Source organism: Petromyzon marinus, unplaced genomic scaffold, assembly GCF_048934315.1.
Source record: "Petromyzon marinus isolate PM22_M1 ecotype Great Lakes invasive population unplaced genomic scaffold, UKy_Petmar_22M1.pri1.0 PM_G_Scaffold_47, whole genome shotgun sequence".
Lineage (NCBI taxonomy): Eukaryota > Metazoa > Chordata > Hyperoartia > Petromyzontiformes > Petromyzontidae > Petromyzon > Petromyzon marinus.
In genome coordinates, this window is record NW_027422999.1 from 1,506,756 (window position 1) to 1,650,934 (window position 144,179).

The following is a 144,179-nucleotide window of genomic DNA, read 5'->3' on the forward strand; positions in this document are numbered from 1 at the left end:
GCAGCGGCACAATAAATACGCACTACAATGACAATAGTTTAAAGCGATTTGAAGCATGTTTTATCTTTTTTTTTGGGGGGGGGTCAGACATTTGTGACAATGACGAGGGGGGGTCAAAAATCGTCCAAAATCGCGTGACGTCATTTATGGACGGCCCCAAAGCCGCTTTTGTCGCCCCAATGCTGACGTAATCCACAGCACACCAGGTACTCATTTAAGTCTGAGCCGACATAATTGAGGCCCAGGAAGTCACCGTTGTGACCACATACACACGCACGAACATTCGCCAATGCGTCATCATCGCCACTCCGATCATTTAGCGGCCGACGACAACGACGACGACGACGATGTCTGGGGCCGCTCTACCCGATGCAAGGATTCTGCCGACGGCTAAAGGCTCCTCCTCCCGTGCGCCTCTGGCGATGCCCCCCGAACAGCGCTGTGCCGAGATGGCTGCGTCAACGGCGGGCGCTGCGCGGCTCCCTGGCGTGTGCACCTGCAGGGACGGCTACTCGGGGCTTCGTTGCCACAAGCGTACGGCCACCATCTGCTGCTGCTGCTGCCGCCTCTCAAATCCCCGCCGTCAACTCTTCGTAGAGAGAGATTGGGGGGGGGGGGGGGGGTATCCGATCGGGATTTCCTTGGCATTTTTCCATCCAGTCCTCTGCATTCTCAAACTGAAGTTTGTGGGCCAGTCTTCCACGGTCCATTCGCATCTCCCATTAGTCGCCATTGAAGTGTAAATTGGACCGTATCGCTGCATTGTATTGCAGGCTGCTGATTTTGTGGGAAGTGAAAAGTGGGCCGCAGAAAGGTGTATCTACTGGCTTTACGAAACACCTGTTGTAGCCTATAGTTACCTGTGTACTAGAGGACATCGAAAGAACGGGTCAACTCCTTGGTAGGTCGGTAAGCTGTACAATGTGGTTATTTATATAAGCATCGTGTCTATCTGTTGATTTGAGAGCTGGAATCGAGACATTCTTCCATATAAGCTGGTATGCTTGATTTGTCACATCGTGTTCCCTGAGATATCACAAATAGTGGCATCAAATGACTGCATCTAACAGAGAAATCCATTTTGATTTAAAGCTTTCGTGACTGCAGTAATTCATATTCTTAGTTTTTTCGGTAAAGTCACGTTGAAGAGAAACAACAAAATAACAAAATATATATAAAACAATAAAAAATTCTCACGACGTTTCGACCATAACTCAAACGGTCATCATCAGGTGTGTCGGTTTGCATAAATTTATTTTGAAAACGGCATATTTATTTATATATATAAAAATAACGTTTGCGTCACGCGCAACGATGGCAGTTTGCCAGGACTAGTCCATCTATTTTTTTTTAAAAGAGGAGGGGGGAGACGAAATTTGTTTTTATGTATGCTGTCTGAAAGGCACTGTAAGCGTGAACAATCAATCAAGAACTGAAATGATTTATCAAATCTTTCCAATGATTGCTAAGATAGAATCCATCTTCTCGGTTGAAATTGTCTCTGTGTTTGTATATGTGGATAGCCTCATGAACGAATCTCTCATGGAAGCCAGATGGCTTACAAAGAACCTCCGTCTTGGAAAAGTCAATGGAATGTGAGCCTACTGAATTAGAACAATGATCTGCTACGGCCGAGGTGTTGGTCCTACCGTGTTTAAGGTCTGCTTTATGTTCACGAATGCGGTCCGAGATATGGCGTTTGGTTTCTCCAATGTAACTACTACCACAGAGGCAACTTAGTTTGTAGACACCAGGGTATTGTATGTCCGGAATCACATCTTTTACAGACGGAACCAGATCACGGATTTTATGTAATGTGTTGAAACGGACCTGGATCTTGTGTTTATTCAAGATTTTGGAGATCTTTTTTGTGATCCCAGCAATGTAGGGTAAAGTGATGGTTTTGAAAGGCTCCTCAAGAGGGTTCTTCTTCATGGTTTGAGTGATAGCTTTGCGGATTGTATAGTCAGAGTAACCATTAGCCCTAAGAGCTTGGTGTACGTGCTTGAGTTCACTGCTTATGTGTTCCTGGTCGGATATGCATTGGGCTCTATGATACAGAGTCTTGATGAGAGAATTCTTCTGTGATGGATGGTGGTGGGAATCCGGTTTCAGATAAGCATCCGTATGGGTAGCTTTCCTGTAGACAGAGTGGCTCATTGAACCATCAGGTCTCTTTTTAATTAGGACATCCAAAAAAGGTATCTTGCCATCTATTTCGACTTCCATGGTAAATCTGATGGCTGGGTGTATGGAATTGATGTGGTCGAAGAATTTGTCTAGAGCAGGCCGGCCATGTGGCCAGATGACAAAAGTGTCATCCACGTACCTCTTCCATAAGGTTGGGCGCAGAGTGGCAGTCTGGATGGCGTCAGTCTCAAATTTCTCCATGAAAATGTTAGCTATAACTGGAGAAAGGGGGGAGCCCATTGGGGTGCCCTCAGTTTGTTTGTAGAAAGTTCCATTCCAAGTGAAGTATGTATTGGTTAAACAGTGTCTCACCAGGGGGGGTACCTCAGTGTTTAGTCCTTGATGAACCAAGTCTTCAATGATTGCAATGGTGTCAGGTACAGGAACCTTGGTGAATAAGGAAACTACATCAAAACTGACAAGCAGGTCGTCTGGGGACAGGGAAATACCCTTGATTGTTGATACCAGGTGAGTAGAATTTTGTACCGCAGAGGTGGTCTTTCCAGTGAAAGGACGCAGGATTTCAGACAAAAAACGAGCTAGTTTGTAGGTGGGGGAGCTGATAGTAGAGACTATGGGACGAAGAGGTGTATCAACTTTATGTATTTTTGGTAAGCCGTATAATCTTGGTGGCCTGGCAGCAGAAGGTTTCAACAAAAACTGTTTAGATTGATCAATTAATGCGGTTGAATCAGAAATTATTTTGTTGGTTTGTGTGACGAGGCTGTTGGTGGGATCTCTTTTTATTTTTGCATAACTACCATCGTCGAGTAATTCTTTAATTTTGTTGTTGTATTCTATTTTATCCATGATAACAGTAGCATTGCCTTTGTCAGCTGAGAGAACTACAATATCATTCCTCTTTTTTAATTTATATAATTCAAAACGCTCATCTTTGCTGAGGTTGCTAGCTGGCATCTTAGCGTTTTTGAGGGTTGCAGCGATTTCAGATCTTGCTACGTCTGCAGCGATGTGACCCAGGCCCCTGAGAGCAACGTCTACTTGGGCAATTATATCATTAACTGGTATGTGTTTAGGTGTGACTGCAAAGTTTAGACCTTTAGCTAAAACGGATTTCAGACCATCGGAAATAGAACTGTTACTGCGATTAATTACGACTTTATTAACGTCTAACTTTTTGGTGTGTGGGTCCGGTCTTTTGTTTAAGAGGAGGTTAAATTTGGAAATCAGGTTTTCCTTACATTTGGTCGACATAGTAGCAGCTGAAGAGGCAGTCATATTGTCTACATGTTCCCAATCCGATGTGGACATTATTGCCGTCAATGATAAGTGTGATTTGTAGAGTGTCTTGTCTAACTGATCTAGTTCTGTGCGTATAAGTCTGATTTTTTCTGAGATAAGAGCTAAGCTAGTTTTGAAAAGAATTCGTTTCGCATTAGAAGAAGTTACAGTAGCAGAGGTGAGTGTAAATGCGATTGGTATTACCCCAGAGTCGCGGCATCTCTTCAGGAAGGTGAGAGACTCGATCAGCTGAGCTTTCTTATCCCGGAGTTTGTTGAAAGATCTTAAAGTTATGTGAAAACCCTCCCCGTAGAGGCGATTAAATTTTGATTTAAAGCTTTCGTGACTGCAGTAATTCATATTCTTAGTTTTTTCGGTAAAGTCACGTTGAAGAGAAACAACAAAATAACAAAATATATATAAAACAATAAAAAATTCTCACGACGTTTCGACCATAACTCAAACGGTCATCATCAGGTGTGTCGGTTTGCATAAATTTATTTTGAAAACGGCATATTTATTTATATATATAAAAATAACGTTTGCGTCACGCGCAACGATGGCAGTTTGCCAGGACTAGTCCATCTATTTTTTTTTTTTTTGAAAAGAGGAGGGGGGAGACGAAATTTGTTTTTATGTATGCTGTCTGAAAGGCACTGTAAGCGTGAACAATCAATCAAGAACTGAAATGATTTATCAAATCTTTCCAATGATTGCTAAGATAGAATCCATCTTCTCGGTTGAAATTGTCTCTGTGTTTGTATATGTGGATAGCCTCATGAACGAATCTCTCATGGAAGCCAGATGGCTTACAAAGAACCTCCGTCTTGGAAAAGTCAATGGCATGTGAGCCTACTGAATTAGAACAATGATCTGCTACGGCCGAGGTGTTGGTCCTACCGTGTTTAAGGTCTGCTTTATGTTCACGAATGCGGTCCGAGATATGGCGTTTGGTTTCTCCAATGTAACTACTACCACAGAGGCAACTTAGTTTGTAGACACCAGGGTATTGTATGTCCGGAATCACATCTTTTACAGACGGAACCAGATCACGGATTTTATGTAATGTGTTGAAACGGACCTGGATCTTGTGTTTATTCAAGATTTTGGAGATCTTTTTTGTGATCCCAGCAATGTAGGGTAAAGTGATGGTTTTGAAAGGCTCCTCAAGAGGGTTCTTCTTCATGGTTTGAGTGATAGCTTTGCGGATTGTATAGTCAGAGTAACCATTAGCCCTAAGAGCTTGGTGTACGTGCTTGAGTTCACTGCTTATGTGTTCCTGGTCGGATATGCATTGGGCTCTATGATACAGAGTCTTGATGAGAGAATTCTTCTGTGATGGATGGTGGTGGGAATCCGGTTTCAGAAAAGCATCCGTATGGGTAGCTTTCCTGTAGACAGAGTGGCTCATTGAACCATCAGGTCTCTTTTTAATTAGGACATCCAAAAAAGGTATCTTGCCATCTATTTCGACTTCCATGGTAAATCTGATGGCTGGGTGTATGGAATTGATGTGGTCGAAGAATTTGTCTAGAGCAGGCCGGCCATGTGGCCAGATGACAAAAGTGTCATCCACGTACCTCTTCCATAAGGTTGGGCGCAGAGTGGCAGTCTGGATGGCGTCAGTCTCAAATTTCTCCATGAAAATGTTAGCTATAACTGGAGAAAGGGGGGAGCCCATTGGGGTGCCCTCAGTTTGTTTGTAGAAAGTTCCATTCCAAGTGAAGTATGTATTGGTTAAACAGTGTCTCACCAGGGGGGGTACCTCAGTGTTTAGTCCTTGATGAACCAAGTCTTCAATGATTGCAATGGTGTCAGGTACAGGAACCTTGGTGAATAAGGAAACTACATCAAAACTGACAAGCAGGTCGTCTGGGGACAGGGAAATACCCTTGATTGTTGATACCAGGTGAGTAGAATTTTGTACCGCAGAGGTGGTCTTTCCAGTGAAAGGACGCAGGATTTCAGACAAAAAACGAGCTAGTTTGTAGGTGGGGGAGCTGATAGTAGAGACTATGGGACGAAGAGGTGTATCAACTTTATGTATTTTTGGTAAGCCGTATAATCTTGGTGGCCTGGCAGCAGAAGGTTTCAACAAAAACTGTTTAGATTGATCAATTAATGCGGTTGAATCAGAAATTATTTTGTTGGTTTGTGTGACGAGGCTGTTGGTGGGATCTCTTTTTATTTTTGTATAACTACCATCGTCGAGTAATTCTTTAATTTTGTTGTTGTATTCTATTTTATCCATGATAACAGTAGCATTGCCTTTGTCAGCTGAGAGAACTACAATATCATTCCTCTTTTTTAATTTATATAATTCAAAACGCTCATCTTTGCTGAGGTTGCTAGCTGGCATCTTAGCGTTTTTGAGGGTTGCAGCGATTTCAGATCTTGCTACGTCTGCAGCGATGTGACCCAGGCCCCTGAGAGCAACGTCTACTTGGGCAATTATATCATTAACTGGTATGTGTTTAGGTGTGACTGCAAAGTTTAGACCTTTAGCTAAAACGGATTTCAGACCATCGGAAATAGAACTGTTACTGCGATTAATTACGACTTTATTAACGTCTAACTTTTTGGTGTGTGGGTCCGGTCTTTTGTTTAAGAGGAGGTTAAATTTGGAAATCAGGTTTTCCTTACATGTGGTCGACATAGTAGCAGCTGAAGAGGCAGTCATATTGTCTACATGTTCCCAATCCGATGTGGACATTATTGCCGTCAATGATAAGTGTGATTTGTAGAGTGTCTTGTCTAACTGATCTAGTTCTGTGCGTATAAGTCTGATTTTTTCTGAGATAAGAGCTAAGCTAGTTTTGAAAAGAATTCGTTTCGCATTAGAAGAAGTTACAGTAGCAGAGGTGAGTGTAAATGCGATTGGTATTACCCCAGAGTCGCGGCATCTCTTCAGGAAGGTGAGAGACTCGATCAGCTGAGCTTTCTTATCCCGGAGTTTGTTGAAAGATCTTAAAGTTATGTGAAAACCCTCCCCGTAGAGGCGATTAAATTTTGATTTAAAGCTTTCGTGACTGCAGTAATTCATATTCTTAGTTTTTTCGGTAAAGTCACGTTGAAGAGAAACAACAAAATAACAAAATATATATAAAACAATAAAAAAAAAAATTCTCACGACGTTTCGACCATAACTCAAACGGTCATCATCAGGTGTGTCGGTTTGCATAAATTTATTTTGAAAACGGCATATTTATTTATATATATAAAAATAACGTTTGCGTCACGCGCAACGATGGCAGTTTGCCAGGACTAGTCCATCTATTTTTTTTTTTTTTTTTGAAAAGAGGAGGGGGGAGACGAAATTTGTTTTTATGTATGCTGTCTGAAAGGCACTGTAAGCGTGAACAATCAATCAAGAACTGAAATGATTTATCAAATCTTTCCAATGATTGCTAAGATAGAATCCATCTTCTCGGTTGAAATTGTCTCTGTGTTTGTATATGTGGATAGCCTCATGAACGAATCTCTCATGGAAGCCAGATGGCTTACAAAGAACCTCCGTCTTGGAAAAGTCAATGGCATGTGAGCCTACTGAATTAGAACAATGATCTGCTACGGCCGAGGTGTTGGTCCTACCGTGTTTAAGGTCTGCTTTATGTTCACGAATGCGGTCCGAGATATGGCGTTTGGTTTCTCCAATGTAACTACTACCACAGAGGCAACTTAGTTTGTAGACACCAGGGTATTGTATGTCCGGAATCACATCTTTTACAGACGGAACCAGATCACGGATTTTATGTAATGTGTTGAAACGGACCTGGATCTTGTGTTTATTCAAGATTTTGGAGATCTTTTTTGTGATCCCAGCAATGTAGGGTAAAGTGATGGTTTTGAAAGGCTCCTCAAGAGGGTTCTTCTTCATGGTTTGAGTGATAGCTTTGCGGATTGTATAGTCAGAGTAACCATTAGCCCTAAGAGCTTGGTGTACGTGCTTGAGTTCACTGCTTATGTGTTCCTGGTCGGATATGCATTGGGCTCTATGATACAGAGTCTTGATGAGAGAATTCTTCTGTGATGGATGGTGGTGGGAATCCGGTTTCAGATAAGCATCCGTATGGGTAGCTTTCCTGTAGACAGAGTGGCTCATTGAACCATCAGGTCTCTTTTTAATTAGGACATCCAAAAAAGGTATCTTGCCATCTATTTCGACTTCCATGGTAAATCTGATGGCTGGGTGTATGGAATTGATGTGGTCGAAGAATTTGTCTAGAGCAGGCCGGCCATGTGGCCAGATGACAAAAGTGTCATCCACGTACCTCTTCCATAAGGTTGGGCGCAGAGTGGCAGTCTGGATGGCGTCAGTCTCAAATTTCTCCATGAAAATGTTAGCTATAACTGGAGAAAGGGGGGAGCCCATTGGGGTGCCCTCAGTTTGTTTGTAGAAAGTTCCATTCCAAGTGAAGTATGTATTGGTTAAACAGTGTCTCACCAGGGGGGGTACCTCAGTGTTTAGTCCTTGATGAACCAAGTCTTCAATGATTGCAATGGTGTCAGGTACAGGAACCTTGGTGAATAAGGAAACTACATCAAAACTGACAAGCAGGTCGTCTGGGGACAGGGAAATACCCTTGATTGTTGATACCAGGTGAGTAGAATTTTGTACCGCAGAGGTGGTCTTTCCAGTGAAAGGACGCAGGATTTCAGACAAAAAACGAGCTAGTTTGTAGGTGGGGGAGCTGATAGTAGAGACTATGGGACGAAGAGGTGTATCAACTTTATGTATTTTTGGTAAGCCGTATAATCTTGGTGGCCTGGCAGCAGAAGGTTTCAACAAAAACTGTTTAGATTGATCAATTAATGCGGTTGAATCAGAAATTATTTTGTTGGTTTGTGTGACGAGGCTGTTGGTGGGATCTCTTTTTATTTTTGTATAACTACCATCGTCGAGTAATTCTTTAATTTTGTTGTTGTATTCTATTTTATCCATGATAACAGTAGCATTGCCTTTGTCAGCTGAGAGAACTACAATATCATTCCTCTTTTTTAATTTATATAATTCAAAACGCTCATCTTTGCTGAGGTTGCTAGCTGGCATCTTAGCGTTTTTGAGGGTTGCAGCGATTTCAGATCTTGCTACGTCTGCAGCGATGTGACCCAGGCCCCTGAGAGCAACGTCTACTTGGGCAATTATATCATTAACTGGTATGTGTTTAGGTGTGACTGCAAAGTTTAGACCTTTAGCTAAAACGGATTTCAGACCATCGGAAATAGAACTGTTACTGCGATTAATTACGACTTTATTAACGTCTAACTTTTTGGTGTGTGGGTCCGGTCTTTTGTTTAAGAGGAGGTTAAATTTGGAAATCAGGTTTTCCTTACATTTGGTCGACATAGTAGCAGCTGAAGAGGCAGTCATATTGTCTACATGTTCCCAATCCGATGTGGACATTATTGCCGTCAATGATAAGTGTGATTTGTAGAGTGTCTTGTCTAACTGATCTAGTTCTGTGCGTATAAGTCTGATTTTTTCTGAGATAAGAGCTAAGCTAGTTTTGAAAAGAATTCGTTTCGCATTAGAAGAAGTTACAGTAGCAGAGGTGAGTGTAAATGCGATTGGTATTACCCCAGAGTCGCGGCATCTCTTCAGGAAGGTGAGAGACTCGATCAGCTGAGCTTTCTTATCCCGGAGTTTGTTGAAAGATCTTAAAGTTATGTGAAAACCCTCCCCGTAGAGGCGATTAAATTTTGATTTAAAGCTTTCGTGACTGCAGTAATTCATATTCTTAGTTTTTTCGGTAAAGTCACGTTGAAGAGAAACAACAAAATAACAAAATATATATAAAACAAAAAAAAATTCTCACGACGTTTCGACCATAACTCAAACGGTCATCATCAGGTGTGTCGGTTTGCATAAATTTATTTTGAAAACGGCATATTTATTTATATATATAAAAATAACGTTTGCGTCACGCGCAACGATGGCAGTTTGCCAGGACTAGTCCATCTATTTTTTTTTTTTGAAAAGAGGAGGGGGGAGACGAAATTTGTTTTTATGTATGCTGTCTGAAAGGCACTGTAAGCGTGAACAATCAATCAAGAACTGAAATGATTTATCAAATCTTTCCAATGATTGCTAAGATAGAATCCATCTTCTCGGTTGAAATTGTCTCTGTGTTTGTATATGTGGATAGCCTCATGAACGAATCTCTCATGGAAGCCAGATGGCTTACAAAGAACCTCCGTCTTGGAAAAGTCAATGGCATGTGAGCCTACTGAATTAGAACAATGATCTGCTACGGCCGAGGTGTTGGTCCTACCGTGTTTAAGGTCTGCTTTATGTTCACGAATGCGGTCCGAGATATGGCGTTTGGTTTCTCCAATGTAACTACTACCACAGAGGCAACTTAGTTTGTAGACACCAGGGTATTGTATGTCCGGAATCACATCTTTTACAGACGGAACCAGATCACGGATTTTATGTAATGTGTTGAAACGGACCTGGATCTTGTGTTTATTCAAGATTTTGGAGATCTTTTTTGTGATCCCAGCAATGTAGGGTAAAGTGATGGTTTTGAAAGGCTCCTCAAGAGGGTTCTTCTTCATGGTTTGAGTGATAGCTTTGCGGATTGTATAGTCAGAGTAACCATTAGCCCTAAGAGCTTGGTGTACGTGCTTGAGTTCACTGCTTATGTGTTCCTGGTCGGATATGCATTGGGCTCTATGATACAGAGTCTTGATGAGAGAATTCTTCTGTGATGGATGGTGGTGGGAATCCGGTTTCAGATAAGCATCCGTATGGGTAGCTTTCCTGTAGACAGAGTGGCTCATTGAACCATCAGGTCTCTTTTTAATTAGGACATCCAAAAAAGGTATCTTGCCATCTATTTCGACTTCCATGGTAAATCTGATGGCTGGGTGTATGGAATTGATGTGGTCGAAGAATTTGTCTAGAGCAGGCCGGCCATGTGGCCAGATGACAAAAGTGTCATCCACGTACCTCTTCCATAAGGTTGGGCGCAGAGTGGCAGTCTGGATGGCGTCAGTCTCAAATTTCTCCATGAAAATGTTAGCTATAACTGGAGAAAGGGGGGAGCCCATTGGGGTGCCCTCAGTTTGTTTGTAGAAAGTTCCATTCCAAGTGAAGTATGTATTGGTTAAACAGTGTCTCACCAGGGGGGGTACCTCAGTGTTTAGTCCTTGATGAACCAAGTCTTCAATGATTGCAATGGTGTCAGGTACAGGAACCTTGGTGAATAAGGAAACTACATCAAAACTGACAAGCAGGTCGTCTGGGGACAGGGAAATACCCTTGATTGTTGATACCAGGTGAGTAGAATTTTGTACCGCAGAGGTGGTCTTTCCAGTGAAAGGACGCAGGATTTCAGACAAAAAACGAGCTAGTTTGTAGGTGGGGGAGCTGATAGTAGAGACTATGGGACGAAGAGGTGTATCAACTTTATGTATTTTTGGTAAGCCGTATAATCTTGGTGGCCTGGCAGCAGAAGGTTTCAACAAAAACTGTTTAGATTGATCAATTAATGCGGTTGAATCAGAAATTATTTTGTTGGTTTGTGTGACGAGGCTGTTGGTGGGATCTCTTTTTATTTTTGTATAACTACCATCGTCGAGTAATTCTTTAATTTTGTTGTTGTATTCTATTTTATCCATGATAACAGTAGCATTGCCTTTGTCAGCTGAGAGAACTACAATATCATTCCTCTTTTTTAATTTATATAATTCAAAACGCTCATCTTTGCTGAGGTTGCTAGCTGGCATCTTAGCGTTTTTGAGGGTTGCAGCGATTTCAGATCTTGCTACGTCTGCAGCGATGTGACCCAGGCCCCTGAGAGCAACGTCTACTTGGGCAATTATATCATTAACTGGTATGTGTTTAGGTGTGACTGCAAAGTTTAGACCTTTAGCTAAAACGGATTTCAGACCATCGGAAATAGAACTGTTACTGCGATTAATTACGACTTTATTAACGTCTAACTTTTTGGTGTGTGGGTCCGGTCTTTTGTTTAAGAGGAGGTTAAATTTGGAAATCAGGTTTTCCTTACATTTGGTCGACATAGTAGCAGCTGAAGAGGCAGTCATATTGTCTACATGTTCCCAATCCGATGTGGACATTATTGCCGTCAATGATAAGTGTGATTTGTAGAGTGTCTTGTCTAACTGATCTAGTTCTGTGCGTATAAGTCTGATTTTTTCTGAGATAAGAGCTAAGCTAGTTTTGAAAAGAATTCGTTTCGCATTAGAAGAAGTTACAGTAGCAGAGGTGAGTGTAAATGCGATTGGTATTACCCCAGAGTCGCGGCATCTCTTCAGGAAGGTGAGAGACTCGATCAGCTGAGCTTTCTTATCCCGGAGTTTGTTGAAAGATCTTAAAGTTATGTGAAAACCCTCCCCGTAGAGGCGATTAAATTTTGATTTAAAGCTTTCGTGACTGCAGTAATTCATATTCTTAGTTTTTTCGGTAAAGTCACGTTGAAGAGAAACAACAAAATAACAAAATATATATAAAACAATAAAAAATTCTCACGACGTTTCGACCATAACTCAAACGGTCATCATCAGGTGTGTCGGTTTGCATAAATTTATTTTGAAAACGGCATATTTATTTATATATATAAAAATAACGTTTGCGTCACGCGCAACGATGGCAGTTTGCCAGGACTAGTCCATCTATTTTTTTTTGAAAAGAGGAGGGGGGAGACGAAATTTGTTTTTATGTATGCTGTCTGAAAGGCACTGTAAGCGTGAACAATCAATCAAGAACTGAAATGATTTATCAAATCTTTCCAATGATTGCTAAGATAGAATCCATCTTCTCGGTTGAAATTGTCTCTGTGTTTGTATATGTGGATAGCCTCATGAACGAATCTCTCATGGAAGCCAGATGGCTTACAAAGAACCTCCGTCTTGGAAAAGTCAATGGCATGTGAGCCTACTGAATTAGAACAATGATCTGCTACGGCCGAGGTGTTGGTCCTACCGTGTTTAAGGTCTGCTTTATGTTCACGAATGCGGTCCGAGATATGGCGTTTGGTTTCTCCAATGTAACTACTACCACAGAGGCAACTTAGTTTGTAGACACCAGGGTATTGTATGTCCGGAATCACATCTTTTACAGACGGAACCAGATCACGGATTTTATGTAATGTGTTGAAACGGACCTGGATCTTGTGTTTATTCAAGATTTTGGAGATCTTTTTTGTGATCCCAGCAATGTAGGGTAAAGTGATGGTTTTGAAAGGCTCCTCAAGAGGGTTCTTCTTCATGGTTTGAGTGATAGCTTTGCGGATTGTATAGTCAGAGTAACCATTAGCCCTAAGAGCTTGGTGTACGTGCTTGAGTTCACTGCTTATGTGTTCCTGGTCGGATATGCATTGGGCTCTATGATACAGAGTCTTGATGAGAGAATTCTTCTGTGATGGATGGTGGTGGGAATCCGGTTTCAGATAAGCATCCGTATGGGTAGCTTTCCTGTAGACAGAGTGGCTCATTGAACCATCAGGTCTCTTTTTAATTAGGACATCCAAAAAAGGTATCTTGCCATCTATTTCGACTTCCATGGTAAATCTGATGGCTGGGTGTATGGAATTGATGTGGTCGAAGAATTTGTCTAGAGCAGGCCGGCCATGTGGCCAGATGACAAAAGTGTCATCCACGTACCTCTTCCATAAGGTTGGGCGCAGAGTGGCAGTCTGGATGGCGTCAGTCTCAAATTTCTCCATGAAAATGTTAGCTATAACTGGAGAAAGGGGGGAGCCCATTGGGGTGCCCTCAGTTTGTTTGTAGAAAGTTCCATTCCAAGTGAAGTATGTATTGGTTAAACAGTGTCTCACCAGGGGGGGTACCTCAGTGTTTAGTCCTTGATGAACCAAGTCTTCAATGATTGCAATGGTGTCAGGTACAGGAACCTTGGTGAATAAGGAAACTACATCAAAACTGACAAGCAGGTCGTCTGGGGACAGGGAAATACCCTTGATTGTTGATACCAGGTGAGTAGAATTTTGTACCGCAGAGGTGGTCTTTCCAGTGAAAGGACGCAGGATTTCAGACAAAAAACGAGCTAGTTTGTAGGTGGGGGAGCTGATAGTAGAGACTATGGGACGAAGAGGTGTATCAACTTTATGTATTTTTGGTAAGCCGTATAATCTTGGTGGCCTGGCAGCAGAAGGTTTCAACAAAAACTGTTTAGATTGATCAATTAATGCGGTTGAATCAGAAATTATTTTGTTGGTTTGTGTGACGAGGCTGTTGGTGGGATCTCTTTTTATTTTTGTATAACTACCATCGTCGAGTAATTCTTTAATTTTGTTGTTGTATTCTATTTTATCCATGATAACAGTAGCATTGCCTTTGTCAGCTGAGAGAACTACAATATCATTCCTCTTTTTTAATTTATATAATTCAAAACGCTCATCTTTGCTGAGGTTGCTAGCTGGCATCTTAGCGTTTTTGAGGGTTGCAGCGATTTCAGATCTTGCTACGTCTGCAGCGATGTGACCCAGGCCCCTGAGAGCAACGTCTACTTGGGCAATTATATCATTAACTGGTATGTGTTTAGGTGTGACTGCAAAGTTTAGACCTTTAGCTAAAACGGATTTCAGACCATCGGAAATAGAACTGTTACTGCGATTAATTACGACTTTATTAACGTCTAACTTTTTGGTGTGTGGGTCCGGTCTTTTGTTTAAGAGGAGGTTAAATTTGGAAATCAGGTTTTCCTTACATTTGGTCGACATAGTAGCAGCTGAAGAGGCAGTCATATTGTCTACATGTTCCCAATCCGATGTGGACATTATTGCCGTCAATGATAAGTGTGATTTGTAGAGTGTCTTGTCTAACTGATCTAGTTCTGTGCGTATAAGTCTGATTTTTTCTGAGATAAGAGCTAAGCTAGTTTTGAAAAGAATTCGTTTCGCATTAGAAGAAGTTACAGTAGCAGAGGTGAGTGTAAATGCGATTGGTATTACCCCAGAGTCGCGGCATCTCTTCAGGAAGGTGAGAGACTCGATCAGCTGAGCTTTCTTATCCCGGAGTTTGTTGAAAGATCTTAAAGTTATGTGAAAACCCTCCCCGTAGAGGCGATTAAATTTTGATTTAAAGCTTTCGTGACTGCAGTAATTCATATTCTTAGTTTTTTCGGTAAAGTCACGTTGAAGAGAAACAACAAAATAACAAAATATATATAAAACAAAAAAAAATTCTCACGACGTTTCGACCATAACTCAAACGGTCATCATCAGGTGTGTCGGTTTGCATAAATTTATTTTGAAAACGGCATATTTATTTATATATATAAAAATAACGTTTGCGTCACGCGCAACGATGGCAGTTTGCCAGGACTAGTCCATCTATTTTTTTTTTTTGAAAAGAGGAGGGGGGAGACGAAATTTGTTTTTATGTATGCTGTCTGAAAGGCACTGTAAGCGTGAACAATCAATCAAGAACTGAAATGATTTATCAAATCTTTCCAATGATTGCTAAGATAGAATCCATCTTCTCGGTTGAAATTGTCTCTGTGTTTGTATATGTGGATAGCCTCATGAACGAATCTCTCATGGAAGCCAGATGGCTTACAAAGAACCTCCGTCTTGGAAAAGTCAATGGCATGTGAGCCTACTGAATTAGAACAATGATCTGCTACGGCCGAGGTGTTGGTCCTACCGTGTTTAAGGTCTGCTTTATGTTCACGAATGCGGTCCGAGATATGGCGTTTGGTTTCTCCAATGTAACTACTACCACAGAGGCAACTTAGTTTGTAGACACCAGGGTATTGTATGTCCGGAATCACATCTTTTACAGACGGAACCAGATCACGGATTTTATGTAATGTGTTGAAACGGACCTGGATCTTGTGTTTATTCAAGATTTTGGAGATCTTTTTTGTGATCCCAGCAATGTAGGGTAAAGTGATGGTTTTGAAAGGCTCCTCAAGAGGGTTCTTCTTCATGGTTTGAGTGATAGCTTTGCGGATTGTATAGTCAGAGTAACCATTAGCCCTAAGAGCTTGGTGTACGTGCTTGAGTTCACTGCTTATGTGTTCCTGGTCGGATATGCATTGGGCTCTATGATACAGAGTCTTGATGAGAGAATTCTTCTGTGATGGATGGTGGTGGGAATCCGGTTTCAGATAAGCATCCGTATGGGTAGCTTTCCTGTAGACAGAGTGGCTCATTGAACCATCAGGTCTCTTTTTAATTAGGACATCCAAAAAAGGTATCTTGCCATCTATTTCGACTTCCATGGTAAATCTGATGGCTGGGTGTATGGAATTGATGTGGTCGAAGAATTTGTCTAGAGCAGGCCGGCCATGTGGCCAGATGACAAAAGTGTCATCCACGTACCTCTTCCATAAGGTTGGGCGCAGAGTGGCAGTCTGGATGGCGTCAGTCTCAAATTTCTCCATGAAAATGTTAGCTATAACTGGAGAAAGGGGGGAGCCCATTGGGGTGCCCTCAGTTTGTTTGTAGAAAGTTCCATTCCAAGTGAAGTATGTATTGGTTAAACAGTGTCTCACCAGGGGGGGTACCTCAGTGTTTAGTCCTTGATGAACCAAGTCTTCAATGATTGCAATGGTGTCAGGTACAGGAACCTTGGTGAATAAGGAAACTACATCAAAACTGACAAGCAGGTCGTCTGGGGACAGGGAAATACCCTTGATTGTTGATACCAGGTGAGTAGAATTTTGTACCGCAGAGGTGGTCTTTCCAGTGAAAGGACGCAGGATTTCAGACAAAAAACGAGCTAGTTTGTAGGTGGGGGAGCTGATAGTAGAGACTATGGGACGAAGAGGTGTATCAACTTTATGTATTTTTGGTAAGCCGTATAATCTTGGTGGCCTGGCAGCAGAAGGTTTCAACAAAAACTGTTTAGATTGATCAATTAATGCGGTTGAATCAGAAATTATTTTGTTGGTTTGTGTGACGAGGCTGTTGGTGGGATCTCTTTTTATTTTTGTATAACTACCATCGTCGAGTAATTCTTTAATTTTGTTGTTGTATTCTATTTTATCCATGATAACAGTAGCATTGCCTTTGTCAGCTGAGAGAACTACAATATCATTCCTCTTTTTTAATTTATATAATTCAAAACGCTCATCTTTGCTGAGGTTGCTAGCTGGCATCTTAGCGTTTTTGAGGGTTGCAGCGATTTCAGATCTTGCTACGTCTGCAGCGATGTGACCCAGGCCCCTGAGAGCAACGTCTACTTGGGCAATTATATCATTAACTGGTATGTGTTTAGGTGTGACTGCAAAGTTTAGACCTTTAGCTAAAACGGATTTCAGACCATCGGAAATAGAACTGTTACTGCGATTAATTACGACTTTATTAACGTCTAACTTTTTGGTGTGTGGGTCCGGTCTTTTGTTTAAGAGGAGGTTAAATTTGGAAATCAGGTTTTCCTTACATTTGGTCGACATAGTAGCAGCTGAAGAGGCAGTCATATTGTCTACATGTTCCCAATCCGATGTGGACATTATTGCCGTCAATGATAAGTGTGATTTGTAGAGTGTCTTGTCTAACTGATCTAGTTCTGTGCGTATAAGTCTGATTTTTTCTGAGATAAGAGCTAAGCTAGTTTTGAAAAGAATTCGTTTCGCATTAGAAGAAGTTACAGTAGCAGAGGTGAGTGTAAATGCGATTGGTATTACCCCAGAGTCGCGGCATCTCTTCAGGAAGGTGAGAGACTCGATCAGCTGAGCTTTCTTATCCCGGAGTTTGTTGAAAGATCTTAAAGTTATGTGAAAACCCTCCCCGTAGAGGCGATTAAATTTTGATTTAAAGCTTTCGTGACTGCAGTAATTCATATTCTTAGTTTTTTCGGTAAAGTCACGTTGAAGAGAAACAACAAAATAACAAAATATATATAAAACAATAAAAAATTCTCACGACGTTTCGACCATAACTCAAACGGTCATCATCAGGTGTGTCGGTTTGCATAAATTTATTTTGAAAACGGCATATTTATTTATATATATAAAAATAACGTTTGCGTCACGCGCAACGATGGCAGTTTGCCAGGACTAGTCCATCTATTTTTTTTTTGAAAAGAGGAGGGGGGAGACGAAATTTGTTTTTATGTATGCTGTCTGAAAGGCACTGTAAGCGTGAACAATCAATCAAGAACTGAAATGATTTATCAAATCTTTCCAATGATTGCTAAGATAGAATCCATCTTCTCGGTTGAAATTGTCTCTGTGTTTGTATATGTGGATAGCCTCATGAACGAATCTCTCATGGAAGCCAGATGGCTTACAAAGAACCTCCGTCTTGGAAAAGTCAATGGCATGTGAGCCTACTGAATTAGAACAATGATCTGCTACGGCCGAGGTGTTGGTCCTACCGTGTTTAAGGTCTGCTTTATGTTCACGAATGCGGTCCGAGATATGGCGTTTGGTTTCTCCAATGTAACTACTACCACAGAGGCAACTTAGTTTGTAGACACCAGGGTATTGTATGTCCGGAATCACATCTTTTACAGACGGAACCAGATCACGGATTTTATGTAATGTGTTGAAACGGACCTGGATCTTGTGTTTATTCAAGATTTTGGAGATCTTTTTTGTGATCCCAGCAATGTAGGGTAAAGTGATGGTTTTGAAAGGCTCCTCAAGAGGGTTCTTCTTCATGGTTTGAGTGATAGCTTTGCGGATTGTATAGTCAGAGTAACCATTAGCCCTAAGAGCTTGGTGTACGTGCTTGAGTTCACTGCTTATGTGTTCCTGGTCGGATATGCATTGGGCTCTATGATACAGAGTCTTGATGAGAGAATTCTTCTGTGATGGATGGTGGTGGGAATCCGGTTTCAGATAAGCATCCGTATGGGTAGCTTTCCTGTAGACAGAGTGGCTCATTGAACCATCAGGTCTCTTTTTAATTAGGACATCCAAAAAAGGTATCTTGCCATCTATTTCGACTTCCATGGTAAATCTGATGGCTGGGTGTATGGAATTGATGTGGTCGAAGAATTTGTCTAGAGCAGGCCGGCCATGTGGCCAGATGACAAAAGTGTCATCCACGTACCTCTTCCATAAGGTTGGGCGCAGAGTGGCAGTCTGGATGGCGTCAGTCTCAAATTTCTCCATGAAAATGTTAGCTATAACTGGAGAAAGGGGGGAGCCCATTGGGGTGCCCTCAGTTTGTTTGTAGAAAGTTCCATTCCAAGTGAAGTATGTATTGGTTAAACAGTGTCTCACCAGGGGGGGTACCTCAGTGTTTAGTCCTTGATGAACCAAGTCTTCAATGATTGCAATGGTGTCAGGTACAGGAACCTTGGTGAATAAGGAAACTACATCAAAACTGACAAGCAGGTCGTCTGGGGACAGGGAAATACCCTTGATTGTTGATACCAGGTGAGTAGAATTTTGTACCGCAGAGGTGGTCTTTCCAGTGAAAGGACGCAGGATTTCAGACAAAAAACGAGCTAGTTTGTAGGTGGGGGAGCTGATAGTAGAGACTATGGGACGAAGAGGTGTATCAACTTTATGTATTTTTGGTAAGCCGTATAATCTTGGTGGCCTGGCAGCAGAAGGTTTCAACAAAAACTGTTTAGATTGATCAATTAATGCGGTTGAATCAGAAATTATTTTGTTGGTTTGTGTGACGAGGCTGTTGGTGGGATCTCTTTTTATTTTTGTATAACTACCATCGTCGAGTAATTCTTTAATTTTGTTGTTGTATTCTATTTTATCCATGATAACAGTAGCATTGCCTTTGTCAGCTGAGAGAACTACAATATCATTCCTCTTTTTTAATTTATATAATTCAAAACGCTCATCTTTGCTGAGGTTGCTAGCTGGCATCTTAGCGTTTTTGAGGGTTGCAGCGATTTCAGATCTTGCTACGTCTGCAGCGATGTGACCCAGGCCCCTGAGAGCAACGTCTACTTGGGCAATTATATCATTAACTGGTATGTGTTTAGGTGTGACTGCAAAGTTTAGACCTTTAGCTAAAACGGATTTCAGACCATCGGAAATAGAACTGTTACTGCGATTAATTACGACTTTATTAACGTCTAACTTTTTGGTGTGTGGGTCCGGTCTTTTGTTTAAGAGGAGGTTAAATTTGGAAATCAGGTTTTCCTTACATTTGGTCGACATAGTAGCAGCTGAAGAGGCAGTCATATTGTCTACATGTTCCCAATCCGATGTGGACATTATTGCCGTCAATGATAAGTGTGATTTGTAGAGTGTCTTGTCTAACTGATCTAGTTCTGTGCGTATAAGTCTGATTTTTTCTGAGATAAGAGCTAAGCTAGTTTTGAAAAGAATTCGTTTCGCATTAGAAGAAGTTACAGTAGCAGAGGTGAGTGTAAATGCGATTGGTATTACCCCAGAGTCGCGGCATCTCTTCAGGAAGGTGAGAGACTCGATCAGCTGAGCTTTCTTATCCCGGAGTTTGTTGAAAGATCTTAAAGTTATGTGAAAACCCTCCCCGTAGAGGCGATTAAATTTTGATTTAAAGCTTTCGTGACTGCAGTAATTCATATTCTTAGTTTTTTCGGTAAAGTCACGTTGAAGAGAAACAACAAAATAACAAAATATATATAAAAAAATAAAAAATTCTCACGACGTTTCGACCATAACTCAAACGGTCATCATCAGGTGTGTCGGTTTGCATAAATTTATTTTGAAAACGGCATATTTATTTATATATATAAAAATAACGTTTGCGTCACGCGCAACGATGGCAGTTTGCCAGGACTAGTCCATCTATTTTTTTTTTGAAAAGAGGAGGGGGGAGACGAAATTTGTTTTTATGTATGCTGTCTGAAAGGCACTGTAAGCGTGAACAATCAATCAAGAACTGAAATGATTTATCAAATCTTTCCAATGATTGCTAAGATAGAATCCATCTTCTCGGTTGAAATTGTCTCTGTGTTTGTATATGTGGATAGCCTCATGAACGAATCTCTCATGGAAGCCAGATGGCTTACAAAGAACCTCCGTCTTGGAAAAGTCAATGGCATGTGAGCCTACTGAATTAGAACAATGATCTGCTACGGCCGAGGTGTTGGTCCTACCGTGTTTAAGGTCTGCTTTATGTTCACGAATGCGGTCCGAGATATGGCGTTTGGTTTCTCCAATGTAACTACTACCACAGAGGCAACTTAGTTTGTAGACACCAGGGTATTGTATGTCCGGAATCACATCTTTTACAGACGGAACCAGATCACGGATTTTATGTAATGTGTTGAAACGGACCTGGATCTTGTGTTTATTCAAGATTTTGGAGATCTTTTTTGTGATCCCAGCAATGTAGGGTAAAGTGATGGTTTTGAAAGGCTCCTCAAGAGGGTTCTTCTTCATGGTTTGAGTGATAGCTTTGCGGATTGTATAGTCAGAGTAACCATTAGCCCTAAGAGCTTGGTGTACGTGCTTGAGTTCACTGCTTATGTGTTCCTGGTCGGATATGCATTGGGCTCTATGATACAGAGTCTTGATGAGAGAATTCTTCTGTGATGGATGGTGGTGGGAATCCGGTTTCAGATAAGCATCCGTATGGGTAGCTTTCCTGTAGACAGAGTGGCTCATTGAACCATCAGGTCTCTTTTTAATTAGGACATCCAAAAAAGGTATCTTGCCATCTATTTCGACTTCCATGGTAAATCTGATGGCTGGGTGTATGGAATTGATGTGGTCGAAGAATTTGTCTAGAGCAGGCCGGCCATGTGGCCAGATGACAAAAGTGTCATCCACGTACCTCTTCCATAAGGTTGGGCGCAGAGTGGCAGTCTGGATGGCGTCAGTCTCAAATTTCTCCATGAAAATGTTAGCTATAACTGGAGAAAGGGGGGAGCCCATTGGGGTGCCCTCAGTTTGTTTGTAGAAAGTTCCATTCCAAGTGAAGTATGTATTGGTTAAACAGTGTCTCACCAGGGGGGGTACCTCAGTGTTTAGTCCTTGATGAACCAAGTCTTCAATGATTGCAATGGTGTCAGGTACAGGAACCTTGGTGAATAAGGAAACTACATCAAAACTGACAAGCAGGTCGTCTGGGGACAGGGAAATACCCTTGATTGTTGATACCAGGTGAGTAGAATTTTGTACCGCAGAGGTGGTCTTTCCAGTGAAAGGACGCAGGATTTCAGACAAAAAACGAGCTAGTTTGTAGGTGGGGGAGCTGATAGTAGAGACTATGGGACGAAGAGGTGTATCAACTTTATGTATTTTTGGTAAGCCGTATAATCTTGGTGGCCTGGCAGCAGAAGGTTTCAACAAAAACTGTTTAGATTGATCAATTAATGCGGTTGAATCAGAAATTATTTTGTTGGTTTGTGTGACGAGGCTGTTGGTGGGATCTCTTTTTATTTTTGTATAACTACCATCGTCGAGTAATTCTTTAATTTTGTTGTTGTATTCTATTTTATCCATGATAACAGTAGCATTGCCTTTGTCAGCTGAGAGAACTACAATATCATTCCTCTTTTTTAATTTATATAATTCAAAACGCTCATCTTTGCTGAGGTTGCTAGCTGGCATCTTAGCGTTTTTGAGGGTTGCAGCGATTTCAGATCTTGCTACGTCTGCAGCGATGTGACCCAGGCCCCTGAGAGCAACGTCTACTTGGGCAATTATATCATTAACTGGTATGTGTTTAGGTGTGACTGCAAAGTTTAGACCTTTAGCTAAAACGGATTTCAGACCATCGGAAATAGAACTGTTACTGCGATTAATTACGACTTTATTAACGTCTAACTTTTTGGTGTGTGGGTCCGGTCTTTTGTTTAAGAGGAGGTTAAATTTGGAAATCAGGTTTTCCTTACATTTGGTCGACATAGTAGCAGCTGAAGAGGCAGTCATATTGTCTACATGTTCCCAATCCGATGTGGACATTATTGCCGTCAATGATAAGTGTGATTTGTAGAGTGTCTTGTCTAACTGATCTAGTTCTGTGCGTATAAGTCTGATTTTTTCTGAGATAAGAGCTAAGCTAGTTTTGAAAAGAATTCGTTTCGCATTAGAAGAAGTTACAGTAGCAGAGGTGAGTGTAAATGCGATTGGTATTACCCCAGAGTCGCGGCATCTCTTCAGGAAGGTGAGAGACTCGATCAGCTGAGCTTTCTTATCCCGGAGTTTGTTGAAAGATCTTAAAGTTATGTGAAAACCCTCCCCGTAGAGGCGATTAAATTTTGATTTAAAGCTTTCGTGACTGCAGTAATTCATATTCTTAGTTTTTTCGGTAAAGTCACGTTGAAGAGAAACAACAAAATAACAAAATATATATAAAACAATAAAAAATTCTCACGACGTTTCGACCATAACTCAAACGGTCATCATCAGGTGTGTCGGTTTGCATAAATTTATTTTGAAAACGGCATATTTATTTATATATATAAAAATAACGTTTGCGTCACGCGCAACGATGGCAGTTTGCCAGGACTAGTCCATCTATTTTTTTTGAAAAGAGGAGGGGGGAGACGAAATTTGTTTTTATGTATGCTGTCTGAAAGGCACTGTAAGCGTGAACAATCAATCAAGAACTGAAATGATTTATCAAATCTTTCCAATGATTGCTAAGATAGAATCCATCTTCTCGGTTGAAATTGTCTCTGTGTTTGTATATGTGGATAGCCTCATGAACGAATCTCTCATGGAAGCCAGATGGCTTACAAAGAACCTCCGTCTTGGAAAAGTCAATGGCATGTGAGCCTACTGAATTAGAACAATGATCTGCTACGGCCGAGGTGTTGGTCCTACCGTGTTTAAGGTCTGCTTTATGTTCACGAATGCGGTCCGAGATATGGCGTTTGGTTTCTCCAATGTAACTACTACCACAGAGGCAACTTAGTTTGTAGACACCAGGGTATTGTATGTCCGGAATCACATCTTTTACAGACGGAACCAGATCACGGATTTTATGTAATGTGTTGAAACGGACCTGGATCTTGTGTTTATTCAAGATTTTGGAGATCTTTTTTGTGATCCCAGCAATGTAGGGTAAAGTGATGGTTTTGAAAGGCTCCTCAAGAGGGTTCTTCTTCATGGTTTGAGTGATAGCTTTGCGGATTGTATAGTCAGAGTAACCATTAGCCCTAAGAGCTTGGTGTACGTGCTTGAGTTCACTGCTTATGTGTTCCTGGTCGGATATGCATTGGGCTCTATGATACAGAGTCTTGATGAGAGAATTCTTCTGTGATGGATGGTGGTGGGAATCCGGTTTCAGATAAGCATCCGTATGGGTAGCTTTCCTGTAGACAGAGTGGCTCATTGAACCATCAGGTCTCTTTTTAATTAGGACATCCAAAAAAGGTATCTTGCCATCTATTTCGACTTCCATGGTAAATCTGATGGCTGGGTGTATGGAATTGATGTGGTCGAAGAATTTGTCTAGAGCAGGCCGGCCATGTGGCCAGATGACAAAAGTGTCATCCACGTACCTCTTCCATAAGGTTGGGCGCAGAGTGGCAGTCTGGATGGCGTCAGTCTCAAATTTCTCCATGAAAATGTTAGCTATAACTGGAGAAAGGGGGGAGCCCATTGGGGTGCCCTCAGTTTGTTTGTAGAAAGTTCCATTCCAAGTGAAGTATGTATTGGTTAAACAGTGTCTCACCAGGGGGGGTACCTCAGTGTTTAGTCCTTGATGAACCAAGTCTTCAATGATTGCAATGGTGTCAGGTACAGGAACCTTGGTGAATAAGGAAACTACATCAAAACTGACAAGCAGGTCGTCTGGGGACAGGGAAATACCCTTGATTGTTGATACCAGGTGAGTAGAATTTTGTACCGCAGAGGTGGTCTTTCCAGTGAAAGGACGCAGGATTTCAGACAAAAAACGAGCTAGTTTGTAGGTGGGGGAGCTGATAGTAGAGACTATGGGACGAAGAGGTGTATCAACTTTATGTATTTTTGGTAAGCCGTATAATCTTGGTGGCCTGGCAGCAGAAGGTTTCAACAAAACTTCTTCTAATGCGAAACGAATTCTTTTCAAAACTAGCTTAGCTCTTATCTCAGAAAAAATCAGACTTATACGCACAGAACTAGATCAGTTAGACAAGACACTCTACAAATCACACTTATCATTGACGGCAATAATGTCCACATCGGATTGGGAACATGTAGACAATATGACTGCCTCTTCAGCTGCTACTATGTCGACCAAATGTAAGGAAAACCTGATTTCCAAATTTAACCTCCTCTTAAACAAAAGACCGGACCCACACACCAAAAAGTTAGACGTTAATAAAGTCGTAATTAATCGCAGTAACAGTTCTATTTCCGATGGTCTGAAATCCGTTTTAGCTAAAGGTCTAAACTTTGCAGTCACACCTAAACACATACCAGTTAATGATATAATTGCCCAAGTAGACGTTGCTCTCAGGGGCCTGGGTCACATCGCTGCAGACGTAGCAAGATCTGAAATCGCTGCAACCCTCAAAAACGCTAAGATGCCAGCTAGCAACCTCAGCAAAGATGAGCGTTTTGAATTATATAAATTAAAAAAGAGGAATGATATTGTAGTTCTCTCAGCTGACAAAGGCAATGCTACTGTTATCATGGATAAAATAGAATACAACAACAAAATTAAAGAATTACTCGACGATGGTAGTTATACAAAAATAAAAAGAGATCCCACCAACAGCCTCGTCACACAAACCAACAAAATAATTTCTGATTCAACCGCATTAATTGATCAATCTAAACAGTTTTTGTTGAAACCTTCTGCTGCCAGGCCACCAAGATTATACGGCTTACCAAAAATACATAAAGTTGATACACCTCTTCGTCCCATAGTCTCTACTATCAGCTCCCCCACCTACAAACTAGCTCGTTTTTTGTCTGAAATCCTGCGTCCTTTCACTGGAAAGACCACCTCTGCGGTACAAAATTCTACTCACCTGGTATCAACAATCAAGGGTATTTCCCTGTCCCCAGACGACCTGCTTGTCAGTTTTGATGTAGTTTCCTTATTCACCAAGGTTCCTGTACCTGACACCATTGCAATCATTGAAGACTTGGTTCATCAAGGACTAAACACTGAGGTACCCCCCCTGGTGAGACACTGTTTAACCAATACATACTTCACTTGGAATGGAACTTTCTACAAACAAACTGAGGGCACCCCAATGGGCTCCCCCCTTTCTCCAGTTATAGCTAACATTTTCATGGAGAAATTTGAGACTGACGCCATCCAGACTGCCACTCTGCGCCCAACCTTATGGAAGAGGTACGTGGATGACACTTTTGTCATCTGGCCACATGGCCGGCCTGCTCTAGACAAATTCTTCGACCACATCAATTCCATACACCCAGCCATCAGATTTACCATGGAAGTCGAAATAGATGGCAAGATACCTTTTTTTTGGATGTCCTAATTAAAAAGAGACCTGATGGTTCAATGAGCCACTCTGTCTACAGGAAAGCTACCCATACGGATGCTTATCTGAAACCGGATTCCCACCACCATCCATCACAGAAGAATTCTCTCATCAAGACTCTGTATCATAGAGCCCAATGCATATCCGACCAGGAACACATAAGCAGTGAACTCAAGCACGTACACCAAGCTCTTAGGGCTAATGGTTACTCTGACTATACAATCCGCAAAGCTATCACTCAAACCATGAAGAAGAACCCTCTTGAGGAGCCTTTCAAAACCATCACTTTACCCTACATTGCTGGGATCACAAAAAAGATCTCCAAAATCTTGAATAAACACAAGATCCAGGTCCGTTTCAACACATTACATAAAATCCGTGATCTGGTTCCGTCTGTAAAAGATGTGATTCCGGACATACAATACCCTGGTGTCTACAAACTAAGTTGCCTCTGTGGTAGTAGTTACATTGGAGAAACCAAACGCCATATCTCGGACCGCATTCATGAACATAAAGCAGACCTTAAACACGGTAGGACCAACACCTCGGCCGTAGCAGATCATTGTTCTAATTCAGTAGGCTCACATGCCATTGACTTTTCCAAGACGGAGGTTCTTTGTAAGCCATCTGGCTTCCATGAGAGATTCGTTCATGAGGCTATCCACATATACAAACACAGAGACAATTTCAACCGAGAAGATGGATTCTATCTTAGCAATCATTGGAAAGATTTGATAAATCATTTCAGTTCTTGATTGATTGTTCACGCTTACAGTGCCTTTCAGACAGCATACATAAAAACAAATTTCGTCTCCCCCCTCCTCTTTTCAAAAAAAAAAAATAGATGGACTAGTCCTGGCAAACTGCCATCGTTGCGCGTGACGCAAACGTTATTTTTATATATATAAATAAATATGCCGTTTTCAAAATAAATTTATGCAAACCGACACACCTGATGATGACCGTTTGAGTTATGGTCGAAACGTCGTGAGAATTTTTTATTGTTTTATATATATTTTGTTATTTTGTTGTTTCTCTTCAACGTGACTTTACCGAAAAAACTAAGAATATGAATTACTGCAGTCACGAAAGCTTTAAATCAAAATTTAATCGCCTCTACGGGGAGGGTTTTCACATAACTTTAAGATCTTTCAACAAACTCCGGGATAAGAAAGCTCAGCTGATCGAGTCTCTCACCTTCCTGAAGAGATGCCGCGACTCTGGGGTAATACCAATCGCATTTACACTCACCTCTGCTACTGTAACTTCTTCTAATGCGAAACGAATTCTTTTCAAAACTAGCTTAGCTCTTATCTCAGAAAAAATCAGACTTATACGCACAGAACTAGATCAGTTAGACAAGACACTCTACAAATCACACTTATCATTGACGGCAATAATGTCCACATCGGATTGGGAACATGTAGACAATATGACTGCCTCTTCAGCTGCTACTATGTCGACCAAATGTAAGGAAAACCTGATTTCCAAATTTAACCTCCTCTTAAACAAAAGACCGGACCCACACACCAAAAAGTTAGACGTTAATAAAGTCGTAATTAATCGCAGTAACAGTTCTATTTCCGATGGTCTGAAATCCGTTTTAGCTAAAGGTCTAAACTTTGCAGTCACACCTAAACACATACCAGTTAATGATATAATTGCCCAAGTAGACGTTGCTCTCAGGGGCCTGGGTCACATCGCTGCAGACGTAGCAAGATCTGAAATCGCTGCAACCCTCAAAAACGCTAAGATGCCAGCTAGCAACCTCAGCAAAGATGAGCGTTTTGAATTATATAAATTAAAAAAGAGGAATGATATTGTAGTTCTCTCAGCTGACAAAGGCAATGCTACTGTTATCATGGATAAAATAGAATACAACAACAAAATTAAAGAATTACTCGACGATGGTAGTTATACAAAAATAAAAAGAGATCCCACCAACAGCCTCGTCACACAAACCAACAAAATAATTTCTGATTCAACCGCATTAATTGATCAATCTAAACAGTTTTTGTTGAAACCTTCTGCTGCCAGGCCACCAAGATTATACGGCTTACCAAAAATACATAAAGTTGATACACCTCTTCGTCCCATAGTCTCTACTATCAGCTCCCCCACCTACAAACTAGCTCGTTTTTTGTCTGAAATCCTGCGTCCTTTCACTGGAAAGACCACCTCTGCGGTACAAAATTCTACTCACCTGGTATCAACAATCAAGGGTATTTCCCTGTCCCCAGACGACCTGCTTGTCAGTTTTGATGTAGTTTCCTTATTCACCAAGGTTCCTGTACCTGACACCATTGCAATCATTGAAGACTTGGTTCATCAAGGACTAAACACTGAGGTACCCCCCCTGGTGAGACACTGTTTAACCAATACATACTTCACTTGGAATGGAACTTTCTACAAACAAACTGAGGGCACCCCAATGGGCTCCCCCCTTTCTCCAGTTATAGCTAACATTTTCATGGAGAAATTTGAGACTGACGCCATCCAGACTGCCACTCTGCGCCCAACCTTATGGAAGAGGTACGTGGATGACACTTTTGTCATCTGGCCACATGGCCGGCCTGCTCTAGACAAATTCTTCGACCACATCAATTCCATACACCCAGCCATCAGATTTACCATGGAAGTCGAAATAGATGGCAAGATACCTTTTTTGGATGTCCTAATTAAAAAGAGACCTGATGGTTCAATGAGCCACTCTGTCTACAGGAAAGCTACCCATACGGATGCTTATCTGAAACCGGATTCCCACCACCATCCATCACAGAAGAATTCTCTCATCAAGACTCTGTATCATAGAGCCCAATGCATATCCGACCAGGAACACATAAGCAGTGAACTCAAGCACGTACACCAAGCTCTTAGGGCTAATGGTTACTCTGACTATACAATCCGCAAAGCTATCACTCAAACCATGAAGAAGAACCCTCTTGAGGAGCCTTTCAAAACCATCACTTTACCCTACATTGCTGGGATCACAAAAAAGATCTCCAAAATCTTGAATAAACACAAGATCCAGGTCCGTTTCAACACATTACATAAAATCCGTGATCTGGTTCCGTCTGTAAAAGATGTGATTCCGGACATACAATACCCTGGTGTCTACAAACTAAGTTGCCTCTGTGGTAGTAGTTACATTGGAGAAACCAAACGCCATATCTCGGACCGCATTCGTGAACATAAAGCAGACCTTAAACACGGTAGGACCAACACCTCGGCCGTAGCAGATCATTGTTCTAATTCAGTAGGCTCACATGCCATTGACTTTTCCAAGACGGAGGTTCTTTGTAAGCCATCTGGCTTCCATGAGAGATTCGTTCATGAGGCTATCCACATATACAAACACAGAGACAATTTCAACCGAGAAGATGGATTCTATCTTAGCAATCATTGGAAAGATTTGATAAATCATTTCAGTTCTTGATTGATTGTTCACGCTTACAGTGCCTTTCAGATAGCATACATAAAAACAAATTTCGTCTCCCCCCTCCTCTTTTCAAAAAAAAATAGATGGACTAGTCCTGGCAAACTGCCATCGTTGCGCGTGACGCAAACGTTATTTTTATATATATAAATAAATATGCCGTTTTCAAAATAAATTTATGCAAACCGACACACCTGATGATGACCGTTTGAGTTATGGTCGAAACGTCGTGAGAATTTTTTATTGTTTTATATATATTTTGTTATTTTGTTGTTTCTCTTCAACGTGACTTTACCGAAAAAACTAAGAATATAGAGAAATCCATGTTTAGAAGTCTGTCTCCTTCCTGTTTTATTTCCTCGTAATGATGAATATTTCAAATTTTCAGATTCAGGTTAATGTATCAAGATGCGTTAAAATTGTGGGGAAGATATGTGACCGTTAGTCATTATACCCTGGTCAATGCAGGTTGGTGAGGAAACTCACCCGACGTGGATAACCACACACCACTTGCACTCAGATGACCCCAACCACTCGGGACTCAAGCAGGTACACGGATAGCACCGGGAGGTCTTCATCCAGCTGTGGATTGATCGTGGTCAATGATGACATTCAATGTTTAAGGTGTAGTAGCGGTGCAATTGTTAGCGCAATGCACTATGAACCCAGCAGCGACTCAAGTTTGATTACTGATCACGAATGACATCAGTAGCGAGTGATATCTGAACTAATTCTGGGCACCTACCTGTCCTTCACCAATCCACACTGACCAATGTGGTGAATGATGGTCAAACAACCCCCATGGCAGAAACATCGTGGTGGAGGAATTTATCCAGCAGTGGATCGACAAAGGTCTTCACATTTAAATAAAATGTTTAGTGCCAAGCGATTGGACTACACATTTTAATTCTAGATTTAAAGCTTTCGTGACTGCTAGGATCCATACTCTTTGGTTCTATTGGGTAAAGTCAGCGCTGTCCTCCAGACAGTCTTGTCCCTTCACCTGATGAAGGCCGCTTGTGTTGTGGCCGAAACGTAGTGATTTTTTGTTATGTTATTTTCACCTACGTGACTTTACCCAATAGAACCAAAGAGTACTACACATTTTACCCAGCAGAATGGCGGTGATTATCGCACGCGCAAAACGAAATCGTCTCGCAAGTTCACAGTGTCACATTGTGCGTCTTCATTCTTTGTGCCGTCTGCCTTTTGCTCAGGCCAAGCGCGACATCCCGTGTAGTCACGGCGCTGTCACTGATCACCAATCGATTATATAATTACTGCACCTGAATGAGTTAAATGAAGACGTCACCCTGCTGCTGCTCTATTTAAGACCGGGAGCAAGTGAGGGCTTTACCATTCTGGCGAATTGCCCGATGATGCTGTATGTAATTACCAGCGAAACGTCGTATTCAAACTGTAAATGTTGTTGATTCACCCTTCAACACAGCGGTGGGCTGATGTAGTGAACTCTTTTGTCTTTTGTCAACGTGACACTTTTTTTGCTGATTGGCCGTGTCGGGTGGTGGAGGGTTACGACACATTTATAAATAACGCGATCTAACCCAAAAACCTTTATTATGAATCACGACACTAATTACACCATAACTAGCTACGTGTCCACCAGGCTAACTACACTAATTACACCGTAATTAGCTACATAACCACCAGGCTAACTACACTAATTACACCGTACCTAGCTACGGAACCACCAGGCTAACTACAATAATTACACCGTAACTAGCTACGTGACCACCAGGCTAACTACACTAATTACACCGTAACTAGCTATGTAACCACCAGGCTAACTACACTAATTACACCGTAACTAGCTACGTGACCACCAGGCTAATGACACTAATTACACCATAACTAGCTACATAACCACCAGGCTAACTACACTAATTACACCGTAACTAGCTACGTGACCACCAGGCTAACTACACTAACTACACCGTAACTAGCTACGTAACCACCAGGCTAACTACGCTAATTACACCGTAACTAGCTACGTGACCGCCAGGCTAACTACACTAATTACACCGTAACTAGCTACGTGACCACCAGGCTAACTACACTAATTACACCATAACTAGCTACGTCACCACCAGGCTAACTACACTAATTACACCGTAACTAGCTCCGTAACCAACAGGCTAACTACACAAATTACACCGTAACTAGCTACGTAACCACCAGGCTAACTACACTAATTACACCCTAACTAGCTACGTCACCACCAGGCTAACTACACTAATTACACCGTAACTAGCTACGTCACCACCAGGCTAACTACACTAATTACACCGTAACTAGCTCCGTAACCACCAGGCTAACTACACGAATTACACCGTAACTAGCTCCGTAACCACCAGGCTAACTACACTAATTACACCGTAACCAGCTACGTAACCACCAGGCTAACTACACTAATTACACCGTAACCAGCTACGTAACCCCCAGGCTAACTACACTAATTACACCATAACTAGCTATGTCACCACCAGGCTAACTACACTAATTACACCGTAACTAGCTACGTCACCACCAGGCTAACTACACTAATTACACCGTAACTAGCTCCGTAACCAACAGGCTAACTACACAAATTACACCGTAACTAGCTACGTAACCACCAGGCTAACTACACTAATTACACCCTAACTAGCTACGTCACCACCAGGCTAACTACACTAATTACACCGTAACTAGCTACGTCACCACCAGGCTAACTACACTAATTACACCGTAACTAGCTCCGTAACCACCAGGCTAACTACACGAATTACACCGTAACTAGCTACGTAACCACCAGGCTAACTACACTAATTACACCGTAACCAGCTACGTAACCCCCAGGCTAACTACACTAATTACACCATAACTAGCTATGTCACCACCAGGCTAACTACACTAATTACACCGTAACTAGCTACGTAACCACCAGGCTAACTACACTAATTACACCGTAACTAGCTACGTAACCACCAGGCTAACTACACTAATTACACCGTAACTAGCTACGTGACCACCAGGCTAACTACACTAACTACACTGGGAGTAGCTACAACGGACAGGACCCCAGCTTGGGTCCAAGTCCACGTGTTGGTGACTCTTCACGGACGTCGAATGTAGATCTTCAGGATGACAACAGCAACTCTGGGGAACCCAGCTTATATCCTCCGTGGCCGTGGCTGGCCCCACCCTTGGCCACGACCACCTTCTAGAATCCTCGAGCAGGATCTCGCCCCGACACGTGACCACCCCTAGCCCCCCCACTTGGGGACCCTGTGTAGACTTTACCAGTCACGTGTTCTCCGGGGTCAACCCGAGTGCCATGGCCTAAAGTAACCCGATTCCATGGCTGACACTCTCACACCCCATCCTGTAGGGGTCGGCAATGCACACCTGAGCGTGGTGTCACTCAGCGCTATGACTCAGCGCTCACAGAGCCCCTCTAGGGCCAGCACGACACCCGCATACAAGTGGTGTCCACGATGTGAGTACATCGCACACCGTGCCCCTCTAGTGCCGGCATTACACAGCGACGTCTGCGACGTCAGTACATCTGCATTCCTCTTTCCATCCCAGAGTAACTCTCAGCATGCACCGCTCCACGCTTTTTTCCTAAATACTTTTCAGCTTTTGTTCCATGTTCTTGTTTGATAATTCTTATTTATCACCGGTGCTATGGTATAAGCCATGGTCCTTGTGTATTCTTTTCTTACACCGAGCACTCCATCCATGCTTTGTTATACGCAGGATACACGACTGCAATATTATCTTTGTCAGTCTTCAAACTCGCGCAATCATAGTACTCCTGTTCTAGTCAATGCATAAGCTGTCTGTGCAATGAAAAATCAATCTGAAAAGTTTACCTCTTGAATTAAGGCCTTATATGGCTTGGCACATTCTTATCTTTCAGAACTGATTGTTCTCTATACCACTATCTGTAACCTTGAGTACACAGACACTGGACGAATACTCATCCTTCATGTTAAGGTAGACATTGCAGGGTTTTAGACCATTCTGTTTTTACTTAACTAAACAATTGAACCAAATTGTCCTGCCACCTAGGGACAATCACATCGAACGTTTTATTTTACACTCTCTCAATTGGGATATGTCGTGGTGTTTATTAGGTTGTAGTTTTCCACTTTTTCTACATATGTACTTGTTTATAGAGTTGTAGATGTATAGATGTAGCACTATATTACATGGTAAAGTTAATTTGGCCACCTTTTTGTGAAAGTAAACATATTTGCTTAAATTAACATTATTTTCAAAGCAGAGGAAAGTTGGTAGTCTGATGCAAAGTCTTCACGGTTGTTTGCATGGAGGCCACAGGTAAATAACCGCACCGTGCAGCCCAAGTTTTCCTGGTCATAGATGTTCTTTGCCTGCCACCGTTAAGTCTGTTTGAGACGCTTGCATGGAGGTCCCAGCTGTGGAGACTGGGCCGTGGCCAAGGCACGGAAAGCATCCACAACCAGGTGAGGGCGAGACAGAACCATGGACTTCCAGCCCGCCGTCTCCATTACGTCCATCGCATGACTGCAAGTACAAGTCAGGGTTAAGCGAGCTCCTAATAAGCAGTGTCTATAAGGATTGGGGCAAACGGTTAGTCTCCATTAAAAGGGACTGTAATGCAAATTGCCATGTAAGCATCATCAATGTTACGCAGCTCAGTGACAGTCACACTCTCACTAGACTTGCCTGTTTATTATGAAGTCAATGGCCCGGGCCTTCAACTGCTCTGCACTGTGCAAATCGGCCAAGATCAAAGTCTCTGCAACATTTTCCACCGACAAGTTTGTGCATAGTGCCTCCTCGCACATCACCTTCAACCTCTCTAATGCATACTTGAGAAAAGTAAAAACAAAGTGCAATTTCAGCATTAAGAACACTATTTTCTCTACCTATTTCGCTTGTATAACATTCCCTCACCCCATGAACTACTTTATAAACGCAGTATACAGCAGTCAAATGTTTGAGAATTTTCTTAAAACATGGCATCAACCTTTCAGCATATTTATGTTTTAAGTCATGTATTTATTGATCTCTACTATAATTAGGGGTCCTTGTCCTAAACTTTATTATATTGGTTACAAAGTCATGCAAATTACAAAGGAGGTGAGATGTTGTTTTCCAAGAGCTTAAAGAGTTTGGTTGTTAAGCTGATAAACAATGCAACTGCAAGCCACCATATTTCAACTCTAGCAGAATATTAAACTTTAATGAACAAAGCTTGAACATGCGACTTTATACGATTTGTATTCTTATTTCATTACAATCGCTTTAGGAACTATTGAATATGATGTTCCAGAAGGGAGAGTAATGACTCTTAACTGATTATCTGGCAGATCTTCAGGAACAGCAGGATATCCGTTTCCTTAATAAAAGTATATTTGTTCCAATTTATTTCTATACAGCCATGCCACATCAAACAATCTATTAAAACACGTCCCTTTATTTTATTACTAATTGTATCAATTGTTAATGTGATTAACAAAAACCCCTCAATACAAGAACACACAGCCAAATGGTTGCACTTAGGATAAAAATGCTGCATGTGAATGCACTTCAATGCACACGTACTAGCCTCTAGCATGGACTAATACCAGTTTGACATTCAATTCAATTGTGAAATTGCATGACAATTTATATTTTTTGTTGAAAATTCAATCATCTCCCAGGACATCAATTCCAAAACCTGAAAGCACTAATGTGAACATCTACATCAAATACATTTGCTATTCATATTATTTGTGACACGGGCTTTAGAAAATACCTAAATGCTGTTTTAATTTCACTTGCGACCTACAACTGCATACCGATACATCACAAGGTGGTGCGATCTCATGTTAATATTTTAAGCGTGTAACCTTGTCAGCAGCGGCCAGCAGCTCATCAGCCATCTTCTCCAGGTTTGGAGCCCTTCCCGTATAGACAAAACTCATCATTTCCTTGAACACGTCAGGCTCCACATCATTAATCTCCACTCGATTCTGCAAGGTAGCAACACAATATATTCAAATTAACTTCGGCATATATTGGGAGACGAAAATATAGCATTCAATTAAATAAAATAAACATCCGTTATATCTACACAACACATGTAAAGTGGCTCCATTAAAGTTGTATTCAACTTGCCGATGACTATTTATTGCGCGTAATAAATCCATTCTTGACACACATGCAATGGCCTTCTGTGAAATGTTGAATAAAAAATAGCTATAAAATACAATCTAACATTCCCTCGTAATGAATACTTTTTGATAATAAATAGGCAATGCGCCAAAAGAGTTACTAGGGTAATAGTTCAACATTTGACAGCACTCTCAAGAGATACTTATCAACCGATCCATTGTGACAAATGCACCTTGGAAATGTATGATCACAGTATTAATGTGCTGTATTAAGATTGCATTTAAAGATACCTTTTTGCTCTCTTCCATTTCATGTTCAAACATAGCATTAAAAACAAGTGACCGACCTGAAAAAGGTAAAGCAACTGTTAACAAATACAGTAAAACCTTGGATTGCGAGAATAATTTGTTCCGGAAACGTGTTTGTAATCCAAAGCACTCGTATATCAAAGCACTCGTATATCAGTTGTGATCACGTGACGCTAGGCAGACAAAGCGTATACGTACTACTCGTATTGCAAAACCTCACTCGTTTATCAAATTAATATTTATTAAAAAAATTTGCTCGTCTTGCAGAACACTTGCAGACCAAGTTACTCGCAATTCAAGGTTTTACTGTACAGTGAATTGGAAAAACACCGGAATGTGGTACAGACACATTTAGATGTTATATCTAGAGATCAATTAATCTAGATACAAAAGAGGTAAAATCCAGATCCATATTTTATTTCATATGGCATATCCATTACAGATTTGGCAAACATGGACGCAAATAAATGTCCAAATTAGAGGCTCAAAACCTACACCATAACTGCATTGTGAAAAATTAATTCCTGCACAACAACGATATAGTGAAGTAAATAAAAACGGAATAAAAACTTTAGCAACAGGCTAATTAAATATGTTTATCTCTCACACAATACAATATTACATTTATATATGTAGTGACATCGCGAATGTCACTGTGTAATGCCGGCTATAGAGAGGCACGGCGTGCGATGAATTAACATCGCGGGCACCACGTGGATGTGGGTGCAGTACCGGCCCGAGAGGGGCATGGTGAGCGCTGTCTGACAGTGCTGAGTGGCACCACGCTCTGCGTGCGGTGCCGACCCCTACAGGATAGGGTGTGAGAGTGCTGGCCATGGGAATGGGGTTACCAAGGGCCATGGCACTTGACCACGAAGGACACGTGACCGGTAAAGTGTACACAGGGCCCCCAGGTGGGGGCTAGGGGTGGTCACGTGTCAGGGCCGGGAACCCGCTAGAGGATTCCAGAAGGTGGCCGTGGCCAAGGGCGGAGCCACCCTCGCCACAGAGGATAAAAGCCGGGTCCCTGAGAGGGACCGGCTGCTGTTGTTCATCCTGAAGAATATACGTCCTACAAGAGTCACCAACACGTGGACCCGGACCCCGGCCAGGGTCCGGTCCGTCGTAGCTAATTCCCGTGTAATTAGTGTAGATAGCCTGGTGGTCCACCACCATAGGTTGTTCATGTGTTAAGGGGTAGTACCCCGTGTGTCGGTTGAAGAAGTGCGTCTGTGACTCAGTTGAATTCACTACACATATTTACTGATGTATCCTTTAACAAAAAGCATTACAAATTGACGTAAGCATTTGCCAGTGTTAGTTAATAAAATTCAATGTAAAACAGGAAATGGCTGTAGTTGATTACCCCAAACTAATTACAGTATCATTAATTATATGGTTCTATTGTACACTAAACGACGCATGTGTTGCTTGTTGTGGCACAGACCTGCCAATACGGCCTTGTGGGCTTTAAACTCCTGGCCACTAACACGAAGCAGGCAGTCAGTGAAGCGGGAATTGTCCCAGATCTCCCCGAAGTCAACTGCCAGCCGGCAATCTGGTACTTTGAATGTACTCATGCTGGATTGACCAGAAATGTTCACGGAATCCTGCACCACACTAACCTGCATAGACATCAACCAGCTTTGAGAAGGCATTTGATGATTTTTTTTTACAAATCCTCACTTAACTACACATTTTGCATGAAGATGTAGGCTTTGGTTCAATCAAGCAAACAAATCTGCAGACATCCTATATCAGAACAAGTGTTGTGAATAATGCCAAAATAGAGGTCCGTGAAATGTTTTTCATATGAATCAATTTTCATTCTATATTTTTGTCAAGTTATTTTACACTGTATAAACAGTTTAAACAGGTAGTGAGGCCCCTAATTATGGGTTTTGCACAACAACAGAGGAAGTGAACAGCTCTTCTTGATGTGCTTCCTTTCATTATCAAAAATGCTTGTATTTTGTAAAGTATTTTAAAGGTAAAAAATATAAATCTGGCTGATTAAAAGGACCCCCCTAAGGACAAGTAACATTTACATCAAACTGGCTGATGTCCGAGAATAGGAAAAGGAATTCATGTGGCGACATTTAAACAAAACACTTTATGTAATACCTGACATTCTAGTTTATAAAAATGTCAAGGTTTAAATATAAACACTATCCAGAGGGAGAAAACCAAAAAAAAAATACGCTTGATTATTTAATTGTTGTGCTATGTTAACTCTAGCACCAGTGGAGGAAAAACGTGCTTGTAAAACTCATGTTAACAATTTCCTTGTATGGAACAGGGAAAGTAATTATTACAATCTTCAATTAAGTAGAATATTGACTCCAACTGTGCAATTGTAATGACTAAAATAGAAAATTACACATTAGCTGCAGCATGTCATACTTACTTCACCAAAGAGTGTCAGTTTGTTATCTGGAAGCAAGCTATTAGATTCATCAAGCAAAAAATCTCTTCGAATGAATTTTTTAAATCCCCAGTCTTTTCCTTGGAAAAAGCGGTATGCTCGCGGGCTCTCTGTAAAAAAATAGATTTCAAACAATACTCACCAGTTCTTACAATAAACGGTGGTAATTTCATGTAATGGGAAAAAAAAAACTTAATTCTATTTTCAAAGTGTAAAGACAGCAATGTATTCTAAAGCCCTGCGCCACGGTGGCAGTCAACTACCTCGCCTGGTATATAGGTCATGGGTTCGATCTCAACCCTGATGCCTGTATATTTGGAATCTGCATGTTCTCCTTGTGGTTGCATGTATTTTTATCCAGGTCTTCCGGTTTTTCCCTCCATATTTATAAAAATCCAGAGTATTTGGCTATACATTTCCTCACAATAAGCCATCTCGTTAAGCTATCGTTTGTGGCCGGGGCACTTCTGAAAAAGAGCTATGTACAGTGAGGGAAAAAAGTATTTGATTCCCTGCTGATTTTGTACGTTTGCCCACTGACAAAGAAATGATCAGTCTATCATTTTAATGGTAGGTTTATTTGAACAGTGAGAGACAGAAAAACAACAAAATTCAGAAAAACGCATGTCAAAAATGTTCTAAATTGATTTGCATTGTAATGAGGGAAATAAGTATTTGACCCCTCTGCAAAACATGACCTAGTACTTGGTGGCAAAACCCTTGTTGGCAGAGGCCAGACGTTTCTTGTAGTTGGCCACCTGGTTTGCACACATCTCAGGAGGGATTTTGTCCCACTCCTCTTTGCAGATCTTCTCCAAGTCATTAAGGTTTCGAGGCTGACGTTTGGCAACTCGAACCTTCAGCTCCCTCCACATATTATCTATGGGATTAAGGTCTGGAGACTGGCTAGGCCACTCCAGGACCTTAATGTGCTTTTTCTTGAGCCACTCCTTTGTTGCCTTGGCCGTGTGTTTTGGGTTATTGTCATGCTGGAATACCCATACAGGACCCATTTTCAATGCCCTGGCTGAGGGAAGGAGGTTCTCACCCAAGATTTGACGGTACATGGCCCCGTCCATTTTCCCTTTGATGCGGTGAAGTTGTCCCGTCCCCTTAGCAGAAAAACACCCCCAAAGCATAATGATTACACCTCCATGTTTGACAGTGGGGATGGTGTTCTTGGGGTCATAGGCAGCATTCCTCCTCCTCCAAACACGGCGAGTTGAGTTGATGCCAAAGAGGTCCATTTTGGTCTCATCTGACCACAACACTTTCACCCAGTTGTCCTCTGAATCACTCAGATGTTCATTGGCAAGCTTCAGACAGGCATGTATATGTACTTTGTTGAGCAGGGGGACCTTGTGGGCGCTGCAGGATTTCAGTCCTTCACGGCGTAGTGTTACCAATTTTTTTCTTGGTGACTATGGTCCCAGCTGCCTTGAGATCATTGACAAGATCCTCCCGTGTAGTTCTGGGCTGATTCCTCACCGTTCTCATGATCATTGCAACCCCACGAGGTGAGATCTTGCATGGGGCCCCAGACCGAGGGAGATTGACAGTTCTTTTGTGTTTCTTCCATTTGCGAATAATCGCACCAACTGTTGTCACCTTCTCACCAAGCTGCTTGGCAATGGTCTTGTAGCCCATTCCAGCCTTGTGTAGGTCTACAATCTTGTCCCTGACATCCTTGGAGAGCTCTTTGGTCTTGGCCATGGTGGAGAGTTTGGAATCTGATTGATTGCTTCTGTGGAAAGGTGTCTGTTATACAGGTAAGCTGAGATTAGGAGCACTCCCTTTAAGAGTGTGCTCCTAATCTCAGCTCGTTACCTGTATAAACGACACCTGGGAGCCAGAAATCTTTCTGATTGAGAGGGAGTCAAATACTTATTTCCCTCATTAAAATGCCAATCAATTTATACAATTTTTGACATGCGTTTTTCTGGATGTTGTTGTTGTTATTCTGTCTCTCACTGTTGAAATAAACCTACCATTAAAATTATAGACTGATCATTTCTTTGTTAGTGGGCAAACGTACAAAATCAGCAGGGCATCAAATACTTTTTTCCCACACTGTAGCTCAGTGGGCCTTGCCTGGTAAAATAAAAATAGTTCAGTTTAGCTTTTAACTTCAAGGTAGATGAAAATCAGACCTGGATTTAAGTGTATGAAGATATAGTTCATATGGATTAGTTGAATGTGTTTGTGTATTAATAATGCTTGTCTTTGTAAACATGGTTGTGTGACGTGAGTTACATGTTAACATTACCAAAGACAACACCAAAGCAAATAATAAGAAAAAAACATGAAAGTTTAAAACAAAAAGATAGATTTAGACTCTCAGAAACATGTTAATAGCCTTAGCAAAGCACAGTAAATGTATGGATGTCATCACTTAAAATAGTTATCGCGCATTTAAAGAGTATCCTGAAAGTAATAAGGCAATTATAAAACAAACAATATGAACCACTAAAGCAAGGTAAAGGAGAAGTGTGAAATGGGATGAAAATGCCAACCTTTGTAAAACCACCAGAAATGAATAAAAAAAATGGATGAGAATACAAACAAAAATAATGAAGTTGTAATAAATAGTGAGTGCAAGCAGAAAAAATAAAGCCGTCACTTGATAAATTACAATGGAATAACACATGGTGAAGATTGTAAAACTAGGAAAAGAAATGTCCGTGAATGACAATGTCCAGGTACACTAAGCAAAATAAAATTATTATTGGAGGGTCAATATCATGGAAAACACAAAAAATAAGTATAATGGCAACTTCTGAACGTGGAACAGGATCAAGAGCACTTTTGGAAAATGAATTTGATAATGAAAAGTTGCAATGTGCTACAGGATGAAAGATTCCAATCTAGTGCATATTACCTACTATGAAACACTGATTACAAATAGAAACACTGACAAATGGAACAAAACTAAAAAGTACACAAAGCGTGGAGAGAAGTATGTTGAGAATTACAGTGAGAAACTGAAAGAGGAACACGTTGGTCAAATCAAAACGGCAAATTAGAGACATCATATTCACTGTTGTAAATATAGATTGGGCTTGGACAGGACACATCGCTAAATGGGATGGTTGATGGATGAGACTAGTGGTCGAATAGGAAGAAAAGTAGAGTACATGCCCAAGACGATGTCAAACGTAGACAAGGAGATATTAGATCAGCTCATGTGAAGGATGAGGGATGGTGTTCGTAAGGTTTATAAAATGTTTCCAGCAGTCGATAAATAATGGCTGATTATGATATAATCCTGTTACCAAATACACATATGACGTGAATTGATACTTAAATACAAGTAGTTTCACCCATAGCCTTGGTTTCCTCTCCCTTGGCATTAAGAATAGAAATCTTGAACTTGGCGTAGACTTCACTCTTGGGACAGCTGACCAATAACAAGTACAACGAGAGGTAATCTTTGCTCTCTCCGTCAAAACCCTCGGGGTTTATGCGTAGGCACCTGATTGAACATATGAACAAGACATGGTCGTTAATATTAGGTGTGTATGTACGCGCAGACTATATTACTAAAACAATATAGTATGAACTAAAACATGCACTATGCAAAATTGTTCTAGTAAAGCACCTCCGTGAGCATTGTGATTTTTTTTTAATGTCATAAAATAGCCAGAATTTACTGTACCATTTCAATGTATCATTGGTGCCTGCTGAAAATGTAGAACTCTTGAGAACTTGGCCCATTTCTTCACGACAGAAGCTGAAATTGTTGATGGTCCACATATAAGAGAACTTCACGACCTTAACCTGAAATACACGAGCACATAACAGCTATAAAGCTCATTCATTACCATAAATACATGACCATTGACAAACCCTCAAGTATTTCACCCACACATCTGAATATTGTGCTCAAAAAACACAAACTGTCTATAAGGAAAGAAACATTACTGTAAATGAAAGGGTCTTATTAGTGTTCTGGGATTACCTTGCATGTTCATTACTGCACAGCGTTGACACAACAAGTCTCAACATGTCATAGATTAGAGTGTGCAATAAAAGGCCTTTTTATTTTTTTTATTTGATAAAAACTGCTGCCCCTTTTGTAAAAACACACGACCAGTCAAAATCAGAGACAATTATCTAGTATAATGTTGTTAGTGCAATTCTATGAACTTTGCAATCTGATGTACAAAAATAGCCTGTACAATGATAATCCATAATTGCACTTACACATAATTATGAAACCATTTTCGATGGCTTTGCGACGAACAAAAACCGTGTAAAAGTTAAATGCATTAGCCATGCGCATACTTTGACCGGCACAAGATGGAGACCCGTTGAATGTGATTGGCCACAGGGGAACAAGTTACCTGTGTGTAGCACCAGCTTTCTGCGATGGGCGCATTGGACATTTCAGACGGAGGTGGGGGGCTCGGGGCCCTGGACATGTTTGCATTGAATGCGAGGGAAGTGACATCATCAGGTGACATTAAGAGGGAAGTGACATCATCAGGTGACATTAAGCAGGAAGTGACATCATCAGGCGACATTAAAAGGGAAGTGACATCATCAGGCGATATTAACATGTAAGTGACATCATCAGGCGATATTAACATGTAAGTGACTACGAGATTACGAGTTAAATGTTCTTGCTGTGGTTTTCACACCTGACGATGATTGCTTGTGTTGCGGTCGAAACGTCGTAAGAATTTTATTGTTTTAGATTTTTTATTATTTTATTGTTTCCCTTCTACGTGGTGACTTTACCGAAAGAACAAAGAATATGAATCGCTGCAGTCACGGAAGATTTAAATAATTAAATAAACCACAAGAGATTGTGTCGCGTGCAAAAGAGAGTCGCGTAACCGATCACTCAGGAGTGGGACCTGCGCCTTTAGTGGCACCCCGACGTGAAACGAGCACACGGCACCAACTGTCCCCACTTCCTGAAACGGAACGGGGTTTTACAATCGATGCACGTGCAACTAGTCTCAATGATTGTTGCGCAACAGGAGTGCTTCAGGAGAGCATCAGCGAGGTTTTACTGTTCCTCCTCCACTGGAGGGGCGCAGGCTACAGCACAGCGGTTTACCACCAGGCACTCCGTAGTTTGGGTTGTGTGGACACAACATCGCAGGGCTGTGAGACTTCTTGAAGGAGGAGATGTGGCACATCAGCCTGTTGATGTTTTGATTTAAAGCTTTCGTTACTGCAGTAATTCATATTCTTAGCTCTTTCGGTAAAGTCACGTTGAAGGGAAACAATAAAATAATAAAATATATTGTGCTTTATATATATTTTATTGTTTTATTGTTTCCCTTCAACGTGACTTTACCGAAAGAGCTAAGAATATGAATTAGTGCAGTCACGAAAGCTTTAATTCAAGAGTCCATCTATGTTCTAAAAAGAGGAGTGGGGAGACCAAAAATTAATTTATGCTGTCTGAAAGCCACCGTAAGCATGAACAATCAATTAAGACCTGAAATGGTTTATCAAATCCTTCCAATGATTGCTAAGCCAAAGTCCATCTTCTCGGTTGAAATTGTCTCTGTGTTTGTATATGTGGATAGCCTCATGAACAAATCTCTCATGGTAGCCAGATGGATTGCAAAGAACCTCTGTCTTGGAGAAGTCAATGTCATGTGAGCCTACTGAATTATAACAGTGATCTGCCATGGCCGAGGTGTTGGTCCTACCGTGTTTAAGGTCTGCTTTGTGTTCACGAATGCGGTCCGAGACATGGCGTTTGGTTTCTCCAATGTAACTACTACCACAGAGGCAACTTAGTTTGTAGACGCCAGGGTACTGTATGTCGTGATAGCGAACTAATGCGTATAACGCTCCCACGTTTATAATGAACTTAGGTGGGTGACCACTATTGATTCCCATGTCACAGGGCTATACCTAATACATGAAAACTTGAAATGAAACTTGAAATAACAGACTGTTGAGGCAATTGCTGTTGGCGAGTAGCAGCGTCTATGAAGGCTGGCACAGCACACGAGCAGTGGGTGGCCAACAGCAGGCCCGGCCACCAGAGACCCACAGAGACCCACAGGGACACACAGAGACCGACAGAGACACACAGAGACCCACAGAGACTCACAGAGACCGACAGAGACACACAGAGACCGACAGAGACACACAGAGACCCAGAGACACCCACAGAGACACACAGAGACACACAGAGACCAACAGACACACAGAGACTCACAGAGACCCACAGGGACACACAGAGACCCGTAGAGACCCGTAGAGACTCATAGAGACCCATATAGACCCAGAGTGACTGAGACTCGTAGACACCCATAGAGGCTCAGGGACTCACAGAGACCCATAGAGACACCATCACCACCACCTTCATCACAACCATGATCATCACCACCATCACAACCACCACCACGATCACACTGCACCAGGTACTCATTTAAAGCCATGCCGACCCATGGAAAGCGGTTTAAATATTCGACACCGTTATTGGTCGTGAGTGGGGAGGAATTGAACTCTGTTCACTGGGTTCGCAACACAGCGTTGCAAGCCACCACACTGCCGCTCCCCATTAGGACGACGCGCACGGCATTGACAACCTTGATGCTTTCTGTTGCTTGCGATGAAGTGACCGGTTAGCTCAGCCTGCCAAGAGCACCGAGCTGTACCGCTGAGACCATGGGTTTGAAATTCAGGCAACTTGCTTGTGATTTTAAACCAGGTTTCTCAAGCGTATTGCATTTGGCTAAATTCCAGCTGAGAATGAAAATATCAGTTTCACTCTCGTACGTGAAACATTTTTCTCGGTGGCAGGGCGTGTGGGGAGGTGCTGCTCATGACTGTTTGGGGGGGGGGGGGTGGTAGTGACACGTGGCCCCCCAATGATCCAATCAAAATCCCTCATTTCGATCGGATCATTGGGGTTTACAGTGAGGGAAAAAAGTATTTGATCCCCTGCTGATTTTGTACGTTTGCCCACTGACAAAGAAATATAATTTTAAGAAATATAATTTTAATGGTAGGTTTATTTGAACAGTGAGAGATAGAATAACAACAACAAAATCCAGAAAAATGCATGTCAAAAATGCTATAAATTGATTTGCATTTTAATGAGGGAAATAAGTATTTGACCCCCTCTCAATCAGAAAGATTTCTGGCTCCCAGGTGTCTTTTATACAGGTAACGAGCTGAGATTAGGAGCACTCCCTCTAAGAGTGTGCTCCTAATCTCAGCTCGTTACCTGTATAAAAGACACCTGTCCACAGAAGCAATCAATCAATCAATCAGATCCCAAACTCTCCACCAGTCAACGCCCTACCTGGTTGATTGACGTTGAGAGACCACGCCCACACACGTGATCGTCTAACGTGGTCGATTCCCACATCTACACAGGAGGAATCGATTAATGAAGGTTCATTTTAGACCACTGTTGATTCCCATGTTATCCCAATGCAAATCGATTTTATTAGCCTAAGCCACAAATAAATCGGTTCCCATGTTATCCCAATTGAAATCGACTCATACATCCGTAACTCTATTATAATCGATTCCTAATGTTATCCCATTAGGAATCGGCGCGAGTATAGTTAATCGAAATTTAAATCGATTTTCTCTGCAGGTGACTTGGCGCAGCAGCCACGGTAAGCCGAGCCGATCGATACATCATCGGGTGCCAGGTTGTGGTGGACGTGGGGAGCGGTGGTGCAGTGGTTAGCGCACTGTGTGTGTGTGGGGAGCGGTGGTGCAGTGGTTAGCGCACTGTGTGTGTGTGGGGAGCGGTGGTGCAGTGGTTAGCGCACTGTGTGTGTGTTGAGTTTATGTGTGCGTTGGGGTGGTAGCTGTGAACACAGTGGGGACTGTGGTTAGTAGTGACAAGTACATTATTATACAGCAGTGCCTTAAACTTGTTATTAGATTCAAGTATAACGTTGCAATGACTATTGTTTGCTAAACATAACTTAACATTTTTAATGACTGAGTTGAGTTTATGCGTGCGTTGGGGTGGTAGCTGTGAACACAGTGGGGACTGTCTGTGTACTCAGTAGTGAGTAGTACATTATTATACAGCAGTGCATCTCATACACACACACACGCATCTCATACACACACGCATCTCATATACACACACACGCATCTCATACACACACACATCTCATACACACACACATCTCATACACACACACACGCATCTCATACACACACACACATCTCATACACACACATCTCATACACACACACACATCTCATACACACACACACATCACATACACACACACATCACATACACACATGCATCTCATACACACACACTCACATGCATCTCATACACACAAAGACCCCCGTATAGCCTTAACAGACTCGGGGCAATGGCTGGGAGCCAACACCTATGAAGGCCGGCCCAGCACACGATGGGGTGGGTGGCCAAACACCACGCCCGGCCGCATTTGTCTCCCAAGTGGCGATGTTCACACCCTGCACCAAGTACTCATTTGAGGCTGAGTTGACTTCAAAGACGGAAACAGGAATACTTCTTCACAATTATGGCAAATCGCCTGATGAAGCTGGTTGTAATAATCAGTGAACCGTCATACTCTAATGGTAAATGTTCTGGGTTTACTATCCAATACACCAGTGTGCTGAAGCAGTAACTAATTGGCACGTTTTGTTTACGTGAAATATGCTCTGACTTTAACATAGCTATTTCTGTGACCAGTTACAAGCTAATCACTCAGCTATTTCAATGCTAAATTCTATGCGAATTCCTTTGTCAAGGGGTACCTCTGCGGATGTGTATACTTTAACTTAGCTATTTCAATGAGCCATTTCAATGCTAAATTATATGCTAATTCCTTTGTCAAGGCGCTTTGTGTTTTTCTTCTCACACAGCTTAAAGGTCGTGATCTGAGCGTGGCTTCTCTCACTCCAGCGCTGTCCTCCAGACAGTCTCGTCCCTTCACCTGATGAAGGCCGCTTGTGTTGTGGCCGAAACGTCGTGATTTTTTGTTATTTTATTTTCACCTACGTGACTTTACCCAATAGAACCAAAGAGTATATTTTATACTTTTTGCATTGTTTACAGTCTGGAAGCTACCCACATGGCAAATTTCAAGTTTGTTGCATGTCGGGAAGTATGCTAAACATTTCGAACAGACACACATATTCACAAATTTCCCTTTTATCTATACAGACGAAGGGGTGGGTGACAGCACCACGCCCGGCCGCCTTTGTGTCTCCAGTGGCGATGTTCACACACCACACCAGTTACTCGTTTGAGGCTGAGTCGATCTAGGGGAGGCCCAGGAGCGGTTGAAATAATCGTCACCGGTGGTGGCCGTGAGCGGGAATTGAACTCGGGTTGCCGGGTTCGTAGCGCAGTGCGCTAACCGCTACACTACAATGCGTTAAGCTTCCACATCCGTGGGTCACGTGACAGATTTGACGTCACAGCTCACTTGCCGGGCAAAAAAATGCATTATTGAGCTCCCCCCCCCCTCCTCCCCCCCGAAAAAACACAAAAGTGTATTTTAATATTTTTTGCGTGGTGTACAGTCTGGAAAGTACCCACATGGCAAATTTCAAGTTTGTTGCATGTTGGGAAGTACGCTAAACATTTTGAACAGACACACATAATCACAACTTTGCCTTTTACATATGTATGGAGATAATTTCGGCCAGGGCTGCCCTGTGTCAGCGACTCTGAAAAATCTGCTGACACCCGGCACACCACGTCCAGCGTGTACCTTTCGCTATCGCCGTGGCTACCGGGGCTGTGCTGCCAACTCCACTCCGCACCAGCGACCCGGAAAATATTCAGTGACAGATTAAGCCCTGATTATTATTCACACAATTACACATCCAGTGGAATTTGAACACGTGATTTCGTGCTTACGGGACAAGGTGTTTACTCGGTGGGCCATAGCTGCAGCTCCCCAATGCTGCATAAACCCACGGTTCTTGTTAAAATTCCAGTTACAGTAATGCTACTTTATCAGGCACTGGCTGTATTTCCACTGAAATACACAAGGATAATTCTCTGTTATTACGAATGTTATATCTGACATGTTTAAGTGGTGCTTTTCTGTTCGGTGAAATGTGTTGCTATTAAATGTGATGCGAGCAAAGAGACGTGTTTATTGATCGCTGATCGATCGATTGACTTCATGGCCGAGCGGTAGCGCGTTGCAGATGTTTGTGGTACGAGTCCCACGACCGCCCCGGTTAACGCTGTGGGTGTATGAACTGTAAATATTGCGCACTGTCTGCTTCACAGTCGGATGCTAAAGATCTCGGAGATGTAATTTAAATAAGTAGTATGCCACGTGTGTCGGCACAACTCTGTAAATGCGACAACTACTGTGGGCTGTCCGTGAAGCGTAGCGCCTCCAGGGTGTAGCCTCGTGTGTACGCTGAGCTTGTTTCGCACCGTACGTAGCCAACCGTGCTCATCGGAGGCGCCTTGCGCTGCACGAATGGAGCGGACGCCAACGTGCACTTGCAAAACCCCAAAAGCTTTTTGATTGCCCTCGTTTTGTCCGTTAAAGACGATGCAAGCCGCGCCGCAGGACGATGGCCGCGAGCACGAGAAGCCGTGCCTCAGCGAGTCCCGCGTGGCGGAGCTGGTGGAGCGCCTCTACGGGGTGAGCGTGGCGGGGGTGAGCCCGCTGGCGAGCTACGTCGACCAGAACTACCGCGTGCTGGCGCGCGACGGTCGCCAGTTCGTGCTCAAGGTCACCAACACGCGGGACAGCCAGCGGCCGCAGCTGCTCGAGGTGCAGATGGCCATGATGAGGTTCCTGCGGGAGAGGGGCTTCCCCATGGAGGAGGTGGTGGACAACGTCAGCGGGAAGATCATGTCGCTCGAGAGCATCGGTGAGCTGCGCCTGCGGGGGTCCCGGGAGCAGAGACGTTGGAGAAGAGATGTACATAATACTAAATCTTGTTCTACTTGATGTGCGTCTCCATCTCTCTTTGTCTCCCCCTACATGCTAAGGCCTCGGCACAGAGACCCTATCTCTCTGTGCTCCATACGTTGTGTCTCTCTTTGTGTCTGTGTGTGAACTCCCTCCACTTAGGTGTCTGTATATATATCTGCGGTTCTGTGTTTCCTCTCTCTTAAATTTAGCTCTTCTATGCCTGATGATGATTGCTTGCGTTGCAATCAAAACGTCGCATGCTATTATGTAATTTTATTATTATTTCTTATTTCTATGTGACTTTACCGAAAAACCAAAGAGTAATTCCTGCAGTCACGAAAGCGACAAATCAAGTTTAATAGATCTACAGTGCAGTACAATTGATTTTGCTGCAACTGAACTCTGGCCCCCACAACATAGCACCACGCAGCAGCCTGTGATGCCTGTTTAATGCACGATTGTCACCCATAGAAGCCCTAATCCAGGCTCAACCTGCTTAGCCTTCAGATCTTATGATAGGGCACATTCCAGGTGATTTAGTCATAGGCTGATAGTAATCATACGAATACAGCATTGGTTTATACTTGCAAAGACAACGATCAATATCTGAGCATGAGGCGGCGGTATAATACTGGGTCGCACTCCACTGACGATAAGTGATGTAAAAGGATCATACTTTTTAGTTTTTGTGAGGTTGGTGGATGTAACGCACTGCTTGTTGGTACTGGCCCAAGGTCCACATTGTGATATTTTGTAAATTATTCATGTATATAAAAAAAACAATGTTTGGTGTGTGGGATGAAACTGGAATGACTGCTCACAGCAAAGCCACACGGACGAGACGATAACATCTGTGGTGAGAGATCAGAAGCACACTTTCTGTTTTCTCATCTACTGACCTGCAGGTTGGTAGATATAATGTTTGTACAGTTCACCGACGCCGCCATTCACCAACTGCACAGTGTGTTCCACCTCCCCACACCTCCGATGAGCACGGTTGGCTACGTACGTATGGTGCGAAAGAATTTCAACATACTTAGAAAACCTAAATTGTCATTTTTGTTTCTGCTTATCTTCCCACGAGACCCTGAGAAGCAAACGTCAAACTCTTTGCATCGAGTTCCGGATTGGCTGACAAGGGGAACATGTCAAACCAAAACCATGTATTACATGAACAAGCATAGACGGCAAAGATATGTCACAAGTGATATATTGTAGAGATATGAGAGAGATTTATTCATGATAAAGGTTTTTGGGTGAGATCGCGTTATTTATAAATGTGTCATAACCCTCCACCACCCGACACAGCCAAACAGTAAAAAATGTGTCACGTTGACAACAGACAAAATAGTTCACTACTTTAGCCCACCGGTGTGATGAAGAGAGAATCCACAACATTTACAATATTTGAGTACGACGTTTCGCTGGTAATTACATCCAGCATCATCGAGCAATTCGCCAGAATGGTGAAGCCCTCACTTGCTCCCGGTCTTAAATAGAGCAGCAGGGTGATATCATTTAACTCATTCAGAGAGAGATTTAATCAGAAATATGATATTTATATGGAAGAGATAGGAGAAAGATCTATCCACAAGAGGAGAGATTTAGAGAAATGCAAACATGTCGATACAGAGCTTATCTCTCCCCCACACCCACTCCGGCCTCCTGCATCGCATCACTTCTATTAATATTATTATTGTAATCATTGTTACACTTGTTTTCACAGTAGAGCCTCACTGAGTATCGGGAGGGTCTTGTCAAACTTTTCAGTTGGGGGGAGGGCGCGGGGGCGACGGTTGTCGTGTGTAATTTCAAGTGAGTATTGCTGACTGAGACATGTACTTAATAAGTTCTTGTAAGGCGTGGCGGGATAGTTGTCCTGTAGACCAGAATGAATTAATTTTGGTGGTTCGGGCTTGGCCCACGGGCTGTAGTTGGGACAACACTGGGCTGCTAAACATTTGTAAAGCAAAGTGCTTCATAGCTCATCGGATTCCTCCAGTAAAAGTACATATTCTGATTATAATGCCTGGGCTAGCAGCGCTCCTTTAAACCCAGGCTCGGGGTTCATCGCGTGAGCTGACATCGCCGCCCAACCCCGTGTTTGGAATGCGAAGATCACGGAATGCCGCTGACCCTTATATTTACGTGATGGAACGAGCGATAAAAGTCGCCTCCTGATGCAGATGGGGCCCCCATTCACCCTGCTCCTAAGTAATTTGCTCAAGCTGAACCCAGGGAATTCAGCTAGACTCGTGTGCTGACGTATCCATTCTGGCCCAAACCTGGGCGAATTGCCCCCGGTTCCAGCCAGCGTGCGCTAAGGCGTGAGGGTTGCGTGCCACGTTGCAACTTTGGCGGATGCCTTACTCATGGGTGTGGCGAGGTATTATTCCTCTCAAATGCTTTATTTAGCTACAGCGGTTTAGACAACAAGGCCATATAGGAATGCGAATTTCGGAATGCGTTCGTGTTATTAATTTCTGGGTTAATAGTACCGTGAAAGAAAGTCATGAGAAAAAAATCACTCCAATTTACTATTTTGGGGGGGGGGGGGGGGGGACAGAAATACTCGATTCAAGTTGCTTGAGAGATTGGCGTTTTAAAGACTACACGAATTTTATGTGCGTTATATATCGGACTTGGCACATTCATTATTGTTATTAACCATTTAATACTGAGCAGCCAATTGTCGCTTAATTTCCTAAACAAAAGAATAGTAGCTTTGGCTATCAGTTGAGCAATTCATCAGAGACCCTGTGTAGTATAGCACGTGGGTAATGAACACAGGGCGCAAAGTGGTGAGTTGACACTTTGGCCAGACCTTGGAGGTTCCGATATCAGCTTCCAAACAGCTTTTTATGTTCCAGCAAAAGGAAGCGACGGTGAGATTTCACTAACCGTGGTGACCTCTTGACCTCGGTGGCGACTCCTGCTGTGAATTCTCAGACTGCGGCGAAGGAGAGAAGGAGTTCAACGTGCGGCTGCTCACGTACCTGCCCGGCGTGCCGCTGTCCAGGGTGCTGGCGGATGGCAGCCTGTACTACCAGGTGGGCAAGCTGGCAGCGAGCATCCACCAAGCCCTGCAGCAGGTACGAGCGCACGAGCGCCTCTTGACACGTGACATGAGACTGCAGGGATTCATATTCTTGTTGCTTTCGGTAAAGTCACCACCACGTAGAAGGGAAACAATAAAATAATAAAAAAATATAAAACAATGAAATTCTCACGACGTTTCGACTGCAACACAAGCAATCGTCATGAGGTGTGAAAACCACAACAAGGAAATTTGAAAAAAAAAATTATTGTTGTGGTTTTCACACCTGATGATGATTGCTTGTGTTGCAGTCGAAACGTCGTGAAAATTCTATTGTTTTATATTTTTATTATTTTATTGTTTCCCTTCTACGTGACTTTACCGAAAGAAACAAGAATATGAGAATATTTGCCAAAGTAAAGAGGCAAAAAAGAAATAACTCGCAAATTACTTCATTGGGAAATGCGGAGCGATAGTTTCCCCAACCCCTTACTACGACAATCTTAAAAAAAAGTCTTGAGTCTCGGCGAGCCTTTTCTCTCGGTATGCAAGTGTAATGTGACGTAACGAGCCCACTCGCTCGGAACGTACGTAGCTGTTCATAATTAGCAACGTGAGAGTCCTTCCAAGTGATCGAATGGCTGGTTTTCAAGCAACGTATTTTTGTTGTCTGCCCCCCCCCCCAAATTTTATTCCAAGCGTCGGGGTGGAGCGGTGGTGCAGTTGTGAGCACACTGCGCTACGAACCCGGCCACCTGAGTTTTATTTCCGGCCACGGCTAACATTCGTGGCAAGTGATATCTGAACCAGTCCTGCCCCCCCCAACTCCCCTTGTCCTCTATCGTTCACCAACCTACACTGACCAGTTTGGCGAAGTATGGTCAAACACCCTACATGACCAACACTGAATACGGCAGTGCCTTGATAAGGGCTGTATGAGTTGTGCTAATTGGTGCCATGTCATGAGATGGAAAAAAACATCTCATTCTGTGCATCACCTCTGGTTAGAGAATGGCCCACAGAAGGTGATCTCACAAAACTACTTCTCAGATCCATTCAAGTGTCCTGTTATTCACAAATACCAATCAAACATTTGCCAGCCGCACGCAGGACTTGGGCAGCCCCACCCTCAGCTGCATAATAAGTCTAGATTTTTAGCTTTCGTGACTGCAAGGATTTATACTCTTTGGTTTTTTCGGTAAAGTCACGTAGGTAAAACTATAAAATGATAGAATTTTTAAAAATGTAGTTGTTTTTTCATTTATTCTTTTATTTTATAGTTTTACCTACGTGACTTTACCGGAAAAAAAAACAAAGAGAAAATAATAAGTCAAGGAGAACATCTTTTTTGAAACGAAGACTATCCTTTGCTAGCTTGACGTTTTGCTGCCTTTAACTTACATGTGTACTCAACTGGCCAATGCGATGTTAATCTCGTATTGCATTTTTTGTCATCTTACCGCCTTCGTTTTTAAACATCTGCATAGTTTGAGCACCCGTTCCTGCACTCCCTGCAACGAGACAATTTCATCTGGAACCTGTCAAACACCCACCTGCTCGAGCCCTACCTCTTCACTCTGGACGGCGACCCCAACCAGGGTCTGGTCAGGGAGGTCATCGCCAAGTTCCGCGAGGAGATCCAACCCAACCTGCACAAGTTTACCAGATGTACGCTCGCCTCGCAGCTTCACCCGGGACGTAGCTCCATGCCTCAGGGGGCGAGGGGCGCTTCAGGCCACCGACGAGGCCTTGAAGCCACGACGGGTGCCGCGTACGTGTGTACGTTGAACTTCTTTCGCACCGTACGTAGCCAACCGTGCTAATCGGAGGTGCGGGGGAAGGACAACAAACTAAACACAAAAAATCAGTTCAAAAATAAATTAGTGTTCAATCTAGGTTTAAAAGTGCATAGCTCCAGTGCCTTCCTAATATCGGAAAGAAGAGCTTTTCAGACGGCCGCAAAAGTGCATCTGAAAGCGCGCGATGCGGTGACCGTCTTTGTTTGTTCGATGGTTAGCCAAAAGCCGCTGCGAGGATCACCCGAATTCGCGTGATGGTTTATGCTGCTTGACGAGATCAGCAAGGTATTGTGATTCATTTGTGGCAAGCATTTTCTTTGCAATGTGCTTCACGTGATTACTTTTACCCAGCATACACAGATGCATTACAAGGCATGCATGTAATGGGGGACACTCGCACAGACACGGATCACAGGTGAAATCAAATGACAGGTTTATTACATTCAGATGCTACTGTATATAAATCATAATTGTAATTTCTACCAAATCATTTTTCAATGCATGCTAAATTGTGTTCAACAGTTTTTGTTACACATATACTCATAATAATAATGTACAGCCCTTTGTCAATGCACTATCTGGACGAAGGCATTCCCAGGCTGTGTAGGGTCATGGGGGTTGTTTTGCCTCCTTCACCATGCTGGTCGGTGAGGAGGTAGGTAGGATCCCAGGACTGGTTCAGATATCAGTGATGTTCTCCATGGCCGGGAATCAAGGGCTCGTGATGCGGTGTGCATACCACTACACACCGCTCCATATCTCGCCCCTGTACAGGGTTGTACGACGCTGGTGGGTTATTGTAATTCTGTGCCTTTGAAGGCAGGAGAAGTCGGTTATTCACTGAGACTCTGCGGGGGCCGTTCTTAGACTCGCACACGCGGCTTGCGCAACACCAATCGTGCGGCCGGAATAAAAACGGCACGGGCACGAACGATGACGACGGCGACGAGGGGAGGACGGTCAACAATAAAAGACAACGGACGAAATCAAATTCGACGTTTTCTCCCTCGCCGCAGGCATAATCCACGGTGACTTCAATGACGACAACATCCTGGTGCAGGAGGTGGCCGCGGGAAGCGAGCAGCAGCAGCAGCAGGGGCCCAAGTCGGCGGAGGGAGCGCCGCGGCACCGCGTCTCTGGCATTGTGGACCTCAACTCGATGATGTTCGGCTACCACGTGTACGACCTGGCCATGGCCATCATGTACATGATGGTGGAGAGCGGAGAGGCGATGGAGGCCGGGGGTCACGTCCTGGCCGGCTACGAGAGCGTGCAGGCCCTCAGCGAGGACGAGAGGTAGGGCCGTTTACTTCCTGGTGGCGTGCAGGTGAGAGCGGAGGTGGGGAGGGGGGCCGGGGCAGGTCGGGTCGGGTCTGCCCGGATCGCCGTTGGCCGCATCGGGAAACGTTGGCTTCAAAAACCAGTGGCGGTTGCGTAACGAGAATTAATCCAAGTCTGGCGAGAATCCGATAAACTCGATGATTGTGCGGCAAAAAAAACACACGTGCTTTATTATTTATTTAAAGCTCTTCATCAGACCAATGATGAATGAAGGTCTTGCCAATGCCATGTCGATTGTCGCGGTGGTTGACCATACTTCACCATGCTGGTTAATGTGTATTGGTGAACGGGGGGGATCAGTAACAGTTAAGACATAATAATGCTGATTACCATGATGTTGCTAACAGCACTTCTACGGATGCTGCTGATGACGGTGATGATGATTATAGAAAAGACACTCATAGCGATGTTGTTTACGATCATGTTGCTGATCACGCTGCTGCTGCTGCTGCTGCTGGAGACGAGGAAGATGAAGACGGCGACTTTCCTTCTGCTGGCACTTCTGCTGCTGACCACGAGACTTGATCCAACTATGGCTGCGATTCCTGGACGCTAAAATCCCAGCCGATCAACAAGTCGGCAGCAAAAACCCTCTTGAATAACAAACGATATTAACCGTCACAACAGCAACGGCGACAACAACAACATGGTCTACTTTTCCCCGCAGGTTCTGCCAGTCGCTGGTCATGGCCCGCTACACGATCCTGCGATACCCGCAGAACGCCGACTACCTGCTGATAACGGCGCGCACCGGCTGGGTGAAGCTACGCGAGCTCTGGACCAGGGGCCTGGAGGACATGCAGAGGCTGTGGTCCGATGTTGCGGCACGGTACAGAAACTAGAACCGTGGTGGAGATCGAGCAGACGGCGAGGAGAGAGAAGGGGGAGTTTGGGGTGGGGGGGGGCCCACCGTGAGACACGTCCTCCCACTCGCCCCACCGGTACCTCCCGAGGCTTCGCAAGGAACCGGTTTCAACTTGAACATGGCGCCGTTGGTTTTGGACACGTGCGATCTTTGAATACGGAATCTGGAAAATGTGAATTGCTCATGCCAGGCACTTAATGCATAGGAGAGGTTTTTCGTGGCTTCAGGTTGAGGAGGCCACAAGTGCCACCTCGGGTTTTCCAGTCTCGGGCAATGGCGCGCGCGTCCGGTGGATCCGTTGAGTAACTGGAATGCGACGGCATTGGCTTCATCGGCAATACGATCCAAGCGCATTGAGAGACCGTCTAAATCCGCATCGCTGGGAATCGCCCAAAAACAGGAAAGTATTTATTCATTTTCTTCTTTGAAACATTTCGGAGACTTGAGACGATCGTAGACAAGAAGGACGAGGAAAGATTTTGGGCTGGACTTGAACAGGGGTAGTAAGATGGGAGATCTTAGTTGCCGGTGTGCAGATAATATAGGCGATTAGAGGGGGGGAGAGGTAGGAGCGTTGAGAGCCCATGGAAGATCTTGAAGACATTGAAGGCGTCTTCAAGATCCTCCATCTTGCGGTTGAGTCGGAATTAGATTGAGAGCACAGTGGAGGGATCCGAGTACCGGGTTGATGCGTTCTCATTGATGGGTGCAAGTTTGAAGGTTGGACGATCACTTGCACTTAGGAAGGTGGGAGATTTGTGGAGTCCACAGAGAGGGGTCCCTCCATGATTAATCAACGAGCACGATGAAGGCACGAATAAGATTCGGAGCGGCAGTTACATCGGCGCTTTCTCCAACCGGACAGGGGCACATATCTTCCCGGGATAAACTGCTCCGTATAATTGGTCCCTAGCAAAGGAGCTTCTTCATCATCAGACTTTTTTTTCACGTTCCAGTTCTCAATGAATCCACCTGTACGCGCCAAGTGATGGGCGGGGAAAGCACAGGGCCGTCACAGACAAAATCCATTGTCGTATTGTGCTTCTATGCTCCCGTGTCCATTCTTGGCCGCCTTTAACCCGCACTGACCGGCACGGTGAATTGTGGTCACGTGACCCCAACGGAGCAGCACGACGTGGGGTGGGGGTCGTCCTCATACAGCAGTGGATTGACACGAGGCCTGTACGCGTGCCTCTCAATCTCACGTCACCGGAGGTTGAACAAACCTGAAGTGGAAGCTGTTGTTTCCTCAACCTGGAGGCACTGGTCACCCACTGCCTTGTTGCATATGTACATACACGGATTTATACATATTTCCATACACATGTACATTTGCTTTCCATAGGTTACGTGTGTATGCATGGATGTATACATGCATGTGTACATTCATACCTACACACATGCATTCATATGTACAGATATAAATATATAAGTCCACTAATAATTTACATAGGAACTTGTTGGCAGATCTATACATTTGTAAATACATTTACAAACATATACCCATGTATGTGTACGCAACACATGCATGGGTATATGTTTGTATGGCGCGTACATTGACACGTATACGTATTTCCATACACATACATTTTTTCCCATAGGTCATGTGTGTATGCATGCATGTATGTATACATGCATGTATGCATGTGTACATTCATACATGTTTTTATGGGGCGTACATTGACATTGCTTACTTAGGCCCATATAATTATATTCGTATGTATAGCACATTGTCCTGTACAGGGTGTGTTGTCCTTGAATGTACCCATAATTAAATAATCGTAATTATACATCTAATTGAACTGTGCGGTTCAAGTTTCAAGTTTGCTATGTTCATGCAGGTGAGAACCCAAGAGACCAGGATGGTCTCATGTGAAGACTGACCTGGGGCATTCGGATGGGCAGTAGGGAGAGTGATGAACACCATGTATCCAATCGAGATAATTTGCGGTGTAATTTTCGCCAAACGTGGACCCTGACACCAGCGCACAGTGGTCCCACTCTTGCGAACTACGCCAAGGGATCTTTAACGTGTCCCCCTGGCTGAAATATTGGCAGCAAAAATCATCCTTACCGTGCTTGCATTTAACGTTTGCGAAAACCTCGAGCGAATCCGTGTCGGCAGCACGCACAGAGGCGCGTGCCGAGCGCACAAAAATGTCTCCGCCTTGGTCATTGTGCAAAATCACCAATTCCTAAATAACTGCATCCGTTGGTCATCCATCTTTCTAGAGTGGTCGCCGATAGCAGCACACGAGAAAAGCACGTGATGTTGGCAAACACCTGGGACTTTTAAATCTCGATATGATGCGTGTCAACGCGATGGTCGACATGTGGCGGTCGAGAGGAGGGCATGAGACACAGATGATGAAATCTTCACATTACCAAGTGTGAATGGGTTATGTGATTTCATAAACATAGCTAGGACTGCAGTCTACTGTAATCCATTTTCTTCAGTGATTGGTGGACACCCCTGTAACAGGTACATTCACAATCTTATACAGTAAACGTGTACATTGAGACATTAAATGCATGCTGTTAGAATTATGATGTATATGTATTACTATTAGGGATGTTCCCGATTTTCAGATTAATCTGAAAAATCTTGCAATCCAGGCTGAGACGTAAAATTTGGGACAAAATAAATAAATATTCTTTATATTGATCTGAAAAAGTGATGTCACAAACAGGTGGCATCACCTTCACGCCAAGAGTGGTGTCACTTGACAGGAGGTAATTGCCACGTGACATCACTTGTTAAAACCCCCAAAACGCATAAAAATTAGGACATCGTGTAAGTGGTCAAAAATCCATAAGAAGATCCATAATTGTTGTTACAAATGCAAGCAAGTAATTTTTTAAAATCAGAATATCGCCCATAGTATTTTACATGCATAAGCGTATCTGTACACACAAGTATGGGTGTGCATACACAAATACTAGGCGTGTAGCGATGCATAGACCGTAAACAAACGATTCCTACACCCACAAACGTTCGCATCTAATCGTGCATTTGGGAATTTGTCATTTACAAGTGATGCAAACGATGTCCGAGCGACACGGTACGCATCGCAGTCGGGCCAAGTTGAGTAAACGAAAACCGTAGAGACGAGAACGAAAAAAAGTGTGAAACAATACAAATGCGAGTTTCATCATCGATGGTGACCCACTGCAGGACCGGTGTTTTTATCGGTCGTAGTAACGACGCAGCGGATCAGAATCCTCGATCGACGGCGATTCCGTATGCTCGCAACACGTGTGGCAAATAGCGAACGTTAGAATCGCCCAGTAAACCGTTTGGCCAACGTTGGCCGAACGTTCACCCCTTGCGCTGGTCCAGATGTTCCACTTTTACTGGGAAACCACTTGCATTCCATCCGTGCAATCCACCTAATTGATCCGGTCACCTAATCCACCGCAGGCACTCGAGGTGCCGCGTTCACCACATTTGGTAATTAAAACCAAATTGTTTAATCTTGAATCTATCGCAGCGCCCGAGTGATGACGATACGTCGAACTGCTGGGTGGTGGGGGGGGGTAGTCTTATTCGTACATGCCTAGTATTTACCTACATGCATAACCTGCGCGCACAGGATAGTACTGGCGTAACGCGTGTAGCCAGTTTTCCGCCTTCAAAAGTGCCTTTATTTTTTAACAAAACAGGAGAGACGCGAGCGGCCCAGCTGCGGAGAGCTATCCTCCGGAAACGATGCTTGCGTTCCTCTGCACGGCTACCTCCTGGGGCGACAACCTGTGGTTAATCCCAACATTGCTCCCTGCCGTAGCTGCTCGTGCGTTAGGAACGTATTGTTGCTGCATCCAGCGCTGTTGACAAAACGGCGTTCACAGTTGACATGTAGTTCACATGTAGTTCACATGTAGTTCACATGTAGTTCACGCAGAGTTTCAGTGCAGCGTGCAACGTGTGCCTAGCTTTGAACTATTGTGTCGTGTTGTTTTAGTTTCCTGCCCCCCCCCGCCCCCCTCCCCGAATATATTTCACGTTAAGTGTATTTTTTTTCGGCGCAGGTGAGAAGCAAAATAAAAATTGGCGCAAAAACAACTTTCGGCACGTAAAATATAAAAATCGAAAAAATAAAAATATAAATGAATGTCATTGAAGATATTCCCTATGGCGCTTGTCGATGTGATTTCCAATTATGCTGTCAATGTCGCGCGTATCCATTTGAAAATCCTGCATAGCAGCGCACCACCCTGTGTGCCACGCACTTACAAAAAGAAATCCCCCGAAAATTCAGTTATTGAAAAACGCGACATGTTTCGAATGCCAACCCCCTTCAAAGCACCGTCTATACGTACACACGCAAACCTGAACAGGCTTAGGCTGAAATTAAGCAACAATGCGGATGCCGAATTTTTTAAATTCTGTCATGTTTGGATTTGACATCCTTCAACACTTCCAGACAATACTTTCGCAGGACCCAAGCTTGCAAACGACAAACACACACACACACACAAGTTTTAGCCCACGGAATTTTTAAGAGGGCAAATCGCAGTTTTCGGATTTTAAAATCTGATGTCATGTTTGGAATGTGTCACCCTTCAGCATCTCCAGATGCAAACTTGATTAAGTCTGAGTTTGTGAAAAAATAAGACACCCAAGTCTAAAATGTTTTGGTCTTACATTTGAGGGGCCTGTCATTAAAATGGCGGTTTTTCAATTTTTCCAAGTCGTAAATGTCGAGACTCCGCTCTCGTTCTTTAAATTTTAAGCTCTCCAAACGCTTTAGAACATCATTATAATTGACATCACTCGCTCGGTGAACTTACTCGCCACTGTAATTAGATTGGGGAGGCAGGAATGGTGATGTTAAGTCGCTTATTATTACTGGAATCTTTAGATGTTAATAATGATTTAGTTGCGGTTGATGATCAAATGTGACGGTGCTGTCGTAGGGTCTCTAGCAATTGCACCACAATCGAGGGGTGTCCCAGAATAACCTGGTAACCCACACTTATTATTCTTCTCTCTAACCCCACGTGTGACTTCTTTGAAGCGCTTGACAATACAACTTTCCCCGTACAGATGTTCCGCACAGTGGCCTTAAAACATTCGCTCGCATCATCTCTTCCATCCCCTTACTCTCTTTTACAAAGCCCTACCTCTCACGAAGGTGTGCTGCTTGTGTGGGTTATCAAGTTTTCCTAACACGCCCGCCAGTTGCAGTAGAATCTGGATATAAGCACACCCTTTACAGAGCAAGGCCACCAGTGTAACGTAAGAATGTGTTGCCATATAAGAACTGTGCTTATAGCAGGTGTGCTTATATCCAGCTACTTATCTGTTTTTATTTGCCAATGATTATTGCCCAGGGTCCACAGCATGGGACTAGTCGCTCGTGACGCCGACGTGCAGTGTTGTCAACGCAAACCACAATGACATGCGATTTGTGTTCTAGAAGTGTCTGCATGCGACCCCTATTGGCCTGCGGCCTAACCGCGCACCTATCTCGTCTGAGCAGGTTTTGAGCCTGGATACTGCTCGGATGGGCGACCACCTTGCACAAAACACAGGTGCAGTAGTAGTGGGCGTTCCGGGCAGTGCAGCTAAATCCATTTTGTGTCTGTACTCCCCCTGAGCTTTATCAAGACACACTGACGTGTGGTCAGATAACCCCTCACTACCGACTGCTGGGTGGCGTGAGCCCTTATCCAGCAGTGGATTGACAAACGGGGGATGTATACACGCACACGTACGGCTGTGTAGCCAAGACGAAAGATAATCCGTTTGATCTCTTCGAAACAATGGCATTGTAATCGAACAAATTGTTCATTCATTTTCACAAGTGAGGGGGAGAGAAAGAAGGGGGAGGGGGGGGTGGACCTTTTCCAACTCTGACCTCTTTTTAGCTCGCTGGTTGCCCCCAGTGGTCCGGCAAAGGCCGTGGTTTTATTCCGGGGGTTTGTGCAGTGCACGGAATTTATAGCGGTCCGCATCCAGTTGGGCCAACCACCACACCCCCCGTACATTCCACGTACAACCAGAGGGCCACAGCCCCCCAAAGTCCATTCAGTCTTCACGCGTGGCGCGCCCGCACACGAGGAGGCCTTACATTTCTCATGGAATATTTTCCGGGTCGCTGGTAGACCGGAGGAGGCACACGTGATTTTTTTGTGTAGCCACGGCCGTAGTGTGAGAAGTGCGTACTGGACGTGGTGTGCCGTGTGTGGGACGTGGTTGAAATTAAGCCCCGCTCACATGCGCATCCGTGGGTGATAATAATAATACTGTCAGAATATTTTTTTTCCCGTTCATTTACTCAGGAAATCCTGACTGTTTCTGAGATTTTGTATTCATGAAGTTCCAGCGTTCAGATGTTCGACCAATTCCTTTGTAGCTTGTTTGGCTCGTGAGAGGAAACCGGAGTAACTCGGAGATTACCTGTGCATACGAAAGGTGGTGGGGGGGGGGGGTAACACTCGACAACTGCATAGATGTTTTACATTTTTATTTTATTGTTTCCCTTCTACGTGACTTTACCAAAATAACCAAGAATATAAAAAGCGTCACCGTACACCGACATCTGTTGGCCAACTTGCAGCGCAAGGCCTGAAACGTCTGCTTTTCCCAGACAGTCTTCAAATTAAGCACTAAACCCAGGCTCTTCCCCGGCTGAGCTTCAAAGATCTGACGAGATTTGGTGCATTCTGGGTTAATTTTGTTATTTTGTGAGTTGCGGTTGCATTCAGATATTTTTGTTAATCTAAACTACAGTTGACCTTAGAACCCTCAGACATGGGCGTGGGGAGTCCTGGCCTCGTGAAAGATCAGTCGACTTTCTTGCGTTGCCATGACCTTCCACTCGGCGGACTTTGGGAACGGTAGTGGGGTGGGGGTGGTGGGTGTTTGATGATTTTGCTGTAAAGGTTTCCTCTACAAAAGTGGGACACTCCTGGGTTTTGCCACCAAGTACTAAGTCATGTTTTGCAGAGGGGTCAAATACTTATTTCCCTCATTAAAATGCAAATCAATTTATAAAATTTTTGACATGCGTTTTTCTGGATTTTTGTTGTTATTCTGTCTCTCACTGTTCAAATAAACCTACCATGAAAATTATAGACTGATCATTTCTTTGTCAGTGGGCAAACGTACAAAATCAGCAGGGGATCAAATACTTTTTTCCCTCACTGTAAGTTCGATTACAGGGAATGACTATAACATGAATTGAAAGTGATATCTGGACTCCTTCAAACAAACCGCATTGACCAGTGTGGTGCAGTATGGTCAAGTAACCCATATAATATGGGGAAAGGCATCATCCAGCAGTGGATTGATCTGAGGCTGTGAAAATTGGCTAAGCCTCGAACGCAGATGCACCACGTATACACTGCCGCCTCCTGTCTTATGCCATTACCGACGAGAATGTTGCCCTCTCATACTAAATTAAAACTTTTTTATTTTACCAGGGCCCACTGAGCTGTAAAGCTCTTTTTTTTAGAAGCGACCTGGCCACAAATGATAGCTCAACGAAGTGGCTTATCGTGTGAAAATTTCTAGCAGCCAAATACTCCAAACACATGCTTCTGAATTGGGAGGGAAAAACCGGAGGACTCGGAGAAAAAGCCACACGATCAAGGGGAGAACATCCAAATATACAGCAGCAGGCGTCAGTCGAGATCGAACCAACGACCTCCTGTATACCAGGCGAGGTAGTTAACATCTGGCCACTGTGCTTGCAGCCCATCTTACCCGAGTGAATGTGAGCTTGCATTCTGTGCTCTGGTAACCCGTAATTGTACACAAGCGAGAGTGAGAAAGTACACCGCCAGTTTTTCAGGTCGCCCTATCCGATGAGAGCGATCAAACACAATGTGCGATTCTCAGAGACAGCAATAATATAATCCCATTCCTCTAGAATTACTGTCAGCTGTGCCCCTATGATAGGAAAGGTTATGCCACTCTTCAGAGGTATGGGGTGCTCTCCTTTCCTTCTCACCTCATCTATGCCAACCGTGTCACGATGTATTTATTTCAATTCTGCCTCTCGTTCGCCAGTCTGATTCTTCAGCTTGTGTACGTCTTGTATCGAGTAGGTGGTGTGGCCAACACCACGCCAAAGGGGTCGTCCATAAATGACGTCACGCACCTGGGGGGGGGGTCAGACATTTGTGACGATGCGTGACGAGGGGGGGGGGGTGAGAAATGTGACGTCACATCAAAATGCGCAACTTTAAATAAATATAGACAACACGCTCCACTTAATTAAATAGACTTGTTAATAAATGTTTTCTCCTACAACATCAGAGTGCAGCGGCACAATAAATACGCACTACAATGACAATAGTTTAAAGCGATTTGAAGCATGTTTTATCTTTTTTTTGGGGGGGGGGTCAGACATTTGTGACAATGACGAGGGGGGGGGGTCAAAATTCGTCCAAAATCTCGTGACGTCATTTATGGACGGCCCCAAAGCCGCTTTTGTCGCCCCAATGCTGACGTATCCACAGCACACCAGGTACTCATTTAAGTCTGAGCCGACATAATTGAGGCCCAGGAAGTCACCGTTGTGACCACATACACACGCACGAACATTCGCCAATGCGTCATCATCGCCTTTCCGATCACTTAGCGGCCGACGACAACGACGACGACGACGATGTCTGGGGCCGCTCTACCCGATGCAAGGATTCTGCCGACGGCTAAAGGCTCCTCCTCCCGTGCGCCTCTGGCGATGCCCCCCGAACATCGCTGTGCCGAGATGGCTGCATCAACGGCGGGCGCTGCGCGGCTCCCTGGCGTGTGCACCTGCAGGGACGGCTACTCAGGGCTTCGTTGCCACAAGCGTACGGCCACCATCTGCTGCTGCTGCTGCCGCCTCTCAAATCCCCGCCGTCAACTCTTCGTAGAGAGAGATTGGGGGGGGGGGGGGGGGGTATCCGATCGGGATTTCCTTGGCATTTTTCCATCCAGTCCTCTGCATTCTCAAACTGAAGTTTGTGGGCCAGTCTTCCACGGTCCATTCGCATCTCCCATTAGTCGCCATTGAAGTGTAAATTGGACCGTATCGCTGCATTGTATTGCAGGCTGCTGATTTTGTGGGAAGTGAAAAGTGGGCCGCAGAAAGGTGTATCTACTGGCTTTACGAAACACCTGTTGTAGCCTATAGTTACCTGTGTACTAGAGGACATCGAAAGAACGGGTCAACTCCTTGGTAGGTCGGTAAGCTGTACAATGTGGTTATTTATATAAGCATCGTGTCGATCTGTTGATTTGAGAGCTGGAATCAAGACATTCTTCCATATAAGCTGGTATGCTTGATTTGTCACATCGTGTTCCCTGAGATATCACAAATAGAGGCATCAAATGACTGCATCTAACAGAGAAATCCATGTTTAGAAGTCTGTCTCCTTCCTGTTTTATTTCCTCGTAATGATATTTCAAATTTTCAGATTCAGGTTAATGTATCAAGATGCGTTAAAATTGTGGGGAAGATATGTGACCGTTAGTCATTATACCCTGGTCAATGCAGGTTGGTGAGGAAACTCACCCGACGTGGATAACCACACACCACTTGCACTCAGATGACCCCAACCACTCGGGACTCAAGCAGGTACACGGATAGCACCGGGAGGTCTTCATCCAGCTGTGGATTAATCGTGGTCAATGATGACATTCAATGTTTAAGGTGTAGTAGCGGTGCAATTGTTAGCGCAATGCACTATGAACCCAGCAGCGACTCAAGTTTGATTACTGATCACGGATGACATCAGTAGCGAGTGATATCTGAACTAATTCTGGGCACCTACCTGTCCTTCACCAATCCACACTGACCAATGTGGTGAATGATGGTCAAACAACCCCCATGGCAGAAACATCGTGGTGGAGGAATTTATCCAGCAGTGGATCGACAAAGGTCTTCACATTTAAATAAAATGTTTAGTGCCAAGCGATTGGACTACACATTTTAATTCTAGATTTAAAGCTTTCGTGACTGCTAGGATCCATACTCTTTGGTTCTATTGGGTAAAGTCAGCGCTGTCCTCCAGACAGTCTTGTCCCTTCACCTGATGAAGGCCGCTTGTGTTGTGGCCGAAACGTCGTGATTTTTTGTTATGTTATTTTCACCTACGTGACTTTACCCAATAGAACCAAAGAGTACTACACATTTTACCCAGCAGAATGGCGGTGATTATCGCACGCGCAAAACGAAATCGTCTCGCAAGTTCACAGTGTCACATTGTGCGTCTTCATTCTTTGTGCCGTCTGCCTTTTGCTCAGGCCAAGCGCGACATCCCGTGTAGTCACGGCGCTGTCACTGATCACCAATCGATTATATAATTACTGCACCTGAATGAGTTAAATGAAGACGTCACCCTGCTGCTGCTCTATTTAAGACCGGGAGCAAGTGAGGGCTTTACCATTCTGGCGAATTGCCCGATGATGCTGTATGTAATTATCAGCGAAACGTCGTATTCAAACTGTAAATGTTGTTGATTCACCCTTCAACACAGCGGTGGGCTGATATAGTGAACTCTTTTGTCTTTTGTCAACGTGACACTTTTTTTGCTGATTGGCCGTGTCGGGTGGTGGAGGGTTACGACACATTTATAAATAACGCGATCTAACCCAAAAACCTTTATTATGAATCACGACTCTAATTACACCATAACTAGCTACGTGTCCACCAGGCTAACTACACTAATTACACCGTAATTAGCTACATAACCACCAGGCTAACTACACTAATTACACCGTACCTAGCTACGTAACCACCAGGCTAACTACAATAATTACACCGTAACTAGCTACGTGACCACCAGGCTAACTACACTAATTACACCGTAACTAGCTACGTAACCACCAGGCTAACTACACTAATTACACCGTAACTAGCTACGTGACCACCAGGCTAATGACACTAATTACACCATAACTAGCTACATAACCACCAGGCTAACTACACTAATTACACCGTAACTAGCTACGTGACCACCAGGCTAACTACACTAACTACACCGTAACTAGCTACGTAACCACCAGGCTAACTACGCTAATTACACCGTAACTAGCTACGTGACCGCCAGGCTAACTACACTAATTACACCGTAACTAGCTACGTGACCACCAGGCTAACTACACTAATTACACCGTAACTAGCTACGTCACCACCAGGCTAACTACACTAATTACACCGTAACTAGCTCCGTAACCAACAGGCTAACTACACAAATTACACCGTAACTAGCTACGTAAGCACCAGGCTAACTACACTAATTACACCCTAACTAGCTACGTCACCACCAGGCTAACTACACTAATTACACCGTAACTAGCTACGTCACCACCAGGCTAACTACACTAATTACACCGTAACTAGCTCCGTAACCACCAGGCTAACTACACGAATTACACCGTAACAAGCTACGTAACCACCAGGCTAACTACACTAATTACACCGTAACCAGCTACGTAACCCCCAGGCTAACTACACTAATTACACCATAACTAGCTATGTCACCACCAGGCTAACTACACTAATTACACCGTAACTAGCTACGTAACCACCAGGCTAACTACACTAATTTCACCGTAACTAGCTACGTCACCACCAGGCTAACTACACTAATTACACCGTAACTAGCTACGTAACCACCAGGCTAACTACACTAATTACACCGTAACTAGCTACGCAACCACCAGGCTAACTACACTAATTACACCGTAACTAGCTACGTAACCACCAGGCTAACTACACTAATTACACCGTAACTAGCTACGTAACCACCAGGCTAACTACACTAATTACACCGTAACTAGCTACGTGACCACCAGGCTAACTACACTAACTACACTGGGAGTAGCTACAACGGACAGGACCCCAGCTTGGGTCCAAGTCCACGTGTTGGTGACTCTTCACGGACGTCGAATGTAGATCTTCAGGATGACAACAGCAACTCTGGGGAACCCAGCTTATATCCTCCGTGGCCGTGGCTGGCCCCACCCTTGGCCACGACCACCTTCTAGAATCCTCGAGCAGGATCTCGCCCCGACACGTGACCACCCCTAGCCCCCCCACTTGGGGACCCTGTGTAGACTTTACCAGTCACGTGTTCTCCGGGGTCAACCCGAGTGCCATGGCCTAAAGTAACCCGATTCCATGGCTGACACTCTCACACCCCATCCTGTAGGGGTCGGCAATGCACACCTGAGCGTGGTGTCACTCAGCGCTATGACTCAGCGCTCACAGAACCCCTCTCGGGCCAGCACGACACCCGCATACAAGTGGTGTCCACGATGTGAGTACATCGCACACCGTGCCCCTCTAGTGCCGGCATTACACAGCGACGTCTGCGACGTCAGTACATCTGCATTCCTCTTTCCATCCCAGAGTAACTCTCAGCATGCACCGCTCCACGCTTTTTTCCTAAATACTTTTCAGCTTTTGTTCCATGTTCTTGTTTGATAATTCTTATTTATCACCGGTGCTATGGTATAAGCCATGGTCCCTTTGTATTCTGTGCAACGGCATGGACCATAAATAGCTCGGCACACACCCGGCTTGTTGATGTCCAATTGAACGATGCAATGCGGTGGCACTGGAACCTTAAAGCAGGATCCAAAATCCTGGCTTCTCGAGTTGCCACGCATCACTTCCCCATCCATTTGCCTCAATACTGCAACTGTCCGGGAAGCACAGCAAATCGTGGAAAAACGAACGTCTCCCCATCCATTCGGATCTCAATACAGTCCCTCGCCAGCACTCGAGTCGCGCAAGCCTTTTTGGACCCACGCGCTTAACCTTCAACAATGTAACTTCAAACGTGATATTCTTGGGTCTTTCGGTAAAGTCACGTAGATAGGTTCAAAGAAAATAATAAAAATAACAAAAAAACTGCAACGTTTCTATCACAACACAAGCAATCGTCATCAGGAGAGCAATCTTATTATCTCTGAGATCAGGGCTAGGCCAGCCCTGAACAAGATCCGTCGACTCGATCAAGTCACTCACATTTCTGAAGAGATGCCGCGACACTAAGGTAATACCGATCGCCTTCACACTGACATCTGCTGTTGTCACTTCTCCCAATGGTAAACGGATCTTGTTCAGGGCTGGCCTAGCCCTGATCTCAGGGATAATAAGATTGCTCTCCTGATGACGACTGCTTGTGCTGTGATCGAAACGTCGTAGTTTTTTTGTTATTTTCTTTGAACCTATCTACGTGACTTTACCGAAAGACCCAAGAATGTGAATTCCTGCAGTCACGAAAGCTTTAAGTCAACATTCAAACGTGATTCTTGGAAATCTGAATGAAGTCCACAAGACACAAACACCTCATGAAAGACCCGATGTAAAAGGTACCTGGCTTCGATCTTCCATAAAGCTTACGGGCTACCCTAAACAACATCCGGTCGATGCACAAAAAAGGAAAACAGAAAAAACTCTCCAGTGTGCGACTGGGCTCACCCAGAACCATGGAACATATAACAATTCAATGCCCGATTCACAAACATAATGGAGGCATTACAGTGATACAATCTGCTACAGCTGACGCAGTCATCCGGCTCTACCACCTCAAAGAAACATTATTGTAGTTGCTACACGTCTGCACATACGAATAAGAGGTTTGTGAAACTTGAATCGATGTGGTCATGCTATATAAAGCTGCTGCACTGGCTGAAATTGTCAGTTTGTATTTATGCATGTTGTTGTTGCAACGCGTTTTCTCAGTGGTCCGTGAACAGTACACGTCGTGTTGAGTGACCAGAACGACACGTACTGCCCCTTCGAGCTTAGTTGTTCCCCTGATAAATGGAGGCTAATGAAAACACTGTTCGTACAGACGTGTCTAATGCCAGACAAGACATTGATTTATGGCACCAATTACCGCAAATGCGAGCTGTTACCTGAGCAAAATGTAACCAAGCAAAAAGTACATTTAAAATGAATAAATCCAACACTCAGTTCAGCAGAAAATACTGAACGTATGACCACCAAAAATAGAATGCGACTTCTAGATTTGAAGCTTTCGTGACTGCAAGGATGAAATTGTCAGTTTGTATTTATGCATGTTGTTGTTGCAACGCAACAACATGCATAGTGGTATTCCAAACTCCCAGGGAGGTGTATTATCATCTTGTGCTAATTCCAAACTTTGTCAGTGGTGCGTTTCATGCTAATTTCCTTTGTCAGAGCGTTTGCTGTTTGCCCCCTCACAGCTTAAAGGGAGGCGACCAGCGCTTGGCTTTCTTCACTCCAACGCTGCCCGCTGGACAGGTTGGTCCCTTCACCTGAAGGCCGCTTGTGTTGTGGCCGAAACGTCGTGATTTTTGTTGTTTTAATTTTTTTACCTACGTGACTTTACCGAATAGAACCAAAGAGTAAGAATGCCACTTATAATTATACACATTAAACAGGATGTAATTGAATGGAGTGGTGGCACTAGGAAACTGACGAAACAACCAGTTCAATTCCCAGCCACAGTTAACATCAGTGGGTGAAGAATGACCGACATGGTGTGGTGAGGCCTTCGTTTAAGCAGTGGGTTGACAAAACGCTGTAAATGATGAACAGTGAACACATTACAATTCTCCAGTGAACTGTTTATCAACACATGGTAAACATGCCTATAAAAGTGGCAAGGCTCCAAAATACAACTTGTTAAAATGTTGTTGTTGGGTGTCAATTGAAATTTGACAAATCCACATATCTGTAACATTCCCAGAGTAAAGAACATGACAACTTAAACTGGACATATTTCCAGGTACATTCATGTTTTTTCAACTTTTAAATACACAGCAAAATAGATTCAAAGCTTTCGTGACTGCAGGAATGACTCTTTGGTTCTTTCGGGTAAAGTGTAGTAATTTCTTTCGACGAGACTTTACCGAAAATAAAAAGTGTAACACTGCAAAATGTCATGAATGAAAATATTAACATCAAAAACAATTTTAATGAAAAAAATGTGGAATAAGTGGTGCAGAGCTAAAAGCAGCTTTTTTTCTTATATCCAAATACTGATTTCTAGAAGAGATCAGATAACGGTAATATATTTACCACATGAAAAGGGTTTATATTGCCATTTATAATGCAAATCAATTTAGAAAACACGTAATATACAAGAATGGTTCATTTTGCAATTCCAATCATCTGCTGACAATTCATTGTAAAAGGGCCTTACAAAACATTTATATGACATCCAAAACAGTATTATCTGTAATGGAAAAAGATAAAAAGGTCAAACATTGGGGCACTATACCGCATTTCTAGCTTCAAGTTTATATTTTTGTATTACAATTGTAGCAAAAAATTTTAATTTAACCAATTAACATATTTTCATCTCTGAATATGCAAAAAAACTCGTGGGAAGAACCCAAAACTGTCTTGCATGCAATCACACTTTTTCAAAACACACACTTTTTACAAAGACCATATTATTATTTCTGCAATTATATATATTTTTTGGCAGTTACAGTATATCCATTTTCCAATAAACATTTACATTTGGCGCAAAGTGTTTTCAATTTCGGAAGTCATACAAGGCAACAATTTGAAGAGTACATTATCGGTAACTGCCTGATACATTTCAGGGGTCAATTAGTCCACCGCACTCACACTCACTTATGACAGCATAGACTTGCTGCAGATTAGAACCCCAATCAGATTTCAATGCTTTAACTCTCACCATGACAACAAATAACTTCCCCGAATCACCTAATCAGTTTTTAATTGAATAGGTAGAGTGCAATGTACCATATACATCTTTAGCATCAAATATATATAAGGACGAAACTAAAATATTAAACAAATAACAAAATAAATAGACTGCTTACAACACTGGCTATCCTTAATTTTGCATGTATTATCCAACTTGTTTTGTACGTTTAACACGTAAAAAAAACTCCAACATTCTCGTCGTTTGCATTTGTTCATATCCCAACACATTGCATTAGATTGTAATATTCTTCAAATCGACTCAAATCCATGACACTGCTCATTTGTTGTACTTTCATATTATATCCTGCAGCTTTGAATATTATTTAAATCTGTGCTTCCAAATCTATGTGTGTAATCCTTCAAAGCTTATGCAATTTTATGTACAATTTAATTTTAAGTGAGAGGTTACGTAAAACAGCGCTGATGCAAAAATTATGGTCCTTCCAATCACGTAAAACTCTGGGTTGACATGATGCTACGAGTTGGTAATAGATGAAATTCATAATAAAAACAAATCATTACAATATAATACGAAACAAAACTTAGAAAACAGCACATCTTGTTTCCGTGAATACAAACTACTAAATTGATGGACATAAGATTTACTTTTGTTGTAAGTCAAAAACCTTTGGGTCATACATGAAAGCCCATACGAGCAAAAAAGTGAAATGTTATCAACTGCGTAACATGGCCAAATTGATGCTGTGCCTTGCCTTTTCTTACACCGAGCACTCCATCCATGCTTTGTTATACGCAGGATACACGACTGCAATATTATCTTTGTCAGTCTTCAAACTCGCGCAATCATAGTACTCCTGTTCTAGTCAATGCATAAGCTGTCTGTGCAATGAAAAATCAATCTGAAAAGTTTACCTCTTGAATTAAGGCCTTATATGGCTTGGCACATTCTTATCTTTTAGAACTGGTTGTTCCCTATACCACTATCTGTAACCTTGAGTACACAGACACTGGACGAATACTCATCCTTCACGTTAAGGTAGACATTGCAGGGTTTTAGACCATTGTTTTTGCTTAACTAAACAATTGAACCAAATTGTCCTGCCACCTAGGGACAATCACATCGAACGTTTTATTTTACACTCTCTCAATTGGGATATGTCGTGGTGTTTATTAGGTTGTAGTTTTCCACTTTTTCTACATATATACTTGTTTATAGAGTTGTAGATGTATAGATGTAACACTATATTACATGGTAAAGTGAATTTGGCCACCTTTTTGTGAAAGTAAACATATTTGCTTAAATTAACATTATTTTCAAAGCAGAGGAAAGTTGGTAGTCTGATGCAAAGTCTTCACGGTTGTTTGCATGGAGGCCACAGGTAAATAACCGCACCGTGCAGCCAAAGTTTTCCTGGTCATAGATGTTCTTTGCCTGCCACCGTTAAGTCTGTTTGAGACGCTTGCATGGAGGTCCCAGCTGTGGAGACTGGGCCGTGGCCAAGGCACGGAAAGCATCCGCAACCAGGTGAGGGCGAGACAGAACCATGGACTTCCAGCCCGCCGTCTCCATTACGTCCATCGCATGACTGCAAGTACAAGTCAGGGTTAAGCGAGCTCCTAATAAGCAGTGTCTATAAGGATTGGGGCAAACGGTTAGTCTCCATTAAAAGGGACTGTAATGCAAATTGCCAGGTAACATCATCAATGTTACGCAGCTCAGTGACAGTCACACTCTCACTAGACTTGCCTGTTTATTATGAAGTCAATGGCCCGGGCCTTCAACTGCTCTGCACTGTGCAAATCGGCCAAGATCAAAGTCTCTACAACATTTTCCACCGACAAGTTTGTGCATAGTGCCTCCTCGCACATCACCTTCAACCTCTCTAATGCATACTTGAGAAAAGTAAAAACAAAGTGCAATTTCAGTATTAAGAACACTATTTTCTCTACCTATTTCGCTTGTATAACATTCCCTCACCCCATGAACTACTTTATAAACGCAGTATATAGCAGTCAAATGTTTGAGAATTTTCTTAAAACATGGCATCAACCTTTCAGCATATTTATGTTTTAAGTCATGTATTTATTGATCTCTACTATAATTAGGGGTCCTTGTCCTAAACTTTATTATATTGGTTACAAAGTCATGCAAATTACAAAGGAGGTGAGATGTTGTTTTCCAAGAGCTTAAAGAGTTTGGTTGTTAAGCTGATAAACAATGCAACTGCAAGCCACCATATTTCAACTCTAGCATAATATTAAACTTTAATGAACAAAGCTTGAACATGCGACTTTATACGATTTGTATTCTTATTTCATTACAATCGCTTTAGGAACTATTGAATATGATGTTCCAGAAGGGAGAGTAATGACTCTTAACTGATTATCTGGCAGATCTTCAGGAACAGCAGGATATCCGTTTCCTTAATAAAAGTATATTTGTTCCAATTTATTTCTATACAGCCATGCCATATCAAACAATCTTTTAAAACACTTCCCTTTATTTTATTACTAATTGTATCAATTGTTAATGTGATTAACAAAAAACCCTCAATACAAGAACACACAGCCAAATGGTTGCACTTAGGATAAAAATGCTGCATGTGAATGCACTTCAATGCACACGTACTAGCCTCTAGCATGGACTAATACCAGTTTGACATTCAATTCAATTGTGAAATTGCATGACAATTTATATTTTTTGTTGAAAATTCAATCATCTCCCAGGACATCAATTCCAAAACCTGAAAGCACTAATGTGAACGTCTACATCATATACATTTGCTATTCATATTATTTGTGACACGGGCTTTAGAAAATACCTAAATGCTGTTTTAATTTCACTTGCGACCTACAACTGCATACCGATACATCACAAGGTGGTGCGATCTCATGTTAATATTTTAAGCGTGTAACCTTGTCAGCAGCGGCCAGCAGCTCATCAGCCATCTTCTCCAGGTTTGGAGCCCTTCCCGTATAGACAAAACTCATCATTTCCTTGAACACGTCAGGCTCCACATCATTAATCTCCACTCGATTCTGCAAGGTAGCAACACAATATATTCAAATTAACTTCGGCATATATTGGGAGACGAAAATATAGCATTAAATTAAATAAACATCCTTTATATCTACACAACACATGTAAAGTGGCTCCATTCAAGTTGTATTCAACTTGCCGATGACTATTTATTGCGCGTAATAAATCCATTCTTGACACACATGCAATGGCCTTCTGTGAAATGTTGTATAAAAAATAGCTATAAAATACAATCTAACATTCCCTCGGAATGAATACTTTTTGATAATAAACGTGCAATGCGCCAAAAGAGTTACTAGGGTAATAGTTCAACATTTGACAGCACTCTCAAGAGATACTTATCAACCGATCCATTGTGACAAATGCACCTTGGAAATGTATGATCACAGTATTAATGTGCTGTATTAAGATTGCATTTAAAGATACCTTTTTGCTCTCTTCCATTTCATGTTCAAACATAGCATTAAAAACAAGTGACCGACCTGAAAAAGGTAAAGCAACTGTTAACAAATAGAGTAAAACCTTGGATTGCGAGAATAATTTGTTCCGGAAACGTGTTTGTAATCCAAAGCACTCGTATATCAAAGCACTCGTATATCAGTTGTGATCACGTGACGCTCGGCAGACAAAGCGTATACGTACTACTCGTATTGCAAAACCTCACTCGTTTATCAAATTAATATTTATTAAAAAAATTTGCTCGTCTTGCAAAACACTTGCAGACCAAGTTACTCGCAATTCAAGGTTTTACTGTACAGTGAATTGGAAAAACACCAGAATGTGGTACAGACACATTTAGATGTTATATCTAGAGATCAAATAATCTAGATACAAAAGAGGTAAAATCCAGATCCATATTTTATTTCATATGGCATATCCATTACAGATTTGTCAAACATGGACGCAAATAAATGTCCAAATTAGAGGCTCAAAACCTACACCATAACTGCATTGTGAAAAATGAATTCCTGCACAACAACGATATAGTGAAGTAAATAAAAACGGAATAAAAACTTTAGCAACAGGCTAATTAAATATGTTCATCTCTCACACAATACAATATTACATTTATATATGTAGTGACATCGCGAATGTCACTGTGTAATGCCGGCTATAGAGAGGCACGGCGTGCGATGTATTAACATCGCGGGCACCACGTGGATGTGGGTGCAGTACCGGCCCGAGAGGGGCATGGTGAGCGCTGTCTGACAGTGCTGAGTGGCACCACGCTCTGCGTGCGGTGCCGACCCCTACAGGATAGGGTGTGAGAGTGCTGGCCATGGGAATGGGGTTACCAAGGGCCATGGCACTTGACCACGAAGGACACGTGACCGGTAAAGTGTACACAGGGCCCCCAGGTGGGGGCTAGGGGTGGTCACATGTCAGGGCCGGGAACCCGCTAGAGGATTCCAGAAGGTGGTCGTGGCCAAGGGCGGAGCCACCCCCGCCACAGAGGATAAAAGCCGGGTCCCTGAGAGGGACCGGCTGCTGTTGTTCATCCTGAAGAATCTACGTCCTACAAGAGTCACCAACACGTGGACCCGGACCCCGGCCAGGGTCCGGTCCGTCGTAGCTAATTCCCGTGTAATTAGTGTAGATAGCCTGGTGGTCCACCACCATAGGTTGTTCATGTGTTACGGGGTAGTACCCCGTGTGTCGGTTGAAGAAGTGCATCTGTGACTCAGTTGAATTCATTACACATATTTACTGATGTATCCTTTAACAAAAAGCATTACAAATTGACGTAAGCATTTGCCAGTGTAAGTTAATAAAATTCAGTGTAAAACAGGAAATGGCTGTAGTTGATTACCCCAAACTAATTACAGTATCATTAATTATATGGTTCTATTGTACACTAAACGACGCATGTGTTGCTTGTTGTGGCACAGACCTGCCAATACGGCCTTGTGTGCTTTAAACTCCTGGCCACCAACACGAAGCAGGCAGTCAGTGAAGCGGGAATTGTCCCAGATCTCCCCGAAGTCAACTGCCAGCCGGCAATCTGGCACTATCAATGTACTCATGCTGGATTGACCAGAAATGTTCACGGAATCCTGCACCACACTAACCTGCATAGACATCAACCAGCTTTGAGAAGGCATTTGATGATTGAAGATGTAGGCTTTGGTTCAATCAAGCAAGCAAATCTGCACAGACATCCTATATCAGAACAAGTGTTGTGAATAATGCCAAAATAGAGGTCCGTGAAATGTTTTTCATATTAATCAATTTTCATTCTATATTTTTGTCAAGTTATTTTACACTGTATAAACAGTTTAAACAGGTAGTGAGGCCCCTAATTATGGGTTCTGCACAACAACAGAGGAAGTGAACAGCCCTTCTTGATGTGCTTCCTTTCATTATCAAAAATGCTTGTATTTTGTAAAGTATTTTAAAGATAAAAAATATAAATCTGGCTGATTAAAAGGACCCCCCTAAGGACAAGAAACATTTACATCAAACTGGCTGATGTCCGAGAATAGGAAAAGGAATTCATGTGGCGACATTTAAACAAAACACTTTATGTAATACCTGACATTCTAGTTTATAAAAATGTCAAGGTTTAAATATAAACACTATCCAGAGGGAGAAAACCTAAAAAAAATTACGCTTGATTATTTAATTGTTGTGCTATGTTAACTCTAGCACCAGTGGAGGAAAAACGTGCTTGTAAAACTCATGTTAACAATTTCCTTGTATGGAACAGGGAAAGTAATTATTACAATCTTCAATTAAGTAGAATATTGACTCCAACTGTGCAATTGTAATGACTAAAATAGAAAATTACACATTAGCTGCAGCATGTCATACTTACTTCACCAAATAGTGTCAGTTTGTTATCTGGAAGCAAGCTATTAGATTCATCAAGCAAAAAATCTCTTCGAATGATTTTTTTAAATCCCCAGTCTTTTCCTTGGAAAAAGCGGTATGCTCGCGGGCTCTCTGTAAAAAAATAGATTTCAAACAATACTCACCAGTTCTTACAATAAACGGTGGTAATTTCATGTAATGGGAAAAACATTTTTTATTCTATTTTCAAAGTGTAAAGACAGCAATGTATTCTAAAGCCCTGCGCCACGGTGGCAGTCAACTACCTCGCCTGGTATATAGGTCATGGGTTCGATCTCAACCCTGATGCCTGTATATTTGGAATCTGCATGTTCTCCTTGTGGTTGCATGTATTTTTATCCAGATCTTCCGGTTTTTTCCTCCATATTTATAAAAATCCAGAGTATTTGGCTGCTATACATTTCCACACAATAAGCCATCTCGTTAAGCTATCGTTTGTGGCCGGGGCACTTCTGAAAAAGAGCTATGTACAGTGAGGGAAAAAAGTATTTGATTCCCTGCTGATTTTGCACGTTTGCCCACTGACAAAGAAATTATCAGTCTATCATTTTAATGGTAGGTTTATTTGAACAGTGAGAGACAGATAAACAACAAAATTCAGAAAAACGCATGTCAAAAATGTTATAAATTGATTTGCATTTTAATGAGGGAAATAAGTATTTGACCCCTCTGCAAAACATGACCTAGTACTTGGTGGCAAAACCCTTGTTGGCAATCACAGAGGTCAGACGTTTCTTGTAGTTGGCCACCTGGTTTGCACACATCTCAGGAGGGATTTTGTCCCACTCCTCTTTGCAGATCTTCTCCAAGTCATTAAGGTTTCGAGGCTGATGTTTGGCAACTCGAACCTTCAGCTCCCTCCACATATTTTCTATGGGATTAAGGTCTGGAGACTGGCTAGGCCACTCCAGGACCTTAATGTGCTTTTTCTTGAGCCACTCCTTTGTTGCCTTGGCCGTGTGTTTTAGGTTATTGTCATGCTGGGATACCCATACAGGACCCATTTTCAATGCCCTGGCTGAGGGAAGGAGGTTCTCACCCAAGATTTGACGGTACATGGCCCCGTCCATTTTCCCTTTGATGCGGTGAAGTTGTCCCGTCCCCTTAGCAGAAAAACACCCCCAAAGCATAATGTTTACACCTCCATGTTTGACAGTGGGGATGGTGTTCTTGGGGTCATAGGCAGCATTCCTCCTCCTCCAAACACGGCGAGTTGAGTTGATGCCAAAGAGGTCCATTTTGGTCTCATCTGACCACAACACTTTCACCCAGTTGTCCTCTGAATCACTCAGATGTTCATTGGCAAGCTTCAGACAGGCATGTATATGTACTTTGTTTTGCAGGGGGACCTTGCGGGCGCTGCAGGATTTCAGTCCTTCACGGCGTAGTGTGTTACCAATTGTTTTCTTGGTGACTATGGTCCCAGCTGCCTTGAGATCATTGACAAGATCCTCCCGTGTAGTTCTGGGCTGATTCCTCACCGTTCTCATGATCATTGCAACCCCACGAGGTGAGATCTTGCATGGGGCCCCAAACCGAGGGAGATTGACAGTTCTTTTGTGTTTCTTCCATTTGCGAATAATCGCACCAACTGTTGTCACCTTCTCACCAAGCTGCTTGGCAATGGTCTTGTAGCCCATTCCAGCCTTGTGTAGGTCTACAATCTTGTCCCTGACATCCTTGGAGAGCTCTTTGGTCTTGGCCATGGTGGAGAGTTTGGAATCTGATTGATTGCTTCTGTGGAAAGGTGTCTGTTATACAGGTAAGCTGAGATTAGGAGCACTCCCTTTAAGAGTGTGCTCCTAATCTCAGCTCATTACCTGTATAAACGACACCTGGGAGCCAGAAATCTTTCTGATTGAGAGGGAGTCAAATACTTATTTCCCTCATTAAAATGCCAATCAATTTATACAATTTTTGACATGCGTTTTTCTGGATTTTGTTGTAGTTATTCTGTCTCTCACTGTTGAAATAAACCTACCATTAAAATTATAGACTGATCATTTCTTTGTTAGTGGGCAAACGTACAAAATCAGCAGGGCATCAAATACTTTTTTCCCACACTGTAGTTCAGTGGGCCTTGCCTGGTAAAATAAAAATAGTTCAGTTTAGCTTTTAACTTCAAGGTAGATGAAAATCAGACCTGGATTTAAGTGTATGAAGATATAGTTCATATGGATTAGTTGAATGTGTTTGTGTATTAATAATGCTTGTCTTTGTAAACATGGTTGTGTGACGTGAGTTACATGTTAACATTACCAAAGACAACACCAAAGCAAATAATAAGAAAAAAACATGAAAGTTTAAAACAAAAAGATAGATTTAGACTCTCAGAAACATGTTAATAGCCTTAGCAAAGCACAGTAAATGTATGGATGTCATCACTTAAAATAGTTATCGCGCATTGAAAGAGTATCCTGAAAGTAATAAGGCAATTATAAAACAAACAATATGAACCACTAAAGCAAGGTAAAGGAGAAGTGTGAAATGGGATGAAAATGCCAACCTTTGTAAAACCACCAGAAATGAATAAAAAAATGGATGAGAATACAAACAAAAATAATGAAGTTGTAATAAACAGTGAGTGCAAGCAGAAAAATAAAGCCGTCACTTGATAAATTACAATGGAATAACACATGGTGAAGATTGTAAAACTAGGAAAAGAAATGTCCGTGAATGACAATGTCCAGGTACACTAAGCAAAATAAAATAATTATTGGAGGGTCAATATCATGGAAAACACAAAAAATATGCATAATGGCAACTTCTGAAGGTGGAACAGGATCAAGAGCACTTTTGGAATATTAATTTGATAATGAAAAGTTGCAATGTGCTACAGGATGAAAGATTCCAATCTAGTGCATATTACCTACTATGAAACACTGATTACAAATAGAAACACTGACAAATGGAACAAAACCAAAAAGTACACAAAGCGTGGAGAGAAGTATGTTGAGAATTACAGTGAGAAACTGAAAGAGGAACACGTTGGTCAAATCAAAACGGCAAATTAGAGACAACATATTGACTGTTGTAAATATAGATTGGGCTTGGACAGGACACATCGCTAAATGGGATGGTTGATGGATGAGACTAGTGGTCGAATAGGAAGAAAAGTAGAGTACATGCCCAAGACGATGTCAAACGTAGACAAGGAGATATTAGATCAGCTCATGTGAAGAATGAGGGATGGTGTTCGTAAGGTTTATACAATGTTTCAAGCAGTCGATAAATAATGGCTGATTATGATATAATCCTGTTACCAAATACACATATGACGTGAATTGATACTTAAATACAAGTAGTTTCACCCATAGCCTTGGTTTCCTCTCCCTTGGCATTAAGAATAGAAACCTTGAACTTGGCGTAGACTTCACTCTTGGGACAGCTGACCAATAACAAGTACAACGATAGGTAATCTTTACTCTCTTCGTCAAGACCCTTGGGGTGTATGCGTAGGCACCTGATTGAACATATAAACAAGACATATTAGGTGTGTATGTACGCGCAGACTACATTGCTAAAACAATATAGTATGAACTAAAACATGCACTATGCAAAATTGTTCTAGTAAAGCACCTCCGTGAGCATTGTGATTTTTTTTAATGTCATAAAATAGCCAGAATTTACTGTACCATTTCAATGTATCATTGGTGCCTGCTGAAAATGTAGAACTCTTGAGAACTTGGCCCATTTCTTCACGACAGAAGCTGAAATTGTTGATGGTCCACATATAAGAGAACTTTACAACCTTAACCTGAAATACACGAGCACATAACAGCTATAAAGCTCATTCATTACCATAAATACATGACCATTGACAAACCCTCAAGTATTTCACCCACACATCTGAATATTGTGCTCAAAAACACAAACTGCCTATAAGGAAAGAAACATTACTGTACATGAAAGGGTCTTATTAGTGTTCTGGGATTACCTTGCATGTTCATTACTGCACAGCGTTAACACAACAAGTCTCAACATGTCATAGATTAGAGTGTGCAATAAAAGGCCTTTTTATTTTTTTTATTTGATAAAAACTGCTGCCCCTTTTGTAAAAATACACTACCAGTCAAAATCAGAGACAATTATCTAGTATAATGTTGTTAGTGCAATTCTATGAACTTTGCAATCTGATGTACAAAAATAGCCTGTACAATGATAATCCATAATTGCACTTACACATAATTATGAAACCATTTTGGATGGCTTTGCGATGAACAAAAAACGTGTAAAAGTTAAATGCATTAGCCATGCGCATACTTTGACCGGCACAAGACGGAGACCCGTTGAATGTGATTGGCCACAGGGGAACAAGTTACCTGTGTGTAGCACCAGCTTTCTGCGATGGGCGCATTGGACATTTCAGACGGAGGTGGGGGGCTCGGGGCCCTGGACATGTTTGCATTGAACGCGAGGGAAGTGACATCATCAGGTGACATTAAGAAAGAAGTGACATCATGAGGTGACATTAAGCAGGAAGTGACATCATCAGGCGACATTAAGAAGGAAGTGACATCAGGCGACATTTAGACGGAAGTGACATCATCAGGTGACATTGAGAGGGGGGAAGTGACATCAATAGGCAACAATAAGAGGGAAGTGACATCATCAGGCGACATTAAGAAGGAAGTGACATCAGGCGACATTAAGAGGTAAGTGACATCATCAGGCGACATTAAGAGGGAAGTGACATCATCAGTCAACATTAAGAGGGAAGTGACATCATTAGGCGACATTAAGAGGGAAGTGACATCATCAGGCGATATTAACATGTAAGTGACATCATCAGGCGATATTAACATGTAAGTGACTACGAGATTACGAGTTAAATGTTCTTGCTGTGGTTTTCACACCTGACGATGATTGCTTGTGTTGCGGTCGAAACGTCGTAAGAATTTTATTGTTTTATATTTTTTATTATTTTATTGTTTCCCTTCTACGTGGTGACTTTACCGAAAGAACAAAGAATATGAATCGCTGCAGTCACGGAAGATTTAAATAATTAAATAAATCGCCAGAGATTGATTATTCGTGCAAAAGAGCGTCGCGTAACCGATCACTCAGGAGTGGGACCTGCGCCTTTAGTGGCACCCCGACGTGAAACGAGCACACGGCACCAACTGTCCCCACCTCCTGAAACGGAACGGGGTTTTACAATCGATGCACGTGCAACTAGTCTCAATGATTGTTGCGCACAGGAGTGCTTCAGGAGAGCATCAGCGAGGTTTTACTGTTCCTCCTCCACTGGAGGGGCGCAGGCTACAGCACAGCGGTTTACCACCAGGCACTCCGTAGTTTGGGTTGTGTGGACACAACATCGCAGGGCTGTGAGACTTCTTGAAGGAGGAGATGTGGCACATCAGCCTGTTGATGTTTTGATTTAAAGCTTTCGTTACTGCAGTAATTCATATTCTTAGCTCTTTCGGTAAAGTTACGTTGAAGAGAAACAATAAAATAATAAAATATATTGTGCTTTATATATATTTTATTGTTTTATTGTTTCCCTTCAACGTGACTTTACCGAAAGAGCTAAGAATATGAATTAGTGCAGTCACGAAAGCTTTAAATCAAGAGTCCATCTATGTTCTGAAAAGAGGAGATGGGAGACAAAAAAATAATTTATGCTGTCTGAAAGCCACCGTAAGCATGAACAATCAATTAAGACCTGAAATGGTTTATCAAATCCTTCCAATGATTGCTAAGCCAGAGTCCATCTTCTCGGTTGAAATTGTCTCTGTGTTTGTATATGTGGATAGCCTCATGAACAAATCTCTCATGGTAGCCAGATGGATTGCAAAGAACCTCTGTCTTGGAGAAGTCAATGTCATGTGAGCCTACTGAATTATAACAGTGATCTGCCATGGTCGAGGTGTTGGTCCTACCGTGTTTAAGGTCTGCTTTGTGTTCACGAATGCGGTCCGAGACATGGCGTTTGGTTTCTCCAATGTAACTACTACCACAGAGGCAACTTAGTTTGTAGACACCAGGGTACTGTATGTCGTGATAGCGAACTAATGCGTATAACGCTCCCACGTTTATAATGAACTTAGGTGGGTGACCACTATTGATTCCCATGTCACAGGGCTATACCTAATACATGAAAACTTGAAATGAAACTTGAAATAACAGACTGTTGAGGCAATTGCTGTTGGGGAGTAGCAGCGTCTATGAAGGCTGGCACAGCACACGAGCAGTGGGTGGCCAACAGCAGGCCCGGCCACCAGAGACCCACAGAGACCCACAGGGACACACAGAGACCGACAGAGACACACAGAGACCCACAGAGACTCACAGAGACCGACAGAGACACACAGAGACCCAGAGACACCCACAGAGACACACAAAGACACACAGAGACCAACAGACACACAGAGACTCACAGAGACCCACAGGGACACACAGAGACCCGTAGAGACCCGTAGAGACTCATAGAGACCCATATAGACCCAGAGTGACTGAGACTCGTAGACACCCATAGAGGCTCAGGGACTCACAGAGACCCATAGAGAGACCATCACCACCACCATCATCACAACTATGATCATCACCACCATCACAACCACCACCACGATCACACTGCACCAGGTACTCATTTAAAGCCATGGCGACCCATGGAAAGCGGTTTAAATATTCGGCACCGTTATTGGTCGTGAGTGGGGAGGAATTGAACTCTGTTCACTGGGTTCGCAACACAGCGTTGCAAGCCACCACACTGCCGCACCCCATTAGGACGACGCACACGGCATTGACAACCTTGATGCTTCCGGTTGCTTGCGATGAAGTGACCGGTTGGCTCAGCCTGTCAAGAGCACCGAGCTGTACCGCTGAGACCATGGGTTTGAAATTCAGGCAACTTGCTTGTGATTTTAAACCAGGTTTCTCAAGCGTATTGCATTTGGCTAAATTCCAGCTGAGAATGAAAATATCAGTTTCACTCTCGTACGTGAAACATTTTTCTCGGTGGCAGGGCGTGTGGGGAGGTGCTGCTCATGACTGTTTGGGGGGGGGGGGGGTGGTGGTGGCACGTGGCCCCCCAATGATCCGATCAAAATCCCTCATTTCGATCGGATCAGTGGGGTTTACAGTGAGGGAAAAAAGTATTTGATCCCCTGCTGATTTTGTACGTTTGCCCACTGACAAATATAATTTTAAGAAATATAATTTTAATGGTAGGTTTATTTGAACAGTGAGAGATAGAATAACAACAACACAATCCAGAAAAATGCATGTCAAAAATGCTATAAATTGATTTGCATTTTAATGAGGGAAATAAGTATTTGACCCCCTCTCAATCAGAAAGATTTCTGGCTCCCAGGTGTCTTTTATACAGGTAACGAGCTGAGATTAGGAGCACACTCTTAAAGGGAGTGCTCCTAATCTCAGCTCGTTACCTGTATAAAAGACACCTGTCCACAGAAGCAATCAATCAATCAGATCCCAAACTCTCCACCAGTCAACGCCCTACCTGGTTGATTGACGTTGAGAGACCACGCCCACACACGTGATCGTCTAACGTGGTCGATTCCCACGTCCACACAGTAGGAATCGATTAATGAAGGTTCATTTTAGACCACTGTTGATTCCCATGTTATCCCAATGCAAATCGATTTTATTAGCCTAAGCCACAAATAAATCGATTCCCATGTTATCCCAATGGAAATCGACTCATACATCCGTAACTCTACTATAATGGATTCCTAATGTTATCCCATTAGGAATCGGCGCGAGTATAGTTAATCGAAATTTAAATCGATTTTCCCTGCAGGTGACTTGGCGCAGCAACCACGGTAAGCCGAGCCGATCGATACATCATCGGGTGCCAGGTTGTGGTGGACGTGGGGAGCGGTGGTGCAGTGGTTAGCGCACTGTGTGTGTGTGGGGAGCGGTGGTGCAGTGGTTAGCGCACTGTGTGTGTGTTGAGTTTGTGTGCGTTGGGGTGGTAGCTGTGAACACAGTGGGTACTGTGTGGTTAGTAGTGACAAGTACATTATTATACAGCAGTGCCTTAAACTTGTTATTAGATTCAAGTATAACGTTGCAATGACTATTGTTTGCTAAACATAACTTAACATTTTTAATGACTGAGTTGAGTTTATGCGTGCGTTGGGGTGGTATCTGTGAACACAGTGGGGACTGTCTGTGTACTCAGTAGTGAGTAGTACATTATTATACAGCAGTGCATCTCATACACACACATCTCATACACACACACATCTCATACACACACATCTCATATACACACACACATCTCATACACACACACACACACCTCATACACACACACACACATCTCATACACACACATCTCATACACACACATCTCATATACACACACACATCTCATACACACACACACATCTCATACACACATGCATCTCATACACACACACATCTCATATACACACACATCTCATATACACACACACATCTCATACACACACACACTCGCATGCATCTCATACACACAAAGACAAAGACCCCCGTATAGCCTTAACAGACTCGGGGCAATGGCTGGGAGCCAACACCTATGAAGGCCGGCCCAGCACACGATGGGGTGGGTGGCCAAACACCACGCCCGGCCGCATTTGTCTCCCAAGTGGCGATGTTCACACCCTGCACCAAGTACTCATTTAAGGCTGAGTTGACTTCAAAGACGGAAACAGGAATACTTCTTCACAATTATGGCAAATCGCCTGATGAAGCTGGTTGTAATAATCAGTGAAACGTCATACTCTAATGGTAAATGTTCTGGGTTTACTATCCAATACACCAGTGTGCTGAAGAAGTAACTAATTGGCACGTTTTGTTTACGTGAAATATGCTCTGACTTTAACATAGCTATTTCTGTGACCAGTTACAAGCTAATCACTCAGCTATTTCAATGCTAAATTCTATGCTAATTCCTTTGTCAAGGGGTACCTCTGCGGATGTGTATGCTTTAACTTAGCTATTTCAATGAACCATTTCAATGCTAAATTTTATGCTAATTCCTTTGTCAAGGCACTTTGTGTTTTCTCACACAGCTTAAAGGTCGTGATCTAAGCGTGGCTTCTCTCACTCCAGCGCTGTCCTCCAGACAGTCTCGTCCCTTCACCTGATGAAGGCCGCTTGTGTTGTGGCCGAAACGTCGTGATTTTTTGTTATTTTATTTTCACCTACGTGACTTTACCCAATAGAACCAAAGAGTATATTTTATACTTTTTGCATTGTTTACAGTCTGGAAGCTACCCACATGGCAAATTTCAAGTTTGTTGCATGTCGGGAAGTACGCTAAACATTTGAACAGACACACATAATCACAACTTTGCCTTTTACATTTATATGGAGATAATTTCGGCCAGGGCTGCCCTGTGTCAGCGACTCTGAAAAATCTGCTGACACCCGGCACACCACGTCCCGTGTGTACCTTTCGCTATCGCCGTGGCTACCGGGGCTGTGCTGCCCACTCCACTCCGCACCAGCGACCCGGAAAATATTCAGTGACAGATTAAGCCCTGATTATTATTCACACAATTACACATCCAGTGGAATTTGAACACGTGATTTCGTGCTTACGGGACAAGGTGTTTACTCGGTGGGCCATAGCTGCAGCTCCCCAATGCTGCATAAACCCACGGTTCTTGTTAAAATTCCAGTTACAGTATTGCTACTTTATCAGGCACTGGCTGTATTTCCACTGAAATACACAAGGAGAATTCTCTGTTATTACGAATCTTATATCTGACATGTTTAAGTGGTGCTTTTCTGTTCGGTGAAATGTGTCGCTATTAAATGTGATGCGAGCAAAGAGACGTGTTTATTGATCGCTGATCGATCGATTGACTTCATGGCCGAGCGGTAGCGCGTTGCAGATGTTTGTGGTACAAGTCCCACGACTGCCCCGGTTAACGCTGTGGGTGTATGAACTGAAAATATTGCGCACTGTCTGCTTCACAGTCGGATGCTAAAGATCTCGGAGATGTAATTTAAATAAGTAGTATGCCACGTGTGTCGGCACAACTCTGTAAAAGCGACAACTACTGTGGGCTGTCCGTGAAGCGTAGCGCCTCCAGGGTGTAGCCTCGTGTGTACGCTGAGCTTGTTTCGCACCGTACGTAGCCAACCGTGCTCATCGGAGGCGCCTCGCGCTGCACGGATGGAGCGGACGCCAACGTGCACTCGCAAAACCGAAAAGCTTTTCGATTGCCCTCGTTTTGTCCGTTGAAGACGATGCAAGCCGCGCCGCAGGACGATGGCCGCGAGCACGAGAAGCCGTGCCTCAGCGAGTCCCGCGCGGCGGAGCTGGTGGAGCGCCTCTACGGGGTGAGCGTGGCGGGGGTGAGCCCGCTGGCGAGCTACGTCGACCAGAACTACCGCGTGCTGGCGCGCGACGGTCGCCAGTTCGTGCTCAAGGTCACCAACACGCGGGACAGCCAGCGGCCGCAGCTGCTCGAGGTGCAGATGGCCATGATGAGGTTCCTGCGGGAGAGGGGCTTCCCCATGCAGGAGGTGGTGGACAACGTCAGCGGGAAGATCATGTCGCTCGAGAGCATCGGTGAGCTGCGCCTGCGTGGGTCCCGGGAGCAGAGACATTGGAGAAGAGATGTACATAATACTAAATCTTGTTCTACTTGATGTGCGTCTCCATCTCTCTTTGTCTCCCCCTACATGCTAAGGCCTCGGCACAGAGACCCTATCTCTCTGTGCTCCGTACGTTGTGTCTCTCTTTGTGTCTCTGTGTGAACTCCCTTCTACTTAGGTGTCTGTATATCTATCTGCGGTTCTGTGTTTCCTCTCTCTTAAATTTAGCTCTTCTATGCCTGATGATGATTGCTTGCGTTGCAATCGAAACGTCGTATGCTATTATGTAATTTTATTATTATTTCTTATTTCTACGTGACTTTACCGAAAAAACCAAAGAGTAATTCCTGCAGTCACGAAAGCGACAAATCAAGTTTAATAGATGTACAGTGCAGTACAATTGATTTTGCTGCAACTGAACTCTGGCCCCCACAACGTAGCACCACGCAGCAGCCTGTGATGCCTGTTTAATGCACGATTGTCACCCATAGAAGCCCTAATCCAGGCTCAACCTGCTTAGCTTTCAGATCTTATGATAGGGCACATTCCAGGTGATTTAGTAATAGGCTGATAGTAATCATACGAACACAGCATTGGTTTATACTTGCAAAGACAACGATCAATATCCGAGCATGAGGCGGTGGTATAATACTGGGTCGCACTCCACTGACGATAAGTGATGTAAAAGGATCATACTTTTTAGTTTTTGTGAGGTTGGTGGATGTAACGCACTGCTTGTTGGTACTGGCCCAAGGTCCACATTGTGATATTTTGTAAATTCTTCATATATATATAAAAAAAAACAATGTTTGGTGTGTGGGATGAAACTGGAATGACTGCTCACAGCAAAGCCACACGGACGAGATGATAACATCTGTGGTGAGAGATCAGAAGCACACTTGCTGTTTTCTCATCTACTGACCTGCAGGTTGGTAGATATAATGTTTGTACAGTTCACCGACGCCGCCATTCGCCAACTGCACAGTGTGTTCTACCTCCCCACACCTCCGATGAGCACGGTTGGCTACGTACGTATGGTGCGAAAGAATTTCAACATACTTACGAAACCTAAATCGTAATTTTTGTTTCTGCTTATCTTCCCACGAGACCCTGAGACGTTTTAATGGCACAGAGAAGCAAACGTCAAACTCTTTGCATCGAGTTCCGGATTGGCTGACAAGGGGAACACGTCAAACCAAAACCATGTATTACATGAACAAGCATAGACGGGAGAGAGATGTCACAAGCAATATAATGTAGAGATATGAGAGAGATTTATTCATGAGAAAGGTTTTTGGGTGAGATCGCGTTATTAATAAATTTGTCGTAACCCTCCACCACCCGACACAGCCAAACAGTAAAAAACGTGTCACGTTGACAACAGACAAAATAGTTCACTACTTTAGCCCACCGGTGTGATGAGTGAATACACAACATTTACAATATTTGAGTACGACGTTTCGCTGGTAATTACATCCAGCATCATCGGGCAATTCGCCAGAATGGTGAAGCCCTCACTTGCTCCCGGTCTTAAATAGAGCAGCAGGGTGATGTCATCATTTAACTCATTCATAGAGAGATTTAATCAGAAATATATTTATATGGAAGAGATAGGAGAAAGATCTATCCGCAAGAGGAGAGATTTAGAGAAATGCAAACATGTCGATACAGAGCTTATCTCTCCCCCACACCCACTCCGACCTCCTGCATCGCATCACTTCTATTAATATTATTATTGTAATCATCATCGTTACACTTGTTTTCACAGCAGAGCCTCACTGAGTATCGGGAGGGTCTTGTCAAACTTTTCAGTTGGGGGTAAGGCGCGGGGGCGACGGTTGTCGTGTGTAATTTCAAGTGAGTATTGCTGACTGAGACATGTACTTAATTAGTTCTTGTAAGGCGTGGCGGGATAGTTGTCCTGTAGACCAGAATTAATTAATTTTGGTGGTTCGGGCTTGGCCCACGGGCTGTAGTTGGGACAACACTGGGCTGCTAAACATTTGTAAAGCAAAGTGCTTCATAGCTCATCGGATTCCTCTAGTAAAAGTACATATTCTGATTATAATGCCTGGGCTAGCAGCGCTCCTTTAAACCCAGGCTCGGGGTTCATCGCGTGAGCTGACATCGCCACCCAACGCCGTGTTTGGAATGCGAAGATCACGGAATGCCGCTGACCCTTATATTTACGTGATGGAACGAGCGATAAAAGTCGCCTCCTGATGCAGATGGGGCCCCCATTCACCCTGCTCCTAAGTAATTTGCTCAAGCTGAACCCAGGGAATTCAGCTAGACTCGTGGTGCTGACGTATCCATTCTGGCCCGAACCTGGGCGAATTGCCCCCGGTTCCGGCCAGCGTGCGCTAAGGCGTGAGGGTTGCGTGCCACGTTGCAACTTTGGCGGATGCCTTACGCATGGGTGTGGCGAGGTATTATTCCTCTCAAATGCTTTATTTAGCTACAGCGGTTTAGACAACAAGGCCATATAGGAATGCGAATTTCGGAATGCGTTCGTGTTATTAATTTCTGCGTTAATAGTACCGTGAAAGAAAGTCATGAGGAAAAAATCACTCCAATTTACTATTTTTTGGGGGGGGGAACAGAAATACTCGATTCAAGTTGCTTGAGAGATTGGCGTTTTAAAGACTACACGAATTTTATGTGCGTTATATATCGGACTTAGCACGTTCATTATTGTTATTAACCATTTAATACTGAGCAGCAAATTGTCGCTTAATTTCCTAAAAAAAGAATAGTAGCCTTGGCTATCAGTTCAGCAATTCATAAGAGACCCTGTGTAGTATAGCACGTGGGTAATGGACACAGGGCGCAAAGTGGTGAGTTGACACTTTGGCCAGACCTTGGAGGTTCCGATATCAGCTTCCGAACAGCTTTTTATGTTCCAGCAAAAGGAAGCGACGGTGAGATTTCACTAACCGTGGTGACCTCTTGACCTCGGTGGCGACTCCTGCTGTGAATTCTCAGACTGCGGCGAAGGAGAGAAGGAGTTCAACGTGCGGCTGCTCACGTACCTGCCCGGCGTGCCGCTGTCCAGGGTGCTGGCGGATGGCAGCCTGTACTACCAGGTGGGCAAGCTGGCAGCGAGCATCCACCAAGCCCTGCAGCAGGTACGAGCGCACGAGCGCCTCTTGACAGGTGACGTGAGACTGCAGGGATTCATATTCTTGTTGCTTTCGGTAAAGTCACCACCACGTAGAAGGGAAACAATAAAATAATAAAAAATCTAAAACAATGAAATTCTCACGACGTTTCGACTGCAACACAAGCAATCGTCATGAGGTGTGAAAACCACAACAAGGAAATTTGAAAAAAAAAAAAATTCTTGTTGTGGTTTTCACACCTGATGATGAAAAAATGTAGTTGTTTTTTCATTCATTCTTTTATTTTATAGTTTTACCTACGTGACTTTACCGAAAAAAAACAAAGAGAAAATAATAAGTCAAGGAGAACATCTTTTTTGAAACGAAGACTATCCTTTGCTAGCTTGACGTTTTGCTGCCTTTAACTTACATATGTACTCAACTGGCCAATGCGATGTTAATCTCGTATTGCATTTTTTGTCATCTTACCGCCTTCATTTTTAAACATCTGCATAGTTTGAGCACCCGTTCCTGCACTCCCTGCAACGAGACGATTTCATCTGGAACCTGTCAAACACCCACCTGCTCGAGTCCTACCTCTTCACTCTGGACGGCGACCCCAACCAGGGTTTGGTCAGGGAGGTCATCGCCAAGTTCCGCGAGGAGATCCAACCCAACCTGCACAAGTTTACCAGATGTACGCTCGCCTCGCAGCTTCACCCGGGACGTAGCTCCATGCCTCAGGGGGCGAGGGGCGCTTCAGGCCACCGACGAGGCCTTGAAGCCACGACGGGTGCCGCGTACGTGTGTACGTTGAACTTCTTTCGCACCGTACGTAGCCAACCGTGCTAATCGGAGGTGCGGGGGAAGGACAACAAACTAAACACAAAAAATCAGTTCAAAAATAAATTAGTGTTCAATCTAGGTTTAAAAGTGCATAGCTCCAGTGCCTTCCTAATATCGGAAAGAAGAGCTTTTCAGACGGCCGCAGAAGTGCATCTGAAAGCGCGCGATGCGGTGACCGTCTTTGTTTGTTCGATGGTTAGCCACAAGCCGCTGCGAGGATCACCCGAATTCGCGTGATGGTTTATGCTGCTTGACGAGATCAGCAAGGTATTGTGATTCATTTGTGGCAAGCATTTTCTTTGCAATGTGCTTTACGTGATTACTTTTACCCAGCATACACAGATGCATTACAGGGCATGCATGTAATGGGGGACACTCGCACAGACACTGATCACAGGTGAAATCAAATGACAGGGTTATGACATTCAGACGCTACTGTATATAAATCATAATTGTAATTTCTACCAAATCATTTTTCAATGGATGCTAAATTGTGTTCAACAGTTTTTGTTACACATATACTCATAATAATAATGTACAGCCCTTTGTCAATGCACTATCTGGACGAAGGCATTCCCAGGCTGTGTAGGGTCATGGGGGTTGTTTTGCCACCTTCACCATGCTGGTCGGTGAGGAGGTAGGTAGGATCCCAGGACTGGTTCAGATATCAGTGATGTTCTCCATGGCCGGGAATCAAGGGCTCGTGATGCGGTGTGCATACCACTACACACCGCTCCATATCTCGCCCCCGTGCAGGGTTGTACGACGCTGGTGGGTTATTGTAATTCTGTGCCTTTGAAGGCAGGAGAAGTCGGTGATTCACTGAGACTCTGCGGGGGCCGTTCTTAGACTCGCACACGCGGCTTGCGCAACACCAATCGTGCGGCCGGAATAAAAACGGCACGGGCACAAACGATGACGACGGCGACGAGGGGAGGACGGTCAACAATAAAAGACAACGGACGAAATCAAATTCGACGTTCCCCCTCGCCGCAGGCATAATCCACGGTGACTTCAATGACGACAACATCCTGGTGCAGGAGGTGGCCGTGGGAAGCGAGCAGCAGCAGCAGCAGCAGCAGGGGCCCAAGTCGGCGGAGGGAGTGCCGCGGCACCGCGTCTCCGGCATTGTGGACCTCAACTCGATGATGTTCGGCTACCACGTGTACGACCTGGCCATGGCCATCATGTACATGATGGTGGAGAGCGGAGAGGCGATGGAGGCCGGGGGTCACGTCCTAGCCGGCTACGAGAGCGTGCAGGCCCTCACCGAGGACGAGAGGAGGGCCGTTTACTTCCTGGTGGCGTGCAGGTGAGAGCAGAGGTGGGGACACTAAAATCCCAGTCGATCAACAAGTCGGCAGCAAAAACCCTCTTGAATAACAAACGATATTAACCGTAACGACAGCAACGGCGACAACAACAATATGGTCTACTTTTCCCCGCAGGTTCTGCCAGTCGCTGGTCATGGCCCGCTACACGATCCTGCGATACCCGCAGAACGCCGACTACCTGCTGATAACGGCGCGCACCGGCTGGGTGAAGCTACGCGAGCTCTGGACCAGGGGCCTGGAGGACATGCAGAGGCTGTGGTCCGATGTTGCGGCACGGTACAGAAACTAGAACCGCGGTGGAGATCGAGCGAACGGCGAGGAGAGAGAAGGGGGAGTTTGGGGTGGGGGGGGGCCCACCGTGAGACACGTCCTCCCACTCGCCCCACCGGTACCTCCCGAGGCTTCGCAAGGAACCGGTTTCAACTTGATCGTGGCGCCGTTGGTTTTGGACAGTGCGATCTTTGAATACGGAATCTGAAAAATGTGAATTGCTCATGCCAGGCACTTAATGCATAGGGGAGGTTTTTCGTGGCTTCAGGTTGAGGAGGCCACAAGTGCCACCTCGGGTTTTCCAGTCTCGGGCGATGGCGCGCGCGTCCGGTGGATTCGTTGAGTAACTGGAATGCGACGGCATTGGCTTCATCAGCAATACGATCCAAGCGCATTGAGAGACCGTCTAAATCCGCATCGCTGAGAATCGCCTAAAAACAGGAAAGTATTCATTTTCTTCTTTGAAACATTTCGGAGACTTGCGACGATCGTAGACAAGAAGGACGAGGAAAGATTTTGGTCTGGACTTGAACAGGGGGCAGTAAGATGGGAGATCTTAGTTGCTGGTGTGCAGATAATATTATAGGCGATTAGAGGGGGGGGGGAGAGGTTGGAGCGTTGAGAGCCCATGGAAGATCTTGAAGACATTGAAGGCGTCTTCAAGATCCTCCATCTTGCGGTTGAGTCGGAATTAGGTTGAGAGCACAGTGGAGGGATCCGAGTACCGGGTTGATGCGTTCTCATTGATGGGTACAAGTTTGAAGGTTGGACGATCACTTGCACTTAGGAAGGTGGGAGATTTGTGGAGTCCACAGAGAGGGGTCCCTCCATGATTAATCAACGAGCATGATGAAGGCACGAATAAGATTCGGAGCAGCAGTTACATCGGCGCTTTCTCCAACCGGACAGGGGCACATATCTTCCCGGGATAAACTGCTCCGTATAATTGGTCCCTAGCAAAGGAGCTTCATCATCATCATCAGACTTTTTTTTCACGTTCCAGTTCTCAATGAATCCACCTGTACGCGCCAAGTGACGGGCGGGGAAAGCACAGGGCCGTCACAGACAATATCCATTGTCGTATTGTGCTTCTATGCTCCCGTGTCCATTCTTGGCCACCTTTAACCCGCACTGACCGGCACGGTGAATTGTGGTCACGTGACCCCAACGGAGCAGCACGACGTGGGGTGGGGGTCATCCTCATACAGCAGTGGATTGACACGAGGCCTGTACGCGTGCCTCTCAATCTCACGTCACCGGAGGTTGAACAAACCTGAAGTTGAAGCTGTTGTTTCCTCAACCTGGAGGCACTGGTCACCCACTGCCTTGTTGCATATGTACATACGCGGATTTATACATATTTCCATACACATGTACATTTGCTTTCCATAGGTTACGTGTATATGCATGGATGTATACATGCATGTGTACATTCATACCTACACACATGCATTCATATGTGCAGATATAAATATATAAGTCCACTAATAATTTACATAGGAACATGTTAGCATATCTATACATTTGTAAATACATTTACAAACATATACCCATGTATGTGTACGCAACACATGCATGGGTATATGTCTGTATGGCGCGTACATTGACACGTATACGTATTTCCATACACATACATTTTTTTCCCATAGGTCATGTGTGTATGCATGCATGTATGTATACATGCATGTATGCATGTGTACATTCATACATAGACACATGCATTCATATGTACAGATATATATGTAAGTCCACTAATAATAAACGTAGGAACATGTTTGCAGATATATACATCTGTAAATACACGTACAAACATATACCCATGTATGTGTACGCAACACATGCATGGGTATATGACATTGCTTACTTAGGCCCATATAATTATATTCGTATGTATAGCACATTGTCCTGTACAGGGTGTGTTGTCCTTGAATGTACCCATAATTAAATAATCGTAATTATACATCTAATTGAACTGTGCGGTTCAAGTTTCAAGTTTGCTATGTTCATGCAGATGAGAACCCAAGAGACCAGGATGGTCTCATGTGAAGACTGACCTGGGCCATTCGGATGGGCAGTAGGGAGAGTGATGAACACCATGTATCCAATTGAGATAATTTGCGGTGTAATTTTCGCCAAACGTGGACCCTGACGCCAGCGCACAGTGGTCCCACTCTTGCGAACTACGCCAAGGGATCTTTAACGTGTCCCCCTGGCTGAAATATTGGCAGCAAAAATAATCCTTACCGTGCTTGCATTTAACGATTGCGAAAACCTCGAGCGAATCCGTGTCGGCAGCACGCACAGAGGCGCGTGCCGAGTGCACAAAAATGTCTCCGCCTTGGTCATTGTGCAAAATCACCAATTCCTAAATAACTGCATCCGTTGGTCATCCATCTTTCTAGAGTGGTCGCCGATAGCAGCACACGAGAAAAGCACGTGATGTTGGCAAACACCTGGGACTTTTAAATCTCGATATGATGCGTGTCAACGCGATGGTCGACATGTGGCGGTCGAGAGGAGGGCATGAGACACAGATGATGAAATCTTCACATTACCAAGTGTGTATGGGTTATGTGATTTCATAAACATAGCTAGGACTGCAGTCTACTGTAATCCATTTTCTTCAGTGATTGGTGGACACCCATGTAACAGGTACATTCACAATCTTATACAGTAAACGTGTACATTGAGACATTAAATGCATGCTGTTAGAATTATGATGTATATGTATTACTATTAGGGATGTTCCAGATTTTCAGATTAATCTGAAAAATATCGCAATCCAGGCTGAGACGTAAAATTTGGGACAAAATAAATAAATATTCTTTATATTGATCTGAAAAAGTGATGTCACAAACAGGTGGCATCACCTTCACGCCAAGAGTGGTGTCACTTGACAGGAGGTAATTGCCACATGACATCACTTGTTAAAACCCCAAAACGCATAAAAATTAGGACATCGTGTAAGTGGTCAAAAATCCATAAGAAGATCCATAATTGTTACAAATGCAAGCAAGTAATTTTTTTTAAATCAGAAAATCACCCATAGTATTTTACATGCATAAGCGTATCTGTACACACAAGTATGGGTGTGCATACACAAATACTAGGCGTGTAGCGATGCATAGACCGTAAACAAACGATTCCTACACCCACAAACGTTCGCATCTAATCGTGCATTTGGGAATTTGTTATTTACAAGTGATGCAAACGACGTCCGAGCGACACCGTACGCATCGCAGTCGGGCCAAGTTGAGTGAACGAAAACCGTAGAGACGAGAACGAAAAAAAGTGTGAAACAATACAAATGCGAGTTTCATCATCGATGGTGACCCACTGCAGGACCGGTGTTTTTATCGGTCGTAGTAACGACGCAGCGGATCAGAATCCTCGATTCCGTATGCTCGCAACACGTGTGGCAAATAGTGAACGTTAGAATCGCCCAGTAAACCGTTTGGCCAACGTTGGCCGAACGTTCACCTCTTGCGCTGGTCCAGATGTTCCACTTTTACTGGGAAACCACTTGCATTCCATCCGTGCAATCCACCTAATTGATCCGGTCACCTAATCCACCGCAGGCACTCGAGGTGCCGCGTTCACCACATTTGGTAATTAAAACCAAATTGTTTAATCTTGAATCTATCGCAGCGCCCGAGTGATGACGATACGTCGAACTGCTGGGTGGTGGGGGGGGGTAGTCTTATTCGTACATGCCTAATATTTACCTACATGCATAACCTGCGCGCACAGGATAGTACTGGCGTAACGCGTGTAGCCAGTTTTCCGCCTTCAAAAGTGCCTTTATTTTTTAACAAAACAGGAGAGACGCGAGCGGCCCAGCTGCGGAGAGCTATCCTCCGGAAACGATGCTTGCGTTCCTCTGCACGGCTACCTCCTGGGGCGACAACCTGTGGTTAATCCCAACATTGCTCCCTGCCATAGCTGCTCGTGCGTTAGGAACGTATTGTTGCTGCATCCAGCGCTGTTGACAAAACGGCGTTCACAGTTCACATGTAGTTCACATGTAGTTCACATGTAGTTCACGCAGAGTTTCAGTGCAGCGTGCAACGTGTGCCTAGCTTTGAACTATTGTGTCGTGTTGCTTTAGTTTCCTGCCCCCCCCGCCCCCCTCCCCGAATATATTTCACGTTAAGTGTATTTTTTTTTGGCGCAGGTGAGAAGCAAAATAAAAATTGGCGCAAAAACAACTTTCGGCACGTAAAATATAAAAATCGAAAAAATAACAAAAATATAAATGAATGTTAAAGAAGATATTCCCTATGGCGCTTGTCGATGTGATTTCCAATTATGCTGTCAATGTCGCGCGTATCCATTTGAAAATCCTGCATAGCAGCGCACCACCCTGTGTGCCACGCACTTACAAAAAGAAATCCCCCGAAAATTCAGTTATTGAAAAACGCGACATGTTTCGATTGCCAACCCCCTTCAAAGCACCGTCTATACGTACACACGCAAACCTGAACAGGCTTAGGCTGAAATTAAGCAACAATGCGGATGCCGAATTTTTTAAATTCTGATGTCATGTTTGGATTTGACATCCTTCAACACTTCCAGACAATACTTTCGCAGGACCCAAGCTTGCAAACGACAAACACACACACACAAGTTTTAGCCCACGGAATTTTTAAGAGGGCAAATCGCAGTTTTCGGATTTTAAAATCTGATGTCATGTTTGGAATGTGTCACCCTTCAGCATCTCCAGATGCAAACTTGATTAAGTCTGAGTTTGTGAAAAAATAAGACGCCCAAGTCTAAAATGTTTTGGTCTTACATTTGAGGGGCCTGTCATTAAAATGGCGGTTTTTCAATTTTTCCAAGTCGTAAATGTCGAGACTCTGCTCTCGTTCTTTAAATTTTAAGCTCTCCAAACGCTTTAGAACATCATTATAATTGACATCGCTCGCTCGGTGAACTTACTCGCCACTGTAATTAGATTGGGGAGGCATGAATGGTTATGTTAATTCGCTTATTATTACTGGAATCTTTAGATGTTAATAATGATTTAGTTGCGGTTGATGATCAAATGTGACGGTGCTGTCGTAGGGTCTCTAGCAATTGCACCACAATCGAGGGGTGTCCCAGAATAACCTGGTAACCCACACTTATTATTGTTCTCTCTAACCCCACGTGTGACTTCTTTGAATCACTTGACAATACAACTTTCCCCGTACAGATGTTCCGCACAGTGGCCTTAAAACATTCGCTCGCATCATCTCTTCCATCCCCTTACTCTCTTTTACAAAGCCCTACCTCTCACGAAGGTGAGCTGCTTGTGTGGGTTATCAAGTTTTCCTAACACGCCCGCCAGTTGCAGTAGAATCTGGATATAAGCACACCCTTTACAGAGCAAGGCCACCAGTGTAACGTAAGAATGTGTTGCCATATAAGAACTGTGCTTATAGCAGGTGTGCTTATATCCAGCTACTTATCTGTTTTATTTGCCAATGATTATTGCCCAGGGTCCACAGCATGGCGACTAGTCGCTCGTGACGCCGACGTGCAGTGTTGTCAACGCAAACCACAATGACATGCGATTTGTGTTCTATAAGTGTCTGCATGCGACCCCTATTGGCCTGCGGCCTAACCGCGCACCAATCTCGTCTGAGCAAGTTTTGAGCCTGGATACTGCTCGAATGGGCGACCACCTTGCACAAAATACAGGTGCAGTAGTCGTGGGCATTCCGGGCAGTGCAGCTAAATCCATTTTGTGTCTGTACTCCCCCTGACCTTTATCAAGACACACTGACGTGTGGTCAGATAACCCCTCACTACCGACTGCTGGGTGGCGTGAGCCCTTATCCAGCAGTGGATTGACAAACGGGGGATGTATACACGCACACGTATGGCTGTGTAGCCAAGACGAAAGATAATCCGGTTGATCTCTTCGAAACAATGGCATTGTATCGGACAAATTGTTCAGTCATTTTCACAAGTGAGGGGGAGAGAAAGAAGGGGGGGGGGTGGAGCTTTTCCAACTCTGACCTCTTTTTAGCTCGCTGGTTGCCCCCAGTGGTCCGGCAGAGGCCGTGGTTTTATACCGGGGGTTTGTGCAGTGCACGGAATTTATAGCGGTCCGCATCCAGTTGGGCGAACCACCACACCCCCCGTACATTCCACGTACAACCAGAGGACCAGAGCCCCCCGCAGTCCATTCAGTCTTCACGCGTGGCGCGCCCGCACACGAGGAGGCCTTACATTTCTCATGGAATATTTTCTGGGTCGCTGGTAGACCGGAGGAGGCACACGTGATTTTTTTTTTTGTTTAGCCACGGCCGTAGTGTGAGAAGTGCGTACTGGACGTGGTGTGCCGTGTGTGGGATGTGGTTGAAATTAAAGCCCCGCTCCTCACATGCGCACCCGTGGGTGATAATAATAATACTGTCAGAATCTTTTTTTTCCCGTTCATTTACTCAGGAAATCCTGACTGTTTCTGAGATTTTGTATTCATGAAGTTCCAGCGTTCAGATGTTCGACCAATTCTTTTGTAACTTGTTTGGCTCGTGAGAGGAAACCGGAGTAACTCGGAGATTACCTGTGCATACGACATCTGTTGGCCAACTTGCAGCGCAAGGCCTAAAACGTCTGCTTTTCCCAGACAGTCTTCAAATTAAGCACTAAACCCAGGCTCTTCCCCGGTTGAGCTTCAAAGATCTGACGAGATTTGGTGCATTCTGGGTTAATTTTGTTATTTTGTGAGTTGCGGTTGCATTCAGATATTTTTTTAATCTAAACTACAGTTGACCTTAGAACCCTCAGACACGGGCGTGGGGAGTCCTGGCCTCGTGAAAGATCAGTGGACTTTCTTGCGTTGCCATGACCTTCCACTCGGCGGACTTTGGGAACGGTAGTGTGGTGGGGGTGGTGGGTGTTTGATGATTTTGCTGTAAAGGTTTCCTCTACAAAAGTGGGACACTCCTGGGTTTTGCCACCAAGTACTAAGTCATGTTATGCAGAGGGGTCAAATACTTATTTCCCTCATTAAAATGCAAATCAATTTATAACATTTTTGACATGCGTTTTTCTGGATTTTTGTTGTTGTTATTCTGTCTCTCACTGTTCAAATAAACCTACCATGAAAATTATAGACTGATCATTTCTTTGTCAGTGGGCAAACGTACAAAATCAGCAGAGGATCAAATACTTTTTTCCCTCACTGTAAGTTCGATTACAGGGAATGACTATAACATGAATTGGAAGTGATATCTGGACCCCTTCAAACAAACCGCATTGGCCAGTGTGGTGCAGTATGGTCAAGCAACCCATATAATATGGGGAAAGGCATCATCCAGCAGTGGATTAATCTGAGGCTGTGAAAATTGGCTAAGCCTCGAACGCAGATGCACCACGTATACACTGCCGCCTCCTGTCTTATGCCATTGCCGACGAGAATGTTGCGCTCTCATACAAAATTAAAACTTTTTTATTTTACCAGGGCCCACTGAGCTGTAAAGCTCTTTTTTTTAGAAGCGACCTGGCCACAAATGATAGCTCAACGAAGTGGCTTATCGCGTGAAAATTTCTAGCAACCAAATACTCCAAACGCATGCTTCTGAATGGGGAGGGAAAAACCGGAGGACTCGGAGAAAAAGCCACACGATCAAGGGGAGAACATCCAAATATACAGCAGCAGGCGTCAGGGTCGAGATCGAACCAACGACCTCCTGTATACCAGGCGAGGTAGTTAACATCTAGCCTCTGTGCTTGCAGCCCATCTTACCCGAGTGAATGTGAGCTTGCATTCTGTGCTCTGGTAACCCGTAATTGTACACAAGCGAGAGTGAGAAAGTACACCACCAGCTTTTCAGGTCGCCCTATCCGATGAGAGCGATCAAACACGATGTGCGATTCTCAGAGACAGCAATAATATAATCCCATTCCTCTAGAATTACTGTCAGCTGTGCCCCTATAATAGGAAAGGTTATGCCACTCTTCAGAGGTGTAGAGGAGTAGAATGGGGAAGTGGCATCACTTGTGCTGTCCAGGGCGATGACGTGACGTCATGCGCTCGGGGCAGCAGAGTGACGTCACGGCTCCTGAAGGATAAAAAGGGGACCCCGGGACATAAGAGGGGTCGTAGCTGGAGAGTAGGGTCTGAGAAGGGTGAAACGGGGAGCCAGGGGCAAGAGGGTAGGGATAGGGGAGAGCACAGTGCCAGGCTAGACGTGGCTGTGCTCTTCGCTCGGCCGTTTTGGTTGATCCCACGGCCGGGGCAGAGGAGACAGCACAGGGCAGCCGGCTGTGTCGGGACCTAGCCCGGGACCCCTAACCCCTGGGGAGTTGTTCACCCCTGTGTATTGTTAAAGATTTGTAATAAAACCTTGGCAGAAGCCCCTACCTTACCTTAGCCTCCGAGTGAGTTGTCGGGAACTCCTTTACAACTGGTGTCAGGAGTGGTTACGCTGCCGTCGCTATGCCTAAATCGGGCGGGCGGCGTAAGAATCCACCAGCGAGACGCCGGGAGAGTGCTGACGATGTCGGGGAGGCTCCGGCTGCGACCCGGGGGCAGTCCGTCGCCATGGAGATGGACTCGGCGGGGCAGGTGGTGTCAGCGGTTGGGGGTCCCAGCGCACCACCGCCGGTGGCGGGGGGCGATGCCGAGGAGCAGTCGCAGCTGCTCCTGCGGGCGATCGAGCAGCTCACCGCCGCCCTTACAGAGGTGGGAGCGCGGACGCACCCACCCGGCCCACACTCCGCGTGGCACCGGCGGATTCCCGCCGCTTTGCCGCCCGCCAATTTGGAAGTTGGCGCCATTTTTCATGCGCCGCCGGAAGTGGCGGCCATGTTGGTGGGGGAGCCGCAAGCGGACGTCATTTCCGCTGCGACGCCGGAAGCGGCTGCCATTGTTGCGGCTGTGGCGGCCGCGGATGCGGCTGCGGATGCCGCCGCGGCTCCGCGCCTCGCCGTGTCTGCGAGCTTGCCCTCGGAGGCCGCAGCGCCGCCGGCCCTCTTCGCGGGCGGGGCCGCTGGGCTGGCCGTTGGCGATGCCGCGGGCCCACACCTCGTCGCGCCTTCAAGGTGGGTCACGGGCGCTAGTGCGCCTCCGCATTCCGCCGCGCCGGCGGGGTTGGCGGCGGCCGCTGCTGCACCTCCGCACCTCGCCGCGTCTACGGCGTGGCCCGGGGGGGCCGCAATGCGGCCGCTGCTCGCCGCGTCTCCGGCGTGGCCCACGGGGGCCGCAACGCTGCCGCACCACGCCGCGTCGCGGGAGGATGCCGCGGATGCGGAGGCCGCCGCAGGCACGCACGCCGGCACAGCGGCTCCGTACGGCGCCGCGGACAGGTGGGTCGCGGGTGCTGTGGCGCCTCCACACCTCGCCGCGTCTACGGCGTGGCCCGGGGAGGCCGCAACGCCGCCGCCCCTCGCCGCATCGCGGGAGGTTGCTGTGGCTGCGGCTGCAGATCGATCCATCGCCGCGCCTGCGGGGTGGCCCACAGGGGCCACCGCGGGGCCGTGTTATACCACCGCGTCTCCGGCGTGGCCTACGGGGGCCGCAGCGCCACCGCACCTTGATGGATGAGATGGATGAGAAGGCGATGCAGGTCTTCAAGTCTATTCCCCCGGCCGATAAGGCTACGCTTCCGACAGTGTACCTCCGGATGGCCGATGTACTCGAGCCGCCGTCCAGGACACGCCAGAAGTTTTCACTACGGCGACAGGAGGAGGGGGAATCTCCATTGGTTTTCCGCTGCATGCTCCTGGCCTTGGCACAGGCCACATACCCTGATATACAGGGCAGGGCGCTGGACTCGATGGTCCTGGAATGGCTACTCGACCTGGCACGTGAGCTGGGGATCGCTTTATCCATAAATAGCGATCACCAGATCACGTCGTTGGCGGTGGCCGAAAACATCCAGGTGCACCTCTCCCTCCGCCAACAGCCCCGGATGGCGGTGTGCGCGGGGATCCCGGCACCAGAAGAGGAGTCCGCCTCTCAGGGGGTGGACACCCTCGCGGCCCTGGCGATGCCCGGTCGTCGCGGGAGGGGGGCGGGTGGTCGCCGTCCGGAGCAGCGGGGGCAACCGGGACCTTCCCGCCCGCAGGACACTGCCACGGTGACCTGTTTCCGCTGTGGTCAGCAGGGCCACATTGAGCGGGGGTGTAGGAATGCCCCGGGGGCCTTCAGCAAAGGGGCTCCAACTCCTCCCGGACCTTCATCGGCATCGAGCCCAGGGCCCCAGGCGAGTCGCGACGCATCACCCGCGCGGCCGCCCCCCTCACCTCATGCATCTAGCGGGGCTAGGGTTCATCGTCAGGTGGGTGTCCTCAAGGGGTCGGGTGCACCACCATTGTCACCCACTGGATGGCCCAGGCTGACCCGCCACTGGAACACGCTGGCACATCGGATGGTGGCGGCAGCTGCTGGCTCCTCAGCGTTGGCGGGTTGCATGCAGGGGGTGCGAGTTCGCCTCTTGGTGGATACGGGGGCGTCTGCCACCATTATTTCAGAGGCCATTTTCAAGCTTCTACCCCACAGCGTCGGTCCGTTAGGGCCGGTTCGTGGGGCTTGTGTCGCCGCGAACGGCAGCAGTTTGGGCATATTGGGCAAAGTTATAGCGTACCCCTTAGGTTGCGCAGACCGCTCAAAGGGGGCTCCACGGAGACAGGTATCCTCCTGTCCCCGTCTAGTTACTTTTCAAGGACGATGGAATTGGTGGGCGCCTTGACGGCCGTGTCGGGGGGCCAGGACCTTTTTCTACAGGTCCTCAATTCGGAGCCCACGCCGATCGTAATCCCGGCCAGTGCCGTCCTGGCGCACGCGACCCCGGCTCCCCCACCCGAGAGCGCTGCCCCGGATGGAGGAGTCGTGGCAGGCGTGATGCGTGCGGGGGACTCTGACGCATTGTGGATCGCCACGTTGTGCGACGAGAATGCCACGTTGTCCACCGGGGAGCGTCAGCAACTCCGCGAACTCATCGAGAGGTTCACCGATGTGTTTAGCCAAAGTAAGTTTGATCTGGGTCGCACTACTCTTTTGGAACACCACATAGATACGGGCGACTCAGCCCCTATTCGGCTTAATTCCCACCGCTTTAGCCCTGCGGAAAAGGAGCATGTCCGCTCGGCTGTCGACGAAATGTTGGCGGCGGACATCGTCTCCCCTTCCACTAGCCCTTGGGGTGTCCCCATTGTGCTAGTCAAGAAACGGGATGGGAGTCTCCGGTTCTGTGTTGATTTCCGTAAATTGAACAAGATCTCGGTTGCTGACGCATATCCATTGCCTCGCATGGATGATTCCCTGGACGCCCTCTCGGGCGCGCGGTTCTTTTCGACTCTAGATTTGCTCTCCGGCTTCTGGCAATTGCCGCTGGACGAAGCCTCTAGACCCAAGACAGCGTTCCGCACGCCCCAGGGGCTGTTCGAGTTCAATCAGCTTCCTATGGGTTTTCATTCGGCCCCAGCCACCTTCCAGCGTCTCATGGAGATGGTTTTGGCGGGGCTGCAGTGGGAGTCTTGTTTAATCTACTTGGACGACGTTATTGTTTTTGGGCGTCCGTTTGACGAGCACTTGCAACGCCTCGAGGCTGTGTTCGCCAAAGTGCGCGCTGCGGGCTTGAAATTTAAACCCCAGAAATGCCATTTGCTACAACCATCGGTGAAATATTTGGGACACATTGTTAGTGCGTCAGGTGTCGCCACGGACCCGGAGAAAACGGCTTGTGTCCGGACGTGGCCGACTCCCACATCTGTCGCGGAGGTGCGTAGCTTCGTCGGCTTCGCATCGTACTATCGCCGGTTTGTCCGCGATTTTGCGACGATTGCGAAGCCGCTGCACGCCCTCTCTGCCAAAGGCCAAAGGTTTTACTGGGGCGCGGAGGAGGAGGCTGCTTTTGCGACGCTTCGCACGGCCTTGGCGGATGCGCCGCCCTTGGGGTACCCCGATTTCTCGAAGCCCTTTCTGCTTGACACCGATGCCAGCGACATGGGCATTGGGGCAGTCCTGGCCCAGGTGGTCGACGGGGTGGAGAGGGTGGTAGCCTACGGCAGTCGGGTTCTGTCTCCGACGGAACAGCGATAATGCGTGACTCGGAGGGAGCTTTTGGCCATAGCTTTTTTTGTTCAATTGTATAGGCCCTACTTGTACGGTAGGCGGTTTACAGTCCGAACCGACCACGCGGCCCTGCAATATTCGCTGAGGATTGGTCAGCCCTCGGGTCAGCTGTCCCGCTGGCTCGAGGTGCTCCAGGATTACCCCTTTGACGTAATCCACAGAAAGGGGGCACTGCATGGAAATGCGGACGGTTTGTCCAGATTGCCGGCAGGCGGCGGGTGTGCTTGCGCCCTGGGCTCTAGCCATTGCAAGGCCCCAGGGGACGTCGCGGCCCAGTTGGTCGCGTCGGAATTTCTCATCTAAGCTGCTCAAGGAGGTGTGTGACCTCCTTGGCACCAAGAAAATCCGCACCTCGCCCTACCACCCCCAATCGGACGGGATGGTAGAGCGCTTGAACCGCACCCTCACTTCCATGCTGTGCCACCATGTAAACACGTCTCAATCGGACTGGGACCTGTTCGTCCCGTGGGTCTTGGCAGCGTATCGGTTGGCTCCTCATGCCTCAACGGGATTTTCGCCTTCTTATTTAATGTACGGGAGGGAGCCGGAGCCCCCGGTGCACGTCCGACTGGACGTGGGGTCCTTCAGGAAGGGGTCGGCTGTGCCAGTCCCTTTGAAAGTTGCGCTTGACCGGCTGCGCGAGGCACGGCAGGCCGCTGTTGAGAATTCCGCCGGCCGGCAGGCGGCTAATAAGCGGCTGCCCAAACACCAGGCAGCGGGCCTCCCGTGGGTAGCGGGCCAGAAAGCATGGCTGCATTGTCCCCAGGTCCCGGTTGGCACATCTGCCAAATTGCACCGCCCTTGGCAGGGTCCCGTTGAGGTCGTGGAAGTCCCCCGGCCGCAGTGCGTCCGGATTCGGTTCGGACGCCGGCGGTGGATAGTGCACCCGTCCCAGCTCAAACGCTATATTCCATCTACCCTGGGGGATCCACCCCCAACTCCGGGGCGGCCGGCGGGTGATGCGTCCGTCGTGCCTGTCCGGCCGGGTCCTGTTGACAGGGGCGGCGTTCGCCCTGTTTGTGTGCCCCCAGGGCCCTTCCAAGTAGCGGCGGCGGGGACCCCCCGGCCACCGGAGGCTACGGCGGTGGGCCTGTTGCCTGCGAACAGCCCACCTGCACCGGCGGCGGACGCCACACGGGGAAGCGGGCCAGCAGCGCATACCCGTTCAAGGGGGATGCGGCTCCAGTGATGGCCTGGGCGGCCATTCGTCGGACCCAGCCCCGGCGCCCGCTCGGCACTGCCGGCCGGAAGAAGCTGTCTTACTTTTTTTTTCCCGTTCATTTGGTTGTTGTTATTGTGATGCCTGGGATGCCGTGCTGTCCTAAGGTTGGGGTTTTCTTGCAGCCGGGTCGGCTGTTTTTTTCACAGGGGGGGGGGTAATGTAGAGGAGTAGAATGGGGAAGTGGCATCACTTGTGCTGTCCAGGGCGATGACGTGACGTCATGCGCTCGGGGCAGCAGAGTGACGTCACGGCTCCTGAAGGATAAAAAGGGGACCCCGGGACGTAAGAGGGGTCGTAGCTGGAGAGTAGGGTCTGAGAAGGGTGAAACGGGGAGCCAGGGGCAAAAGGGTAGGGATAGGGGAGAGCACAGTGCCAGGCTAGACGTGGCTGTGTTCCTCGCTCGGCCGTGTTGGTTGATCCCACGGCCGGGGCAGAGGAGACAGCACAGGGCAGCCGGCTGTGTCGGGACCTAGCCCGGGACCCCTAACCCCTGGGGAGTTGTTCACCCCTGTGTATTGTTAAAGATTTGTAATAAAACCTTGGCAGAAGCCCCTACCTTACCTTAGCCTCCGAGTGAGTCGTCGGGAACTCCTTTACAGAGGTATGGGGTGCTCTCCTTTCCTTCTCACCTCATCTATGCCAACCGTGTCACGATGTATTTATTTCAATTGTGCCTCTCGTTCGCCAGTCTGATTCTTCAGCTTGTGTACGTCTTGTATCGAGTAATTATCGAATCAAGAAGGCGTCCTGTTCTTACGCGGTGCTAAATGGATCGCTACATCCCAGAACCATGAGAGATGCCAACGGTTTTGGGAGTGGATTATGGCTGATGAAAATGATGAACATACACATGAACCCAGAAATCTGAGTTGAATTCGCAGCCGTGACTCACATCAGTGAAGAGTTACATATTTATTCATCGTCGCTGGGACTTCCCCCATTTACCATCCCACACTGACCAGCGTGGTGAAGTATGGTCAAATAACCTTAATGACCGACATGCATGGGGATGCCTTCATCCAGCACTGGATTGAAAAAGGGATTCAAATGATCATTGTTATTATATATATAAAAAAACATGTTTCAAATTCTGTCTTTTGTTTTGTGTGTAGCCCTCTGCTATCCACCGTGCTACAATGGAGGTACCCGCTTGAACAGTAACCGGTGTGCTTGTTCCAAGGGATACATGGGTGCGCGATGCACCATCGGTATGTATTTCCTTTATCTTACCATTCAGCGACACGTGTGCGCATTTCATAATTTTTTTGGGGAGTTTGTGCCATCTGCATTTCATAAAAAACCCATCAATGTTTAGTTTTACATACTGCGTCGTTCATGCAAATTACGCCTCACAATCGCCGTGGAACTACAGACGAGCTGGAAGAGACAGCAGCCTGCGCGAGATGAGCGGGCGCATTCATAAATTGCCCAAGCTCTGCTGATCTCAATATATTAAGATTTTTCAACCAAATAATGAGCGATTATATGTGGCAGATTAAGAGGTCTGCAGGTGTGTGTGTGTGTGTTTAGCAATGGAAAGTGATAACAAGGTCAATAAGGCAAGATCCTTTGCATGTGACAACCACCTATGGCTCATTGCTGGAAACCCTTATTCTTAAAAAGTGTGTTCACGCTGTGTTCACGTGAAAGTGTTTCTACTCCATTGTCGATCAACACTGCAGTGTGTGCTGCACATCCTTTAACATGGTTCCACGTGTAATGACTTTTAACACTTAGTATGTAATTTGTTCATGGTCTGCCAAATGAGGAAAAACGGGATTGCAGTAAACAAAATATATAACTCTGACCGTCAGTACATCAATTCCATTTGTCGTGTCTTCACATGAAGAAGGTAAGCCTACCGTCAACGTATTTGAATCACAAGGGGATATTTCAGACTGGTGGCTAGAAACCCACCATCATTAACAGCGGTCTCTCATACAGCGTTGTTGGGATAAGCACTGTTAGCAATAACATTGCCCATTAAGGTTGGCATGGCTACATGAGTAGGTGGTGTGGCCAACACCACGCCAAAGGGGCCGTCCATAAATTACGTCACGCACCTGGGGGGGGGGGTCAGACATTTGTGACGATGCGTGACGAGGGGGGGGGGGGGTGAGAAATGTGACGTCACATCAAAATGCGCAACTTTAAATAAATATAGACAACACGTTCCACTTAATTAAATAGACTTGTTAATAAATGTTTTCTCCTACAACATCAGAGTGCAGCGGCACAATAAATACGCACTACAATGACAATAGTTTTAAGCGATTTGAAGCATGTTTTATCTTTTTTTTGGGGGGGGGGGTCAGACATTTGTGACAATGACGAGGGGGGGGGGGTCAAAAATCGTCCAAAATCGCGTGACGTCATTTATGGACGGCCCCAAAGCCGCTTTTGTCGCCCCAATGCTGACGTTGTATCCACAGCACACCAGGTACTCATTTAAATCTGCACCGACATGATTGAGGCCCAGGAAGTCACCGTTGTGACCACATACACACGCACGAACATTCGCCAATGCGTCATCATCGCCACTCCGATCACTTGGCGGCCGACGACAACGACGACGACGATGTCTGGGGCCGCTCTACCCGATGCAAGGATTCTGCCGACGGCTAAAGGCTCCTCCTCCCGTGCGCCTCTGGCGATGCCCCCCGAACAGCGCTGTGCCGAGATGGCTGCGTCAACGGCAGGCGCTGCGCGGCTCCCTGGCGTGTGCACCTGCAGGGACGGCTACTCGGGGCTTCGCTGCCACAAGCGTACGGCCACCATCTGCTGCTGCTGCTGCCGCCTCTCAAATCCCCGCCGTCAACTCTTCGTAGAGAGAGATTGGGGGGGGTATCCGATTGGGATTCCTTGGCATTTTTCCCTCTAGTCCTCTGCATTCTCAAACTGAAGTTTGTGGGCCAGTCTTCCACGGTCCATTCGCATCTCCCATTAGTCGCCATTGAAGTGTAAATTGGACCGTATCGCTGCATTGTATTGCAGGCTGCTGATTTTGTGGGAGTTGAAAAGTGGGCCGCAGAAAGGTGTATCTACTGGCTTTACGAAACACCTGTTGTAGCCTATAGTTACCTGTGTACTAGAGGACATCGAAAGAACTGGTTAACTCCTTGGCAGGTCGGTAAGCTGTACAATGTGGTTATTTATATAAGCATCGTGTCTATCTGTTGATTTGAGAGCTGGAATCGAGACATTCTTCCATATAAGCTGGTATGCTTGATTTGTCACATCGTGTTCCCTGAGATATCACAAATAGTGGCATCAAATGACTGCATCTAACAGAGAAATCCATTTTGATTTAAAGCTTTCGTGACTGGAGTAATTCATATTCTTAGTTCTTTCGGTAAAATCACGTTGAAGGGAAACAATAAAATAATAAAATATATATAAAACAATAAAAATTCTCACGACGTTTCGACCATAAAACAAACGGTCGTCATCAGGTGTGTCGGTTTGCATAAATTTCTTTATTTTTAAACGGTGTATTTATTTATTTATAAAAACGTTAGCGCCGCGCGCAGCGATTTGGCAGTTTATTTAGAAGGACTAGTCCATCTATGTTCTGAAAAGAGGAGGGGAGAGACGAAAAATTTTAATGTATGCTGTCTGAAAGCCACTGTAAGCGTGAGCAATCAATTAAGACCTGAAATGGTTTATCAAATCTTTCCAATGATTGCTAAGCCAGAATCCATCTTCTCGGTTGAAATTGTCTCTGTGCTTGTATATGTGGATAGCCTCATGAACGAATCTCTCATGGTAGCCAGATGGCTTACAAAGAACCTCTGTCTTGGAAAAGTCAATGTCATGTGAGCCTACTGAATTATAACAATGATCTGCCACGGCCGAGGTGTTGGTCCTACCGTGTTAAAGGTCTGCTTTGTGTTCACGAATGCGGTCCGAGACATGGCGTTTGGTTTCTCCAATGTAACTACTACCACAGAGGCAACTTAGTTTGTAGACACCAGGGTATTGTATGTCCGGAATCACATCTTTTACAGACGGAACCAGATCACGGATTTTATATAATGTGTTGAAACGGACCTGGATCTTGTGTTTATTCAAGATTTTTGACATCTTTTTTGTGATACCCGCAATGTAGGGTAAAGTGATGGTTTTGAAAGGCTCCTCAAGAGGGTCCTTCTTCATGGTTTGAGTGATAGCTATGCGGATTGTATAGTCGGAGTAACCATTAGCCTTAAGAGCTTGGTGTACGTGCTTGAGTTCACTGTCTATGTGTTCCTGGTCGGATATGCATTGGGCTCTATGATACAGAGTGTTGATGAGATAATTCTTCTGTGATGGATGGTGGTGGGAATCCGGTTTCAGATAAGCATCCGTATGGGTAGCTTTCCTGTAGACAGAGTGGCTCATTGAACCATCAGGTCTCTTTTTAATTAGGACATCCAAAAAAGGTAGCTTGCCATCTTTTTCGACTTCCATGGTAAATCTGATGGCTGGGTGTATGCAATTGATGTGGTCGAAGAATTGGTCTAGAGCAGGCCGGCCATGTGGCCAGATGACAAAAGTGTCATCCACGTACCTCTTCCATAAGGTTGGGCGCAGAGTGGCAGTCTGGATGGCGTCTCAAATTTCTCCATGAAAATGTTAGCTATAACCGGAGATAGGGGGGAGCCCATTGGGGTGCCCTCAGTTTGTTTGTAGAAAGTTCCATTCCAAGTGAAGTATGTATTGGTTAAACAGTGTCTCACCAGGGGGTGTACCTCAGTGTTTAGTCCTTGATGAACCAAGTCTTCAATGATTGCGATGGTGTCAGGTACAGGAACCTTGGTGAATAAGGAAACTACATCAAAACTGACAAGCAGGTCGTCTGGGGACAGGGAAATACCCTTGATTGTCGATACCAGGTGAGTAAAATTTTGTACCGCAGAGGTGGTTTTTCCAGTGAAAGGATGCAGGATTTCAGACAAAAAAAGATCTGAAATCGCTGCAACCTTCAAAAACGCTAAGATGCCAGCTAGCAACCTCAGCAAAGATGAGCGTTTTGAATTATATAAATAAAAAAAGAGGGATGATATTGTAGTCCTTTCAGCTGACAAGGGCAATGCTACTGTCATCATGGATAAATAGAATACAACAACAACATTAAAGAATTACTCGACGATGGTAGTTATACAAAAATAAAAAGAGATCCCACCAACAGCCTCGTCACACAAACCAACAAAATAATTTCTGATTCAACTGCATTAATTGATCAATCTAAACAGTTTTCGTTGAAACCTTCTGCTGCCAGGCCACTAAGATTATACGGCTTACCAAAAATACATAAAGTAGATACACCCCTTCGTCCCATCGTCTCTACTATCAACTCCCCCACCTACAAACTGGCTCGTTTTTTGTCTGAAATCCTGCATCCTTTCACTGGAAAAACCACCTCTGCGGTACAAAATTCTACTCACCTGGTATCGACAATCAAGGGTATTTCCCTGTCCCCAGACGACCTGCTTGTCAGTTTTGATGTAGTTTCCTTATTCACCAAGCTTTCTGTACCTGACACCATCGCAATAATTGAAGACTTGGTTCATCAAGGACTAAACACTGAGGTACCCCCCCTGGTGAGACACTGTTTAACCAATACATACTTCACTTGGAATGGAACTTTCTACAAACAAACTGAGGGCACCCCAATGGGCTCCCCCCTATCTCCGGTTATAGCTAACATTTTCATGGAGAAATTTGAGACTGACGCCATCCAGACTGCCACTCTGCGCCCAACCTTATGGAAGAGGTACGTGGATGACACTTTTGTCATCTGGCCACATGGCCGGCCTGCTCTAGACCAATTCTTCGACCACATCAATTGCATACACCCAGCCATCAGATTTACCATGGAAGTCGAAAAAGATGGCAAGCTACCTTTTTTGGATGTCCTAATTAAAAAGAGACCTGATGGTTCAATGAGCCACTTTGTCTACAGGAAAGCTACCCATACGGATGCTTATCTGAAACCGGATTCCCACCACCATCCATCACAGAAGAATTCTCTCATCAAGACTCTGTATCATAGAGCCCAATGCATATCCGACCAGGAACACATAGACAGTGAACTCAAGCACGTACACCAAGCTCTTAAGGCTAATGGTTACTCCGACTATACAATCCGCATAGCTATCACTCAAACCATGAAGAAGGACCCTCTTGAGGAGCCTTTCAAAACCATCACTTTACCCTACATTGCGGGTATCACAAAAAAGATGTCAAAAATCTTGAATAAACACAAGATCCAGGTCCATTTCAACACATTACATAAAATCTGTGATCTGGTTCCGTCTGTAAAAGATGTGATTCCGGACATACAATACCCTGGTGTCTACAAACTAAGTTGCCTCTGTGGTAGTAGTTACATTGGAGAAACCAAACGCCATGTCTCGGACCGCATTCGTGAACACAAAACACGGTAGGACCAACACCTCGGCCATGGCAGATCATTGTTATAATTCAGTAGGCTCACATGACATTGACTTTTCCAAGACAGAGGTTCTTTGTAAGCCATCTGGCTACCATGAGAGATTCGTTCATGAGGCTATCCACATATACAAGCACAGAGACAATTTCATCCGAGAAGATGGATTCTGGCTTAGCAATCATTGGAAAGATTTGATGAACCATTTCAGGTCTTAATTGATTGTTCATGCTTACAGTGGCTTTCAGACAGCATACATTAAAATTTTTCGTCTCCCCCCTCCTCTTTTCAGAACATAGATGGACTAGTCCTTCTAAATATACTGCCAAATCACTGCGCGTGGCGCTAACGTTTTTTATAAATTATTAAATACACCGTTTAAAAATAAATAAATGTATGCAAACCGACACACCTGATGACGACCGTTTGTGTTATGGTCGAAACGTCGTGAGAATTTTTATTGTTTTGTATATTTGATTATTTTATTGTTTCCCTTCAACGTGACTTTACCGAAAGAACTAAGAAAAGAGAAATCCATGTTTACAAGTCTGTCTCCTTCCTGTTTTATTTCCTCGTAATGATGAATATTTCATATTTTCAGATTCTGGTTAATGTATCAAGATGCGTTAAAATTGTGGGAAAGATATGTGACCGTTAGTCATTATACCCTGGTCAATGCAGGTTGGTGAGAAAACTCACCCGACGTGGATAACCACACACCACTTGCACTCAGATGACCCCAACCACTCGGGACTCAAGCAGGTACACGGATAGCACCGGGAGGTCTTCATCCAGCTGTGGATTGATCATGGTCAATGATGACATTCAATGTTTAAGGTGTAGTAGCGGTGCAATCGTTAGCGCAATGCACTATGAACCCAGCAGCGACTCAAGTTTGATTACTGATCACGGATGACATCACTAGCGAGTGATATCTGAACTAATTCTGGGCACCTACCTGTCCACCAATCCACACTGACCAATGTGGTGAATGATGGTCAAACAACCCCCATGGCAGAAACATCGTGGTGGAGGAATTTATCCAGCAGTGGATCGACAAAGGTCTTCACATTTAAATAAAATGTTTAGTGCCAAGTGATTGGACTACACATTTTAATTCTAGATTTAAAGCTTTCATGACTGCTAGGATCCATACTCTTTGGTTCTATTGGGTAAAGTCAGCGCTGTCCTCCAGACAGTCTCGTCCCTTCACCTGATGAAGGCCGCTTGTGTTGTGGCCGAAACGTCGTGATTTTTTGTTATGTTATTTTCACCTACGTGACTTTACCCAATAGAACCAAAGAGTACTACACATTTTACCCAGCAGAATGGCGGTGATTGTCGCACGCGCAAAACGAAATCGTCTCGCAAGTTCACAGTGTCATATTGTGCGTCTTCATTCTTTGTGCCGTCTGCCTTTTGCTCAGGCCAAGCGCGACATCCCGTGTAGTCACGGTGCTGTCACTGATCACCAATCGATTATATAATTACTGCACCTGAATGAGTTAAATAAAGACGTCACCCTACTGCTGCTCTATTTAAGACCGGGAGCAAGTGAGGGCTTTACCATTCTGGCGAATTGCCCGATGATGCTGGATGTAATTACCAGCGAAACGTCGTATTCAAACTGTAAATGTTGTGGATTCACCCTTCAACACAGCGGTGTGTAGTTTTTGTCAACGTGACACTTTTTTGCTGATTGGCCGTGTCGGGTGGTGGAGGGTTACGACACATTTATAACTAACGCGATCTAACCCAAAAACCTTTATTATGAATCACGACACTGATTACACCATAACTAGCTACGTGTCCACCAGGCTAACTACACTAATTACAACGTAACTAGCTACATAACCACCAGGCTAACTACACTAATTACACCGTACCTAGCTACGTAACCACCAGGCTAACTACAATAATTACACCGTAACTAGCTACGTGACCACCAGGCTAACTACACTAATTACACCGTAACTAGCTACGTAACCACCAGGCTAACTACACTAATTACACCGTAACTAGCTACGTGACCACCAGGCTAACGACACTAATTACACCGTAACTAGCTACATAACCACCAGGCTAACTACACTAATTACACCGTAACTAGCTACGTGACCACCAGGCTAACTACACTAATTACACCGTAACTACACTGGGAGTAGCTACAACGGACAGGACCCCAGCTTGGGTCCAGGTCCACGTGTTGGTGACTCTTCACGGACGTCGAATGTAGATCTTCAGGATGACAACAGCAATTCTGGGGACCCAGCTTATATCCTCCGTGGTCGTGGCTGGCCGCACCCTTGGCCACGACCACCTTCTAGAATCCTCGAGCAGGATCTCGCCCCGACACGTGACCACCCCTAGCCCCCCACTCGGGGACCCTGTGTAGACTTTACCAGTCACGTGTTCTCCAGGGTCAACCAGAGTGCCATGGCCTAAAGTAACCCGATTCCATGGCTGACACTCTCACACCCCATCCTGTAGGGGTCGGCAATGCACACCTGAGCGTGGTGTCACTCAGCGCTATGACTCAGCGCTCACAGAGCCCCTCTAGGGCCAGCACGACACCCGCATACAAGTGGTGTCCGCGATGTGAGTACATCGCACGCCGTGCCTCTCTAGGGCCGGCATTACACAGTGACATCCACGATGTCACTATATACGTGGTGTCCACGATGTGAGTACATCGCACACCGTGCCCCTCTAGCGCCGGCATTACACAGCGACGTCTGCGATGTCAGTACATCTGCATTCCTCTTTCCATCCAGAGTAACTCTCAGCATGCACCACTCCACACTTTTTTCCTAAATACTTTTCAGCTTTTGTTCCATGTTCTTGTTTGATCATTCTTATTTATCACCAGTGCTATGGTATAAGCCATGGTCCTTGTGTATTCTGTGCAACGGCATGGACCATAAATAGCTCGGCACACACCCGGCTTGTTGATGTCCAATTGAACGATGCAATGCGGTGGCACTGGAACCTTAAAGCAGGATCCAAAATCCTGGCTTCTCGAGTTGCCACGCATCACTTCCCCATCCATTTGCCTCAATACTGCAACTGTCCGGGAAGCACAGCAAATCGTGGAAAAACGAACGTCTCCCCATCCATTCGGATCTCAATACAGTCCCTCGCCAGCACTCGAGTCGCGCAAGCCTTTTTGGACCCACGCGCTTAACCTTCAACAATGTAACTTCAAACGTGATATTCTTGGGTCTTTCGGTAAAGTCACGTAGATAGGTTCAAAGAAAATAACAAAAAAAACTGCAACGTTTCGATCACAACACAAGCAATCGTCATCAGGAGAGCAATCTTATTATCTCTGAGATCAGGGCTAGGCCAGCCCTGAACAAGATCCGTCGACTCGATCAAGTCACTCACATTTCTGAAGAGATGCCGCGACACTTAGGTAATACCGATCGCCTTCACACTGACATCTGCTGTTGTCACTTCTCCCAATGGTAAACAGATCTTGTTCAGGGCTGGCCTAGCCCTGATCTCAGGGATAATAAGATTGCTCTCCTGATGACGATTGCTTGTGCTGTGATCGAAACGTCGTAGATTTTTTTTGTTATTTTATTTGAACCTATCTACGTGACTTTACCGAAAGACCCAAGAATGTGAATTCCTGCAGTCACGAAAGCTTTAAGGCAACATTCAAACGTGATTCTTGGAAATCCGAATGAAGTCCACAAGACACAAACACCTCATGAAAGACCCGGTACCTGGCTTCAATCTTCCGTAAAGCTTACGGGCTACCCTAAACAACATTCGGTCGATGCACAAAAAAGGAAAATAAAAAAAAACTCTCCAGTGTGCGACTGGGGTCACCCAGAACCATGGAACATATAACAATTCAATGCCCGATTCACAAACATAATGGAGGCATTACAGTGATACAATCTGCTACAGCTGACGCAGTCATCCGGCTCTACCATCTCAAAGAAACATTATTGTAGTTGCTACACGTCTGCACATACGAATAAGAAGTTTGTGAAACTTGAATCGATGTGGTCATGCTATATAAAGCTGCTGCACTGGCTGAAATTGTCAGTTTGTATTTATGCATGGTGTTGTTGCAACGCGTTTTCTCAGTGGTCCGTGAACAGTACACGTCGTGTTGAGTGACCAGAACGACACGTACTGCCCCTTCGAGCTTAGTTGTTCCCCTAACTGATAAATGGAGGCTAATGAAAACACTGTTCGTACAGACGTGTCTAATGCCAGACAAGACATTGATGTATGGCACCAGTTACCGCAAATGCGAGCTGTTACCTGAGCAAAATGTAACCAAGCAAAAGGTACATTTAAAATGAATAAATCCAACACTCAGTTCAGCAGAAAATACTGAACGTATGATCACCAAAAATAGAATGCGACTTCTAGATTTGAAGCTTTCGTGACTGCAAGGATGAAATTGTCAGTTTGTATGTATGCATGTTGTTGTTGTTGCAACGCAACAACAACAACATGCATAGTGGTATTCCAAACTCCCAGGGTGGTGTATTATCATCTTGTGCTAATTCCAAGCTTTGTCAGTGGTGCGTTTCATGCTAATTTCCTTTGTCAGAGCGTTTGCTGTTTGCCCCCTCACAGCTTAAAGGGAGGCGACCAGCGCTTGGCTTTCTTCACTCCAACGCTGCCCGCTGGACAGGTTGGTCCCTTCACCTGAAGGCCGCTTGTGTTGTGGCCGAAACGTCGTGATTTTTGTTGTTTTAATTTTTTTACCTACGTGACTTTACCGAATAGAACCAAAGAGTAAGAATGCCACTTATAATAATACACATTAAACAGGATGTAATTGAATGGAGTGGTGGCACTAGGAAACTGACGAAACAACCAGTTCAATTCCCAGCCACAGTTAACATCAGTGGGTGAAGAATGACCGACATGGTGTGGTGAGGCCTTCGTTTAAGCAGTGGGTTGACAAAACGCTGTAAATGATGAACAGTGAACACATTACAATTCTCCAGTGAACTGTTTATCAACACATGGTAAACATGCCTTTAAAAGTGGCAAGGCTCCAAAATACAACTTGTTAAAATGTTGTTGTTGGGTGTCAATTGAAATTTGACATATCCACATATCTGTAACATTCCCAGAGTAAAGAACATGACAACTTAAACTGGACATATTTCCAGGTACATTAATGTTTATTCAACTTTTAAATACACAGCAAAATAGATTCAAAGCTTTCGTGACTGCAGGAATGACTCTTTGGTTCTTTCGGGTAAAGTCGTGTAGTAATTTCTTTCGACGAGACTTTACCGAAAAAAAGTGTAACACTGCAAAATGTCATAAATGAAAATATTAACATTATCAAAAACAATTTTAATGAAAAAAATGTGGAATAAGTGGTGCAGAGCTAAAAGCAGCTTTTTTTCTTATATCCAAATACTGATTTCTAGAAGAGATCAGATAACGGTAATATATTTACCACATGAAAAGGGTTTATATTGCCATTTATAATGCAAATCAATTTAGAAAACACGTAATATACAAGAATGGTTCATTTTGCAATTCCAATCATCTGCTGACAATTCATTGTAAAAGGGCCTTACAAAACATTTATATTACATCCAAAACAGTATTATCTGTAATGGAAAAAGATAAAAAGGTCAAACATTGGGGCACTATAAAGCATTTCTAGCTTCAAGTTTATATTTTTGTATTACAATTGTAGCAAAAATTTTTAATTTAACCAATTAACATTTTTCATCTCTGAATATGCAAAAAAACTCGTGGGAAGAACCCAAAACTGTCTTGCATGCAATCACACTTTTTCAAAACACACACTTTTTACAAAGACCATATTATTATTTCTGCAATTATATATATTTTTTGGCAGTTACAGTATATCCATTTTCCAATAAACATTTACATTTGGCGCAAAGTGTTTTCAATTTCGGAAGTCATACAAGGCAACAATTTGAAGAGTACATTATCGGTAACTGCCTGATACATTTCAGAGGTCAATTAGTCCACCGCACTGCACTGGCTGCACTCTGCTAAGCTTTTTTGTCACACTCACTTATGACAGCATAGACTTGCTGCAGATTAGAACCCCAATCAGATTTCAATGCTTTAACTCTCACCATGACAACAAATAACTTCCCCGAATCACCTAATCAGTTTTTAATTGAATAGGTAGAGTGCAATGTACCATATACATCTTTAGCATCAAATATATATAAGGACGAAACTAAAATATTAAACAAATAACAAAATAAATAGACTGCTTACAACACTGGCTATCCTTAATTTTGCATGTATTATCCAACTTGTTTTGTACGTTTAACACGTAAAAAAACCTCCAACATTCTCGTCGTTTGCATTTGTTCATATCCCAACACATTGCATTAGATTGTAATATTCTTCAAATCGACTCAAATCCATGACACTGCTCATTTGTTGTACTTTCATATTATATCCTGCAGCTTTGAATATTATTTAAATCTGTGCTTCCAAATCTATGTGTGTAATCCTTCAAAGCTTATGCAATTTTATGTACAATTTAATTTTAAGTGAGAGGTTACGTAAAACAGCGCTGATGCAAAAATTATGGTCCTTCCAATCACGTAAAACTCTGGGTTGACATGATGCTACGAGTTGGTAATAGATTAAATTTATAATAAAAACAAATCATTACAATATAATACGAAACAAAACTTAGAAAACAGCACATCTTGTTTCCGTGAAAACAAACTACTAAATTGATGGAAGTAAGATTTACTTTTGTTGTAAGTCAAAAATCTTTGGGTCATACATGAAAGCCCATACAAGCAAAAAAGTGAAGTTATCAACTGCGTAACGTGACCAAATTGATGCTGTGCCTTGCCTTTTCTTACACCGAGCACTCCATCCATGCTTTGTTATACGCAGGATACACGACTGCAATATTATCTTTGTCAGTCTTCAAACTCGGCAATCATAGTACTCCTGTTCTAGTCAATGCATAAGCTGTCTGTGCAATGAAAAATCAATCTGAAAAGTTTACCTCTTGAATTAAGGCCTTATATGGCTTGGCACATTCTTATCTTTCAGAACTGGTTGTTCCCTATACCACTATCTGTAACCTTGAGTACACAGACACTGGACGAATACTCATCCTTCATGTTAAGGTAGACATTGCAGGGTTTTAGACCATTCTGTTTTTGCTTAACTAAACAATTGAACCAAATTGTCCTACCACCTAGGGACAATCACATCGAACGTTTTATTTTACACTCTCTCAATTGGGATATGTCGTGGTGTTTATTAGGTTGTAGTTTTCCATTTTTTCTACATATGTACTTGTTTATAGAGTTGTAGATGTATAGATGTAGCACTATATTACATGGTAAAGTTAATTTGGCCACCTTTTTGTGAAAGTAAACAAATTTGCTTAAATTAACATTATTTTCAAAGCAGAGGAAAGTTGGTAGTCTGATGCAAAGTCTTCACGGTTGTTTGCATGGAGGCCACAGGTAAATAACCGCACCGTGCAGCCCAAGTTTTCCTGGTCATAGATGTTCTTTGCCTGCCACCGTTAAGTCTGTTTGAGACGCTTGCATGGAGGTCCCAGCTGTGGAGACTGGGCCGTGGCCAAGGCACGGAAAGCATCCGCAACCAGGTGAGGGCGAGACAGAACCATGGACTTTCAGCCCGCCGTCTCCATTACGTCCATCGCATGACTGCAAGTACAAGTCAGGGTTAAGCGAGCTCCTAATAAGCAGTGTCTATAAGGATTGGGGCAAACGGTTAGTCTCCATTAAAAGGGACTGTAATGCAAATTGCCATGTAAGCATCATCAATGTTACGCAGCTCAGTGACAGTCACACTCTCACTAGACTTGCCTGTTTATTATGAAGTCAATGGCCCGGGCCTTCAACTGCTCTGCACTGTGCAAATCGGCCAAGATCAAAGTCTCTGCAACATTTTCCACCGACAAGTTTGTGCATAGTGCCTCCTCGCACATCACCTTCAACCTCTCTAATGCATACTTGAGAAAAGTAAAAACAAAGTGCAATTTCAGTATTAAGAACACTATTTTCTCTACCTATTTCGCTTGTATAACATTCCCTCACCCCATGAACTACTTTATAAACGCAGTATACAGCAGTCAAATGTTTGAGAATTTTCTTAAAACATGGCATCAACCTTTCAGCATATTTATGTTTTAAGTCATGTATTTATTGATCTCTACTATAATTAGGGGTCCTTGTCCTAAACTTTATTATATTGGTTACAAAGTCATGCAAATTACAAAGGAGGTGAGATGTTGTTTTCCAAGAGCTTAAAAAGTTTGGTTAAGCTGATAAACAATGCAACTGCAAGCCACCATATTTCAACTCTAGCAGAATATTAAACTTTAATGAACAAAGCTTGAACATGCGACTTTATACGATTTGTATTCTTATTTCATTACAATCGCTTTAGGAACTATTGAATATGATGTTCCAGAAGGGAGAGTAATGACTCTTAACTGATTATCTGGCAGATCTTCAGGAACAGCAGGATATCCGTTTCCTTAATAAAAGTATATTTGTTCCAATTTATTTCTATACAGCCATGCCACATCAAACAATCTTTTAAAACACTTCCCTTTATTTTATTACTAATTGTATCAATTGTTAATGTGATTAACAAAAAACCCTCAAAACAAGAACACACAGCCAAATGGTTGCACTTAGGATAAAAATGCTGCATGTGAATGCACTTCAATGCACACGTACTAGCCTCTAGCATGGACTAATACCAGTTTGACATTCAATTCAATCGTGAAATTGCATGACAATTTATATTTTTTGTTGAAAATTCAATCATCTCCCAGGACATCAATTCCAAAACCTGAAAGCACGAATGTGAACGTCTACATCATATACATTTGCTATTCATATTATTTGTGACACGGGCTTTAGAAAATACCTAAATGCTGTTTTAATTTCACTTGCGACCTACAACTGCATACCGATACATCACAAGGTGGTGCGATCTCATGTTAATATTTTAAGCATGTAACCTTGTCAGCAGCGGCCAGCAGCTCATCAGCCATCTTCTCCAGGTTTGGAGCCCTTCCCGTATAGACAAAACTCATCATTTCCTTGAACACGTCAGGCTCCACATCATTAATCTCCACTCGATTCTGCAAGGTAGCAACACAATATATTCAAATTAACTTCGGCATATATTGGGAGACGAAAATATAGCATTAAATTAAATAAAATAAACATCCTTTATATCTACACAACACATGTAAAGTGGCTCCATTCAAGTTGTATTCAACTTGCCGATGACTATTTATTGCGCGTAATAAATCCATTCTTGACACACATGCAATGGCCTTCTGTGAAATGTTGAATATAAAATAGCTATAAAATACAATCTAACATTCCCTCGGAATGAATACTTTTTGATAATAAATGTGCAATGCGCCAAAAGAGTTACTAGGGTAATAGTTCAACATTTGACAGCACTCTCAAGAGATACTTATCAACCGATCCATTGTGACAAATGCACCTTGGAAATGTATGATTACAGTATTAATGTGCTGTATTAAGATTGCATTTAAAGATACCTTTTTGCTCTCTTCCATTTCATGTTCAAACATAGCATTAAAAACAAGTGACCGACCTGAAAAAGGTAAAGCAACTGTTAACAAATACAGTAAAACCTTGGATTGCGAGAATAATTTGTTCCGGAAACGTGTTTGTAATCCAAAGCACTCGTATATCAAAGCACTCGTATATCAGTTGTGATCACGTGACGCTCGGCAGACAAAGCGTATACGTACGACTCGTATTGCAAAACCTCACTCGTTTATCAAATTAATATTTATTAAAAAAATTTGCTCGTCTTGCAAAACACTTGCAGACCAAGTTACTCGCAATTCAAGGTTTTACTGTACAGTGAATTGGAAAAACACCGGAATGTGGTACAGACACATTTAGATGTTATATCTAAAGATCAAATAATCTAGATACAAAAGAGGTAAAATCCAGATCCATATTTTATTTCATATGGCATATCCATTACAGATTTGTCAAACATGGACACAAATAAATGTCCAAATTAGAGGCACAAAACCTACACAATAACTGCATTGTGAAAAATGAATTCCTGCACAACGATGATATAGTGAAGTAAATAAAAACGGAATAAAAACTTTAGCAACAGGATTATTAAATATGTTTATCTCTCACAATACAATATTACATTTATATATATGTAGTGACATCGCAAATGTCACTGTGTAATGCCGGCTACAGAGAGGCACGGCGTGCGATGTATTAACATCGCGGGCACCACGTGGATGTGGGTGCAGTACCGGCCCGAGAGGGGCATGGTGAGCGCTGTCTGACAGTGCTGAGTGGCACCACGCTCTGCGTGCGGTGCCGACCCCTACAGGATAGGGTGTGAGAGTGCTGGCCATGGGAATGGGGTTACCAAGGGCCATGGCACTTGACCACGAAGGACACGTGACCGGTAAAGTGTACACAGGGCCCCCAGGTGGGGGCTAGGGGTGGTCACGTGTCAGGGCCGGGAACCCGCTAGAGGATTCCAGAAGGTGGCCGTGGCCAAGGGCGGAGCCACCCTCGCCACAGAGGATAAAAGCCGGGTCCCTGAGAGGGACCGGCTGCTGTTGTTCATCCTGAAGAATATACGTCCTACAAGAGTCACCAACACGTGGACCCGGACCCCGGCCAGGGTCCGGTCCGCCGTAGCTAATTCCCGTGTAATTAGTGTAGATAGCCTGGTGGTCCACCACCATAGGTTGTTCATGTGTTAAGGGGTAGTACCCCGTGTGTTGGTTGAAGAAGTGCGTCTGTGACTCAGTTGAATTCATTACACATATTTACTGATGTATCCTTTAACAAAAAGCATTACAAATTGACGTAAGCATTTGCCAGTGGTAGTTAATAAAATTCAGTGTAAAACAGGAAATGGCTGTAGTTGATTACCCCAAACTAATTACAGTATCATTAATTATATGGTTCTATTGTACACTAAACGACGCATGTGTTGCTTGTTGTGGCACAGACCTGCCAATACGGCCTTGTGGGCTTTAAACTCCTGGCCACCAACACGAAGCAGGCAGTCAGTGAAGCGGGAATTGTCCCAGATCTCCCCGAAGTCAACTGCCAGCCGGCAATCTGGTACTTTGAATGTACTCATGCTGGATTGACCAGAAATGTTCACGGAATCCTGCCCCACACTAACCTGCATAAACATCAACCAGCTTTGAGAAGGCATTTGATGATTTTTTTTTACAAATCCTCACTTAACTTCACATTTTGCATGAAGATGTAGGCTTTGGTTCAATCAAGCAAGCAAATCTGCACAAACATCCTATATCAGAACAAGTGTTGTGAATAATGCCAAAATAGTGGTCCGTGAAATGTTTTTCATATTAATCAATTTTCATTCTATATTTTTGTCAAGTTATTTTACACTGTATAAACAGTTTCAACAGGTAGTGAGGCCCCTAATTATGGGTTCTGCACAACAACAGAGGAAGTGAACAGCCCTCCTTGATGTGCTTCCTTTCATTATCAAAAATGCTTGTATTTTGTAAAGGATTTTAAAGGTAAAAAAATTTAATCTGGTGATTAAAAGGACCCCCCCAAGGACAATAAACATTTACATCAAACTGGCTGATGTCCGAGAATAGGAAAAGGAATTCATGTGGCGACATTTAAACAAAACACTTTATGTAATACCTGACATTCTAGTTTATAAAAATGTCAAGGTATAAATATAAACACTATCCAGAGGGAGAAAACCTAAAAAAAATTACGCTTGATTATTTAATTGTTGTGCTATGTTAACTCTAGCACCAGTGGAGGAAAAAAGTGCTTGGAAAACTCATGTTAACAATTTCCTTGTATGGAACAGGGAAAGTAATTATTACAATCTTCAATTAAGTAGAATATTGACTCCAACTGTGCAATTGTAATGACTAAAATAGAAAATTACACATTAGCCGCAGCATGTCATACTTACTTCACCAAAGAGTGTCAGTTTGTTATCTGGAAGCAAGCTATTAGATTCATCAAGCAAAAAATCTCTTCGAATGAATTTTTTAAATCCCCAGTCTTTTCCTTGGACAAAGCGGTATGCTCGCGGGGTCTCTGTAAAAAAATAGGTTTCAAACAATACTCACCAGTTCTTACAATAAACTGTGGTAATTTCATGTAATGGGAAAAAAACTTCATTATATTTTCAAAATGTAAAGATAGCAATGTATTCTAAAGCCCTGCGCCACGGTGGCAGTCAACTACCTTGCCTGGTATATAGGTCATGGGTTCGATCTCAACCCTGATGCCTGTATATTTGGAGTCTGCATGTTCTCCTTGTGCTTGCATGTATTTTTATCCAGGTCTTCCGGTTTTTCCCTCCATATTTATAAAAATCCAGAGTATTTGGCTGCTATGCATTTCCACACAATAAGCCATCTCGTTAGGCTATTGTTTGTGGCCAGGGCACTTCTGAAAAAGAGCTATGTACAGTGAGGAAAAAAAAGTATTTGATCCCCTGCTGATTTTGTACGTTTGCCCACTGACAAAGAAATGATCAGTCTATCATTTTAATGATAAGGTTTATTTGAACAGTGAGAGACAGAATAACAACAAAATCCAGAAAAACGCATGTCAAAAATGTTATAAATTGATTTGCATTTTAATGAGGGAAATAAATATTTTACCCCTCTGCAAAACATGACCTAGTACTTGGTGGCAAAACCCTTGTTGGCAATCACAGAGGTCAGACGTTTCTTGTAGTTGGCCACCTGGTTTGCACACATCTCAGGAGGGATTTTGTCCCACTCCTCTTTGCAGATCTTCTCCAAGTCATTAAGGTTTCGAGGCTGACGTTTGGCAACTCGAACCTTCAGCTCCCTCCACATATTTTCTATGGGATTAAGGTCTGAAGACTGGCTAGGCCACTCCAGGACCTTAATGTGCTTTTTCTTGAGCCACTCCTTTGTTGCCTTGGCCGTGTGTTTTGGGTTATTGTCATGCTGGAATACCCATACACGACCCATTTTCAATGCCCTGGCTGAGGGAAGGAGGTTCTCACATGGCCCCGTCCATTTTCCCTTTGATGCGGTGAAGTTGTCCCGTCCCCTTAGCAGAAAAACACCCCCAAAGCATAATGTTTCCACCTCCATGTTTGACAGTGGGGATGGTGTTTTTGGCATCATAGGCAGCATTCCTCCTCCTCCAAACACGGCGAGTTGAGTTGATGCCAAAGAGGTCCATTTTGGTCTCATCTGACCACAACACTTTCACCCAGTTGTCCTCTGAATCACTCAGATGTTCATTGGCAAGCTTCAGACGGGCATGTATATGTGCTTTCTTGAGCAGGGGGACCTTGCGGGCGCTGCAGGATTTCAGTCCTTCACGGCGTAGTGTGTTACCAATTGTTTTCTTGGTGGCTATGGTCCCAGCTGCATTGAGATCATTGACAAGATCCTCCTGTGTAGTTCTGGGCTGATTCCTCACCGTTCTCATGATCATTGCAACCCCACGAGGTGAGATCTTGCATGGGGCCCCAGACCGAGGGAGATTGACAGTTCTTTTGTGTTTCTTCCATTTGCGAATAATCGCACCAACTGTTGTCACCTTCTCACCAAGCTGCTTGGCAATGGTCTTGTAGCCCATTCCAGCCATGTGTAGGTCTACAATCTTGTCCCTGCCATCCTTGGAGAGCTCTTTGGTCTTGGCCATGGTGGAGAGTTTGGAATCTGATTGATTGCTTCTGTGGAAAGGTGTCTGTTATACAGGTAAGCTGAGATTAGGAGCACTCCCTTTAAGAGTGTGCTCCTAATCTCAGCTCGTTACCTGTATAAAAGACACCTGGGAGCCAGAAATCTTTCTGATTGAGAGGGAGTCAAATACTTATTTCCCTCATTAAAATGCCAATCAATTTATACAATTTTTGACATGCGTTTTTCTGGATTTTGTTGTTGTTATTCTGTCTCTCACTGTTCAAATAAACCTACCATGAAAATTAAAGACTGATCATTTCTTTGTTAGTGGGCAAACGTATAAAATCAGCAGGGCATCAAATACTTTTTTCCCACACTGTAGCTCAGTGGGCCTTGCCTGGTAAAATAAAAATAGTTCAGTTTAGCTTTTAACTTCAAGGTAGATGAAAATCAGACCTGGATTTAAGTGTATGAAGATATAGTTCATATGGATTAGGTGAATGTGTTTGTGTATTAATAATGCTTGTCTTTGTAAACATGGTTGTGTGACGTGAGTTACATGTTAACATTACCAAAGACAACACCAAAGCAAATACTAAGAAAAAAACATGAAAGTTTAAAACAAAAAGATAGATTTAGACTCTCAGAGAAATGTTAATAGCCTTAGCAAAGCACAGTAAATGTATGGATGTCATCACTTAAAATAGTTATCGCGCATTGAAAGAGTATCCTGAAAGTAATAAGGCAATTATAAAACAAACAATATGAACCACTAAAGCAAGGTAAAGGAGAAGTGTGAAATGGGATGAAAATGCCAACCTTTGTAAAACCACCAGAAATGAATAAAAAAATGGATGAGAATACAAACAAAAATAATGAAGTTGTAATAAACAGTGAGTGCAAGCAGAAAAAATAAAGCCGTCACTTGATAAATTACAATGGAATAACACATGGTGAAGATTGTAAAACTAGGAAAAGAAATGTCCGTGAATGACAATGTCCAGGTACACTAAGCAAAATAAAATTATTATTATTATTGGAGGGTCAATATCATGGAAAACACAAAAAATATGCATAATGGAAACTCCTGAAGGTGGAACAGGATCAAGATCACTTTTGGAATATGAATTTGATAATGAAAAGTTGCAATGTGCTACAGGATGAAAGATTCCAATCTAGTGCATATTACCTACTATGAAACACTGATTACAAATAGAAACACTGACAAATGGAATAAAACTACAAAGTACACAAAGCGTGGAGAGAAGTATGTTGAGAATTACAGTGAGAAACTGAAAGAGGAACACGTTGGTCAAATCAAAACGGCAAATTAGAGACATCATATTGACTGTTGTAAATATAGATTGGGCTTGGACAGGACACATCGCTAAATGGGATGGTTGATGGATGAGACTAGTGGTCGAATGGGAAGAAAAGTAGAGTACATGCTCAAGACGATGTCAAACGTAGACAAGGAGATATTAGATCAGCTCATGTGAAGGATGAGGGATGGTGTTCGTAAGGTTTATACAATGTTTCAAGCAGTCGATAAATAATGGCTGATTATGACATAATCCTGTTACCAAATACACATATGACGTGAATTGATACTTTAATACAAGTAGTTTCACCCATAGCCTTGGTTTCCTCTCCCTTGGCATTAAGAATAGAAATCTTGAACTTGGCGTAGACTTCACTCTTGGGACAGCTGACCAATAACAAGTACAACGATAGGTAATCTTTGCTCTCTTCGTCAAAACCCTCGGGGTTTATGCGTAGGCACCTGATTGAACATATGAACAAGACATGGTCGTTAATATTAGGTGTGTATGTACGCGCAGACTACATTACTAAAACAATATAGTATGAACTAAAACATGCACTATGCAAAATTGTTCTAGTAAAGCACCTCCGTGAGCATTGTGATTTTTTTTAATGTCATAAAATAGCCAGAATTTACTGTACCATTTCAATGTATCATTGGTGCCTGCTGAAAATGTAGAACTCTTGAGAACTTGGCCCATTTCTTCAAGACAGAAGCTGAAATTGTTGATGGTCCACATATAAGAGAACTTTACCACCTTAACCTGAAATACACGAGCACATAACAGCTATAAAGCTCATTCATTACCATAAATACATGACCATTGACAAACCCTGAAGTATTTCACCCACACATCTGAATATTGTGCTCAAAAACACAAACTGTCTATAAGGAAAGAAACATTACTGTAAATGAAAGGGTCTTATTAGTGTTCTGGGATTACCTTGCATGTTCATTACTGCACAGCGTTAACACAAGTCTCAACATGTCATAGATTAGAGTGTGCAATAAAAGGCCTTTTTATTTTTTTTATTTGATAAAAACTGCTGCCCCTTTTGTAAAAATACACTACCAGTCAAAATCAGAGACAATTATCTAGTATAATGTTGTTAGTGCAATTCTATGAACTTTGCAATCTGATGTACAAAAATAGCCTGTACAATGATAATCCATAATTGCACTTACACATAATTATGAAACCATTATGGATCGCTTTGCGACGAACAAAAAACGTGTAAAAGTTAAATGCATTAGCCTTGCGCATACTTTGACCGGCACAAGATGGAGACCCGTTGAATGTGATTGGCCACAGGGGAACAAGTTACCTGTGTGTAGCACCAGCTTTCTGCGATGGGCGCATTGGACATTTCAGACGGAGGTGGGGGGCTCGGGGCCCTGGACATGTTTGCATTGAATGCGAGGGAAGTGACATCATCAGGTGACATTAAGAGGGAAGGGACATCATGAGGTGACATTAAGCAGGAAGTGACATCATCAGTCAACATTAAGAGGGAAGTGACATCATCAGGCGATATTAACATGTAAGTGACATCATCAGGCGATATTAACATGTAAGTGATTACGAGTTAAATGTTCTTGCTGTGGTTTTCACACCTGACGATGATTGCTTGTGTTGCGGTCGAAACGTCGTAAGAATTTTATTGTTTTATATTTTTTATTATTTTATTGTTTCCCTTCTACATGGTGACTTTACCGAAAGAACAAAGAATATGAATCGCTGCAGTCACGGAAGATTTAAATAATTAAATAAAATCGCAAGAGATTGATTATTCGTGCAAAAGAGAGTCGCGTAACCGATCACTCAGGAGTGGGACCTGCGCCTTTAGTGGCACTCCGACGTGAAACGAGCACACGGCACCAACTGTCCCCACTTCCTGAAACGGAACGGGGTTTTACAATCGATGCACGTGCAACTAGTCTCAATGATTGTTGCGCACAGGAGTGCTTCAGGAGAGCATCAGCGAGGTTTTACTGTTCCTCCTCCACTGGAGGGGCGCAGGCTACAGCACAGCGGTTTACCACCAGGCACTCCGTAGTTTGGGTTGTGTGGACACAACATCGCAGGGCTGTGAGACTTCTTGAAGGAGGAGATGTGGCACATCAGCCTGTTGATGTTTTGATTTAAAGCTTTCGTTACTGCAGTAATTCATATTCTTAGCTCTTTCGGTAAAGTCACGTTGAAGGGAAACAATAAAATAATAAAATATATATTGTGTTTTATATATATTTTATTGTTTTATTGTTTCCCTTCAACGTGACTTTACCGAAAGAGCTAAGAATATGAATTACTGCAGTCACGAAAGCTTTAAATCAAGAGTCCATCTATGTTCTGAAAAGAGGAGGGGGGAGACGAAAAATTAATTTATGCTGTCTGAAAGCCACCGTAAGCGTGAACAATCAATTAAGACCTGAAATGGTTTATCAAATCCTTCCAATGATTGCTAAGCCAGAGTCCATCTTCTAGGTTGAAATTGTCTCTGTGTTTGTATATGTGGATGGCCTCATGAACAAATCTCTCATGGTAGCCAGATGGATTGCAAAGAACCTCTGTCTTGGAGAAATCAATGTCATGTGAGCCTACTGAATTATAACAGTGATCTGCCATGGCCGAGGTGTTGGTCCTACCGTGTTTAAGGTCTGCTTTCTGTTCACGAATGCGGTCCGAGACATGGCGTTTGGTTTCTCCAATGTAACTACTACCACAGAGGCAACTTAGTTTGTAGACACCAGGGTACTGTATGTCGTGATAGCGAACTAATGCGTATAATGCTCCCACATTTATAATGAACTTAGGTGGGTGACCACTATTGATTCCCATGTCACAGGGCTATACCTAATACATGAAAGCTTGAAATGAAACTTGAAATAACAGACTGTTGAGGCAATTGCTGTTGGCGAGTAACAGCGTCCATGAAGGCTGGCACAGCACACGAGCAGTGGGTGGCCAACAGCAGGCCCGGCCACCAGAGACCCACAGAGACCCACAGGGACACATAGAGACTGACAGAGACACACAGAGACCCACAGAGACTCAGAGAGACCGACAGAGACACACAGAGACCCAGAGACACCCACAGAGACACACTGAGATACACAGAGACCAACAGACACAGAGACTCATAGAGACCCACAGGGACACACAGAGACCCGTACAGACCCGTAGAGACTCATAGAGACCCATATAGACCCAGAGTGACTGAGACTCGTAGACACCCATAGAGGCTCAGGGACTCACAGAGACCCATAGAGACACCATCACCACCACCATCATCACAACCATGATCATCACCACCATCACAACCACCACCACGATCACACTGCACCAGGTACTCATTTAAAGCCATGCCGACCCATGGAAAGTGGTTTAAATATTCGGCACCATTATTGGTCGTGAGTGGGGAGGAATTGAACTCTGTTCACTGGGTTCGCAACACAGCGTTGCAAGCCACCACACTGCCGCTCCCCATTAGGACGACGCACACGGCATTGACAACCTTGATGCTTCCGGTTGCTTGCGATGAAGTGACCGGTTGGCTCAGCCTGTCAAGAGCACCGAGCTGTACCGCTGAGACCATGGGTTTGAAATTCAGGCAACTTGCTTGTGATTTTAAACCAGGTTTCTCAAGCGTATTGCATTTGGCTAAATTCCAGCTGAGAATGAAAATATCAGTTTCACTCTCGTACGTGAAACATTTTTCTCGGTGGCAGGGCGTGTGGGGAGGTGCTGCTCATGACTGTTTGGGGGGGGGGGGGTGGTAGTGACACGTGGCCCCCCAATGATCCGATCAAAATCCCTCATTTCGATCGGATCATTGGGGTTTACAGTGAGGGAAAAAAAGTATTTGATCCCCTGCTGATTTTGTACGTTTGCCCACTGACAAAGAAATATAATTTTAAGAAATATAATTTTAATGGTAGGTTTATTTGAACAGTGAGAGATAGAATAACAACAACAAAATCCAGAAAAATGCATGTCAAAAATGCTATAAATTGATTTGCATTTTAATGAGGGAAATAAGTATTTGACCCCCTCTCAATCAGAAAGATTTCTGGCTCCCAGGTGTCTTTTATACAGGTAACGAGCTGAGATTAGGAGCACACTCTTAGAGGGAGTGCTCCTAATCTCAGCTCGTTACCTGTATAAAAGACACCTGTCCACAGAAGCAATCAATCAATCAATCAGATCCCAAACTCTCCACCAGTCAACGCCCTACCTGGTTGATTGACGTTGAGAGACCACGCCCACACACGTGATCGTCTAACGTGGTCGATTCCCACGTCTACACAGGAGGAATCGATTAATGAAGGTTCATTTTAGACCACTGTTGATTCCCATGTTATCCCAATGCAAATCGATTTTATTAGCCTAAGCCACAAATAAATCGATTCCCATGTTATCCCAATGGAAATCGACTCATACATCCGTAACTCTACTATAATGGATTCCTAATGTTATCCCATTAGGAATCGGCGCGAGTATAGTTAATCGAAATTTAAATCGATTTTCACTGCAGGTGACTTGGCGCAGCAACCACGGTGAGCCGAGCCGATCGATACATCATCGGGTGCCAGGTTGTGGTGGACGTGGGGAGCGGTGGTGCAGTGGTTAGCGCACTGTGTGTGTGTGGGGAGCGGTGGTGCAGTGGTTAGCGCACTGTGTGTGTGTGTTGAGTTTGTGTGCGTTGGGGTGGTAGCTGTGAACACAGTGGGTACTGTGTGGTTAGTAGTGACAAGTACATTATTATACAGCAGTGCCTTAAACTTTTTATTAGATTCAAGTATAACGTTGCAATGACTATTGTTTGCTAAACATAACTTAACATTTTTAATTACTGAGTTGAGTTTATGCGTGCGTTGGGGTGGTAGCTGTGAACACAGTGGGGACTGTGTACTCAGTAGTGAGTAGTACATTATTATACAGCAGTGCATCTCATACACACACATCTCATACACACACACATCTCATACACACACATCTCATACACACACATCTCATACACACACACATCTCATACACACACACCTCATACACACACACATCTCATATACACACATCTCATACACACACACCTCATACACACACACACATCTCATACACACACATCTCATACACACACACACATCTCATACACACATGCATCTCATACACACACATCTCATATACACACACACACATCTCATATACACACACACATCTCATACACACACACACACTCGCATGCATCTCATACACACAAAGACAAAGACCCCCGTATAGCCTTAACAGACTCGGGGCAATGGCTGGGAGCCAACACCTATGAAGGCCGGCCCAGCACACGATGGGGTGGGTGGCCAAACACCACGCCCGGCCGCATTTGTCTCCCAAGTGGCGATGTTCACACCCTGCACCAAGTACTCATTTAAGGCTGAGTTGACTTCAAAGACGGAAACAGGAATACTTCTTCACAATTATGGCAAATCGCCTGATGAAGCTGGTTGTAATAATCAGTGAAACGTCATACTCTAATGGTAAATGTTCTGGGTTTACTATCCAATACACCAGTGTGCTGAAGCAGTAACTAATTGGCACGTTTTGTTTACGTGAAATATGCTCTGACTTTAACATAGCTATTTCTGTGACCAGTTACAAGCTAATCACTCAGCTATTTCAATGCTAAATTCTATGCTAATTCCTTTGCCAAGGGGTACCTCTGTGGATGTGTATACTTTAACTTAGCTATTTCAATGAGCCATTTCAATGCTAAATTATATGCTAATTCCTTTGTCAAGGCGCTTTGTGTTTTTCTTCTCACACAGCTTAAAGGTCGTGATCTGAGCGTGGCTTCTCTCACTCCAGCGCTGTCCTCCAGACAGTCTCGTCCCTTCACCTGATGAAGGCCGCTTGTGTTGTGGCCGAAACGTCGTGATTTTTTGTTATTTTATTTTCACCTACGTGACTTTACCCAATAGAACCAAAGAGTATATTTTATACTTTTTGCATTGTTTACAGTCTGGAAGCTACCCACATGGCAAATTTCAAGTTTGTTGCATGTCGGGAAGTATGCTAAACATTTCGAACAGACACACATATTCACAAATTTCCCTTTTATCTATACAGACGAAGGGGTGGGTGACAGCACCACGCCCGGCCGCCTTTGTGTCCCCAGTGGCGATGTTCACACACCACAGCAATTACTCATTTGAGGCTGAGTCGATCGTCACCGGTGGTGGCCGTGAGCGAGAATTGAACTCGGGTTGCCGGGTTCGTAGCGCAGTGCGCTAACCGCTACACTACAATGCGTTAAGCTTCCACATGCGTGGGTCACGTGACAGATTTGACGTCACAGCTCACTTGCCGTGCAAAAAAAATGCATTATTGAGCTCCCCCCCTCCTCCCCCCAGAAAAAAACACAAAAGTGTATTTTAATAATTTTTGCGTGGTGTACAGTCTGGAAAGTACCCACATGGCAAATTTCAAGTTTGTTGCATGTCGGAAAGTACGCTAAACATTTTGAATAGACACACATAATCACAACTTTGCCTTTTACATATGTATGGAGATAATTTCGGCCAGGGCTGCTCTGTGTCAGCGACTCTGAAAAATCTGCTGACACCCGGCACACCACGTCCAGTGTGTACCTTTCGCTATCGCCGTGGCTACCGGGGCTGTGCTGCCCACTCCACTCCGCACCAGCGACCCGGAAAATATTCAGTGACAGATTAAGCCCTGATTATTATTCACACAATTACACATCCAGTGGAATTTGAACACGTGATTTCGTGCTTAAGGGACAAGGTGTTTACTCGGGCCATAGCTGCAGCTCCCCAATGCTGCATAAACCCACGGTTCTTGTTAAAATTCCAGTTACAGTAATGCTACTTTATCAGGCACTGGCTGTATTTCCACTGAAATACACAAGGAGAATTCTCTGTTATTACGAATCTTATCTGACATGTTTAAGTGGTGCTTTTCTGTTCGGTGAAATGTGTTGCTATTAAATGTAATGCGAGCAAAGAGACGTGTTTATTGATCGCTTATCGATCGATTGACTTCATGGCCGAGCGGTAGCGCGTTGCAGATGTTTGTGGTACGAGTCCCACGACCGCCCCGGTTAACGCTGTGGGTGTATGAACTGTAAATATTGCGCACTGTCTGCTTCACAGTCGGATGCTAAAGATCTCGGAGATGTAATTTAAATAAGTAGTATGCCACGTGTGTCGGCACAACTCTGTAAATGCGACAACTACTGTGGGCTGTCCGTGAAGCGTAGCGCCTCCAGGGTGTAGCCTCGTGTGTACTCTGAGCTTGTTTCGCACCGTACGTAGCCAACCGTGCTCATCGGAGGCGCCTTGCGCTGCACGAATGGAGCGAACGCCAACGTGCACTCGCAAAACCCAAAAGCTTTTTGATTGCCCTCGTTTTGTCCGTTGAAGACGATGCAAGCCGCGCCGCAGGACGATGGCCGCGAGCACGAGAAGCCGTGCCTCAGCGAGTCCCGCGCGGCGGAGCTGGTGGAGCGCCTCTACGGGGTGAGCGTGGCGGGGGTGAGCCCGCTGGCGAGCTACGTCGACCAGAACTACCGCGTGCTGGCGCGCGACGGTCGCCAGTTCGTGCTCAAGGTCACCAACACGTGGGACAGCCAGCGGCCGCAGATGCTCGAGGTGCAGATGGCTATGATGAGGTTCCTGCGGGAGAGGGGCTTCCCCATGCAGGAGGTGGTGGACAACGTCAGCGGGAAGATCATGTCGCTCGAGAGCATCGGTGAGCTGCGCCTGCGTGGGTCCCGGGAGCAGAGACATTGGAGAAGAGATGTACATAATACTAAATCTTGTTCTACTTGATGTGCGTCTCCATCTCCCTTTGTCTCCCCCTACATGCTAAGGCCTCGGCACAGAGACCCTATCTCTCTGTGCTCCGTACGTTGTGTCTCTCTTTGTGTCTCTGTGTGAACTCCCTTCTACTTAGGTGTCTGTATATATATCTGCGGTTCTATGTTTCCTCTCTCTCTCTTAAATTTAGCTCTTCTATGCCTGATGATGATTGCTTGCGTTGCAATCGAAACGTCGTATGCTATTATGTAATTTTATTATTATTTCTTATTTCTACGTGACTTTACTGAAAAAAACCAAAGAGTCATTCCTGCAGTCACGAAAGTGACAAATCAAGTTTAATAGATGTACAGTGCAGTACAATTGATTTTGCTGCAACTGAACTCTGGCCCCCATAACATAGCACCACGCAGCAGCCTGTGATGCCTGTTTAATGCACGATTGTCACCCATAGAAGCCCTAATCCAGGCTCAACCTGCTTAGCTTTCAGATCTTATGATAGGGCACATTCCAGGTGATTTAGTCATAGGCTGATAGTAATCATACGAACACAGCATTGGTTTATACTTGCAAAGACAACGATCAATATCCGAGCATGAGGCGGTGGTATAATACTGGGTCGCACTCCACTGACGATAAGTGATGTAAAAGGATCATACTTTTTAGTTTTTGTGAGGTTGGTGGATGTAACGCACTGCTTGTTGGTACTGGCCCAAGGTCCACATTGTGATATTTTGTAAATTCTTCATATATATAAAAAAAACAATGTTTGGTGTGTGGGATGAAACTGGAATGACTGCTCACAGCAAAGCCACACGGACGAGACGATAACATCTGTGGTGAGAGATCAGAAGCACACTTGCTGTTTTCTCATCTACTGACCTGCAGGTTGGTAGATATAATGTTTGTACAGTTCACCGACGCCGCCATTCGCCAACTGCACAGTGTGTTCCACCTCCCCACACCTCCGATGAGCACGGTTGGCTACGTACGTATGGTGCGAAAGAATTTCAACATACTTACAAAACCTAAATCGTAATTTTTGTTTCTGCTTATCTTCCCACGAGACCCTGAGAAGCAAACGTCAAACTCTTTGCATCGAGTTCCGGATTGGCTGACAAGGGGAACACGTCAAACCAAAACCATGTATTACATGAACAAGCATAGACGGGAAAGATATGTCACAAGCGATATATTGTAGAGATATGAGAGAGATTTATTCATGATAAAGGTTTTTGGGTGAGATCGCGTTATTTATAAATGTGTCATAACCCTCCACCACCCGACATAGCCAAACAGTAAAAAAATGTGTCACGTTGACAACAGACAAAATAGTTCACTACTTTAGCCCACCGGTGTGATGAAGAGTGAATCCACAACATTTACAATATTTGAATACGACGTTTCGCTGGTAATTACATCCAGCATCATCAGGCAATTCGCCAGAATGGTGAAGCCCTCACTTGCTCCTGGTCTTAAATAGAGCAGCAGGGTCATGTCATCATTTAACTCATTCAGAGAGAGATTTAATCAGAAATATGATATTTATATGGAAGAGATAGGAGAAAGATCTATCCGCAAGAGGAGAGATTTAGAGAAATGCAAACATGTCGATACAGAGCTTATCTCTCCCCCACACCCACTTCGACCTCCTGCATCGCATCACTTCTATTAATATTATTATTATTGTAATCATCATCGTTACACTTGTTTTCACAGCAGAGCCTCACTGAATATCGGGAGGGTCTTGTCAAACTTTTCAGTTGGGGGGCGGGCGTGGGGGCGACGGTTGTCGTGTGTAATTTCAAGTGAGTATTGCTGACTGAGACATGTACTTAATTAGTTCCTGTAAGGCGTGGCGGGATAGTTGTCCTGTAGACCAGAATGAATTAATTTTGGTGGTTCGGGCTTGGCCCACGGGCTGTAGTTGGGACAACACTGGGCTGCTAAACATTTGTAAAGCAAAGTGCTTCATAGCTCATCAGATTCCTCCAGTAAAAGTACATATTCTGATTACAATGCCTGGGCTAGCAGCGCTCCTTTAAACCCAGGCTCGGGGTTCATCGCGTGAGCTGACATCACCGCCCAACGCCGTGTTTGGAATGCGTAGATCACGGAAAGCCGCTGACCCTTATATTTACGTGATGGAACGAGCGATAAAAGTCGCCTCCTGATGCAGATGGGCCCCCATTCACCCTGCTCCTAAGTAATTTGCTCAAGCTGAACCCAGGGAATTCAGCTAGACTCGTGTGCTGACGTATCCATTCTGGCCCGAACCTGGGCGAATTGCCCGCGGTTCCGGTCAGCATGCGCTAAGGCACGAGGGTTGCATGCCACGTTGCAACTTTGGCCGATGCCTTACGCATGGGTGTGGCGAGGTATTATTCCTCTCAAATGCTTTATTTAGCTATAGCGGTTTAGACAACAAGGCCATATAGGAATGCGAATTTCGGAATGCGTTCGTGTTATTAATTTCTGCGTTAATAGTACCGTGAAAGAAAGTCATGAGAAAAAAATCACTCCAATTTACTATTTTTTGGGGGGGGGGGGGGGGGGAACAGAAATACTCGATTCAAGTTGCTTGAGAGATTGGCGTTTTAAAGACTACACGAATTTTATGTGTGTTATATATCAGACTTGGCACGTTCATTATTGTTATTAACCATTTAATGCTGAGCAGCAAATTGTCGCTTAATTTCCTAAAAAAAGAATAGTAGCCTTGGCTATCAGTTGAGCAATTCATAAGAGACCCTGTGTAGTATAGCACGTGGGTAATGAACACAGGGCGCAAAGTGGTGAGTTGACACTTTGGCCAGACCTTGGAGGTTCCGATATCAGCTTCCGAACAGCTTTTTATGTTCCAGCAAAAGGAAGCGACGGTGAGATTTCACTAACCGTGGTGACCTCTTGACCTCGGTGGCGACTCCTGCTGTGAATTCTCAGACTGCGGCGAAGGAGAGAAGGAGTTCAACGTGCGGCTGCTCACGAACCTGCCCGGCGTGCTGCTGTCCAGGGTGCTGGCGGATGGCAGCCTGTACTACCAGGTGGGCAAGCTGGCAGCGAGCATCCACCAAGCCCTGCAGCAGGTACGAGCGCACGAGCGCCTCTTGACAGGTGACGTGAGACTGCAGGGATTCATATTCTTGTTGCTTTCGGTAAAGTCACCACGTAGAGGGGGAAACAATAAAATAATAAAAAATATAAAACAATAAAATTCTCACGACGTTTCGACTGCAACACAAGCAATCGTCATCAGGTGTGAAAACCACAACAAGGAAATTTGAAAAAAAAAATTATTGCTGTGGTTTTCACACCTGATGATGATTGCTTGTGTTGCAGTCGAAACGTGAAAATTCTATTGTTTTATATTTGTTTTATTTTATTGTTTCCCTTCTACGTGACTTTACCGAAAGAAACAAGAATATGAGAATATTCGCCAAAGTAAAAAGCCAAAAAAGAAATAACTCGCAAATTACTTCATTGGGAAATGCGGAGCGATAGTTTCCCCAACCCCTTACTGCGACAATCTTAAAAAAAAACTCTTGAGTTTCGGCGAGCCTTTTCTCTCGGTAAGCAAGTGTAATGTGACGTAACGAGCCCACTCGCTCGGAACGTACGCAGCTGTTCATAATTAGCAACGTGAGAGTCCTTCCAAGTGATCGAATGGCTGGTTTTCAAGCGGCGTATTTTTGGTTTAACATGTAGGCTTTCGAGACCAATATTATTCATAATAAAGGTTTTTGGGTTAGATCGCGTTTATTTATAAATGTGTCGTAACCCTCCACTACCCGACACGGCCAATCAGCAAAAAAAGTGTCACGTTGACAAAAAGACAAATAATTCACTACTTTAGCCCACCGGTGTGTTGAAGAGTGAATCCACATTTACAGTTTGAGTACGACGTTTCACTGGTAATTACATCCAGCATCATCGGGCAATTCTCCAGAATGGTAAAGCCCTCGCTTGCTCCCGGTTTTATATAGAGCAGCAGGGTGACGTCATCACTTAACTCATATCAGCTTCAGTGATTAGAGGCGGAGGGGGGGGTATTGTAATTATATAATCGATTAGTAATCAGTCATTGGTTATGATTAGTAATGAGTTGTAGATTAGTAATTCTTTCAATCAAAATGTAATGTGTATTATTTAATAATATGCTTCCAGGCCGCACTAAGCCTGTAGCTGTCAGAGCGATTAAAGTTATTCTTGTTCCTCTCAATTTCAATGGATTCTCAAATTAGTCTTTGCCAGTAATAATTAGTTTTACACACCACTGCAACGTTGTCAAAATCAATTCAGTGTCCTTGTTGACAAGCATGTTCTGCCACTGCCGACAGTTGTGTTTGAGATAATTTAATATTTCTCTGATGTTCTTTTAGTCTTACGCTGATGTTACGTCCCGTCTGTCCAATGTAGCAGCTGCCACATAAACAATGAATCCGATATACACCTTCTGTTGATAATTTAGGTAATGCGTCTTTAGTCCCAGATGCTAGTTTTTTTTATTTTGTGTACTGTACCAAATCTTGCTTTTGCAAAACACGGGCTAATTTGTCAGTTACTCCCGAGATATATGGAATTTTTATTGTTTTAACAATCTGGTCGCTTTCAGCAGTATTGCTTTGCAATCGTCATTTGGCATTCAGTGCTCTGTTAATTTGAGCATTATTGTAGCCATTCTGTCGTAGTGCGTCTTTAACGTGGTTAACCTCTCTCACTAGACTCTCACCATCTGACACTGTTTTAGCCCGATGTATGAGCGTCTTGATAAGAGAGGATTTCTGAGCTGGATGATGATGTGATTCTGCATTCAGATAGGTATCAGTGTGCGTTTGCTTTCTGTAAACGCTGTGTGTTATTTTACCGTTTAGGCCATGTCCAAGCAAAATATCTAGGAATGGGAGTGTGTTATTCACCTCCATTTCCATGGTGAATTGGATGGCCGGGTTTTGTGCATTGAGATGATTTAGAAAATCATTCAGTGTATCTTTAGCATGTGGCCAGACAACCAAAGTGTCACCCACATATCTAAACCAAAAGGATGGTTTTAATGTGCTCGAGGCAAGTGCTCTTATTTCAAAGTTTTCCATGTACAAATTTGCTGTAGCAGGGGATAAAGAAGAACCCATTGCTGCTCATTCCTTTTGTTTAAAGAAATTCCCTCTCCATAAGAAGTAAGTGTTATTTAAACAATGGCCAGCAAGTTTCGGAATATCTTTTGGTAAACCGGTATTCTTTACTAGTGTATCAAGTAATTTAAGCGATTCGTCCACTGGAACCTTAGTGAATAGAGAAATCACATCAAAACTTACCAGAATATCATCAGGAGTAAGTTTAATATCTTTAAGCACATTCACAAGATGTTCTGAATTTTTTTTTTATGAATGAAGATGTCCTACCGATGTAGGGCTGTATTTGTTGGGTTATATATTTTGCTAATTGATATGTGGCAGAGCCAATTGTACTGACTATGGGTCGTAATGGGATGCCGATTTTATGAATCTTTGGTAGCCCATAGATTCTAGGTGGTTTTGAGGCCCTTGGCTTAATTTGGTATTGCTCATTTTTAGGGATTAATGAATTTGCAATTATTGCAGTGGTCTTACGTTCTAAAGTATTAGTTGGATCTCGTTTAATTTTAATGTAGGTACTTTCCTCTAGTAAATTTCTAATTTTATTATCATAATCGGCTCGTGACATCACTACAGTAGTGCAGCCTTTATCAGCTGCTAGGATTTGGATATCCTTGTTTACACGCAGCTCTCTTAAGGCTTTTGCCTCGTTAGAGCTAATATTTACTTTTGGAACTTTGCTATTCTCAATTATTTTAGCAATCTCATGTCTAGTCATCTCTGCCTCATTATGTGGAAGGAGTCTAACTGCTGATTCTACCTCAGCAATTATCTCATCCACTGGAATTGTGTGTGGGGTAACGGCAAAGTTAAGGCCTTTAGAAAGGATAGAGACCATGTCACCGGTTAATACAGTGTTAGTCAAGTTCAGTACGGTTTTGTTTTTAAATTTTTGGTTTTCAGTAGGGATTTGTTTATTATGTAGTCTAGAAAATGTATTAATTTGGTTAGTTTTTGTTAGTTTAAACACATTATGAGCCGATTGTTGTGTTATGTTATCGATTATATTCCAATAATGCATAGATACACTATTGCTTATATCTAAGTGTAACTGCTTTAGCGATTCCGAAAAGTAAGATAATTCACTCCTATTGTGCTGTATTCTCTCTATTAATAATAATTCGCTAGCTTTGTGTAGTATTTGGTTAGCTTTAGAAGACTTTATGTGATGTGTTATTTTAACTGCGTTTGGTATTACCTTTGAATCTCTGCACCTTTTGAGGAACGCCAGTGAAGATATCAATTTCATCCGCTTAATGCGGAGCTTCTCCAATTTTCTGGTTTTAAGAAAAGTATCCTCCCCATAGAAGTTAGTCAGTTTAACATGTAGGCTTTCGCGACCAATATTATTCATAATAAAGGTTTTTGGGTTAGATCGCGTTTATTTATAAATGTGTCGTAACCCTCCACCACCCGACACGGCCAATCAGCAAAAAAAGTGTCACGTTGACAAAAAGACAAATAATTCACTACTTTAGCCCACCGGTGTGTTGAAGAGTGAATCCACATTTACAGTTTGAGCACGACGTTTCGCTGGTAAATACATCCAGCATCATCGGGCAATTCGCCAGAATGGTAAAGCCCTCGCTTGCTCCCGGTTTTATATAGAGCAGCAGGGTGACGTCATCACTTAACTCATATCAGGTGCAGTGATTAGAGGCGGAGGGGGGGGTATTGTAATTATATAATCGATTAGTAATCAGTCATTGGTTATGATTAGTAATGAGTTGTAGATTAGTAATTCTTTAAATCAAAATGTAATGTGTATTATTTAATAATACGCTTCCAGGCCGCACTAAGCCTGTAGCTGTCAGAGCGATTAAAGTTATTCTTGTTCCTCTCAATTTCAATGGATTCTCTAATTAGTCTTTGCCAGTAATAATTAGTTTTACACACCACTGCAACGTTGTCAAAATCAATTCAGTGTCCTTGTTGACAAGCATGTTCTGCCACTGCCGACAGTTGTGTTTGAGATAATTTAATATTTCTCTGATGTTCTTTTAGTCTTACGCTGATGTTACATCTCATCTGTCCAATGTAGCAGCTGCCACATAAACAATTAATCCGATATACACCTTCTGTTGATAATTTAGGTAATGCGTCTTTAGTGCAAGATACTAGTTTTGGAATTTTGTGTACTGTACCAAATCTTACTGTAATGTTTTGCTTTTGCAAAACACGGGCTAATTTGTCAGTTACTCCTGAGATATATGGAATTTTTATTGTTTTAACAATCTGGTCGCTTTCAGCAGTATTGCTTTGCGATCTTGATTTGGCATTCAGTGCTCTGTTAATTTGAGCATTATTGTAGTCATTCTGTCGTAGTGCGTCTTTAACGTGTTTAATCTCTCTCACTAGACTCTCACCATCTGACACTGTTTTAGCCCGATGTATAAAATAACACAGCGTTTACAGAAATCAAATGCACACTGATGCCTATCTGAATGCAGAATCACATCATCATCCAGCTCAGAAATCCTCTCTTATCAAGATGCTCATACATCGGGCTAAAACAGTGTCAGATGGTGAGAGTCTAGTGAGAGAGATTAAACACGTTAAAGACGCACTACGACAGAATGGCTACAATAATGCTCAAATTAACAGAGCACTAAATGCCAAATCACGATTGCAAAGCAATACTGCTGAAAGCGACCAGATTGTTAAAACAATAAAAATTCCATATATCTCAGGAGTAACTGACAAATTAGCCCGTGTTTTGCAAAAGCAAAACATTACAGTAAGATTTGGTACAGTACACAAAATTCAAAAACTAGTATCTTGCACTAAAGACGCATTACCTAACTATCAACAGAAGGTGTATATCGGATTAATTGTTTATGTGGCAGCTGCTACATTGGGCAGACGGGACGTAACATCAGCGTAAG

At 43.9% G+C, this 144,179-nt stretch overlaps 5 protein-coding genes and 1 pseudogene across 6 annotated transcripts; 3 read left to right on the forward strand and 3 right to left on the reverse strand.

Annotated features, from left to right (window-relative positions):
* Positions 1-33,147: 33,147 nt before the first annotated feature.
* Positions 33,148-42,491, reverse strand: LOC116957695 (speckle-type POZ protein-like; annotated as a pseudogene).
* Positions 42,492-48,141: 5,650 nt separating this feature from the next.
* LOC142917378 (hydroxylysine kinase-like) lies at positions 48,142-57,476 on the forward strand. The gene is made up of 5 exons (XM_076062024.1): positions 48,142-48,865; positions 51,859-52,001; positions 53,434-53,614; positions 54,762-55,041; positions 55,754-57,476. The coding sequence occupies exons 1-5, from the start codon at positions 48,541-48,543 to the stop codon at positions 55,926-55,928; spliced, it is 1,104 nt and encodes a 367-aa protein (XP_075918139.1). The 5' UTR covers positions 48,142-48,540; the 3' UTR covers positions 55,929-57,476.
* A 15,715-nt stretch (positions 57,477-73,191) lies between these two features.
* LOC142917379 (speckle-type POZ protein-like) lies at positions 73,192-81,895 on the reverse strand. 2 transcript variants are annotated; one of them, XM_076062025.1, is made up of 8 exons: positions 81,802-81,895; positions 81,115-81,236; positions 80,791-80,942; positions 77,445-77,572; positions 76,521-76,698; positions 75,056-75,111; positions 74,506-74,628; positions 73,192-73,482 (listed from the first exon to the last, which is right to left on the reverse strand). In XM_076062025.1, the coding sequence occupies exons 1-8, from the start codon at positions 81,877-81,879 to the stop codon at positions 73,327-73,329; spliced, it is 993 nt and encodes a 330-aa protein (XP_075918140.1). In that variant the 5' UTR covers positions 81,880-81,895; the 3' UTR covers positions 73,192-73,326. The 2 variants fall into 2 exon arrangements, with proteins under 2 accessions (XP_075918140.1, XP_075918141.1); XM_076062026.1 differs by lacking the exon at positions 81,802-81,895 and adding an exon at positions 81,662-81,749 and having other exon boundaries at positions 73,194-73,482.
* Positions 81,896-87,691: 5,796 nt separating this feature from the next.
* On the forward strand, positions 87,692-96,195 carry LOC142917380 (hydroxylysine kinase-like). Its single transcript, XM_076062027.1, has 5 exons — positions 87,692-88,016; positions 91,028-91,170; positions 91,660-91,840; positions 92,986-93,301; positions 93,438-96,195. The coding sequence occupies exons 1-5, from the start codon at positions 87,692-87,694 to the stop codon at positions 93,610-93,612; spliced, it is 1,140 nt and encodes a 379-aa protein (XP_075918142.1). The 3' UTR covers positions 93,613-96,195.
* A 22,085-nt stretch (positions 96,196-118,280) lies between these two features.
* Positions 118,281-129,771, reverse strand: LOC142917381 (speckle-type POZ protein-like). Its single transcript, XM_076062028.1, has 9 exons — positions 129,658-129,771; positions 128,974-129,095; positions 128,640-128,791; positions 125,304-125,431; positions 124,343-124,520; positions 122,878-122,933; positions 122,323-122,445; positions 121,157-121,302; positions 118,281-120,994 (listed from the first exon to the last, which is right to left on the reverse strand). The coding sequence occupies exons 1-9, from the start codon at positions 129,733-129,735 to the stop codon at positions 120,961-120,963; spliced, it is 1,017 nt and encodes a 338-aa protein (XP_075918143.1). The 5' UTR covers positions 129,736-129,771; the 3' UTR covers positions 118,281-120,960.
* A 5,906-nt stretch (positions 129,772-135,677) lies between these two features.
* Positions 135,678-139,384, forward strand: LOC142917382 (hydroxylysine kinase-like). Its single transcript, XM_076062029.1, has 2 exons — positions 135,678-136,094; positions 139,106-139,384. Exons 1-2 carry the CDS (start codon positions 135,770-135,772, stop codon positions 139,372-139,374), a joined length of 594 nt encoding a protein of 197 aa, XP_075918144.1. The 5' UTR covers positions 135,678-135,769; the 3' UTR covers positions 139,375-139,384.
* Positions 139,385-144,179: the final 4,795 nt, after the last annotated feature.

What these genes read in the sequence shown, in the direction of transcription:
- LOC142917378 (XM_076062024.1), top strand. Translation starts at nt 48,541, where the DNA reads ATGCAAGCCGCGCCGCAGGACGATGGCCGCGAGCACGAGAAGCCGTGC. An exon ending in CATGTCGCTCGAGAGCATCG is followed by an intron (nt 48,866 to 51,858) that starts GTGAGCTGCGCC and finishes GTGAATTCTCAG; the next exon opens with ACTGCGGCGAAGGAGAGAAG. An exon ending in CCTGCACAAGTTTACCAGAT is followed by an intron (nt 53,615 to 54,761) that starts GTACGCTCGCCT and finishes CCCTCGCCGCAG; the next exon opens with GCATAATCCACGGTGACTTC.
- LOC142917379 (XM_076062025.1), bottom strand. Translation starts at nt 81,879, where the DNA reads ATGTCCAGGGCCCCGAGCCCCCCACCTCCGTCTGAAATGTCCAATGCG. An exon ending in AAAGCTGGTGCTACACACAG is followed by an intron (nt 81,237 to 81,801) that starts GTAACTTGTTCC and finishes CGTGTATTTCAG; the next exon opens with GTTAAGGTTGTAAAGTTCTC. An exon ending in AAATGGAAGAGAGCAAAAAG is followed by an intron (nt 74,629 to 75,055) that starts GTATCTTTAAAT and finishes GCTACCTTGCAG; the next exon opens with AATCGAGTGGAGATTAATGA.
- LOC142917380 (XM_076062027.1), top strand. Translation starts at nt 87,692, where the DNA reads ATGCAAGCCGCGCCGCAGGACGATGGCCGCGAGCACGAGAAGCCGTGC. An exon ending in CATGTCGCTCGAGAGCATCG is followed by an intron (nt 88,017 to 91,027) that starts GTGAGCTGCGCC and finishes GTGAATTCTCAG; the next exon opens with ACTGCGGCGAAGGAGAGAAG. An exon ending in CCTGCACAAGTTTACCAGAT is followed by an intron (nt 91,841 to 92,985) that starts GTACGCTCGCCT and finishes CCCTCGCCGCAG; the next exon opens with GCATAATCCACGGTGACTTC.
- LOC142917381 (XM_076062028.1), bottom strand. Translation starts at nt 129,735, where the DNA reads ATGTCCAGGGCCCCGAGCCCCCCACCTCCGTCTGAAATGTCCAATGCG. An exon ending in AGAGGAAACCAAGGCTATGG is followed by an intron (nt 125,432 to 128,639) that starts GTGAAACTACTT and finishes ATTTTTTTACAG; the next exon opens with AGACCCCGCGAGCATACCGC. An exon ending in AAATGGAAGAGAGCAAAAAG is followed by an intron (nt 122,446 to 122,877) that starts GTATCTTTAAAT and finishes GCTACCTTGCAG; the next exon opens with AATCGAGTGGAGATTAATGA.
- LOC142917382 (XM_076062029.1), top strand. Translation starts at nt 135,770, where the DNA reads ATGCAAGCCGCGCCGCAGGACGATGGCCGCGAGCACGAGAAGCCGTGC. An exon ending in CATGTCGCTCGAGAGCATCG is followed by an intron (nt 136,095 to 139,105) that starts GTGAGCTGCGCC and finishes GTGAATTCTCAG; the next exon opens with ACTGCGGCGAAGGAGAGAAG.